The 132,169-nt window shown below is 44.9% G+C and overlaps 2 protein-coding genes and 1 pseudogene across 5 annotated transcripts in view; 1 reads left to right on the forward strand and 2 right to left on the reverse strand.

Annotated features, from left to right (window-relative positions):
• Positions 1-21,873: 21,873 nt before the first annotated feature.
• LOC146195703 (carbohydrate sulfotransferase 6-like) lies at positions 21,874-81,036 on the reverse strand. 3 transcript variants are annotated; one of them, XM_084597880.1, is made up of 6 exons: positions 80,925-81,036; positions 80,699-80,867; positions 72,666-72,778; positions 33,874-34,042; positions 25,246-25,793; positions 21,874-23,128 (listed from the first exon to the last, which is right to left on the reverse strand). In XM_084597880.1, exons 4-6 carry the CDS (start codon positions 34,040-34,042, stop codon positions 22,604-22,606), a joined length of 1,242 nt encoding a protein of 413 aa, XP_084454006.1. In that variant the 5' UTR covers positions 72,666-72,778; positions 80,699-80,867; positions 80,925-81,036; the 3' UTR covers positions 21,874-22,603. The 3 variants fall into 3 exon arrangements, with proteins under 3 accessions (XP_084454006.1, XP_084454008.1, XP_084454009.1); XM_084597882.1 differs by having other exon boundaries at positions 80,699-81,034; XM_084597883.1 differs by lacking the exons at positions 72,666-72,778; positions 80,699-80,867; positions 80,925-81,036 and adding an exon at positions 54,213-54,345.
• On the forward strand, positions 58,367-80,218 carry LOC146195704 (uncharacterized; annotated as a pseudogene). Its single transcript, XR_014705704.1, has 9 exons — positions 58,367-58,471; positions 75,425-75,564; positions 76,135-76,528; positions 76,606-76,770; positions 76,922-77,132; positions 77,225-77,463; positions 78,123-78,298; positions 79,484-79,632; positions 79,698-80,218. The product of XR_014705704.1 is annotated as an uncharacterized LOC146195704 (transcript).
• An 18,006-nt stretch (positions 81,037-99,042) lies between the features above and the next one.
• The window catches only part of LOC146195705 (acetylcholinesterase-like), a 39,764-nt gene continuing 6,637 nt past the window's right edge, over positions 99,043-132,169 (reverse strand). Inside the window, exons 3-9 of the mRNA XM_084596837.1 lie at positions 118,961-119,280; positions 114,820-115,130; positions 109,297-109,522; positions 106,714-106,981; positions 103,823-104,029; positions 101,860-102,017; positions 99,043-99,250 (exon numbers count right to left, since the gene is read on the reverse strand). Coding sequence (XP_084452963.1) covers positions 99,043-99,250; positions 101,860-102,017; positions 103,823-104,029; positions 106,714-106,981; positions 109,297-109,522; positions 114,820-115,130; positions 118,961-119,280 — 1,698 coding nt within the window. The remainder of the gene's footprint in view (positions 99,251-101,859; positions 102,018-103,822; positions 104,030-106,713; positions 106,982-109,296; positions 109,523-114,819; positions 115,131-118,960; positions 119,281-132,169) is intronic.

The following is a 132,169-nucleotide window of genomic DNA, read 5'->3' on the forward strand; positions in this document are numbered from 1 at the left end:
CACTCCCTCTTCAGAATAGAATTTGGCCATCCAGATGTAGTAGTAGGCTGTAAGCTTCTATTATACTCCGATAAGCCCTCGTCCTTCATTCCGAGCGGGTGCGGAGTAAGTGAACACGACGGTGGTCAGACCTGTAATGCAGCAAAAGGTGCTATGAATCTCTTGCTCCGGACAGGCCGCCATTCAAGACTGACCGTGTCAACGTTTAACGCCAGGACCCTTGGCTATATTCAGGCTAGTTTAGCAGTGCTATTCAATACCTAGCGGGCATAAAATGCGACATCATGGGCCTTAGTGAAGTTAGGAGGGCTAATGAGACCTATACTGTAATGCAAGGCAAGCATGTAATGTGTTATGGAAATAATTTTAATGGAGAGACGAGAACTAGGACTGCGGTTCCTTGTCAATAAGCATATAGCTGGTAACATAGAATAATTATATTTCATTATATAACAAAGGGGCGTAGAACGTAGTTAAGCTTAATAAGCTGTCTAAACTGAAGGCTGCGCAGGCCTACGGGTAATTTAGTCATAATGATCAGGCAGTTCAAAGCTTCTACGAAGGTGTCGAATTTGCAACTTGCAACCTAAAAGCGCAGCATTACTGATTTCATAAGAAAAATGCAAAGCCCAAGCAAGAAAGAAGCCGGAAATGAACCAGGCAGTGAGTGACTATGCCAATGGTTGCAGCAATAGTAGAGGGGAGTTATTAGTAAAGTTTGCAGAATGCACAAACTTCAGAATCATGAATACCTTCTTCAAGAAACGGAAGAACCGGAAGTTTACGCAGAAAAGCCGTAATGAGCGGACTAAAAATTAAATTGACTTCATGCTGGCTTTTATTCTTGGCAATATACATAATGCAGATATAATCAGAAAGTTGCCATGCAATGACGACACTATGGTGAGGTCCTGAATTAGCCTAGATTTTGAGAGGGAATGATAAATATCAGTAGCTGAGAAGTCCATCAGCGAATTATAGTCTTGGGATTTACGGATAGAAAATTTAGGACCTCACTAAAGAATATGTATTCAGCTTTAACCTAGAAAAATGTCCTTAGTGTACAAGAAATTAATGATATTGACACGTGGTAAGATGACACCGCACAAAGCACACAGAAACACAGCAGCGTCAATCGGGCACCAACCGACACTGCTCGAACGTCGTCTTCACCAAAACTCACTAAATCTTCTTCTTCCGTCCTTATGTAGATATCAGTGCATGATCCGCCTAATGTAACAATATCTTTAAAGATACCATTACTTAGCACGTGTGGAAGCTCCCTAAACAGTACAAATCATGGGCCCAATATTGGCACTATGTTGGCACGTGAGGCCCTATATAGGACTATTTCAACCCACTCCAGTATTGGTCCGACGATTTGTGCTGCCTGAGTAGGCGGTAGGAGAGTTAGAGAGATTAGCGATAAAGTATCTAACCAGACGAAATATTTAATTAATGCCGAAAGCATTAAAGCCTGCATCACAACAGACAGGATGGAACTGGCAGACTTATAAAAGATAATCAATGGGTACAAAGGGTCTGATATGAGGAAGTGTAACTCGAAGAAAGTCGAGCATGCTCAAACGAGTGGTGGCAGCCTTAAATGGGAGAAGAAGAGATTAGTCATAGGCAAAAATCAGATGAGCTCTATACTGACCTATACAGTAACCAAAGTAGTCAAAACAAATGAGATTGGCGGTATTGAAGAGCACTCAGAATTACCGCCAGTAAATAAGGACGAGGTTAAGAAATATTTTGCCACTATGAAAAGAAGGAAAGCAGCCGAGGAGTTTCTGTAACTACATATTGGTTGAAGGACGAAGAGGTCCGGAGCGATAACATGATAGAAAACCCGGCCACCCTGTATACGTAGTGCATATTGACATCAACAGTACCGAAATCATGGAGGAACGCCTACATTACCTTAATTCATAAGAAAGGGGGCGCAGAGCACTTAAAACACTGCAGAACAATCGGCTTACTCTCTGCTACGCACAAGGTATTTACTAAAGTAATCGGTAATAGAGTCAGGGCAGCCTTGGATTCAAAACCCAAGTTTCAAGCAGGTTTTAGGAAAGGGTACTCTACTACCGATCGTACCCATGCTATCAACCAGGTGATAGAAAAATATAACCAACTCTTATAAACAGCATTCCTTGATTACGAAAAGCATTTGACTCAATCTGATCCTCTGCCGTCATGAAGGAATTGCGAAATCAAGATGTACATGAGACGTATGTGAAAGTTCTGGAAGATATCTATAGTGGCTTCACAACAAGCATATTGTTACGAAGAAGCATTTATAGGAACTTGGGTGGAACTCGACGTATACTTCAGGGGCCGTCCAGCATCCACACTGTCTGGGTCATCGCCTACTAGCACACTTCGTCGTGCACGAGTTCCCCGGTCGTCCTCGTCGTCGTCTGTGAGCTCACCACTTCATCGGTCACGCGTTCCTCGGTAACAATATATCTGCATAAATAAAGTAATAAAATTCTTACAAATACATGTGTTAGGCAAGGAGACCCGACCCCCCCCCCCCCCCTCCATAACTGATCCCAGCTTGCTTAGAGGAAGTATTAAGCTAACTAGAATGGAAGCAGTTGGGTTAAGGGCTCAGGGAGAATACCTCAGTAATCTGCGATTCGTTGCTTGCAATGTCTTGCTAAGTAACTCTGGGGATGAACTATGAACTGCAAAGAATGGTTGATGACTTAAGAAAAACAGAAAAGCAGAGCTAAATATCAATATGCAGAAGACTAAGGTAATGTTCAACATCCTCGGGAAGGAACAGCTGTTTACAATAAGTACCGAAGCACTGGAAGTGGAAGGCGAATATGTGTACATGCAAATACTTGGGGCAGGTAGTAGCCACAGATCCAAGCTATGAAACCGAAATAATTTTAAGAATAAGATTAGGATGGAGCGCATTTGGAACGCACTCGCTGATTATATCTAGCAGCTTACCGGTATCGCTCAAGAGGAAATTATACAACAGTTGCATCTTACCTGCACTGACTAAGGTGCTCAAAGGTAGAGGCTAACGAAAAGGGTTCTCTTATGATGAAGACAACGCAGACAACGATGAAACGAAAAATTTAGGTGTAATGTCAAGAGATAGGAAGCATGCAGAGTGCGTCAGAGAAATAACTCGAGCTAAGGACATTGTAGTGGAAATCAAGCAGAAATGGGCATGGCCATGGCATGTATTACGAAGGGAGGACAACGGATAGTAGCTAAGGTTAATAAATTAGATTGTAAGGGAAGGACAATATAGCAGCGGGCGGCAGAAAATTAGGTGGTTAGCATAAACATTTATCGTATAGTTCTTGTGACTTTTAATAAAACAAGAAGTATAAACTTTAAACCGGCAGCATCCTTTGCTGCTGCGTTGTATCTCGCCGGCTATTACATCACTGAAGGAAAATCATCAAGCGGCATCGGTGGCTGGGATTCGTCGCTGCGCTTAACAGCAGGCCGGTAGCATCAACAGAAATGATTCCGCCTTGCACTCTGCTCAAAGTGATGCTCATCAACTCAAGGGTCAGGAGCATGTCGCTGCAAGTCGCTATCAGGAGCTGCGCGCGAATGTCGCAGCATTTAGCGACAGGCTGGAGATCGAGCACAGCATGCCGTGTACTGCGAAGGCTAGTCTCCGAAAGACAGCGCACCAGAAAGGGCGTCAAACGCATTAGCGAAACGTTGTGCCGATGAAATTTCGCGGGACCAGTGACACACAGTCGGTGGACATCATGCAAAAGCGCTATCTGCCAACAGGCCCGTCAAATGAGGGCTAAATCCGTCAGGCCATTCATGCTCAATGCGTGAAAACTGCGCTTTCTGCGACATTTGATGCCTTTGTTGCCGGAACACTCTGAATGTTTTCGTTTAAACTTCCCGTCGCGAGCATGTTTGTGCCATATATAAGGTACACCTCAGTACACAACATCATGGTGTCCATGGTGTTCAGCCCGGTCCGCATTCAACGCTGAGAGGAATCTGCCAATTCAGCGTATATAGTCCGCCTAACCACGTAAGCAGCGCAGCGTGACCGGCATCGTGACCAGAAACTTCGGGTACAAAAAAGTGCGCACTGCGTTGCGCTAACAAAGACGGTGCACTTCAAATATTCAGTTGCTTAAGTTGTATTTCAGTATTTTATACTTGGCTACAGTCATAGAGCAGACTGATTAGATTTAAATAAAGAGAACAGAAAATTCGCTAGTAGAACTCGACTTTATTTGATCACAAACTTTTATGAACGCCTCGCCATTCCGGCTGCCTCCTCGTCACGGATCACTAGGATCGGGCAGTAAACTTAACTCTCTTTGTTTCGACAGCCATGGGATTGCGATCAGAACGAAGTCGTAAATAGATGCAAAAATGGCTTACAAGCTCACGCTCAGGTCTCGCACATTGTGTTTTGAAACATATGTCATATTTTTGGCACCTTGTAGTCTGGAATTGTTCACATATATTACAGTGGTGTATTGCCCATTGAACGCCCGCCACGTCACAGTATATCCCCTGCGAGTAAGAGGCATTTAAAATGCGTCCGCAGTACATCACTAGACTTAAGAAACGGCATTACTTCAATATGCAGATCTGTGCCTTCCGACTTTGACTTCTGGAGCCAAGGTAGGCGTTGATGAGGAGGAGGAGGAAGATGAGGAGGAAATGCAGGGAGGTTAACCCGTAAAATCAACCGGTTTGCTACCCTGCTTTGGGGGAAGGGGGTGAGTTGTCTACAAAACTTGCCACCCGAGTGAATACAATGGGCAACGTTGGGTCCCTGCATGTATACGGTTTTCCGGAAAGGGTGCTTTGCAGGAACCACTGACCTGCGATGTTCAGCATCACAGGGGCTCCACTGTCTCCCGGCACACCGGATTTGATGAACACACTTCAGCATGCAGTACAGTCAACCTCACGCCAGGGTGCTCAAGACTCCCTGTATTTTGAGGCAGCACTAGGTATGAATGAAAAACGAAGTCTTAATCTAGCTTTTTGCTTCATCTTCTTTCCTGGTAAAACTGGGCATAACTAGGAAGCTAAATAAGCTCGTTTCCAGCCTCCATGAAGCCGCGGAAGGCGGCAGGTTATAGAGTCGTTACAGACAACCGCAGGCATAAAATCGATAAAAGAAGGCCTTCATGAATTTTTTAAACAAAGTAATAAACTTACTAATGACAGTCCTTATTCTGAGCACGTAAAGCTTTATCAGTCAAACTTGTTTCTTTATAGAATCTTCACACAAAAGCATTAACCACGTGGAACTGTTTCCCGCCACGTAAAGCTAACATGATGTTACTATGAAGGATGCGTGAACCAGTGAGACAAATTCGTTAGTTTCGTATCACTGCATGCAAGTAAGACGCAAGAAAGCAGCTTTGTTTCATTTTAAATGGGCATAAAGCTGAAGTACATCCACGATTTCGCGATCAAGTTCCTCTTTTAGGCTTGAAATGCGCAGTATGCAAAAACAATAAGGTCTGTTTTTTCTTCTTCCACACCCATACACGTAATTTTTAACGCGGTAACGTTAAATGCCTCGTTCACCAAATGTCGGGCATTCGCGTTATGAACGAAAAATCGCGAACATGGCGCTGTCAGGAGGTAGCCGTGCACATTCCCAATACGTTGGCGCAGCAGCTGCCAACTCTGTTCGCTTTTTCAAGAATTGTCGTGCTACGATATACACAGATACACAAGAAAGCAGGAACCACGTACACAGGTTCCTGCTTTCTTGTGTATATGTGTATACCGTAGCGCGAAAAGTCTTGAAATGGTAAACCAACTAGCCCCCATTGCTGCTTTGCTCGGTTTGCTTCTTTCATATTGGAGCGTGATGCCAGAATAAGCCTTTCTCGATCCTTGTATTCACGTTACCCCTAGTCTTCGTAGGCACCTTTATACGGCATGGTTAAAGCGAGGCTTTATTATATGAGAGCTGCAAGCCTACGCTGTCGCGCCATACTCTTAAAGGCGGAGCTTAAGTATCACCCATATTTTTTACCGTGCGAATTCATTGAGAAAACATCCGCTCCTCTATACAATATCGTGTATGAAGACGCATCATCGAGAGGAGGAGACACCAAAATTACAATGGCAACGGTGGTCGATTCGTCTCTACAAGAATTGACCAGCGCGTATATGCTACACTACACGGTAGCAGAAGCCGAGGAAGTAGCTGTTGCTCTAGCGGCGGCGGAGGGCTATAGACCCGGGTGGTCACTAGCGATACTCACGGGCTCTCAAACAGCCTGCCCAAATTACATGAATGGCAGGATAGGTCGTCATGCGCTCAGTATACTCCTCGAAGCAAGCTATAATTTTAAAAACCATGAAGAAGAAAACAACAAGGCCACACACAAAATTATGTGGGTAAAAGGCAGCATGGGGATGGCAAGGAACCAAGTGGCCGACTGGATAGCACCAGCTTTCACTACTTTCCGAGAATCCCATGACACCACATAACTTCGTCCAGCATTTAAGCAATATTCGGCCATACTAGAAAGCTATAGTGGCAGAAGAATGCAAACTCCCCCCCCACACACACACTGCTTTCTCAGCAGAGAGGAAGCTTCCATTTGAAGCTTCCATGCAACCCCACAATATACGTCGACAAATGTCCATGGTGCGACGAAAAATCCTCACTATATCACATCCCATGGGCCTGTCAAAACATAGACGTGGTCCCCAAAATACTAAACCCGAGTGCGGAGCAATGAGAGACTCTGCTGTCCAGCGACAAGTGCGAAGACAAGCAAGGCCTGGTACAGCGAGCTCAAAGGCGGACAGTGGCAAGTGTAGCCCTGGACTGAGGGCAACCGACCATTGGTTGGAGGGAGACAAGGCTGACGGAGAAGTCTCCTGGGGATTGAACAAGAAGGCATCTCTGAAGACACTCCAAAAACCACCGAAAAATAACATCGAGCTAAATAAAGTTTTGCTTCCTTCCTATCGCGCGTACTAAACGTCCAAACGTACCGCAGTCAACAGTCACCAGTGCTGCCAAACACTGCGTTTACTTAGTGAAGATGCTTAGGAAGCGTCTCCATGTTTCGCGATGAACGGACATTTCGATCTCCGTACCTGACAGAGTGAACCATGGTCGTGCGATGCACACAGGACATCTTCAGAAAGGCTGTCATCAAAGGACTTGGCGTCAACCTCAGCTCCTGCAGTGTTGTCCTCGTGCGTCAGCGGCTGACTTCACAGTAAAAAGCAAATGAGCAGTTCCGGTTCATATAAGCGCTAAGCAGAACGGTTTCGTAAAGGTATAAAAGGGCTCCAAGACCAAAATCACCGTCTAGCCCTCTTGAGTGCTTCAAGTCCTACCTGTTCAAAAATAATATGTCCTCGTTTGGGTGGCCTCAGCCATCCGGTTTGAAAGATATACCCAGAAACATTTATTTATTTATGTTCTTAAACATTTCGGTCATTTATCTTAACCGTCTTTCTTTGATGCAGCGCTAAAACTGTATACAAAGTTAGTTATCAGATTTCCTCTTTTTTTCTTTGACTAGAACTGCTAACTCCACGCCTCTCCCTGCCTCTCCCTCACACGTTCCTGCTAACTGCGTCTCAAGCCTCGCCACTTTCACGCTGTCTACTTTGTGCACAAGCACACAAAAGCCTTAATACCATAAGAGATAAAATAACTTATGTTTAAAGAGATGGCGAGAAAACAATTTGCGAGCCATACTATTTCTAACAGTCCATCCTGTTATGTATGCTTCAGAGTCTTTTGGCAAGTGTTCATTTCTGTCCGACAGACACACGAGCCTTATTCCAGTGTCGAAATCTACTGGCTGCGTCAGTTTTATGATGGCGATGTCATTCTCCTGCCGATGCAAAGAAGACATGGGAAAGTGAATGATTGTTGATGGGCCCAGTACTTTTTCTTTATCGCTTTTTCAATGTGTCACTTCATCATTATCATCATCATCATCAGCCTAACTTTAGCCACCGCAGGGCGAAGGCCTCTCCCATATTCCTTCAATTAACCCGGTCCTGTGATAGCTGCATCCACTTGACCTCTGCGAACTTCTTAACCTCATTCCCCCACCTAACTTTGAGCCGCCCCCTTATATCCTTTCCTTCCCTTGTAATCCAGTTTTTTAGCCTAAACGACCATCGATTATCCTCTCTTCGCACTACATGTCCTGCCCATGCTCATTATTTCTTCTTGATTTGCACTAGAATGTCAGTGACTTGAGTAATTTCTCTGACCGACTCTGCACGTTTCCTATCTCTTGGTCTTACCTTTACAATTTTTCTTTCCATAGCCATCTGCGTTGTCCTGAACTTACGTAGAACCCTGTTTGTTAGCCTTTACGCTTCAGCTCCATAGGTAAGTACAGGTAAGATGGAACTCTTTTATACTTTCCTCTGGAGCGGTACCGGTAAGCTGCTAGTTATTATCTTCGAATGCTTGAAAAATACGCTCCATCCCAATTTTATTCCCCTTGTTATTTCCCTTTCATGGTCTGCGTTTGCGATTACTACCTGTAACAAGTAGACATATTCGGCTACTACTTCTAGTCCTTCGCTACCTAACGTAAACTGCTCTCCCTTCCCTAGGTTGTTGAACATTACCTTAGTCTTCTGCATATTGATTTTCAAGCCTACCTTTCTACTTTTACTGTCTAGGTCCTTAATCATTATTTGCAGTTCATCTCTTGAGTTACTTAGCAAGGCAATGTCATGAGCAAATCCCAGATTACTGAGGTATTCTCTATCTACCCTTATCCCTAACTGCCCCCATTCCAAGTCTCTGAATACTTCGTCTAAGCAAGCCGTGAATAGTACTGGAGAGATTGTGTCTCCTTGCCAAACACCTTTCTTTATAGGAATTTCGTTACTTTCTTTATGCAGAACTATGGTTGCGGTGCAGCCCGTATATATATATATATATATATATATATATATATATATATATATATATATATATATATATATATATATATATATATATATATATATATATATATATATATATATATATATATATCTTCCACCACTTTCACATATGGCTCATCTACACCCGGATTTCGCAATGCCTGCATGATCACCGAGGTTTTACTGAGTCAAATATTTTCTCGTAATCAATGAATGCTATGTATAACCCCTGGTTATATTCCGGCCATATTCATATCACCTCAAAATAACGGCTTGAGGGGCTAGTTGGTGCGGCATATTACCTAGACATGTGGCGCAACAAACACAAGCGAAGAGACACAACACACGCGCACACCACCAACTGTATTATGGATCTGAAAACACTTCCTCTTCACCACTCCTCTTCTTCTACACTCAAGTATATCTTCTCATCTCCCTCTTCTTCGCCAAGGGGATATTGGCACTTTCTTCCCCGCAGAACATAAACATCTTCCAAGCATGCATGGCAGTCCCCAATTCTGCACTCACTTGCTTCTCCACACCTCTGCTTTGCCCAGAAACTAATATCACGCTGGAAAGTCACAAAGACCACCACATAGTCTCATCGTCACACACTAATAACCACCACCACACATGTGCAGTAGGGCATGTCCATCCACAACACATCACTTGTGAAGTCCGTATGTATTGAAAAACTATAACCTGCCAACATGTCCATCCAGAAAACATCACTTGTGAAGTCCCTATGTATTGAAAAAACTGTAACCTGCCAACATGTCTACAAAGCAACGAAGTCCATGTACTTGAGGGAAAAGGAATCTTTAAACTACCATGGCCACAATACGTGAGAGGTATCCAAGAATAACAGATTTAGGCCCAAGAATAACAGACTTAGGCCCGATAATAAACTCGTTCTTTGCATTACTCAAGAGGATTGCTCAATAAAAGAAAATTCTTTTCTACGTAAACTCAACGAAGCGTCACTAATACATCTGTCTTCTTTCTTCTGTATCCGGTACGCCTCTAAAATTTCGCGCGTCATCTTCTCCCGACTCTTCCCTAAAATATTATTCCTGCTAAACAATGGCTCACACTTGCACTTCTGACAGTGCAGAGTTAAATTTGACCCATTCCCATTTTCTATGGACTTCTCGTGTTCCCTCATTCTATCATTGATACATCTTCCAGTTTGCCCTATATATACTTTACCGCACGTCAGTGGAATCTCATAAATCACTCCCACCCGACACCCAATAAAACGTTTTACATGCTTCTTATCGCATTGTGCTTTCTTTCTCCTCCCTATTAATGCACACAACCCACCTGGTTGTGTGCATATTCATTCACACCATGTTCATACCTGGTTGATGGTATGAATATGGTTGATAGCAGGGTAGCCTTTCCGAAAACCTGCTTGATATTTTGCTTGTTTTCAGTATAATATTTCCCTGTTTCTATTAGCGAAAACTTTGCCAACTACCTTATACCTGACAGACAGTAAGCTGATTGGTCTACGATTTTAGCGATTAGAGTCCCCTTTCTTATGAAATAAGATGTTTGCGTTCCCGTACCGTCAATGAAACCATGGCACTGCATATACAAGCTGGCCAGATTTTCTAGCACGATCTCCCCCCCATCCTTCAACAAATCTATAGTTACCTGATCCTCTCCAGCTGCCTTTTCCCTTTTCATAGCTTCTAATGCTTTCTTCGTCCTTCGTCACTGGCGGAACGTCTGACAGCAGTTTCCTATCGGCAATCTCATTATTGTCCTACCTTCTTTGGCTACTGAAGCTATCAGTATATAACTCCTCGGCTTCTTTGACTATCTTATCCATATTCATGATAACATTGCCCGCCTTGTCCCTCAGCGCATACATCTGATTTTTGCCTATGCCCAAATTTCTTCTTCATCGCTTTAAGGCTTCTCCCGTTCTTTACAACATTCTCATTTTTCTTCATGTCATATTTCCTTATATCGGCCACTTTACACTTATTGATTAGCTTTGATATCTCTGCCAATTATATCTGGTCTCTTGGATTGGAAGCTTTCATACTTTGCCATTTCTTAATCAAATGTTTGGTATCCTTAAACACCTTACCGTTATTCTCTCTAACTAGGCTACAGGCTATTTCTACAGCGCACTCAGTAATGATATCTCTGAAATTATTGTTTGTTGCTTCTAAGTTAATATCGTCATCCTCGGTTAGAGCTTAATATTTAACAAGGTTGACGACTGGGCAAGTTGGTAAGGGTTCATACTTAACCAGCCAAAGGACGAGACACAGGAAAGAAGAGGACAGGACAAGGCTAGACTAGCAACTGAATGAATATTTATTCTGTAGCGAGATCCTGAACTCTTCTGAACTCACTGTTAATTGGTTGATTCGCTAATTCTTTCTTACTAATCTGACTCATTCCCTCTTCAAATTTAGACTTATTCGACACTTACCGTCCTGTGGTCACTGTATCGCACCTACCCGGTTGCCTCTACATCCTGCATAAGGGCGGGGTTAGAACACACTATGAAGTAAATTTTATTTTAATCTCTTCGTTAGGGCTTTTTCATTTCTACTTCCAGTTCTTCCATTTGTTGAAGAAGGTATTCATGATTCTTAATATTGCGCTCTGCAAACTCGACTAGTAACTCTCCCCTGCTATTCCTACAACGAATGCCATAGTCACCAACTGCCTGGTCTCCTGCCTGCTTTTTCCCCACCTTGGCATTGAAGTCGCCTATTAATACAGTATACTGCGTCTTTCCTTTCCGTGCGAACATACATACCAGTAGAGCATACTTTTTCCCCTGCATTGTTGCAAGTATGATTTTCGGCTTCAAAGATGCGCGCATAATTTGAATTGGTCATTAAAAACAAAGTACGTTTGGAGTGCCTTCGCCATGAATCACTGATAGCGTCAGAACAGTTTTGGTGGATGCACATCTTCTCAACTGACAGTGCGACTTCGCCTTCATCCAGAGTCCTCCTGCGCCATGGTCCCAAGTGAACCCGTGTTCCGTCGTTGATCTGTTTGCTGAAAGAAAATGCTGTGAACTTGGTACCCAAATTCCTGTACGAATGGGTAACGATATCAATCCAATTTTCGTTCAAGGCTAGTTGCATTACCCTGGCACTCTGGCATGCAGTAATGCTGCCAATCCCACCAAAAGAGTAGGAAACGAAGAAAGCAGAAGTGGCAGAAACTTGTAATTAGGTCCCGGATATTCAAAAACTGCTTCACAATGGGTTTTACTCATTGTGCGGTTATTATTTAATGTGCCTTAAATTCGCATTAAGTAGCGCTGATACTCGTGTTGAGTTCTTCCTGATTTTTACCACTGCCTTGAATGCGGTGGAGATAACAGCTCGATTGAGAGGTTCCAGTTTCTCCAATTTTCTCAAAACACAGAATGTGACATATGGTTTTCTTCATTCCAAGGTTTCTTCCTAGCTCAACTGGTTTAAACATGCCACCTGAAGCCTTAACTCTTAGGGCTCTTGTGTAAAAGATGGCCGAGGCTGCAATGTCACAAAAGTTGTGACACAAATGGTTGGCTTTTTTATGTTCTCTATATACACGTCCTCTGGTGTACTGAATTCCAACAGCTTTGACCAACGTTAGCCCCACTTTTAGCTTGCAACAACCTCCCTGTTCTATCTCACTGTTGTTAACCATTTCTTGTAATTTTTTGCTCACGTCATATTCTTAATGTCGAATAGAGACTATAAAAACGCCATGCAGCGAGAATGGTTCGATACAAGTTTTACTTGATGCAGTGTGCGGCGGTCACCATGTGGTGATCGGTGATAAGCGCCTCAATGCATTACTGCACCGGCCGGAACTTGGCGATGGTGTGGATGGCAGCGTTCATGGGCCAGTGCGCGGGCATCACGTCCATGAACTTGCAGCCGCCATAGAACTGTCCCTGATGTATGAAGGAAGTGCCGCACAGTTGCTAGGCTATTTCAAGAGTGCATAGGATGTTAAGTACGTAAAACTTCTTTACGCAGTCCCAGATGCGTGACCTACACTGCATACTCATCCCTGCACTATCGATTCTTTACTCATGATGGAAAATAGCGCGAACGTACACGAAGGACGGAAGGAAGTAAGACACGGACTTCGTGTACTTTCGCGCTATTTTCCATCATGAATGTTAACCAACTCGCCCAACATTCGGCATTACTTAACGATTCTTTACTCTTGCTTTTATTTGTAACACACTTTCCTGTTTAATAGCCTGTGGTTAGAAGCATATTGAACCCTTTTTACAACAGAAAACTGCACCACTGCATGAAATCTATACTCACCAGGCATTGCCTGGAAACCGAAATAAAAAAAAATTTAAAGATTAATGATAACAAACTGCAAGATGCGCATTTATTGAGTCAAAACGATTGAAAGTTCAATCACACCCAGATCTGGTTGCACCGCTACGCAAAACAAGAGTATCTACGCACCTAATATACGAAATCGCGCTCTTGATTCTCTCCAAATGTCTTGCAGTTTCATCATAACATGACTATTCTGATTTAGACAAGAAAAACAACGAACGATAGTGTTTGCTTGTTTTCGTTGTATATTACAAGAAACTAATGCTTTGATTGGCACCTTTTTTTCTTTAGGCTTTGCACTTCTATGTGGTAGAGTGGGCAAGGGAACGTGCTAGCAACTACGTAAACGGTGTCTGCAGAGGCGTCTTCACTTCTATTCACCCCCATTACAGCAAAATGAATTTGGAAACAAATTTAGGACAACGCAGTTCGTATATTTTTTTGCATTTCATTGCCGTGCATTCGTCCAATCGTAGTGACACTATGCGACTGGTACTGAGGCCCAGGTAAGTAAGCAGGTATGGTAAGGTAGTCTGATCCACAAAACCTTCAAATGCCGAACTTCCGGCCGCTACAGAGGCAGCTCTCAGAAAATGATTCAGCACTCGATGTTTTATCTTGCAGTGTTTTCGGTTCAGTGTTCGGTTCAGTGCAGGAAAATTCCTGATAGAACATATCGTCCATTTCCGCTAATCCACGTCCATAAATACACAGGCCCAGCCAGATTTCCTTGCACCAGCATTTCCCAACACTGTTTCTTCGCCACCACAACCAGCTGTAATGAAACCATTTCAGAACTTGCAATTCGGCCTCGCAAGCTTAGAATTCAGTGTCCGCTTGCACAAAGCGTTCATAAGACTCCCTTAGCCAAATACAGACTTAACTGGAGTCTAAAGGATAGGCCGCTTAAGACTGGAGCCATACTGGGTTTCAGAGTTGACTTGAATAAGTCGCTCGCACAATTACGACTCTAGTGCCGTCTTAGTTAAGACACAAGGATGTCAGGTACCTAAGTAAGGAAATTAGGGGAACGAAGGGACGCGCTGGCCCTGTACACGCTGTGAGATGGAAACATTCCGTCAGTCTTGCGTTGGGATAAATCTGTGTCATTCCTTTTTTGCAGCTTAGATTGTGCCGTAAGGTAAAATGCCAAAAATGGTTGCTGAGAGTATTTAGGGAAGCCACTCTGGTGAACACGAGCCGAGCCGAAGTGAGCAACAAATATTGCAGTCGGATGTATTTCTGTTTGACCTGAGCGCTCATTAGTTCCTGCTTTTCCTCTCTGATTATTCGTTCTTTAGCAATGTATTTTTTATGACTAATAACGACCGCTGCACATGCGGACATCACTGATTCTGCCTTTCGGCACCCCGCTGCAAGCCTACGAAGCATTTGTACCCCGTTCGCGGCGCAGAAAGGCAGCCAAGCACATCTTGAATCAGTGAGCGTTAAGCGCTAAAAATAGAATGTGATGAAATCGTACTGTAACCTATTTATTTTGTCCAAACGTGCGTGCTGGGATGTATACTTTCATTCGACGATATGTTCGTGTGAGTGTGTGAGTGTGTGTGTGTCGGGGGGGGGGGGTGCGTGTGTGTGCGCTATCATCTTGGGCGCTGTATGCATACATCTTGTGGGGAAGCGATGATATCCGTGCCATTTAACAAGATGAGAAGTGAAGACGTCAGAGGTTCTTGATGGTCTTTAATAGCTCTTAATAATGAATTAACTGCAGGTGATTTGATCACTGCCTTGTCGTAGCGGAGGGGCTTGCGAAACTCGATGAAGTCGTGAGCTCTGCTGTGAAGGGCCACCCAAGATAGACAGGTCACGGCAGAGAGTTCTGACAAAATGTGATTCACTGGAGAAGGTAATGGCAACCTACTCCAGTATTTCCTGCCAAGAAAACCCTATGGCCAGTGACAATACCATTAATGATATGGCGCCGGAAGATGAGCCCCCTAGGTTGGAAGGCGTCCCACATGTTACTGGGGATGAACAAATGGCGATTCCTAGTAGCTCCAGGACGAATGAAGCGGCTGGGCTAAAGCCAAAAGGACGCTCAGTCGTGGATGTGTCGGGAAGCGACCGGAAAGTCCGATGTTGCAAGGAGATATATCACATAGCAACATGGAATGTAAGATCTATGACGCAAGGTAAACTGGATGTCGTCAAGCGAGATATGGACAGATTGAACATTGATATCTTGGGTATCAGCGAGCTCAAGTGGACCGGAATGGCAGAATTTAACTCCGGCGACCATTATGTCTTTTATTGTGGGCACGAATCCAAGAGAGGGAATGGGGTCGCTCTCATAGTAAACAGAAGAATAGACAACGCAGTGCTAGGGGTACAACCCCAAAAACTACCGAATGATTTCACTTCGGATCCAAGGTCACCCTTCCAACATAACAGTTATCCAAGTCTATGCACCGACCACTACTGCTGAAGAAGCTGATGTTGAGAGATATAATGCGGACCTACAATGCCTTTTAAACCGCACCCAATCATCAGACATCGTTTTTCTCATAGGAGAATGGAATGCTAAGGTCGGGAGTGAAGAAATATCTCGAATTATAGGCAAGTTCGGTCTTGGCGAGCCAAATGAAGCTGGGCAGAGGCTAGTAGAGTTTTGTCAAGAAAACAACCTGACCATAGCGAATACTCATTTTCAGCAGCAGCAGAGGCGCCTGTACGCATGGACTTCACCGGACGGTCTGTACAGGAATCAGGTCGATTATATTTTTTGCCGGTAGAGATGGAGAAGCGCTATACAAGCAGTAAAAACAAGGCCTGGGGGCGATTGTGGCACCGATCATCAGGTTCTTGTTGCCAAAATTAAGCTTCGATTGAGGAAAATGCAGAAAACTAGAAGGCCTTTCAGGTATGGTCTGGATCAAGTTCCATTAGAATATGCTGTGGAAGTGAGGAATCGATTTCAAGAATTAGATCTAGAAGACACAGAGCCCGAAGAGATGTGGACTGATTTTCGGGATATAATACAAGAAGTTGCTACTAAGGTAGTTCCAAAGCAAAAGAAATGCAAGAAAGCAAACTGGTTATCTGAAGAGGTTTTGCAAATAGCTGAGGAAAGGGGGATGGCAAAGGTTATGGGGGAAAGAGAAAGATACAAGCTTCTCAATGCGGATTTTCAGAAAATAGCAAGGAGAGATAAGAATGCCTTCCTGAACATACAGTGCCAAGCAGTTCAGGACAACAGCCAATTAAGGAACACAAGAGCTCTGTATAAGACAATCAAAGATATCAAAGGAAGCTTCTGTGCTAAGCTGGGCGTGATAAAGGACAAACGAGGCAAGGACCTCACTGAAGCCTCACAGATAAAGAAGAGATGGCAGGAATACACAGAAGAACTGTACAAGAAGGACCCGAATGTGCGAACCCAACATAAGACAGTTGTGATCACTGATCTCGAGCCGGGCATCCTGAAGAGTGAAGTTGAATGGGCCTTAGCCAGCCTTGCTAAGAACAAAGCTAGTGGAATTGATGGCATTCCAACTGAGTTGCTTGAAAACCTCAACCATGGCGCTGTTAACATTCTGCATACATTATGTCAGAAGATTTGGACAACCCTGCAGTGGCCACAGAATTGGAGGAGGTCAGTTTACATCCCCATTCCAAAGAAAGGCAGTGCCAAAGATTGTTCAACAACCCTGCAGTGGCCACAGGATTGGAGGAGGTCAGTTTACATCCCCATTCCAAAGAAAGGCAGTGCCAAAGATTGTTCTAACTATCGCACGATCGCGCTTATTTTGCATGCTACCAAGGTGATGTTGAAAATCCTGCAAGGTAGGCTGCAGCAGATTGTGGATCGGGAGCTTCCGGACGTGCAAGCTGGGTTTCGCAAGGGCAGAGGAACTAGAGACCAAATTGCCAACCTTCGCTGGATCATGGAAAAAGCAAGAGAGTTCCAGAAACCCATCTACTTCTGCTTTATTGATTATGCGAAAGCGTTTGACTGCGTAGATCACAGCAGATTGTGGCAAGCTCTCCAAGAGATGGGGGTTCCAATTCACCTCATCTGTCTCCTCAGGAACCTGTATGAAGGACAAGAGGCCACAGTCAGAACTGGGCATGGTCTTACTGATTGGTTTCCGATTGAGAAAGAAGTGAGGCAAGGCTGCATACTGTCGCCCTGCCTATTTAACCTATATGCAGAGTGCATCATGAGGAAGGCCGGTCTGGACGAGTCTTCAGCTGGAGTGAAGATTGCTGGAAAACGTGTCAACAACCTTAGATATGCGGATGATACCACTTTAATGGCAGAAAGTGAAGAGGAACTCAAGAGACTTCTGATGCGCGTACAAGAAGAGAGTGAGAAGTTTGGGCTTAAACTGAACATCAAAAAGACAAGGATCATGGCGCCTTGCCCTATCAAGTCCTGGAGCATCAATGGACAAGAAGTGGAGGCTGTGACAGATTTTCTCTTCTTGGTCGCCGGAGTAGGGGTAGGCAGCGAACGCGATGGTTAGATGGCATCCTTGAGGCACTGCAGATGAAGTTATGTGATGTTAGGAAGATAGTGAGAGACCGGAAAGCGTGGCGTGAAATGGTCCATAGGGTCACGAAGAGTCGGACACGACTGAACGACTGAACTGATTTGTTGCTGATCCAGATAATCTTTAAAGGACTGGGTAGGTTAACGGGGTGAGATTTTATGCGCTTTTTGGTGGTTATAAGAACACCACCTTCCCTTTTATTGCGTCTGTCGTCGCGGTACATTACAGTTGCTGGTGTCGTGTACGACCTCTGTATCGTAAATATCGGGGTTTAGCCACGTTTCAGTCAACGGCAAGAAGTCACAGTCACAATTTTCAAGATACATGCTTAGTTCAATGCGTTATGACATTAAACAACGCATGCCAATATATGAAAAATATAATCTTGATGACGTGCCTGCGCATTGAGAAGGGTTGGAAAGGTTTACCGTACCATCTCCTGCTTTCCGTATGAGCTAGCTTGATCAGACCACAGCCCAAGATACCGCATCAAATAGGTAGTTTACATAAGTTATGTTTAAGTTATGTTCAGTTTGTCCATATTCAGTTCATATTATGCAGGCTGTGATTTAGCATATTCAAGAAGGCGTTTTAGAGCCAGTCGAGTCCTAAAAGAAAAACCTTTTCTTACAGCCTAGTCTATGTTCTTCAACTTGTGCCCCTTTTCAAAATACATTGTTTATCCTTTAAGAAAGCGTTTTACCATAAATGGTCGGCATTTTTTCGCTGCTTTTTAAGACGATGTGCCAGTTCTATTTGAGACGCTACTATTTCTGCCCCGAGGGTTTTTCCACATATTTTTATTGCTTTTTCCTCTGGGGATGCCCACGTTTCATCGGATGGGCCAGGTAGGCGGAAACAAAAGTGATGAGAGCGACGGAGGTGATTTTCAGCCTAATGGCAGCGCTATTTAACTGTCTTTAACTTCTCAGAGATGTCGAGCACGGCCAACGGTGTCTCGACTGGCGTAGCAATGTTGGTTTTTAGACCAGCAGTTTGAACTTTTAGCATCCGAATTCGAGCCGACAGCTGTCTAAGCTCAACGCCAACGGCCGCCTGTGAAGTTCTTTTCAAATATCGCCTTGCCCAAACTCACTTCTTTGGACGGCAGCCAAGACAGTCACCAGGACGTCTTCATTTCCAGGTTCAGGGTTCAATTTAGCTTCTCCTGATAGAAGCAACAACATCCTACCAAACAAGTCTATTACTAACTAGCTGTAGCTTCTGCACGGAACAAACCACTCAGTGTGGCACAACACCACAACAAGAAAACGATTGTCCTTTTTTACGCGGTTATAGGAGCGGTCAAGGTAAATAGCCTGCAACAGTAACATTGTGAGCTCCCATGGCAGACGTGGGGCTGTGCCTCAGCAGAGGGTGCTCAAATGGCGGTAGATATAGGCGCCTTCCTCTAGTGATGACGCTGTCGCGTGTTGACCAACCTGGTGGCCAGCAGATGTAATGGCAGCATTCTAGAAGTGGCATGTGCGTCGAATTTCCGAGCTTGTCGATCAAGGTAGAATTCTGCTGGGGTTCCTTGGGCAGTGCATCAAGTGATGCGTTCAACAAAAAGGCAACCTGAAACAGTAACATCGCTGAAGTCCCCATGGTGGTGCTGTCCCCATTCTCTTTAACGCCTTCCCATTATTCGGATTCAAGCCTATTTTTCATGTTCTTAGCAGTATGTATTCATTTCAGTCAGACGTTTTGTCACTTCTCCAGTCCCCGCTCAAGTCTGCAGGGCTTAATTTTTTCTTGCTTTCTGCTCCTAAAATGTTAATTTTTCTCTCATATCTCCTAGAACCCAAGGACACTGGAAGCCTTGTCACGTCCTTTTGGATATCGGGATGCGTAGATTGTAATTTACAGGAACAGATTTGGCGCTTGCTGCACTGTTTATATAAGTGTTACGCGAATATATCTATCTCTGCTTATGCTTATTTTCATGCTGCTTGGGCTTAAGGTAACCTGATGTAGCCTGAAATAAAAGGGTTATGACGAATTTTCATGTGCTGTTTCAAACCGAATTTCTTTCTTTTGCACTCTGTATTCTTGCCATGAGCCCTTATTTCTCCTATTTGTCCCCTTTTCACCAACTCGATCTTTGCTGGCTTTCTTTAAGGACACTGGTCATAGCTTCCTGTTCTTTGTGGCAGCCTGCATAGCCGGCCCTAATTTTTTGTTTTGTATTTCCTCCATCTTTTTTGCGGACAAAAACATTCGTTCATTCATTTTTGGACTGTTGTCACATGGTCGAAATTTTCTTTGGATAGTGTCCTTAATCCTGGACGTCGTGGGCTGTCTATAATTCTTACTAATGTAATAAAAAGAAACTGCAAAGAAGAAGGAAGGGAGCTGAGGATAGAGGTTTGACGTCCCGGTCATCGGGGTCTCCCGGAACGAAGTGTGAGAAGGTGTTCTACGACTGCTACATTTCGGGTAGCAAACAGGCTAGTGTATAGAATAAAAGCAGTTTTGTTCCACACGTTCGAAAACATATATGTGTCAGAATCCTGCGCAAGGAGGTGGCGTCTTCGCTTTTTGAAGTGATTAGCTTGAGGGGAGGGGGGGGGGGGCAACGTTGTCTCCTGATGTCCGAATCCTTCAAGAATCGGCCGTAATAATGCACGTGTTGATGTGTTGTCGTTTTTATTGGTAATGCCACCGCAAGTTACCATGCACTGTTCCCAGTGCCCTGCTTGTCAGGCCTCGGGCTAGAGTCTGTTACTCTCGCATTCAGAAAGAATAGCATAGCCTGTCATATAGATGTCATGTGTCCAGCCGTTTTTACATTCTTTTCCATAACCTTAAATATGGCAGCTACTGCCTCTGCGCCCTCCATCATCAGCATCGTGAATTCTAACTATTCCGCGTACCGTGCACCCTCCTCATCTGCTGTTTCTTTCTCGTGATCATGGAAAAGCTGGTATTCCTTTGTTCCTCGCACGTATGGGTCATTCTGTGTATTAGGGAGTCACTGTATAGCTTGTTTCTGCAACTCAGCAACTTTTTTTTCAGTGCTTTTCTACTCTCTTCTATTTCTTTTTTACTCTGTGACATTTCCAGCGCTGCTAGTCGCGCGGTCAACTTGTTGTCACTTGCTTCTGTCATAGCTAATTAATCGGGCGCTGATCACACATAACCTACACAGGAACTCTCCTGCTTGGCCTTCTTTCTGCTTCAGACCCTTGTGTCGGCCAACTTGTACCATAGTATACTTTTCAGACAACCACCATACACGCACTAATTCACTTTATGCGCGCCGTTCTGCGTCTAAATGGGTCACATGATCTGTCCCGAAAATGTCATCCCAAAACTCTAACCGGTCGTGCCTTAAATCGTTGTCGTGCCTTGTACAGCTAAGCGTTATACTTATCAGCGACGTTTTAGGCAAATCTACGTCACAAAAACACTTTTAGCCTTCATGCTAACAGGCTCTACGGCCCTATGCCGATACTGCTCCACATCTATTAGTATTGCATAAGAGAGGGTCACGGTAATTTTACCATCTGAAACTTTGAGTTCTTAGTGAACGAAGTGGCACACTTTTGTAGCTATTGTGTCCTTTAAACACCCCCACCAGAACGGAAAATCCGAAACATAAGATACGGCCGAGGTATGAGTTGTCCGTACCGATATACATGGCCGTTAGGATCACAGCAATAAAGAATGATGTAGGAATGCTTCAAAAAACCTGTGTAGGCTGTCGGCTATCCCGGACGTTTAATGCGACCGCTGCGCGGTTATTATTCTCGCCACTTGATCATCCCGCCGGATAGTGGTTTATGTAAGAGTCAGTAAATGAGCATTAGGGTAGTGACATGTGTTATAAGCATGTAATCAATGAGACCACGTCTTCCCAGCTGGTAACTGTTATGCTTCACCCTAATGAGGGTACTGCCTGACGGTGACGCGACTGACTGCCTTTAGGGCTTATATTTGATGACGCATGTTGTAATTGCGCATAAGTGATCATTTTTTCTAAAAGTCAGATAATTTTCCACGGCTCTGGAAAAGCGAGCGGCATCTTTCAGAATCAAAAGAAAAGGAATCGAGTTAGGCACCCAGCTAAGTCGGTTACACTCAACGATACGAATGAGACAAAGTACGGTGTCAGTCAACCAACAACAATTATATTCTTTGTGCACTCTGTGAATCGGACGCAAGCCTTTTATTTACTGAAAGAAAATTACACCGACGTAAATGACGGAATACTATGTACAGAGAGCGATGTTGATTGATCGGCAGCCTTTCCTTGCCACTGGCTTCACCCTGATTGGTAAGTGAGCGCATAAAATGACGCGGATGAAATATACACAATTGAATATAATCATAATATTACACTTTTCAGAAAATTTTAAAAGGTTATTTAGTGTGATCCACTTATTCCATCTTTCTTTGTTCCGTTGAAGGCCTAGGTAATAAGAACATGTTCAGTCTACGCCGGGAATGCATTCAAAACTCGCCTTTCTATAGTCAAGCAATGATACGCTGAAGCTGAAAGCTGAAGCGAGTTTGACAGTCAGGTACCCGCTTATTTGGTAGGGGCCATGGCTTCCTCGAAAATGATGACGAGCCTAAAGTAGCCAAGAATGCCTCCCCACAAGGAGGTGTCCTCATCGGTTCTGTGATTTCAGGCACTGATTAAAATCAGCCTACTGAGACTTCTATTCGATAGCGTACTTCTACGCAGTATTTCAACACAAACTGGCATGTCGGTTCTGAAGATACAAACTCCAAGGCGTTGCTGACTTTCTGTTGGCATGAATTAGAGCTAACACAGCCAAACCATCCTCATATCCTCCGAAAATCTGAAATGTCCAAGTCACCATATTTCAATGGTAATTATTCCTTCTTTCCCTTGTGCACGTCACCACCAAAACTATTGTAGCCAAGCCGATGCAGTATGTCGCTGCACACCGTATTGACCGCGTCGATGCTTTCCTTAGACAGCTTCTTAGTCCAGCTACTGATAGCGTGTCTTGCATTCCTTCTGGTCGAGTACGGATTCTTGAGATCCTCTTGACTTGCTACTGTATGGTTTTTCACGAACGAGACCACCGACGGGCCGTAATCTAACCCGAGGCGGCTAAAGAGATTTCGCGCTTGGTAAATAGGGTCAGTAGCCACGTCTTCGAAGCGAACCATGTGAATCCGGGTCAGCCACCACCTTTCTAGCTTCAAACGCTCATACTCATTAAGGTCTTGTCGCATTTGCATGCACAGAGCTTCTGCGTCTCCACATTCCTCGTCCTTCGAGCACCAACTCATGTTCCGACGAGAAGCGTAGGTCGCTCGCGGGTCTCGTACCAGGTAGACAACTCGTATGTTCTCAGCAATATCAGAGTTTCGATTCACCCAGGCCACCATCTGCGGAATCAGATTAAAAGGTATTAAAGTAAATTATTTGTTTAATTATTTACTTACAAATACCACAGTTGCAATGAAAGTTCGGCAAACATGTTTTTATCAGCGCAGAGCATTCAATTATGAATGGAAGAAACCTGTTTCCACAAATGTGCTATGAATGGAAGTGTGAATTCTGGCAGTGCTTGGTCCTTTCAAAATATGGGCATGCCTTCGGGCTCACACTTTTGCATATGTCTAGCCAAACTGAATCCGGTTTAAAAGGTGTTTAATTACAGAATCTGGCAACCGCAATCCAGCATTAAAAACAAGAACGCACAAGACGATCATGTTATGTGGGGCGACAAAACTGCGATATCAGTATTGGTTGAACATTTCGCTTGGGTAAGGAATATAAAGGATGAAGGAGATGGCTGTGGAGGCCCTCTGGAGGTTGAAAAGGGGATATATGAGTAGTTTGGGAGATTGGTACGTGGGCTAACCCAGGCAGGTAAAGAGCAGGTTTTCGCCGGAACCTGTGCTTCTAGTGCCATATAAAAACCCATAAAAACCTCTCTAACCAAATATCAAGCAGATGCAAGCCGTATTTCCCTATTATCGGCAAATGGACAATTCGGTCAGATGTCATATTCTTTAGAAGCTTGATTGTATAATGATAAAATGAAATAGAACAAAGTTTGAAGGGGAGACTCAGTTTGCTAACCAACGCTTTGGTGAGTGAAATTCCCTTGGTCGTTGTAGCGCTGAAATCACTCGCAGGTTTTAAGTGGGTTTATGCTACTGGGAAAGAAAAGTAAGAAAAGCGACGAGCAGGGTGAGTAATGAAAGCATGCTGCCTTGAAGTGGATTTGTTTAATTAAAATACAAATATCTAATTATGTCTAATAATACCAAATATTACCTGCTAATACTAACGTGTAATACCAATAGTAATATCTCATATTGTAAAAGCGAGAGCCGGCGCTTTTGTATAAATATGTAATGAAGCTTCCAATTCCGATGAAGCACCTTCAAGACAACAATCTTCCCTAGCATTATTCCTCCCCATACACGCCTTTTCTTGCCTCCTCTGCGTTTCTTTCTCGGAAGATAAAATCTTTATAAATCCTACCACATTAATGCACCGCACCTGACGAAATGATGGCTCGCACAATAAGCCTCCCCAAAAGCCTCGTTTGGTTCCCTTTAACTTTGTGAAAAACAAAAACAGCGCAGGGTCAAATCAAAGAACTTCATGTGCACTCATCGGCAAGGCCCGTGTGTGTATCTTTCGTTTTTGTTAACTTTTCAATTCACTCACTTTTTTTTAGATATTGGCAACGCAATTATTGTGCCGCAAAATCGATCCACACGTGCTTATTTCCGTGTGCTAAATTTAATGCTACAACAATGGGCCTCTTTCGCCAAAGCAGTGCGCTGAGGTGTCCGTGAGAAGCCACCAGCTTAACGCCCCAACATGGCCTGAGATTACACAGCACTTGTGTTGTAGTTGGCAGGATGTTTTCGAGGAGTAAGCATCGAGGAAAGCTTCAGTGAGTGCTTCTTGCGGTGATGCCATTGACATGCTCTCAGCATCTCAAGCCCCAAGCTGCGCTCACTTGTATTAAGCTTCTGTTGAGATGGATGTGACCGGTGCCTACAAAACGCGAGGACATTTCGACGATCCTGGATAATATTAGCCCTAATTGTGGTGGCTAAGGCGACAGCGTAAGCAAGAAGATCAATACGTCTGGTCTTAGCGAACGGTCAATGTTAAAGATAAGCTCAAAACAAAAGAACCAGCAGTGCGGTCATATGCATTAAAACCTGTGCCTGGAAAGGGTAAAGAACGCGCACGGATGAGGTCTTTGCCACCATCAGAAGCATATTTCTCACCCGTTATTCTCGTTATCATAGCATTAAATCGATTTTTTTATTCCATGATCCGGTCTCCTAACATTAGATAGGTCACTTTTCGTCTCTCCTTAGCTCGCAGTGCTGACCTTTAAATACCTCTGCGAGGAATCAGGTTCCTGGCGAGGGGATCATAGACAAGATAGATTCTACATGCGCGTTCATGTTTGTACTTTGTAGCTTTCTTTAGCACACATTGTGCAAGTAAACAAGCATTTCAAAAATACCTGCGGGATGCTGAGTCTTGTAAACTTGAACACTTGAGTTATGGCCCTTGCACACAGGGCACTTACGTGACCTGGGGATGAGCATGGTGGTCCCTTGTCGCAAACATCGACGAGAAACCGGTTGTGCTTGTACTCCAGACCGTTCTCCTGCCACAGTGTTAGCAGCGGCACGTTGTACATTCGACATCGAACGAGCTCGTCCAGGACCGCGAAGGCGAGACTCTGTCTTCCCGGTCGAATGCGACTGGGTACGGTGAACGGTTGCAGGGGCTCGAAGTGAAAGTAGGTCATTGGACCAGAAGAAAGGAGTTCTCCGAAGAACGAGGACCCGGATCGGTAGTAAGAAGCGATGAGCACAATCCTTACGTTGTTTGTCGGCACGACTGGATACATTTGTAAGGCTTTTTGGAAAGCGATTGGCAATGGACCTTCCAAGGAAGAGTCCAGTGTGGTAACTTCATGTGACCCGACAGCGTTCAGGGACGCAGGATCTCTCCAATTTTCAGCATGTCCAGTCAAAAACTTCACTTTTGTAATGTTGGCAAGAGCTGTCATGAAAACACAAACAGACAACTATATTAGTTCCACATAGACAGAAGATTTGCATCACCATTGTGATTTACATAAAAGCGCTCGATGAGATCCCAGCTTTAGGCATATGCTATTTTACCCGCATAAAAGCACATGATCAAATTCAGTAAACAATGGCTAGCACATTTTGTCAATGTTTTTATTTTCTCTTGCTTTTCTCTATAATATGTCCCCGGCTTAAAAACGAGCCGTAAAAAAACATGGGAGGACATTTAAACTTCGTGTTGATGGTAACGGGTCAGCTTTAAAGGCTAATTTGCGGCTCCTGTACGAATCCTGGTTTGCGTGCATGCACTTTGATGCTCGCCTAATCCCTAATCCCATGATTTGCGCCTCTGACATTTCACACATACTCATCAGTGTATTGTTCTACGCTACTACACTGTGGAAAACCACTCGAGATATACATCTGCTATACAAAATAAAGCCATACAAAAGCGCCTGCGCGGTCCATAAAATAGCATCTTATAACAGCGTGCTATTGCCCTATAGTATAGTTTCAAGTGCTATTGGAATCATAAGGGTCTGAAAGGTTCAATGTCCATCACAAAGGTGCCGAGTCTGCAGCTCTTGCCAATTCGGCCACGTATGTGGATCGTGGCTCCACGCAAACCGCCGACCGATCACTACCCGGTCATGTTAACTGCCAAGTTCCACCTGCCAGCGGCATGCTATTTTTCTTTTCCTGACAATCCCGACGCTAGGTCTTCTACAACACGTGGTTTTGAACGCTACAGCGCTAAACTCACTTTTGTAAAAATGAGTACCAGACCAAAACAAGCTGCCATCAATGAGCTAAGAACTATGGACAGAAATGTGCTTGCAGAAATACTGGTGGGCCTTAATTGATATAAGCTTCTACATTACTGTAGCAAACAGCCTAAGATGCGTTTCACCTAAGTGCTAGCGTTTATACTCAGCATTCTCCTTCATTGCACTGAAACTGCAGTAGCCAGTAGTATAGGCACCATATCTGGCTTTTATAGTGGCCGCCCCAGTGAAGGCCGCTGCTTCGCAACATGTGCACGCAAACCTACCCTTCCTGTCTCTGATAAAGTTGTTTTCATCCATCCAACCATCCTATCTCTACTTTCGGTTACGTACAAGTCCCAAGCATATTGTTAAATATGGATGCGGTATAGATCGATGTTGGGGCGCTCGGTAGTGGAAATTCGATGGGATGCTATACCTGGTGCCAAAAATTATTTTTTGGACGGATGGCATGCGTGCGCTGGTATGTATACGTTGTACCGAGAATGACAGGATTTAACGACGCGAAACAACAACTTGTAATGGTCAAGCACCATCTTCAACGAGGAAATGGCAATTCTCCAAAATTCAGTATACAGTGCTGTTCTCATCAGAACGTTATCGCGCAGTGTATTTCTTAAAGTCAGTTTGTTCTGTGTTTAAGCTGAAGTAACCAGCGAAACGAAAATGCATTTTTCATGTACGTCTTTTAGTTTGTCACAATCAATTATGGATCGCCTACTGCGAATATTGTTTGTAGGGCAGCGCCGATGATCGCATGGTGAACTTTTGCATGATGTTGCGGCGACATTTTGTTTTGCATCTTACGATATTTTGATGAATCTTGCACTGTGCACCTCGTGTCATTTAAATCTTGCGGAGAGAAACAACGTAAAATTGCTTTGCAACGTTCCTGCGTGATAGCTTCTATTGTGTCGAGAGCTCTCTCATGCTTTTAAACGCCTAATCTGGAAAGCACTCACACAACATTCGAAGGAGTGCATACAAAAGCGGCCTCAATCTCAAACCTACAGCCAAGACGTCCTCTAGCTACCGCCGCTAAAGCCGAGTTAGTATTCTTTTAGGCTCAAATTGTAGCTCTAAAAAGCAGTTTGCTTGAGCTGTTTCTTCAGCTCGCACTTGTGGCGTCCGAGACGGCGTACGTGGTTCTCAATATGATCAGGACATGTGAACCTTAGTGGCAATATTGAGTGTTCGTTATTATTCGCAAGCTAAACGGCATGTTCCTGTGAGCCGGTGACAGATGTTGCTATGTACGGTCACTCAAGTTATCCGCTGAATAATCTGAAGCTATAAACCTGTATTTCGAAATTGGCCTCATGCATCAAAGAAGGCATACCAAACATCGAAAACCGCGACACAATAGTCACCCTGCCAAAGACGTATAACCTCTGCTGATCGCCAACCTTTTGAGTGTCTCAGGTATAAAAAGCTTTCCGTGCAGTGTTCCTAGGAAAAGATGAAACAAATACGACAACGCGGTATCGTTCAAACGCAAAGACATCCTCGTGATACTTGGGCAGGCTTACTTCAAACTAGAAGAACGTTCCCGACTTGGTAACAAACAAGTCACTATTATTGATTTCATGTGTTTCCAAGAAATGGTTTGAAGCCACACCCATCGAAAAGGCGGGCTTTTATTACGGCTCCGCCAGAACACAAAAAAAATCGTGATCATATGTATGTTGAGTAACTGATGGTTCTTAAGAGGTGACCAATGCCAAAATGGTCTGCGCTCAAATGCTTTTTGTCAGGTTGCTACAATGCCTTCATATCTTAGCGAGAAGACATGGGATGCCCCGCACAACCATACCGGCAAGTTTCCACACTACATTATGCGGAAATCATGCTTAACAGTGCCACTATACTCCGATGCATTATTATGGATGCTTTAAACTGCCTAAGTTGCTTCTGTCCTCAAAGCTGTCTCAGTCATCGACTGTCATAGAAATCATACCTGAGGATGTCCGACAGTTATTTCTTCATGAGCACATCCAATATACTAAAAAGTATATTGGATGTGCCTCACTAGGGACACCAGTCTTTTCGCAGTTTTACCTTGCTTTCTTCAGAGCTTGCATAAATCAACGCTTCACAGCAATGCGTGGCGGAAAGCTGCGTGCGTTTTTCCACTGGCTACAATTGGCTAGCACATGGATCCGCACATTCGGTAGAAACTTCCTGACGCTGCTTAGCAATGGGCAGCTTTTGTGCGTGAGCGCAGCTTGTCCCTTCAAATCAAAAAGCGGACTCTGGGAAGCGGTCTATCAGATTATACACTGCTCGTTACCAACGCGTCTTGATGGCCCTCCATGAGCATCGGACAGGAAAAAGAAACAAAATGCGCAGCAGGATTGATCGCTTTCGCCAGAAAAATGGCATATCCGAAATTCGGAATAAAGCGTGTAAATCAGATGGTTAAATTAAATGTATCGGGCACAAAACGTTTTGAGCAGCGGGTTCGCAAAATAGAAAATAAAACACAAGACATGACGTTTTCGAGCATTTTCGTAGGGCTGGAATGTGCGCTTCCGGTAGCTCTCAATGCGTATTTGCTGAAATAAGCTGAACATGGGCAAACGTCAAAATAAAACTGAATTATTATGACATAAACAACTTTCCAAGAAACAGTGTCTAAAACTAAAATAATCTTTTAACACGTCTGAGGCAGGCGGCAGCACTTGAAGTAGGTTTAGCTTTTGCTCGAAACTGTGAAGAAATACCGTTGTGGTTTGGGGAAGGTTTCAAAAGGGAAACATTATTAAAGTCAAACAAATAAAGAAAATAAAACGATGCCTTCTTTGCGTTTCGCTAACTTTAAAATGCAAATGAAAAAATGCCATCAATTTAGTGCAGAAACCAAATATTGTGCAGAAGGGGGCATGCGAATTTCTCATTACAGAGAGAATGCATTTGAAAACAAAAGGGCATTGAGAAAACATTTTCTCAATGTATAGACCTTTTTAATTTCGGTGCCTGGGCGCAGCCATCTTAGTTTGATGGTGGCGCCCCGTATAAGCCAAATTGGGAAAGTTCGCTGCGGCTCCTCTTGACGCCATCTTGGGCTGTGCTGTGCGTGTTGATGCGTAGGTGCGGCAGTGTAAAAGGGCTGTTTCGCGGTGCTCGTGAAAGCTATCCGACACATTGGTGCTATTTGTGCTTTGTTTGAGCGCGCCAGCAAACCGTATACCATCCGTTTGCTATGGCGGCAGCTGTTGGAAACAGCACTAGCGGCCGGGGTGACTGCGAAGGACTGCTCTCCACTTCCGTAGTGAGGACGTATCTGTTGGATCTTTCACAATACATGTATTTTCAATTAAATTTTTAATCGCAATAGTAACTGTGCCCACAAACACACAGCGAATGAACCGTACGGGCAGCTACAGAACGCGGAATGCAGATGCTACTAAAGATGCTTTCCAGTTATCGCCGAATTGATTCAACGTGAAGTGCGGCCTATTTCGATATACGATCGAGCTGTCCTGCTTCAACAATGTATACTTTCAAGTTAAACCACGGTTCAAGACCAGCACATAAAAGAAGTAGTGTCTGAAGTACCATCTGTCGACGTTTTTATGCAGCCTTGGTGTTCCTCCCGCGGCGCAGCATCGTATACCCCCGTCCCTTTCGTCATAGCAGCATTGCTTGCACGACGTATTGTTGAGCAAAACGTCGAAAAACGTGCGCTCTTAGCGGCACCATGAACAAAAACGACAGATTCGCAGCACATACAGCAGCGCTTACGAAAGCGGCGCCACCCGCTGGCGCGGCGGATTACGGCACAATCGTCGAGCGCTACTCCCTAGTCTTCGCTAGGCTTAAATTGTTTCGCATCGAAGGCACATCCGACGGCGCAATTTGTAATTGCTAAGCGCTAGAGTAAATTGTCTCTAATGGAACTGCCTGACTGCCGATCCCATTGTATCAGTGAAAGAAAGATGTAAATTTCGGTGACGCATTAGCAGCGGAGCTAGCGTGCAGACGATGAGCCGCGCGCCGCCATGCGGCAATGTGTTGCGTAACTTATTTGTATTGCAGTTATTAATAACACAGTATGGGTCAGAAATCCGCAAGAAATATATATATATATATATTTTTTCTTTTTGCTGCCGGCCTATTGTTTAAGTAAAGAACAGGTTTTAGCTCGCTCTTCTTGCGTAGGCGGAGGAGATCCACACTATATCGTTGGCGCGGAGGGCTTGCGGGAGGCACGGCCAGCCCGGCGCCCGTGGTTACTACGGCGGAGGAAGTGAAATGGGCATCATATTCGTGAGTCCGTCATTGGTAGTAAGTCTATCTGGCTTACATAAAACGTTCATGGGCGAATTAAATCAGGATAGACTGGAAAGCAGAGAAGCGGAAACATATCACAGCCGACCTCGGGCTGTCGATGCATGCTTCCCGCATACGCTCTCGGCAGTCATCTTGCAATTTCTTTGATTGTTTGTGCAGTCCACAATCACGCATTGCTGTCCCGATGACATTACCACTAAAACGAGCGCTAATGAAGGTATTTACGTCTCTCAAACGACAATATACCGAGGTGCAAGCCCGCTCTGCTAAGCATGAAGCGTGCGAATGCACAGCCCACTCGGTACTGGCAACTATGGGCCGGCGCAAGGAATCTGGTTAGAAAGTATTTTCCTCCTTTCCTGCTTGCTCTCGGTAATACGGTCTATACCCAACCATCTGCTCAAAAGAACTCAGTTCACGCCGCTGTTGCTTGTTGCCAATTAAAAAATTGTTAAAAAAAAATTGTCTACTGTAGAGAATTCTCAGACTTGGCAGTGCTAGCAATCAGCGTTCCCTACGAACTAGAAATAACTTGTCACGAGAGTCTCATAACTTGTGACTACACATGGTAACCACCGCGGCATGCCATGTTTTACAGCACATTCCTTCATGGGTAAAAAGTAAGCTTATCACCAGAAATGTTCTCTTTCTTTGATTTGTTTTTCGCCACTTGAGATAGGATGATGAAGTTTAGTCCGAACTATTGAAGCTGCGCTTTCATTATGACCTAATTTATGCTTCATTCTAGCAAGAATGCCTATGTTTTGCCTTATAAGGTCATCACAGTGTAATTCTGTAATGCCGTCCCAGTCGTACTTGGATAAATTCGAGCAATGAATTCAGTAATCTCTGATGTTCACTTTCATGAATGAAGATCACATTATTTCATTTGACGATTCGAAATTTAATTCGCACTGGTGAACTGAGATTTTGCGACAACACTGAAGCTTTTTTCGGGTGCATAAGGTAATATCACGAAACGTCAAGTGATTAATGCTTTACTATTTTCATCTGATGTATAACAAGGACGAGTGTAACTAATCGCTGATTAGTGATCATACTGCTTCACTTCATTTTTCACGGCTCCACTACACGTAAAGAGAATTTCACCATAAAGATGTCCTCGATAAGTTTCCTCGTTTTTGCTGACAGTAATTGTACAAGTGCGCTCCAAAACCTGGTTAATCTAGCTCGAATGAGTACGCGACGGAAATTCGCTGAAATATCAGTATGCTTATTTTCGTTTCCAGCCGTTGAAAACCGCTCGGTGATTCGAAAAAGGTGTAACAGTTTTGCTGGGAGAACGGTGAGAGCTTTAATGAGTATGCGACAGAAATGCTCTGAAATATCAGTATGCCTACTTTCGTTTCCTGCCGTAGAAAGCCGTTGGATGACTTGGAAATGGTGAAACAGCTGTGCTGGCAGAATGGTTCGAATAAGCAAACAACATTTTTTTCTGGTTTAGCAAACACAAAAAGCCCACAAATATCACTCGGCTTCAAAAGCGCGGAGCCAAATGAAGCACCAAGCAAAATTTGGAGCGCGGCCTATTTTATGTTTCATTTTATTTTACTTAAAATCAATAGCGGTAAAGGCGCCGTTCTCAACAAAATAGGCGTCGGCGTTTTGGCGTCGGTGTTGTGACCAAGAAAAAAAAGCGCGAGCAGCGTTTTGCAGGTTGCTGTTTAAAGGTTGCCTGGCCAAGAACAGACCCTTCGTTGGGTTGCGTGACGTCAGAAGACCACGTGGCAAAATACGAGAGTTGGCAGGAGCTGTCAAATCAGGCAGCACACGTAAAATAAGAATCAAATTCGAGAATTCTGAGTTCGCGGATTCGTTAAAACAGGGCTTCATATCTACGTTCGATTATCTGGAACATAATGTAGCAGCTTGTGACGGTACGCTAATGAGCATGTGTGAGATACTAGAGCCAAAATATATGCGGGACGCTCAAGCTCCACCTAAGGTTATGCCGCGATAGCTAAACTACCACCCCACGCGTAAAGTCTCCCTTTAAACAATTCGTATGAGCGTGACTGCGTGCCCTAGAGGTAACATGAATGCACATGTCCTAGCAAGCTTGTGCTGACATCAACCGGACTTATGAAAGAAGAGACCCGAGTTGGCAGCTCTTGCCAAACGCAATGCAAGGAAACTCTATATCCGGTCAGTGAGCGGCCATGTCAGCTGCCAGGTATAACGCCTACCAGTGGCATGATCGGAAATTTTCGCTCACAAACCGACGCCGGCGGACAATGCTGACGCCAACACAGGAGTTTCCGTTAACGGCGCATTTAACGCTATCGCTCTAAACGTAAGGGATTGGTGATTATGCGAATATGAATGTGCATGTTCCTGAAAAAGATCCACAAGGGGAAAGAATACAAATGTTACGTCATTACCTCAAAGGCAAAGCCTAAATCTCCCTCAAATGTTTAGGTTTCGCGTATAAATTCCACGATTCATCAATTTATTTTCTCTGTCTATGCCATTGTTCATGTTTCACAAGTACCTAGATTATTCCATAATACTCAATCATTACTTTATCTGCTGATATCCTATAACTTGAATCTCTAATTCTTCTCAATAACATGCGGTACAGAGCTTTCTGAGCACCTCAGAAGTCCTGCCGTCTCGCCTTATACCCGTTTTCCAGCGTTTCAGCTTTATTGTGCAAGTCATGATCTTTGCAGTCTGGGGAAGGCCATTAGAGGATTCGAGCTTTTCTCTCTTTAGTTTCCTGTTGCTTTTAATTTAGTTCTGTTTTGTTTACTATATACATTGCAGTGTTGTTTAACGCTTGAAAAAGACTGCATTAACCTGGAAGGTTATTTTTGGAGCCGAGTGGTCTGTGGTGACCTTCATGTAAATTTTTTTGTTTTATGCGCTGTAGCTGAGCGTTGTTTTTCGCCGAGTGAAACTTGTTCTGAGCATGTCAGCACCATATCCTCATGAAGGCCAATAAAGCGTTACCTCTCGGTGTTTCCGTCCAATCCTCGCTCAGTAGACAATTGCAGCATTTCGACGTTGTGATGCGTTGGTCAGTAAAAGCAATATAAACGAGCAAACAGAACCCCACCACGAACAGCACATATACGAGGCTCCGGAACCTCAAAGCCGTCATGCACCCGTTATAGCTCATCTGTAAAAAAGAAACAATGCAATGACAGCGTTAAACTCTCTACCTCCAAAAGGCTCTGTAAATAATATCAAGCAGAAAAGTGACTAACTGCTAGCCACACACATACCCTCCAGGAATGTCATTAACTTGAAAGCACGTGCGTGAATAGTGGGGGCACCACTCACAACACATATGTTACAGCTCCGGTGCCTGTGGCTCGTCAGCGTGGCAGCACTGTCAAATTTCGTATGCCTTTGTGGCAGACACTGCTGTATATTACTACCTTAGTAGAGCACATGTTATGCAGGACCGCCTCTGGTTCGTAGAGATTACGGCTCAACCGTGATGCATGTACGCCCGCATTAGTGGTAACTGCGTAAAAACACCATCTAAGAGGTTGCTACTACTCCGTATGCGTGGGCATTTAGTAGTTGCGGAATGGACAGCATGTTCTTATAGGCGCATTCATTCGAGCGCACCGCCAACTTGAAGTGCCTTTCGCTCGTCGCGCCAAAAATGTGTTTTGAACAAAAGGAGAGAACAGCAGCTGTCGCACATGTCTGCAGTGGTAAGTACAGCGCCATGAGGAAGAACATATTAACATTTAAGGTGGGGGGGGGGGGGGGATGCGTCGTATTTGAGGGCTCCGAAAGCAACCTGACCACCTGGTGGTCTTTAAAAAGAAACGTAGAGGATTTTATGAATTTTTTTTTTATTACGTTCTTGTGTCACAATTCTTTGTCGTATAGTTTCGCCACGTATAGTTTATTTTTGCTTTTAAACTGCCATGTGGAACCATTTCAAAACAGCGCAGCTATAAACTGAAACAAAATTTGAGGTAAAAGCTGAAGATACGTGTCCTGATGCACTCCTGACGTCAAAAACATTAAAACACTTCAACAAATCTTGAATAGCTAAGTAACTTGTTAACATTAGGCGCGTTTTAATAAAATGCTTAAAGCTACGTAATGTAAGACTCAGCCATTTGTTAGTGTTCCGCACGGCGTGCATAAATATACCAGGGATGTTTATGACGTTAAATAAAATTAGCTGGATTTACCTTTAAAGGGCCACTGTTCAAGGATTTACCTTTTAAGCAAAGGAGCCCAGTGCTTCGATCAGGTACCGGAGATAGTCTGTGCAAAATGCTACAGCGATACGCGTGCCGCAAACCAGCAAAAATACAAATCAAAGCTCTCTCATCCTCTCCTTCGGAAAACCAGCTTCTCCGTTCTCTACGAGCCGCAAGGCTGACGTCAGGGTAGTAAACGACATCCATTGGTCCGTCTCGCTGACTGACGGGTAAAGGATGGGCGCGCACCACCATTTTGTCCACCGCTCGCTACGTGCTTTTTACTCCCCAGGCAGGGCGCAAAACGTTAGCAGTAGGGAAGCCTGGGAAACCTTATTGCGAAGCTCGGACCCTGAGCTCCAACTCACCGCCGTCCAACTGGCAGCAGAGGCCGCCGGCGAAACCAAACCGGCCAGCATCTAATGCAACCATCCCGTGCGGCTGGGCCGCTATGTCCCCTCCCCCTTAAAGGGGGGTGAGACAGAGCGGTCCAGGCGGTGTGGTCCTTCTCTGTTGGACAATAAAAGTTTTCAACAACAACAACACAACAACATCCCTCGCCAGGGCCGGGCTGAATGCAGCGGTGCGCGCGCCCTCGCCCGTTGTTTTTCGCGCACGAAGAGTACCACGCCCCAACTCCCGCCAAACGGGAAGGGGAATTTGGCTTTCGGAGGCTAGACGACAGGGCAGGAGAGTGAAAAACCTTTGCGAGGGAACGGAAGGAGAGAAACACAATATAATCGGGTGATTGCGGTTACTGTAGCTGCGTTATTCATTACTCTTTCAAAAACGTTTTGCGGCATTGCGTTTCGCGGCGTGGTTGCACAGTCACGGGGGAAGAAAATATTTTTGACCGGAGGGTGGACAGTGGGCCTTTAGGATATGCCCATTTGAAGTGAAGAAAAAATAACAGTATTAGCTCATGAAATGGTTTCAGATCTGAGGGTACAACAACGACAACCACGGTTTCAGATGATTTCGGAATCTTGTTTGGCACATTATGGTGGCATTGTACTGTAACTCGGAGTCTTGGGCAGCGGTAGATAGCGTGGCGCGGATCGAGCTGCAGCACGCTGTGTGCCTACAGCTCCTACTGGACAAAGCAAATTATGGGAACTCATGTGAAAGTACGCGGTTGCGTTACTTTGCTTTCGAACGAGGGTAAGCGATCGAAGGAGCAGTGCAGATAAACTCACGGTGACGTCACGATTGCCGAATTTTCATATCTCTGCTCGCTTCGCCTACAAGCTGTCGTGCGCTGTCTGATATTGCCAAACAACTGTTCATAGGTTATATGTTCTGTGGCCTTGGCTTTCTGCTTTCAAGTAACCCTGCATTCGTTTGAAACGTAACGCCGCTATACAGGACGTCCTCGTTCCGGCCAGAGGCCGATGCGGTGCTCTGCGGAGAAGTCTGAACACTTGCATCCTTTTATTCCTTCACTACATCGGTAATGCACATGCTAGCACAAAACGAATTCGCTTTCTTTACCTGCAAGCTTCACAAATTTGGTCGCTTTAATCCTGTCGAATTCTAAAACCTCTTCAGCTGTCCTTATAAGAAATTTGTGGGCGCCTCCCATTTCCTCAGCGCTCGCTTTTCTTTAGATTACCTTTGTAGCCTCTTCAGAAGGCAGATTACCAAGGTCTTTATCGAGTCTCTGTTCGCTATACCATTGTACTGACAACCTTATTTGGGGCTTTTAGACACTAGCGTTCGAAATCACGTTAAGCGCATGTGCGTTCGATCGCCTGTGAAAACGTTCTTGTTTGAAATAAACACATCAACATGATCTGTAAAGGTATAGCTTCAAGCTAAGGAGACAATTGTGCCACGGCCGATGATCTGCCGCTTCTGTAATACGCCAAAATTCACTGGTCATTGTTTTATCCAGTGGCGTGATGCAATGTTTAGTTTTTTTTCTAGAAAATATTGCAGCGAACGCTTAATAAGCACAATGAAATCAAACCCTACTGAATTCATTTTCTACCGGTTGAGAAAACCTTTGCAGTGCCTTATGATGATTTGGGTTGATGGAACAGTTTCTTTTGTAGAAGAGCCTTGTAATGGACCTTCATGACAACGCAATATCCATGACAGCCATATTCACGATCTTTTTTTCTGAGAGCAGAGCGTTTTGTTTTCGGGGAGTGTGTGCTGCTCCCGAAGAACCGCCTTGCTGCTTGCCATATATCTGCATGCTCCTTTGTGCCTACCGGAATTTTGACATTTTTTAATGGCGAGTAATTGCTTGGGTGCGGCGGGCTAGCTTAATGCAGCCCGCCACATCCAGGCATGGGCATGGGCAGTTCATGTTCTCCTTGTTTGAAATTTTGAAGCGATAGCTCCACTACGCCATGCATAGCCAAGGTCGTCGTGCGAAGCCGGAGCTGCTACTGCACATGCATCGTTCCAGAGGTGTTCCACCGCTGCGCTCGCAGCAGAGAGGAGGAGGTGTCGCGGAGAGAAGGAGAAGGATAGTTTCCGCACTATGCATGCGCGCGCCGCTGCTGAGAGCTGAAAGAATGGAGCAGGGAAGCGTGTACCGGCATCAAATAGACTTATACAAGATCAAATAGGTTTTTAGGCGAACAGCCATCCCGACAAGCCATGAGTGATGAAAAGGAGACTGCTCTTGCCAAAGTGAAACTTGTAAATTCAATATGGCGTTTTAACCTACAATGACGCGCCTGAAATTTTCGATTCTTTCTTCTATTATTATAGGATATTCTTTGGGAGTTGTGGGGACCATAATGGCAGGTCAGATTTCAGTCGCTTGATTGACGCTTTTCCTATACTTGACGATTAAAAACGTAGTATATAGGGACCTATCATTTAGACGATGTTAAATCTTCTATTTCTGATTTGCAGGGTCAGAAATCTGCCGACCCAAATGGCAATATAAGCAAGTCTTGCAAAATATTTTTCCTTGCCTTGCACATGTTTTGCTGGAAGTTCTCCAAATATCTTATGATGCTGGTTTTTTGCCTCCCACTTTCCGTTTTGAGGACACTGTATTCATACCAGGAAGCAGGGACAGTAATCGCTTGACGATTGTTGAGGATATCACCGAATTTCTCTCTGAAATGCAGATTACTAAATTTTCGATAGGTTTTTAATGGCCTTACGCAGCTGACCGACAGGTAGCTCTAATTCAGATGTACCATGCAAACGATTTTGATAAAGTCCGTCACGTTTTTTTTTTTTTTTTTGCTCGTGATCTTAAAGCATCAAATATTGGAAATATTTTGCTCAGGGGCATACTACTGTGCTAAAAAAGTCCTATGCAAGGCTAATTGTTAACCAAGGGCTAACCAAACCGATTCCACTGAACTCATCTGTTCACCTATTGTTGCCTTTGCTGTTCACCCTATATCATATTCCCCTTTGTCTCAGCATTGCTACTAGTACTACTATTCGAGGTTTCTCTCTTGCTTAATGTGAAATTAGGATTTTGGCCTATGCTGAGGACGTCGCCCTTTTTTTTTTTTTTTGTTCTGACAAAAAGAGTAGTTTAGTATCTTATTTTAATTGAAGGTTTTCTCTGTATCAAATGCGGCCCATATTTGAACGTTTCTGGTTGGGTCAATGGGGTGCGAGGTTGAGACTTTTGGGGCATAAGTTAGTATTGTGGCCCCCTACACTACCTAGGGGTTCACCTTCATCAGTTGCGCAACAGTGGGGCATATTGGGATGGATTCAGAAATGTGTAGCTATTAGGTTTCAAACTAAGGCGTGTATTGGTCGGGAACTTTCGATGGTTGGATAGGTCGGGAACTCTCGGTGTTTGCTCGCAAGCAAATTTGCAAAACCCTCTTAGCAAAGCTTACCTACGTCCTGCAAGTTCTTAATTGTGCAAAAATAAGACGCAGCCGATACACAAAACATTCGCATCATTCGTATGGCGATCTCAATGAAACCTATGCATCGTGATAACCTGTATCTTCCAATAAAGTTTCTCGGATTATGTCCACGCACTAGGTCGCCATCAACAGTGAGATAGTACCGTAATGAACAATTGAAGAAGAGACCTGGCTAACCTTAAGCATGCCAGGGTCTGTCAGTATCGACGATAGCTCACCTACACCTCTCCGTGGAATACGGCAGCTGCTTGGATGCTGCGTTTGTTTCCATAAGTACTCAGTACTCTGTTGCGCATTGATGTTGAAGCACAGGATAGTGATCGAATAACAACATACACACGTGTGCACCAGGTGGTGCGCACCTACAGCTTCGGCATGTTGGTATGCACAGACTGGCTCGTCTTTGAAACATCTGTGGACACTTTCTGGGGGAGCCTTCAGTGACCATCTCAAATAGATCAACTGCTTAGTCCTCTCTTGGTGAGACAAGTAGTATATTTTGAGCCTTCGTCCGTGTTTACCTCAAACGTGGAATTGGAGAGTCTACGCGCAGACCGCCGGTGCGCAAAAAAAGAAATATAAAGGAAAGAAATCTGCATTCGATCACGCCTTTCCTCGTCTAGCGCAACTACAATTATTGCGCCATCTCAAAATGTTGCCAGAACAAGGCTGGTGAAAGATTTGTTCATGGTGGCATTCCCGCTAGCAAGTGTCGAATATTTGGCAGGCTGTAAGACTTCTACTTTCAACTCCGCAAGAAAGGCCCTCTTTTCGTTCCTTGGCCTTTTATCAATGTCGCATCAAAGTAGAGGCCGCGGATAATTTCTGTAAATTGGTGGCTGGACAGAATCCACACACCATCCCAAAGTCCTCTGTCGCCACCTGCGCCGAACGATCACAATTTTGCCTTTATTCAATGCCTAAATTAGACAACACTCGGGCCTCGTTTAGGCATTCATCTGCACCTGGTCCAGACGGGATTTCTTATTATAGTTATCTAACCTGGACATTGGTAGTCAAACCGCACTGCTCGATTACTCTAATCACACAAGGGTTTCCATTACTGTTCAAGAACATTGAAAGATAACCACCTGGTTGCTCATTTGATGCTTGGAAATCCTTTTTTGAAGTTAACTCATATCGGCCAGTAGCCCTAGCAAGTTTCGCTTGAAACTTTTTGGAGTAAAGGATGGTGCGATTTTAACAGTTTTTAGAAAACATTGCGTTTTGGTAGGACGTGATGTCTGGGTTTAGTCGGGGACAATCCTTCATCGACAGCGTCATCGACCTCGCTGTTCAACAGTTGAACTGACCGACACTTGAACACAAAACAAAAGCGTCGCCGCCAAAGCGTGGCTGCCCTTTCTGCCGATCAAGGGCACTTACGACACCTTCCTTCATGACAACATTCTTGATGGTCTTGATGACTTGGTCGTTCGCGACTGGTTGTCCCTTTGAATTGTGAGCTACTTCAGTAGCTTTTTAGTTCATATGATTACACCTGATAAAGATTGCTCGCTATAAATATGTTAATTCAGCCGTGGGGTTCCAAAGAGAGAAGTCCTCGGCCCAACTTTACTTAATATTGCACTAATAGGTCAGATGAGGGAACTACCAGCTAACATCTTCATACTTGCAACTGTATCTGGACGTCTGGTTCGACACGCCCCCAAATGGGTGCCAGATTGTAACGAGCTCTGTGGTTAACATCAACGTACTTATGGAGTCGGGGCTTTCTCTTAGAGGCAGAAACGTGCGCCTGGATGGTATTCACGCGCAAAGCTCTCTGCGGCTTCCAGGTAATTCTTCGCAGAGTTTTATTTCCGCTCATCTCCAACCACAGATTCTTCAGAATCATGATTGGCAGCAGTCTGTCATGATTGAAGTACACAAATATAGTGAAGGAAATGCTTACCAGCTTTGCCAAGTTCTTCGGTTCATATGAGACATAGAGCGAGGCCCAACTGAGCGCTCATTACAACTCTACGAAATGGATTGTAGGGCACGTTCGGTACAGAAGTGTTCCCTGATGCGAACATTAATTGCGGAATTTAGAAACCACATATGCGCTGGAGCTCAGGATATGTATCTGGTTGCCACGATGTACCGCTAACAAAGGCGTGATTGAAGAGGCACGGCAGCCCCATATTGATATGCTTTTCTCACGAATCATTTCTTGTGTATTTAAGCCTATCACCAAAACACCGTTCCCATCCACTGATGAAGATTCGGTACGATCCGCTCGACAGCTGTTTTTAAGTGCAATCCGCTGCCATCAATCAGGAATCGAATCAGGCTATGCCTTCGCAAATTACCCTGCCGAACGACTATGTGTGATAATGAAATATACGCTCTAAGTGCATAGTACAAAAAGATGTCAACACCGACGGAAAAAGTATTGAGCATCAACTATCTCCTGCTCTTACCTTGTTACCATGGAAGGTGGCTCAATGTTCGGTGCATCTTTATGGACCCGGGATACTAAAGAAATCCTTCGTGACAATTAGTGCACTCAGGCAGCTTACCCTGGCGTATATATAGTCATAATATCCCAATTTACTTCTAGTATGCCCTGAAAGCTTTAGAAACTATGAAAAAGGGGAAAGAATCTGGCGAGGATCACTTAACTAGAGATTTGTGGAAGGATCGTGGAGATAGGAAACCTGATGACCCTGCATATACAATGCCTGGTGTCATCGATGGTACCGGAATCATGAAAGAACGCTAGAATTATCTTAATTCATAAGAAAGGGAACACTAAGGATTTGAAAAATTACAGACTAATCAGCTTCCTATCCGTTACCTACAAGGTATTTACTAATGTAATCGGTAACACAGAATCAGGACAAGCTTAGACTTTAATCATGCAAAGGATAAAGCAGATTTTAGGAAAGGAGATTCAACAATCGATCATATTCATATCGTGAACCAGGTGATAGAAAAGTTATCAGAATATAACCAGCCCTTATACGCAGCATTTATTAATAACGAAAAAGCATTTAACTCGGTAGAAACATCGGCAGTCATTTAGACATTGCGAAATCAGGGTGTAGACGAGCCGTATGTGAAAGTACTGAAAGATCTATATAGTGCAGAGTAACAATTGTTCTGCATAAAGCAAGTAACAAAATTTTCATGAAGAAAGATGTTAAACAAGAAGACATGATCTCCGCAGGAATGTTCACAGTTTGCTTAGAGGAAGTATTCAGCTTTGGAATAGGAGCAGTTAGGGATAAGAGTGGAGGGAGAATACCTCAGTAATCTGCGATGTTCTGATTGCATAGACTCGCAAAGTAACTCAGGGGATGAACTGCAAACAATGATTGATGACCTAGACAGGGAAAGCAGAAAGGCAGGCCTAAAAATCAGTGCGCAGAAAACTAAGATAATGTTCAACAGCCTAAGGAAGGAACACCAGTTTGAAATAAGTAGAGACACACTGGAAGTCGTTGGGTGAAATGTCTGCTTAAGACAGGAAGTAATCGTAGACCCAGATCATGGAAGAGAAATAACTAGGAGAATACGATTGGGATCGAACGCATTTGGCAAGTATTCGCACATTATGACTAGATGCCTACCGGTATAGCTAAGGGGAAAGTATACAACAATTGCATATTTACCTGTGCTCACCTATGGGCTTGAAACGTGGAGGCTAACAAAATGAGCTATACTTAAATTGAGGACAACGCAGAGGGATATGAAGCGCAAAGGTGTAAGGTTAAGGAATAGGTTAAGAACTCCGCTGCAGTTTAGTGGATGTAGCTAGCACAAAATAGGGCTAATTGGAGGAATATGGGAGAAGACTTCATCCTGCAGTGGGTATAGTACAGCTGATGATGAATGATGAGTGCACTGACGTATCTGTGACATCGTTAGCATCGACTGCAGCCGTAGTGATGAGTGCTCAGAAAACGACTCTCCAGATCATTTTAGGGCACAATGCAACATAAACCACAGCTGAGTCTGTGGCCCTTGGACAAGCGAAATGCCACATCTGTGAACAACTACGTCAAAAGTTGTGCGTATTCGGAGATTCAAATCTCCCTTTACAAATATTGGAAAATATACTACACTGCACCGCTTACCATTCTGTGTCATTAAACTTCAAAGAGCTCCTAACATCTTCTCGAGCCCCGGGTCATAAGATAGCATCACAGTGGATCTCTGTACGCTGCTGGCTCGATAAAAATGAGCAGGCCGACGATGAAGCAAAGAATGCTCCAACAACTTCCTTTAAACAGGTGTGCATTTTCAACACCGGATACAGCTTGCATTTTGCCAACTACATGGAGAGTGAGACGGCGGTTTACTGCGCCCTTCTATACACCTGAAATGTTTGTCTAAAGAGCCTTGACCCAATGACGTTGTTTGAAATTCCGCGTGTTATTCCGCGTCGTCATGCTTGCTTGCTCCAAATACAACTTTTAAGTGCGGCTTTCAAGTGCAAGTGATTACATTAAATTTCGAAAAGCGGATTCTCCACATTGTTCCACATGCATCATTTTTTGTTGGCCCTCCCAGCGTGTGCTCGTGAACTGATAGAACTGCAATGCATCCCTGAGGTGTTTTTTTTTTTTTTTTTCGGCCGGAGAATTAGAAAACTTGCACTGCGTGCGGGCTTCTTCCTGCCTCTTGAGTGACACGGTCCTGGTCGTCGACACACGATTGTGATGAAACTGATCGCGCCTGTATATATTTTGTACCTCTTCTTACCACATTGTAACCCACCACGACCCTCTTTCAATTTGCTCTTCCCTGTCCTCAATGCTGAGTAGCAGCCAGATGTTAAACGTCCGCCCAACCTCTATGCCCTTTCAAGTAATAACTTCATCTATTGAAACACCCCATAAAAAAGTAACGTTGGCAAATCACGGTCGGCAAAAGCGAAGGCAGCATTCATTGCACTAGATTATTATTACGAGAACATTTCTTGTCTCACGAGGGACGTGTACACGAGTCGTTGCCATGACCTGTCTTCACGAGCTGTCAGCAAAGAAAAGTGAATCGCGTCCATGCCAAGACTCGAATCACAGCTTTTTTTCTTTTCCAGCAAAGAGCACAACGATTACTCTACGCTAAATTTCTGAGAACCAGTCCATATTTAACATTATCTAAATTAAATACGCTGAAGGACGCTGAGATAAAGGCAACGGAGGGTAGGAGAAAAAAACTTGAAGAAAAGTAGATATACAGAATACCACAAGGTGTTAGACAAATATAACGAGGGGCTAAAACAGTAAAGCAAACAAACCGCAAAACTTCATGAAATAAAAATGTAAAAAAATAACTAAGAAAGACACTGATTAAAAATTCAAGGAAATAAACCAAACAAGTAAGCAAAGTAGACTGAAAATAAAGCTGTAGACTCTCGAAACGTAGCGGAAAGCAGAACTAGCTCAAGCAATACTAGGCACGGAAATTCCAATGTTTTCGCATTTGTGCACTTGAGGAGACTTTATAGCACCCCTGTAAGTTTATACGGCTTCAGGACCATGCTATTTGCAGTGTGGAACCAATCAGGATGAATTAATGAGTCTTAAAAACGTTTTTATTGAGCCTGAAATAGAAAAGGCGTTCAGATCATATTAGTAGACTGTGAAGTATATATCAAGAGATCGATGGGAAAGTCTTAGGGCCACCTGAAGCCGTTTCGGACAGTAGGCACGAAACAACCAAAACATTTCTACTCACGTTGGAACCTTGAAGCAATAAAGACCATCGATTTGCTCACGAAGATCCTATATATCAGATCCACTGCTAGCGACCGCGGAATAGAATTGCTGGTACCGCGCAAGGCGGAAGATTGCTCCTATCGCGCAATGTCCACTGCCGGCCGTGAAAAAAAAACTCCTTCACAGATATCAAAAACATCTGTGTTGCAGTGAACTTTGCACAACTTACAAAGACAACCATTTTGTTTCAGTCAAAACACGAAAAAAGCATGGCTGAAAATGTAAGAACTGCGTCGCCGCTTAGGCTGCCAATAATTTGCATTACATGGGATCAATCAGGCGTCTGAATTTACTCACACCAACAAAACTAGCCTATGAGAGGTCATTTTATTTTCAAAGCGAGGAATACCTTGAAAACCAAACTTATTGAAACGTTTATAATGATAATATTATTTATATTAATAATTTTAATAACAACAATAACAATAATATCTATTTCCATCACCGTAAGTTGATGGAGGAGGTGGGAATAAAAGCGATTAACGCTTGGCAGAGTTCCGACACCCTTTACAGCAAGTAAGCAGCGGCATGCGACACGCACTTATATAACAATAGCAAAGTGAGTGCAAAATAAGAACAGCCGAAGTTCACTTCAATGTAAGCATGAAAAAGCAGTTCGCTTAAAAACAGAAAACACCCATCAAAACACCAACAATTATTGTAACTAAAGCCACACTTATAAAACACTAATTATACTAACGAACGTTTACACATGCATACTTAATGGACACTGAGAAAGGAAAGAAAATAAAGTTTCGGGGATAAAGACGTCGAGGAAGTCGGTGCCGCTGATGCACTCTATATTTATATTCTCATTTATTAATTTATTAAGACGTAATGCGAGTTGGAATGCAATCATTTGGCGTCCATAATTTGTTCTCGTGAGCGGCAATGCCCAATGTGGACTGTACCTGCATGGATATGTACTTTGAAATACCTTAAGGTTGGCTATGTCTGATACGTTGGCTATGCATTTTCGCTTTTCTCTCATATATGGGCGCAGAATTCAGAAAGCATGAATATTGAAGACAACCATAAACTTATTCTGGAAAATAATTCTTTAGTGGAGTACTATTTGGCAGGTTGTAAATAATTCTGAGAGCCCACTTATAAAGAAGAGATAGATTTAAAGACTTCTTTGTGTAGCGGCACCCCACACTAATGGTGAGTAGTCTACATGTGAGCAAGGCAATGCATGGAAAGACAATATTTCTACCTTTTGTTGGAGACAACTTCTGAAACACGACATAAATCCGATGACTATAGATGTTTTTAAAGGGCCACTGTCCAGGGAAGTCCCTTTTAAGCAAAGGAGCCCATTGTTTCGATCAGGTACCGGAGATAGTCTGTGCAAAATGCTACCGTGACACGCGCACCGCAAAGCATCGAAAATACAATTCAAAGCTCTCTCATGCTCTCCTTTGGGAAGCCAGCTTCCCCGTTTCCTGCGCTGGCCTGACGGGCCACAGTAATGACGTACGTACCACGAACGACGTCCATTGGTCAGTCTCGCTGATTGACGGGAGAAGGATGGGTGTCTACCGCTCGCTGCGCGCTTTTCCCTCGTCACGGCCAGACTGAATCCAGCGGCGCGCGCTCTCTCGGCCGTCTTTTTTTTTTTCGCGCTCGCGGAATGCCACGCCCCACCTCCCACCCAACGCGGAGGAGGAAGGGGAATTTGTCTTGCGGAGGCTAGACGACCTCGGGCAGGAGAGTGAAAAACATTTGCGAGGGAATCGAAGGAGAGAAGCATGACAGAATCGGATGATTGCGGTGGCTGTAACTGCGTTATTAGTTACTCCTTTCAAAAACATTTGGCGGCCTTGCGTTCTAAGGAAGAAGTCTCACAGTCACCAGGGAAGAAAATATTTTCGACCGGAGGGTGGACAGTGGGCCTTTAAGGCTACATGGGTTATGTGGTCGTCCCACAATATATTTTGAGTGAATATTACGCCAAGCGACCTAAATGACCTTACTATTTTAATTTCTTCATTGTTATAATAATGAATAGCGGTTCGAGCTCACAAGAGTTTTTTTTTTAGGTGAAAAAGTATTTCCTTAGATTTTACAGTATCTACAGAGCAGATATTCATACTGGACCCTATTTGTATTTTTTCCAAGACTATGTTCGCATTGCTTATTACCTGTTACTAGTATCGCCAGATAAAAACAAACTGGTATTATCAGCGTAAATTATGAACCGAGCACTGGTATCCACACTTAATATATGACTGTTGTACAGGTTAAATAGCAATGGTCCCAGGATTCCCCTTAGGGTACTCCGCAGGACACTCTTCGCAGTTGACTTATATTCACTTATTTGGACATACTGTTTTCAAAATGATAAATGAGATTTAATTAAATGTAATGCTTTTTCTCTTATTCCGTAACATTCAACCTTTTGAAACAGGATACTGTGATTTATGCAGTCAAATGCTTTGCTATAATCTAAAAAATTTCCAAGACAAGTTTTCTATTTTCAAAGTTTTGTAGTATATATTCAATCTGGTGCAGAAGGGCCAGTTCTGTTGAGCTGTTTTCCCTGAAGCCGTATTGGCAGTCGATGATTACACTGTGTTAATTTGAAAAGCTTTCTACTCGTTTAGGGATCAGTTTCTCCAACATTTTTGAGAAGACAGGCAAACTACTAATTGGTCAATGTTATGAAAAGCTCGATCCTAGACCTTCCTTTGGCAAAAACTAAGAACGAAGGGCGTCCGAAAAAGCATATAGAGACACTGTGCGCAAATTCGATGTCACTTAAGAAATGAGTGATCCTTCTTATGTACGGAATAAAATAATCTATAACAACTCCATCCATATCTCCATAACCACTGATCCGTAACAGTTTAGAGAGTGGTATCATTCATTACTTCTATTACTTCGCCGGCTCTATGTTTTCGTTGACTGCGAAGTATATATTAAGAGATCAGTGGGGGAGCTGAGCTGAGCGCAGAAGACGATGTGATCATTAGCCGCGACGGGGACGAAGCAAGGATGCGGCTCAGCTGCAGTGTACAACGAGGCGATCAGCTACGCTTGTTGGTAGGGCTCATTCGAATCAGTATTAGACGTCAAATAGCAGAGCCAAAATTTTATAATACAGCCCGTGTCCTGCCATTTTGCGCCATGAACACATCTATCATCCCCCCCCCCCCAATTACTTATAAATTTAGAATATAATACACCGAAGAAACTAATTCTAGGCCCTAGAATTTAATTTTTTTATAGACAGGGTATAAAAAATAGACACAAATTCTATTACGTCACTGCTTCCGCCAGAATCTTGCTGTTCGCCATAACGTTCTTACTGTTAGGGACATAGCAGTAACAACTGCGCAATTGAAAATTCCTCAATGTTTTCCTAATGTGTTCACCAGATTAAACGCTCAGAATCTCAGGCGAATTTTGAGAAAGAATTTCAAACTTATTTTTTTTCACATTTTATAACTACTCCATATCAATCAATATAGCTGCAGATTCTTCCTAAACAGTCTTGCGGTTTTTATTTTTTCGTTTTTTTTTTTGCATTTTCTACGCTGTGCCCCATGAATTTTTTATAGCATTCATAATTACACAACGCGAGCGCAGGATGAATTCCAGAAGAAAATTGTTGCTATGCTTCCGAATTTTAAACCATTTCTATGAATATGCTCATTAAAGAATGTTGCTATAGTCTACAGTTGTCTGACTTTTGTGTTTTCTAACCAGCCGCCTTTTTTATGCTGAAATTAACTACACGTTGGGAAGGGGGGGGGGGGGGGGGGGGATGTATAAACACATGTCTGTGCAATGTATTGAAAGCCTAAACCATTCCCATCAACATGTGCGTTACGTTCGCTCAGAGTATCAACAGTTACTCCAAAATTGAAAGATTCTCAGGGATCTTTACACTGAATGTATTCTCAACAAAGTCGATAGAATCTAGAGTTCCTCATCTAAAAATGAAATCTTACGTTTTGGTGCTTTTGAATACATTATTTGTAAAATCGTCTCTAAATAATAGTGTTGAGCAGTTGCGACCAACATATGAATTACATTAACAGCTTGGATGTCGATACAATATCACCAACTCGCCCAGGGAGAAGCTTTACCGATAGGGTTGGTGCCGAAAATAAACTTTCGTATTTTTTCAATGTGTACGTTCAGAAAACAGACCCTTTTAAAAATGATGTCCTGCCTTTATACCCGTTCTATTAAAAGAAGCGCTCTAAAAACAGCATTTTGGCTATTTGGCACCTGTAGAAGCTCGTGGTGCGTCCACACTGACAGCTGTGACACGATTCCGATGAATAATTGCTGTGTGCATGTACAACGGTCGTACTCTGAGGCTGATGCTTTGGGAGCCACACCATGCAGATACGTGCTGATCGCTTTCTGTTATATCAACATCAGCAGCAGCATCAGGAGCCGGACTATACATACTGCAGGGTACATACTCCAATTAACCCGGTCCTGTGCTAGCTGCATCTACTTGACCCCTGCGAAGTTCTTAACCTCATCCGCCCACCTAAATTTCTGCCGCCCCTCTGATAGTTGCAATACTGAGTTGAGAACATCTGTGCTATTTAAGTTTGTGGTAAAACATCAGCGTCAGTACACACTCCATGTGGTTAGGGCAGTTGCACCAATTATGTTTCCACGGGTAAATCACTGATGTTCTTCTCCCCGATTTTGCTGCAGCCTGCAAGCACGTTAGGAATGTTATACCCATAGCGTGACGTGCCTAACATTCCACGCTAAAGGCATATATTATTCTTTTTGACTGGCATGCGAGCTCGGAACAAAGCCGAGAGCGGTGAAATATTCGGGACCCAACTCGGGACCGTCATGAGTGGGAAGCAGCAGCGAAAGTCATCGCTTAAAACAGCTGCAACCGTCTTTGTTATTGACGTAAAGTTCCACTGTCATTTTCGCTCGTCCGGAATTGTCGTTTGGGTGGCTATCTAGTCACATCGGTAAAGACTTCGACGCTGGCCCCTCGTGCCTAGAGCCGATAATCAGATATTTTGCGTTCTCTAGTTCTACTGAAGATAGTAGATTGCTCGGAGGCCTTTAGAACAGACATAAGCACCGAATGCCACCAGCTCCCTGGGATCTCTTATGGAAGTGACGTCGCTGACGCGCATATGAAGAGGCTGTGTGAGAATCGAGGTTCACCCAGTTGACGAATCGCAGGTCATCATCATCATCATCATCATTATCATCCCCATGACTATACCCACTGCACGGCGAAGGCCTCTTGAATATTCCTCCAATTAATCCGGTCCTTTCCTAGCTGCATCCACTGGATCCCTGCGAACCTCTTCGACTCATCCATCCACCTAACTTTCTTCCGCCCCTGGTACGCTTTCTTTCCCTTGGAATCCAGTTGCTTACCCTAAGTGACCATCGGTCATCCTCTCTTCGCACTACATGTACTGCCCATGCCCATTTCTTCATCTTGATTTACACTAGAATGTTAGTAACTTGAGTTATTTCTCTGACCCACTCTGCACGCTTCCTATCTCGTAACATTACTCCTACCATTTTTCCTTCCATAGCCCTCTGCGTTGACCTCAACTAAAGTAAAACCCTCTTCGTCAGCCCCCATGCTTCAGCCCCATAGCTGAGTACAGGTAAAATGCAACTGTTGTATACTTTCCTCTTGAGCGATACCGGTAATCTGCTAGTCATAGTCTATGAGTGCTTGCCAAACGCGCTCCATCCCAATCTGATTCTCCTTGTTATTTCTCTTTCATGGTCAGGATCTGCGGTTATTACCTGTCCTAAGTAGACATATTCGCCGACTACTTCCAGTGCTTCGCTCCCTAACGTAAACTGTTGTTCCTTGCCGGGGCTGTTGAACATTACCTTGGACTTTTACATATAGATTTTTCAGCCTACCTTTCTACGTTTCTAGTCTAGTTCATCAATAATTCTTTGCAGTTCACACCCATAGTTACTTAGCAAGGCAATGTAATCAGCAAATCGCAAATTACTGATGTATTCTTCATCTACCCTTATCCCTAACTGCTCCCAATCCAAGTCTCTGAATACTTTCTCTAAGCAAGCTGTGAATAGTACAATGGAGATCGTGTCTCCTTGCCCAACAGCTTTTGGTATAGGAATTTTGCTACTTTCTTTATGCAGAACTATGCTTTCTGTGCAGCCGCTATATAATATTCCAGTACTTTCACGTATGGTTTGTCTACACCCCGATTCGCAATGGTGCTGTATTGCACTGTAAGCGGGGTGCTAGCCTTTGTCAAGCCATCGCAGGCTTTTTGCTAGCACCCTGCGGCATCACGAGTACTGTATAATCAGTGTTGATGCTAAATAAAATTATTTGTATTTGTGTCTGAATGACCGCCTTAGTTTGCACTGAGTCAAATTCTTTTTGTAATCAATGAATGCTATGCATAAGGGCTGATTATATTCCGAGCGCTTTTCTATCACCTGTTTTATAGTGTAGATATGGTCGATAGGTGCCGGTAGAGCATCGGTACAGCATCGGATCGGAATTGCCCGTAGAACTTGCTTATTGAAGCAAGAGCCTTACTTGGCTCGTGCGGCGTCCGCAGATTTTCTTCGCAGGAAGTGGTAACTGATAGGTACCAGGGGATTTCGTATTAAAATTGTGCCCCAATTAGTCTTTTAACAGCATTCAAACTCGAGACACCTCAGATGCTTGCGAGATGGAAACGCCCAAAACATAAGGAGTAAAAACCCCAAACTACGTTGAAAATCATGAGTAAGGATCGAAAAACTGTTAAAATTTTCTATAATACACGAGAAAAAGTTACCTCTATTTTAAAGAAATCTAAAGTGAAATGTTTAGGTCATCGCAGCACTTTTAGTATGCTGACTCAGAAAAGTGTTAGCTAGTTGCCAAATGATTTCATTCGTCTAGGTACTTTGAGGCAATGTAAGATATCTAAGCATTGAATTCCACGACCCAAAGAGAGTAGAGTGAGCCTATGGTCAAAAAAATGATAACAGTGCGGGAAATCTGTGTCATATTGTCGAAATGTATGAAATGCACCCATTGCGAACAGATTTCGAGTTACTAATATCCATGCTGTTCTAGTGACTAAAACTAACTCTTAACTGTTTCGTAATAGTAATTTAGTGCAGCGACACGCTAAATGCTACACAGCGTTCGAACCCTTAATGGGCTTTGTTAGATATCACATCAAAGTCGGTGCACAAAAATTTTATCTATAAAGGATATGTAGAATGTATGGCACAATATTTGCGAATAAAGGGATGAAATACCTGCACCATGGACCTTTTTACAAGCAAAGCTTTGGAATGAATATGGACACAAGTAGTTACAGGTGTGCCTGAAGAGTGAATGCAAATCGCTTGAAGAAATCATTACTCATTTCTGATGAAGCCGAACACGTATATTTGAAAAAGACATAAGGAGGTATCAAATCATAGCTGATTTATTGGCGCTTAAAGAGCACAATCCTCAGCGACAGGTGTGTATTATTGCACTGAACGGTTGATGTGTATAAGAAAAAAGAGGACTTGGGACAAAAACCTTTGGTAGCCGAATGTAATGCCGGATATGGATGGTCTGGTCTCATAGAAATATGCATGTTGCAGAACTTGGAAGGGAAAACTAGCTCTCAACAGCACTCTGTAGTCCCACAACATGTGTTCATATTTAGCCAGGGGTGCACTCACGCCGACCTATCCGCTGCTAATGGCATTCGGAAAGTTGAAACAATTTTGTTTTTTAAACGTTATTAGCGCATTTCAAAGCAGTACATTTCTAGTAGAAACGCTACTTTAAATTTACAGTTTGCTAAACCTGCTTCTCTTAACCTGTAGGTAGGTAGCGGAACACATTTCTGCACTCCCTAGCCGCTGACTTAAAACTTCGTTCACGAGCTAGCAATTTTCTGACGCATCATCATGGAGCGAATGACAAAACATAAAACCTGACCGCCATCTGATCAGGTTGAATCATCGTAACCCAAATTAACAGTATTCTCCAACAAGCACAACAGCAAGCACTCGCTGACTGTAAAATGATCGCTAGCCAGTTGCACGGTAAGTGGAATACGTACGTGTGCATCATGATAACCCCGTACGCATTGCCTTGCTTATCTCACACTGTCCCGCTATGCACTGGGGTTTATTCATAATCAGCTTCATTTCAGCCCAAACACGTTCATATGACAACCATCCAACCGACTCCCTCCTCGATGTAGCCTCTGCTGCGGCTTAGAAGCCACATGATCTGGAATTAAGGCTGATCTCGGCGAGGGTGTCTGACACAGGATGGTATAAAATAGTCGCGCGAACAACATCGTGCATAGAATTTATAAAATCTTTGTAGTCGAGTGAGTTTGTGTAGTAATGATTTGGAAAATAATTCGAGACAATTTTAGAAATGTGCTATTGGGGTCCGGAAAGTGGTAAGAAAAAATTGAACATTCAACACACTTTTACAGGGATCGAATATATATATATATATATATATATATATATATATATATATATATATATATATATATATATATATATATATATATATATATATATATATATTCAATTTTAAATTTATTCATGTAAAGTACGCATAAATTGTTAGAAGAAATGACGCTCGTTTGTCTACTTTTGATAAATATGATTGAGCGATTAGCGCATACATTGGTAACTGAATAATGCCATGTAAAATCCTATTGCATACTTGTGAGCAATGCGCTCACAAATATAATTATAAAATGTGAGGATCTAATATGAAAGAGGAATGTGCAAATTGCTTGTACCTAGTTCTAGTATAATTAGGTCATTTTCCTACATAAACACTCCATGAATGTTTCCATTAGCTCTGAGTGCTATGCCTCACGGTCACCGTCAGCACATATTTTATAGCAAATGATGCAATTATTGATACACTGTATTACACGTGACCCCGTGTTATTATGCTTATCATTATTAAAGACAATATAAAGCAAACAATCAAGACCATCTCTTTGCAGTGAGCCTGATCTCACATGAATGTAGAGACGGTATAGAAATTATTATTTGTGAATTATAAATTGGCATAAATTTATTCAATATGCTGTGCTTTTCCAGATCGCTACGTTCGCTACTAACGGTGGTACCATTTAGGACTGCAAAATTAATTTTTTGGACCTGCGTAACTTGCTCTTACAAACCCATATATGCGCTCACTTCAGTGCAAAAAAAGTCTCCTAGCAGGCAGCTTAGCGGAAATACATCGCGCATTCGATACACCTCCATCTTCACAGTTTGACTGAATGTATATCTCCCATCAATGTCACGCCAGGTGCTTGTTATAAATGCAGGAAATGTTCGGCCTTACTGCATACGGATATGATATTAATTTTGCCTTTGTTGCTCCCTGATGCTTCTCCGCAGTCTGCTTCATGTTGCTTTGAAACTAACGTAATGTTTTCCCGTCAGTTTTCCACACTTACTGAACGGCACTGTGCATTAGGAAAGCTAGAACCAGTCTAATTTCAGGTGCTGCAGAGCCATATCAGGCAAGCTTTTTCACTCACCTCTACTCCCTCTTCAGGACCGCGGCTCCCATCTGCCTGCACCGAAAAGGTCTGTCACTGTGTAAACTAGCTTTAAACGCATTCCTATTCAAAACGCCGGATGAACAGCAGCTGCGGCTGTCGGGTAGTGAACCTACGCAATGCCTGCAAAATGGGGCCGCATGAAAAAAAGGAAACCCTTAGCTCAAAAACAGCCTGCTGAGGTTGGACAGACCACCAATGGCCGGAAACAGCGAGATGGACATGTGTGGAATACATTCACTGTACGTTAGACGTCGCCTATGTCACAGTGAGGAGGTTCGTGGATTATCGGCTTCATTCCTACGTGCAGAGTAGACAGCTGGCTCTGCCTAGCTAACCGCCGAACCTTTCTGTTTATATCTTTCTAGTAACGCGCACGAAACAGCAGATACCGATAAAGGCTTCTTCAGGTGTGGAGATTAATGGCTCATAGGTTGCTTAGAAGGCTATAAGAAAAATACGTGGTTAATATATTAACAAGTGCTCCCGCCGGGGCGGCGCAGTGGTTACGGCGCTCTACTACTGTTGTCAAGGACGTTGGATCGAATCCCTGCCTCGACGGCCGCTTTTCGACAGAGGCGAAAAGCAAGGCGCCCGTGTGCTGTGCGATGTCAGTGCACGTTAAAGAACCCCAGGTGGTCGAAATTTCCGGAGTCCTCCACTACGGCGTCTCTCATAGCCTGAGTTGCCTTGGGACGTTAAACCCCACAAAACAATATATTAATAAGCGTTTCTCTGTTTTCTGCGTTATCCACTCGTCTTTGCCAAAGCTGTAGAAGACAATAGAATCCTTTACTCTATTTTTGTGGATTAGAAGCAGTAATGCTGAACGTTAGTTTTAACGCTATGTTAGAAACTGAAGCATCACAAAGCAGTCTTATGCGGTTCAATTTTATTAGGGTTGAAAATTATAGGTGCCCTCGTGTAATTCTTGGAAAACAAATATATAGTTTTAATATTTATTTTGCTGGAGAAAATCAAACGTTTTAGTCACAGCCAATAGAATCGCAAATTAAGCCTACGGCAATAAAACTACACCCTTACTTTGCTTTTGCCAAGCTAAACCCGATCGGTTTGTGGCGGTCAATGAAAATTCTATAATCTCAGAAGAAACCAAAACTAATTTATCTCAGTGTTTTTAGATGCAGAGTACATAACAGCTGGATAAAAATACCAAATATTTGTGGTGAAACGAGCATAGCATAGTGAAAATAAGCCAGACGCAAGCGGACTATGTTTTCTCCTCGACTGGTGTTAAATGCGTGAGAATGCGTCCGACAAGTAAGGGCCATATTTTTTACTTACTTCAGCTACGCCAGTGTAGCAAAAGATAAAAAAACCATGGAGGAATTGGAGGCTTGCTACACTGTTGTAGCTGGTATAGATTAAAAAATGACCATGCTGTGGCTGGACTCAGTATCGGCTGTCCTGCCACGTCACCTGGCGGCCTGTTCGCTGCATTTGAACGGCCTTGCGAAAAGCACGCGGTACGGGCAGGGTGCGCGTAAAGGTCCCGCTCCGTGGGGCACACGAAAGGCGCACGAGCGAGGCGCTTAGGTGCCCAGTGCCGCGCCCTGATAACGCTGGAAAAAGTACGCATCTCCATGAAGCGTCTCTTGCGGCCGCGCTACTCTATTGTTGTAAGACTTCGTAGGCTGAAACGAATCTTTTCAGCTCAACAACGACGAGACACAGACAAGGAAACGACATGATGCGCATGTCCTGTCGTTTCTTTGTCTGTGTGTAATCGTTGCTGCGCTGGAAATATTAGTAGCTACGCACCAACATGCCCCACAAAGTGTTTTACTGTCATAGGCTGAAACCGATCGAAACAGTTCGACTGCTTCTTGTAGCTTGACACCGAGCGACGTTCATCGCCTTTGCTCAATGATGTCTGCGCAATTGCAACATGATGATTTTAAGCACATTTCACTTGTTTATTGTTTGCCGTCCACACTTTTCTTATCTGCGCGCAGTGCTCCCGACAGCACGTCAGACGCCACCTCTCTCTACATAGCTTCTTTAAGATATTTTTATGCTGTCTGTGGCTGGCGAGCCCCAACGAGTGCCGCCGCGACACTGCGGAGATGAACCTTTTGTTGTCGATCGACAGTGCGCTCATTGCCATGTACCGCAGCACCGATGTTAAAAAAAAAAATCAAAAAGAGAGGGAGATCGCAGAGACAGCGTGAAAGGCAGTTCCTGAAGTCACGAGAACTGCATCCTCTGATTGTTGCACGCCAGACAATAGCCGACGAGCCTCCTCCGGTGCAAGTGCGTCAGCGCGAGCGCGCAGAGAGCACTGCGGAAATATTTGATACGAACAAATATCTGCTCCGCGCGTACCTCAGCTCGGCACCTGGCGCTTCACGGATGCGCATACAGACTCCAGCGTACGTTCGTGCACGTAGGCGCCCCATGAAGCGAGGTCTTTACTGATGTATCATTTCGCATTGATAGCTGCGTCATTCGGCATAAAAACTGTGGGGTACGAGAAGCAATCACTACCAACTGAACCCCGCCGCAATTTCCCAGCGCCATTCAAGTAGCGTCAGGCTTCAGGGTGAGGTGGCAAGGCGAAGTGCCACGTACAATGACATTTTTTGTGTAGCGATGTTTATTGCCTGAGGGCGTCAGTAAGGTATGAGGTGAAGAATTAATAAATGATTATATGAAAGGAAAAAGGTTGGCTGAGTTTATGAAGTCCAGGAATGAGCGATAATAAAGTTTCTGCATCCAAGTGATATAGGAAACAAAATTGCTTGCTGAAAGGCCAGCTATCGTCCATGCCGGATTCCTATCGGTCTCTGTGCTGAAACCATGTAGTTTCATGCAATCGTAATGCAAAATTAAGAGTCTGGACTGTTTTGAACACTCCCTTTCACGGGTAACCAGGGGGTTGGCTTTCGTTATTCTGATGCGTCGTTGACTACTGATCTTTTTCTGGAAGGTCCCGTGCTTGCCCCAGTACTGTAATACTGGGACATCCTTAAACGAAGTTTTTCACGCAATCTGCAGCATGTCTACTCGTTTTGGTTCCACAGATAGCCGCTTCGCGATCAATATCTCGCTACATCGGACGTTTGTGCGGTGAAGACGTGCCCTAATCTGAACTGAACAAAAAATGTCTAAAGGACTCAAGTTTTTCGTGACCGCGCCCTGCGAAGCGCAGCGGACAGTCACGAGTCCGATAGACTGCCAAATACTCCTCGTTTGTGCAGTGGACACATTGAGCCACATATTTGCTTAAATAGCGGCGTGGAACAATCTCGCCAGTAGTGGAATGCTACGCCCACATTTCGAGTACCCGTCGTCGCTTGAATGAATAGAATCGAGCAACCGGCCTCGAAGCGCCAATGAGAGCTCTTCAGTATTTTCCTGAATCACTCCATTTCTTATCTAATTCATCATTCCCTAAAGCTAGTAAAGGTATCAAGGTACCGTGTTTCGTGTTCATAAATGTCGGCTCAGTCTAGGCCACAAAATGTAATATATAAATCAAGGCATCATGCTTTCATAATTCTCGCTTTCCGAGGACCCTTGCTCATTCAACAGTTGCAGCAATCGCTTGTGCGCACCACCTGAATGGTACTGTCCAGCACAGCACTCTGCATAACCCACACGTAGGTCCTTATTGAAATTGCACAAACTTCGCGACGCTAAATAATGGCTTGTTTCTACAGCATTTAATATTTCTCTTCCCGCACCTTTCGTAACGGCTCCATACAGCAGTGAGCCACTCTCGCTCTGCTCATAACTGGGTCACAGACCAGACTCTAAATTCAACTACTCACGAATCCATAGCGACAATGGTGAGAGGTGAGCTCATCACACATACATGCACTTTGGAGTTAATAATTGAATCACCGTGAACCTACTCAAAGAGTGCACCACACACACCAGATAATTAACGGGGGATCCTGGTGTTCGAGAGTCATCTGAGGGAGTTATTCCAGACATGCCCAGAGTAGTCGAAGTACTGCGAGGCAATCATTAACATCCAGGCTACTTGCATTGCTGTCTGAAGCATCTGCCCTATGGAGCATGTCCAGGCATAGAAGAGCCAGCCTGTCATCAGTGGAAGGCCAGCATGAAATCTGCTCTCCAGTCCCTTCCTCTTTTCGGGAGCAAACATGACATCCACACTGAAGATACAGTGTCATGTAAATGTAGAGGTTCACAGTGATCGGACCTGTTACACCTATCATAATACCTTCCTATTTTCTGCTGCGGTGAAAGTGAGCAAAGTTGAATTTAGGTCAAAATTGACCAAATGCTCTTGTGGTACACTCATCATTGTTCGTCAAATATTTAGGGGAATCCCCCAAGGGGGAGTAGGTTTCTAATAAGGGAGTAATTACTCATTGACATCCACCCAAGTGCAGTCATACGGCTACAAAGGAAAGCTATACAGCTTTCTCAGAAACTTCGTAGGTAAAGAAAAATTCGTCCTGATCCGGGGATCCAACCCGGCACCACCGCCTTCTCTCTACTGACTCGCTCTACCGACTGAGCTAACCAGGACGGCTAGCAGCTCAGATGGTAAGGCGAGAGTGAATTGATCTATTACTCGAAGTGGGAATGGTGTTGGTCAAATATGATGGGTGGATGGATGTCAATGAGTAATTACTTCCTTATTAGAAACCTACTCCACCTTGGGGGATTCCCCTAAACATTTGACCAACACCATTTGATGTACCAAGGAGAGGACACAGTTTGCATACAGCACCGGCCCCTTACTGGGTTCTTTTCACAGAAGGTGTTTATGGGAACAGATTCATATCCAGCGGGATAGAGTCGATATGCTCTGACACCTAGTTTCCGCCCAGTTTTGCATCGGCAGCCAAAAATGTGTCGTTGATGCATATTTAATGCATTGTTGCTCATACCTACACTGAGCGATCGCCGCTTCAGAAAAGACGCATATCTAGCTTGAAGCCCTATATTTAGCACCTTTTCTCAGATATCTCGGATGATCTTTTTTGTCTGCCACTGTCCACCCTTGGAAAAAAGCTATGTTCCCTTTTATAGGCGCCCAATTTTAACACTCCGGATACTGCTTTCAATCTACTGGCTTCATAACGCCTACTATATTATCATTGCAGTTGACACACATATCGCAAACTTCCACTCCAGATGCACCATCTACCCTCAAAGTTTCAAGTTTGCTCACCAGGAGCTTCTGGCAGCTTCAGTGCAGACTTGAATGTAAACTGCACGGAAACCAGACACACCAGACTCTGGCATGTATATTTTCAGCCTCCTCTAGCAAGACTGCTACCGCAACTTTAAAAGAAATGGAAATTGTTCTGTAAATGATCAGACTGAAGGTGACGAGTCTCTACTTTCTGTGCTTCCTATGTTATAATTGGTCATAATCTGTTTCCTGAAAGAACAAAACCCGAGCACAATTACAATATTCCCTAATGCGAAATTTGAGTGCACCTCTACAGCTTCGGCGGCGCGAGCGGCAGGTCCCTCTCAGCGTCAGCGTTTAACTGCTGCTCATACAGCTCGTTTAGCAGCAGTGACAGAGGAAGCATTTCCACCGGTTGTGTTGCTCCTTTTTCAGAAAGAACTACGTGAGTGATTTATACTACTTTTACAGGCAACGTCGACGCAGACACACTATATATACACTCTGCTACAGCTTTCGCCTTCATGCCCGTAAGCGATCTCAAGTGTCTCGACACTTTTTTCACAGAACAAAACAGAACAAATTGTTGACCCAGAGAGAGGGCGACACTCTCTACGGCATCTGTCCATGCCGGCTTCCTTGAGGCGTGCACTCTGCCCAGCGGGGCGTTCTAGGGTTTTGGCATGCGAGCGACGCGGACCTCGTGGCTCTTCTTTCTCACGTCCTCTACACTCTCTTTAGCTTGGCTACACCACCAGCACCGAAGCAGCTCAGCCGACGAACGCGTGTAAAAGAACAGTGCTCTGAATTTAGTGTTTTCTCCGAAGTGACTGGGTTTGCCGGCCCGATTCACCCTAATATGATTTTGCAGCACAGCAGACGGCTGCAACGCCTTGCAGAAGATGTGCTTGCGCAGTGGCTCAGTGATTGATGGAGGCTCTCGTTAACAAAAGATACCGAGTCATGTTGTTGCTTTCTTCGATGTATCGCTCAACTACATGCCGTACCGACTACGTTTCTTATCTATAATATACAAGTTTTATTTCATGAGTTTTTCTGCCACTGAGAGTTCACTGAGGTAGAAATGTCAGCACTTGTCAAGCAGATTAGCCACGTTGATTAATACCACCGCTAAAGAATGATCTTGCAATGTCCATTTCATATTGCTTCTGTAATAAGGTGCACAGTTACCATCACACAATTGAAAAGCAGAGGTTGGTGCCAGCCAAGGGAATTTTCTTTGTCGTAACAGCGTATGCAATACCCAATGCAATTAATGGCCTCAGTTTGGAAGCGATAGCTTAACTACGCGATGTAAAGTCAAGGGCTTCGTGCAGAGAAATTTACCTTCAATTGACCCAGAGGTCAAACCACAAAACACTTGTGTCGCTACGGCATCGCACCCCATTGTTAAAAATGTCAAGGTCAAAGGTCAAAGCGATGAACTATGGCGTGGGCACATGTTTCAGTATCGGGGGACAATTTACGTCATATTGTGGTTGAGTATGTAAGGAGCGCGCACTGTGCCAGTTCATTGCTGCTGAATGGGACCCGAAGAGAGAGATGTGGATGAAGATATCGCGTACGCATTAGTTTTAAACGTAGAAGAACCACCAGCAATTAGTCTGGCAAGAGAGAGTAGCAGGCGTGTTCAGATTCCGAAGAAAACTTCGGATGTGTGTCAGTTATTCCCTACAGAAATCACAATTATTTTACCGCGTGCGTAACTCCCAATTTCGTAATTTCAGCTGCACATCGTTAAACCATTCAGTTGTCAATGGGCAACCGCAATGCATTAGGTGCCAACAAGCTGAAACTCCGCCTCGAAACGGTCACTACACTAACGCTATATAACACTACATGGGCTTCGGAGTTTTAGCAGGTGCACGACGACACCTTGCAGTTGAGATTACAGTATCAATGTGACCACTGAGAGAAATGCAGACACGTGCAGAAATAAACTTCGAGACGTTAGACCAACAATGTGCCTATAAAACGCAGAAAATGAATGTCGGCAATGCACTTTAGCCACTATAGAGGCACAAACCACTCATCACTCACCACAGTCACCAGTCCACGCTGTCCCGTCGTAGCCGGTCGTCTGGTGTGCTCTTATCGTCCTCCGACATGCCGGTGTCATCGCGGCCGAAGAGGCTCTCGTTACAACTGGTCTTTAAACCGAACAGGCTCTTATTTGAGCTGTTGTTGCGGCCGGACCGTCTCCCGTCAGAGCAACTGCCAACTATCTGGCTGCTTTCCGTGTTGCGATGAGGCGTTGCCTCTTACGATTTGGGGTCGAGACCACATGTCGCTTCAGAATTTCTCTCTCGATGGTACTCAAGCTGTCGGCGCCCATTTTGCCAAGCAGAACAAAATGGCTCAACGCAGTCCGTCCAGCAGGCCGCACATTTTCGAAGATCACTCCACATATTACACAGCCGAAAATCGGACACACGAGGCAATACTTCGAAACCTAAAAGCATTCGTAAAACGTAAAGATCGAGTTTCCGAGATAAAAACAAGATTTTGAAAATCACATTATTCTACCTTTAAAGCTTTCTGCTAAGTTACTGATGTGACGGCGACATTAAAATCCAAAAATACTGCACGTCTGCAAAAGGCCCTTTGATGGTGCGGCCTGTTGCTGCTCGCACCGCAATATAATAAAACAAGTATTGAGTTATTGATGTGAAATACATCGACGTTTATCAGCCCGGTATCTTCTTTACATACACCTAGATGCCTTCAGATTTTTTACCCTTTGATTATGCACAGCAGAAACGAACTATCCAGCATATGCAAAAAGTATGTTTTTCTCATGACCCCAAAATTCTGGTTAGAAAGTCAACGTATCAGTAGCACGTGCTTGTCTTTTTAGAGAGTCGTGTTGGTTGCTTATGGAGGTTAGTACAGATAAAAAAGCACGAAATAGAGAAACTAGTAGGGCAAGGCAATCCCCTTTCTGGTCCTGTTTGTTCGTCTCACAAGATCCCTTCTTCCAGCGTCGTGTCAAGCACCTGTATATATTGTTGGAGCGTTTTCTTTTTTCCCCGCCTCACGGCCTGTTAATGCATGTGAAGCTATGCCAACGGCGTTACGAGCACTCCTAGGTAATGGTTCATTGTTCTTACTGCGCTTATGAAACTCGACACCTAAATCTGCAGGACCAACACAAGGGCTCAGACCGAATTTGTGGCCGTTATACATAGTGATATGCTCATAAAGTTTTGCAGTGCGCAGAATGGTTATACACTGAAAGCCATAGTAATGCATTGTGTACAGGCCTTCTGTGCATTCTCTACTAATTTTTATAACTTCAAAATCGCATTCTCTTAGCCCTGCTTTCAGTTATAGGATCCAGTCCTGAGCCGTACGTTGTTTGCATCGCAGATGCTTTTTATCGCCCACTCAATCCTTTGACATCAATGAGCACTGATAGCGGTTGCATGAAATGTCGGATAATATTTTTATTGCACGCAATGTGGTGCCTGATTCGCAGAGTAACTTGTTTGTACTTTTTTTAGTTATTTGTTTGCAGTCATAGCGGTGCTATACGGCCTCGAGTTCGAGCCAATGCAGTAATGCCTTCGTGATATTGATATCCATATACGATCTCCTTTGCATGTTCAACCTACCTTGACCTATGTACCCCTTATTTGTGGAATATTATTTTCACTGCATTCTTTATTCACTTTTCCGCTAAGCTCAAACAGTTTTATGAGGCTACAAATTCACAGGTGAAGGTAGAAAAATATTGTGGAAGAAACTGCGCTATTCCTGGCAATGCAGGCTGTTTCAGCACCTGTAGCTATTCGAAAGACTGCAGATAGGCACATCGTAAGTACTATGGTTCGTGTGGGCAGTGTAAGAATTTTAAAAATGGTGTCACCCTTCTACGTAGTGGAAAAAGCAGCGAATCTGTGCTTTGGCGCGCGTACCAATGCTGCCGTGTTCAAACGCAGACCGCAATAAACTTTACCGGGCCTGCATCTAGTGTTACAAAAACCATTGTTTCGAATAGTGATTGGATGGGCATTTTTATGAACGATGAGCTATGAACTCGCTGCGTCTGGTGCAGTGGCAAGGGAGGTCGCCTTCTCTGTCCAAGGACATGGGATCCAATCCCAGCCGCGGTGACCACTTTTCCATGGATGCGAAAATCAAGACGCCCTAAAAATGTGCGATGACAGAGCAAGTTAAAGAACCCTTGTTGGTAGAAGCTTCCGGAGGCCTCCCCTAGGCTGTCTCTCGTACCCTGAGTCGATTGTGGACGTTATATACGCCTTAGCCCGTGCAAACTGGGCAACCTTTTGTAACGACCTCAAGGGTACATTAAGCACTAAATGCACGTGGGCCCTCCTACGCGCTCTTTTAGATCCAACAACCCCTAAAGCACAGACACAAGTAAACACACAACGTCTGATACAGCTAGAACTCCAAAAAGGCACCGACGTAATTGGTCAACTACGGGACACCTATATACCCATATCCCTTCAGTCAGCAGATCCACTAAATCCACCTCCGCATAACTCCGAACTTGATGCTGACATCACCTTAAGTGAAGTTCGCCGAACACTCTTTAAGATTCGCCGCTCCACGGCGCCAGGACCGGACGGCATAACGTACAAGGCATTACTCAATCTGGACGAAGTCTCTCTCCAGGAACTCACGGAACTCTTTAATCACCACTGGCACGCTGGGACGCTCCCATCAACCTGGACCGACGCCAGCATGCGATTTATACCCAAACCGGGCAATTCCCTCACTCTTCAAAACCTGCGCCTTATATCCTTAACGAGTTGTGTCGGCAAGCTCTTCGAGCATGTCATTCTAAATCGTCTGCAACCGTTCCTAGAAGCAAAAGGCTTTCTCTCCCATGTTTAATTTGGATTCCGCCCAAGCCTCTCGGCACAAGACGTACTTCGCGCCCTTAAAGAGTCTCTCTTACACACTAAGCGCCGTATAGCCTCTACGCGCGCCATACTGGCCCTGGATATTCACAAGGCATTCGACACGATAAGCCATGACCGTATCCTGACGACATTAGCCACCACGGGCTGCGGCACGCGCATATGGCAGTATGTTCGGGCCTTTCTTCAGGGACGCACGGTCAAGCTTTACCTTGGGGATATTGCCTCCCAGCCTTTCCACCTGCCTAACCGCGGAACACCTCAAGGGGCGGTCCTATCACCGCTACTTTTTAACGTGGCCCTAGCGCCATTAGCAAAGGCCCTTGCTGCTATCCCAGAGCTCCACACAGCCTTATATGCAGATGATATAACCCTCTGGACAACAGGCGGATCCCTTGGAACAGCCCAGGATATCTTGCAGTCTGCCATAGACATCACCACTACCTATCTAGAAAACACAGGCCTCCGATGCTCCCCAACTAAATCGGAACTAATGCAGCTTAAACCCATGCCCGGAGATCCCCCATTGAACTTCACATGTACGGAAACCCAGTGCCCATTGTGTCTCAGATGAAGATTCTCGGCCTTCTCATTAACAACGCACTTGATGCAACCGCCACCCTTCAACTCTTGCAAAGACAGACCAAGCAGGTTGCTGGACTAATCAGGCGTGTGGCTGCGCGCAACCACGGGCTGTCGGAACGCGAAACCCTGAATATGAACAATGCATTAATCATTAGCCGAATCACATACCTCCTCCCATATCATATACTCACTCAGCGCCAAACAGAGCAGGCGGACATCCTAATACGCATGGCCGTAACCTCCGCCCTACGTCTTCCACGGACGGTTAGCACAGAACGTCTGCTGACCACTGGTACTCACAATACCGTGAACGAATTAATAGAAGCTCAACGCACCAACCAATTAGTCCGCCTGAGTCGCACGGAAACAGGACAATCCCTACTGCGACAACTCCGTCTCAATCCACCCATCGCCACCCCAGCAAGTGCTACACCTTTCATGATCTATCCGGGCACGCAGGATCACATAAAGCAGAAGCCCCTACCACGCAACATGGGCGCTTGCCTTTATCAGGGAAGGCGGAAAGTTAGAGCCAGCTATTACACCAAAAGATACCGTAACCGCTCTGATATCCTCTATGTCGACGCGGCAGGGAATTCTAAAGTAGGATTTTTCACTGCAGTCGCTGCCTACGAAGATGGCTGAGTGGGGGCCGCCGCCACTATCCGAACTAAATCGCCAGCAGAAGCGGAAGGAGCCGCCATCGCACTCGCGCTTGCCCATTCAGCCATTGACAAAGACATTACCGAAATTTGTACAGATTCTCATGCGGCATACCGCCACTACCTAAACGGCGTGGCGACACCGGACGCGCATCATATTCTTAACACCGCCACCTCTCTCGACCGAACGGTTAATCTAACGTGGATCCCAGGGTATGCCTCGATCCCCGGTAATGAGCGCGCTCATGCGCTGGCTCGAGAACTCTCTACCCGAGCCCCGGATGATCAGGCACCCAACTCCGCGCAGGAGGCCGCATCGGTCCTTTCTACATACCACCAAATCACCACATTCTACAAACACGAGCGCATGACACTGCCACCACCCCACAGCACCTTGTCACTTTTATCCAGTGCTACATGACGACAATTGCAGACGGACTGCTTCATTTCCCCCTACCGTCTCTCATGCCTTAACCCTGGCTTGCCCCCTCACTGCGACACTTGTGGCGAGCCAAAATCCTCACTTTTCCCCCACCTGTGGGAATGTCCTTCCCCCCAGGCAGTGCCCCCCCAACCCCCATCCCACCTTTTCTTCCTGGGAGGCTGCTTTGCGTACAGCTCAACCCGCCGGTCAGAAATGGCTGGTAGATCGGGCTCTATGTGAAGCAAAAGCCCGTGGACGCCTGGACTAGTAGGGGACCACCTTGGAAGACTTTTTTTTATTAAATAAAGGTATTTCCTTCCATCCATCCAACAAAGCAAATTAACCAAAATCAAGCAAAGCTAATTTTAACGTTTGCTTATGATGACTGATGATTGTGCATGCCAGACTTCTCTTCACACGCGCTCAGCGTCCCCCTATGAGATTTCTAGTTCTTGCTAGGCTCCATTTTGACTGTCAGGCATCCGGGCAGCCTATGAGTGAGGGGCAATTTTGTTAGGCATGAAATGTCGTCGAAGCGACAGAGAGATCACTACTCAAAAAAGGGTGAAAACATAAGGGCAAACCAAAGCCTGAACCTGAAAATAAAACGTGGGAGAGGATAACGCTCTGGAGAGAGGAGAGAGCAATGGCGGAATAGGGAAGGGCTGAAACGTAAAGTAGAAAAAAGAGAAGGAGAGTATAACGGGGTCAGGTGATAGGGCATGAGCTCAGTTTGTGTCATCTAATGTCTAATATGTAGCGGTGAAATGTGAGCCCACTTAAGACGAACTTGCCCCCACACCGCCCATGCGCCGCCCCAAAGCAGGTCGACAAGGCGTGGCGCCACCCTCATGTAACCCACGGATATACGTCGCCTTACAGAATGGGGCGTTGGTCCAGCACCTAAAACAATTAACCGTTTCTCAGTTCGCAGGTCTTCTTTCTAACAATCTACAACTGAGAAAGTAGTCTAAGCTGAATTGTCATTATTGTGGGAAACTACAGAATGGCGTTTAAGCACACGCATTTATTCGTGCCTCTCTCAGATCCTCTACCACATGACATGGCGGAACCGAAACCAGGTGTCGTAGCCCACGCCACTGTCGGACCACCGAAGGAGAGATGCAAGCAAATGTTCTGTTTTCGTGAAGGTTTTAGCATCTAAGCAGCGCTGTAAAAGGACATATATCATACATATCCAAAAGATGCAAGCACCGAAAAATATCCGTCTATGTGTCGCAGCTTTAGAGAGCAATCTTCCGGGTCTCCCTTTTATATTGACCATTTCGCCCACAGCAAGCTTTGCTGCGTTGCTAATCCTCAGTGTTTAAAAAAAACGAGCAAGGGTTTAGGGGGACTCAACAGTAAGGGTTCAAGCTTACTGTACGATTCTTCGTCAACTGTAATACGGAAGGTACGACTCCTACTCGTCCTTCCATATTACAGTTGACGAAGAATCGCACAGTAAGCTTGTTGAGTCTTCGATATGGCCGATGGGTTGCATTTAAAAGGAATTTCGTGGGAAGCTTCACGACGATATGCTGCATCCCTCAGAACTGACGCTAAATTGCAGTAGCCCCTAATTTGGACATCTATATTATCAAAACGCCCGAGGTTTTCGGTCAAAGGGATCTGAATTTTTTCTAGCGTTTTGTCCTGTTGTTATACCGCTGTTGTAGTTACCGCAACCTGGCTTTCAAACAAAATTCCTTCCAATGATTTCTTTCCGAATAATTACTCTGTTTTTCGTAGCGACCGCCCTGAAACAAGAGCCAAACAAAGAGGAGCTGGAGCGCTCATTGCTATTGACAGTTCTGTGAAGTGTGTTCGACGTTCCGATCTGGAAACTGTTGAAGAATGTGCGCGGCTTGAGCACACTTCAAATCAACACGAAAAGCTTTTACTTGCAGCTTTCTACATTCCTCCGAATCTTCCTGCTCCAGCCTATGATGATGTTCTGCTTTCAATCGAACATGTTATAACCCGTCATAGCAAACACAAACTTCTTATTTTAGGCAATTTTAATACTCCAGGTATCAACTAGAACTCATATACTTCTTCTCACAACAATAGCCTTTAAATCTTTGCAGCAACACAATTTCATTGAAAACTGCTGTGGTAATTTTCTTGGCATCTGTCTATCAAATTTTGAAAGTGTTCGAGTCTCGAGTTCAGACACACCGCTGACTCTCTGTGACAAATTTCACCCTCCACTTCTAGTTTCTACTGCTGCCTCTGCCTCACTTTCTACTAATGCAGATCGGGTGAGGAATTCGCCCCGTTTCGCGTATGCATGTGGTGAGTATGTCGTTTTTTTTCGTCGACTGTCCCCTTTTAAATTACATTAATCGTTCAGACGGACAAGTCAGTCGCTTCACTGAAATAGTTCTTGATGGTATGCGTCGGTACATGCCTCTGCATACTCCTACGCGTAGGAAGTTCCTGGTTTTTAAGGGAACTAATAACGGCGTTAAAACTCAAGGAGCGGGCCCATCGTAAAGCGAAACTCCCTTGGTTTCACAATTGGGCAGATGAGTTTCGCCACTTGCGTTCTCTTTGCAAACGCCTATACAAGCGGGACTATGACTCCTATCTTGAGTCTTTAGAGAGGAGTGCCTCAAATCGTCCTCGTAAGTTCTGGCGTTACGTACGCAAGCGTTCCATAAAATCAGATTTGAGTATCAGCTTAGTTGTTCTGGCGTTACGTACGCAAGCGTTCGATAAAATCAGATTTGAGTATCAGCTTAGTTGACTATCAGGGTTCTGAAATTCGGGATGTTGCCGACAGTTTTGCCCAACGTTTTTCCTACGTTCACAAACATCCACATTGTGATTCCATTTGCCTCCCATCTGGTGCACTAATTCCATTCTCATTGCCGAGGAGTTGATAACTGAGATCCTTAAGCGTCTGAGACCATCTTTGTCTCCTGGACCTGATGGCATTCCAGCCGGCAAAATAAAAACCTTCTGTTATATATTTGTACCAGTACTGACTACCATATTTATTAACTGTTTAAAAAACGCTGCCTTTCCTCGCGTGTGGAAAATGGCACGCGTGTTTCCTGTCTTCAAGTCTGGAAACAAATCTGATGTTTCCAATTATCGTCCGATTTCTCTTCTATGTGCAACCTCTAAACTTTTCTAATTAGCTTTGCACAACGTACTTTCCTTCCATCTCAAATATATCATAGTGCCGAATCAACATGGCTTCATGTCGGGTCGCTCTACTTCTACCAACCTAGTCACGTTTATGACGTATTCCACTGCAGCAGTACTTCAGAGAGGTCAGGTTGACACTGTGTACTGTGACTTCTTGAAAAGCTTCTGCTCTCTGGTGTCTAAGTTTCACTCGTAGCCCTCCTACGCAACTATCTCCTTGATCGCTCCTGCTTTGTCACTGTCAATGGACAGACCTCCTTCGTTTACCCTGCAACCAGTGAAGTTCCTCAAGGTTCTGTACTAGGCCCGCTTCTCTTCTCCGTTTTTATTAATGATGTTTCCTCGGCGATCAAGAGCTCCTCGTTTCTTCTTTATGCTGATGATACAAAAATATTCAAGATAATAAATTATTTTCAAGATTGGTTGTTGTTTCAATCGGACATATCTGCTTTTTCTGATTGGTGTGCGAAGAATCGACTTACCCTCAATTCTTCCAAAACTAGGATTCTCTCATTTACTCGTAAAACACACAGCTTTCTCTACCATTATTCTGTGAATTCTGTGCTGTTAGACAAGGTTGATGAAATTAATGACCTTGATGTACTTTTTGACCGCACTCTCAGCTTCTCCTCTCATACTAAACGCATTGCTCAGCGGGCTATGCGCACACTCGGATTCGTTTGCAGACTTTAGAGAAGTTCCGTACTCCACTTCCGTTCTTAAAACTGTACCTGTCCAAATGCTTACCGCTCTTGAAGTACGCGTCGGTGTTTTCGAATGGCACTTGCAAATCGACTTGGACAAGGTTGACAGAGTACAAAAAAAAAATTACGGATATTTCATTATCGCTTTCCTTGCGCAACTTCCTCCTCTCGCTCCACCAGGAGCACCCAACTGAATCTTCCTTCTCTTCACTGCCGTCGTATCGGAGTTGATATCATTTTTCTGTACAAACTCCTTCATGGCCACATTATGTGCCCTCAGCTCTTTGAGTACATCCTACTCCGCGTCCCGCGAAAGAGCATGAGGGAATTCAGACCATTTCAAGTTTCTGCGTCTCTTCATTCCCATTCCCCTCTGGACAGAATGCAGTGGTTATATAACTCTTTTTGTCCTCACCTTGACATCTTCCAAAACTCGCTCTTTTCATTTATATTAGATATCCGTAGCGTTGTATTCTAAATAGTAATTTATCACATATAGCTGCCACTTTCTAGCCTAAAATATTGTATTTATTTCATTTTTTGCTTTTTCTCCTGTTCAATGCTGTCTATATCTTGAACTGCTTTTTATCCGTTTCTTACTTAAACTTCAACTTTAAACTTTATATTCGAATCTTACTGTCCTGTGTTCAGTTCTATTTCTTTATTGTATTATTCTGTATTTCTAGCCTGTGTTTTAAGTACCACGCACTGGTTGTACCTGGAATAGTTGTTTATTTTATGTATATTTTTATATTACTATAATCAATGTCAGTTATTTGTTCTTGTTTTTTTTCTATCTACCATTCTTTTTTTTTCCTTTTTTCTTTCGTGATGTGCTCAACAATTCTCTCACTGTGTATATAAGTGATGCTACTCATTGATTGCTTTCTTTCCGTGATACTTTTCGTCTCAGTTTCATTTCATGTGTTATTTATTTCTTCTTTTGTGTTCTTTCTGTGCGTGTAAACTTGTTTGTGCATTTAATTTTTTTTATTTGTGCTGCAGCACGAAGACCACATGGTTTTTCCTGCGCACATTAAATAAAGATTGATTATTATTATTATTACTATATTATTATTATTATTATTATTATTATTATTATTATTATTATTATTATTATTATTATTATTATTATTATTATTATTATTATTATTATTATTATTATTATTATTATTATTATTATTATTATTATTTTCCCGAGGCTGTTGAACATTACCTTAGTCTTCTGCATATCGATTTTCAAGCCTACCTTTCTACTTTTCCTGTCTAGGTCATCAATCATTAATTGCAGTTCATCCCCCGAGTTGCTTAACAAGGCAATGTCATCAGCAAATTGCAAATTACTGAGGTATTCTCCATCTACCCTTATCCGTAACTGCTCCCATTCCAAGTCTCTGAATTCTTCCTCTAAACAAGCTGCGAATAGTACTGGGGAGATTGTGTCTCCTTGCCTAACACCTTTCTTTATGGGAATTTTGTTACTTTCTTTATGCACAACTATGGTTGCTGTGCAACCACTATATATATACATATATGTTCCAGCACTTTCACGTACGTCTCGTCTGCCCCCTGATTTCGGGAAGGAACAGCAGTTTACATTAGGTAGCGAAATACTGGAAGTAGTAGGCGAATATGTCTACTTAGGACAGGTAGTAACCGCAGATCCGGACTATTGAAAGGAAATAAAAAGAAGAATAAGATTGGGATGGAGCGCATCTGGCAAGCACTCGTAGATTATGACTAGCAGCTTACCGGTATCGCTCAAGAGGAAAGTATACAACAGTTGCATCTTGCCTGTACTCACCTATGGGGCTGAAACGTGGAGGCTAACCAAGAGAGTTCTACTTAAGTTGAGGACAACTCAGAGGGCTATGGAACGAAAAATGGTAGGGGTAACACTAAGAGACAGAAAGCGTGCAGAGTGGGTCAGAGAAATAACTCAAGTTACCGACCTTCTAGTAGAAGATAAGAAGAAGAAATGGACATGGGCAGAACATGTAGTGCGAAGAGAGGATAACTGATGGTCGCTGAGGGTAACAAACTGGATTCCAAGGGAAGGAAAGCGTAGCAGGGGGCGGCAAAAAGTTAGGTGGGTGGATGAGATTAAGAAATTCGCAGGGGTGAAGGGGATGCAGATAGCACAGAACCGGGTTAAGTGGAGAAATATGGGAGAGGCCTTCGGCCTGCAGTGGGTATAATCAGGCTGATTATTATTATTATTATTATTATTATTATTATTATTATTATTATTATTATTATTATTATTATTATTATTATTATTATTATTATTATTATTATTATTATTATTATTATTATTATTATTATTATTATTATTATTATTATTATTATTATTATTATTATTATTAGTAGTAGTAGTAGTAGTAGTAGTAGTAGTAGTAGTAGTAGTAGTAGTAGTAGTAGTAGTAGTAGTAGTATTATTATTATTACTATGGTGGTAATATGATATGAGCTCCCACTTGCGTCGATTCGACCCCACTTGTTTGCTTGTGTATCAGGAGATTGCTTACAGACTGAGAAACATTTTCCTCGAGTTCTGCGGAAACGTAGCCCAGGCCGAGCCGCGCCTTACGTCTGATCTAGGTCAAGGCACAGGCTCAGTAAGGGGAGTGATAATGCAGCGGGCCTGAGACAAGCACAGGCGTTAAATCCGAGTCCAGGTCAGGCTAAGGCTTTCAGTAGCGTCACCGCGCCGAGCTCAAGCCTCTAAATGCGGCCTGTGCAGCACCATGTTTCCTGTCCTCGCTACCCTGAGAAATCTGATGTTCTATATATTCCAATCAGGGGGGGGAGCGTAAATGATGGCGGGCATAGTTTCTGTAGTAATACTCACCGCGCTCTTGCACAGGCACTCAGGGAACCTGAAGTGGTTTCATTAGGGCTAGAAGCTTGCCGAGAGAACCTTCAAAATGTCTGGTTCACGGCTTCCATTGCCCCTATTAATGCCTGGGAAAAGGAATCGCAAAACATGGCCAAGGGCATCAGCAGGCGGAAACCACGGCTGATTCAAATTTTTTTAAAAGGAAATATAATAAATGATGTACAGTTTGAGACCTATTACACTATGTGGCAGAAACATTACAGTAACCAACAGGACTCGTAAAGAATAAAAGACACCATCGTGCTCTAATGACAGGACAAGGTGAGGTAGCACAGTGGGCTAGAAGCAAGCACATGCTTTTTATATTCAAGCTGAGCTACATATGAAATTGGTAGACACAGAGGATGCCATCTACAGCACTTGCAGACTAAGACGCAAGATGAGAACGATACCTATGCAATCCTGCTTAGTGATGAAACCATTCGATTGCCGTTGATCCTTTCCCTAACGGTGCCCATCTCACTGGCGCAAATTCGTAATTGTAGGCGTCGCCACTGAATTTCTACGATAATAAGTATTTGAGGCAAATAAGCAAACTCCAGCAACCGCGGTTATCTCGTAGAACATGCGAGGGACTACCCCAACCAAGTCTGGTGTTTGCTCGGACGAAGATCCACATGCACTTGCCCCTTGTATCAATTTGCCCCGCCTTGGCTTCATATATAATAGTGAGAAGTCTCAAACTTAACCACTATATTAGTACAAACTACTTGCATATCGAAAGTCATTGATGTCCTCAGCCACTGTAGTCTGTTTAACAAGGAGCATGCCAATGAGAAGACCATTGGCTAACTGAAAAACGATAATCGCTCCTCGTTTGCCGAAGGCAACGAACGAGTAGTGTAGTCATGCTGACGGATGACCGTATCGTGGAGGCATTCGCAAGAAATTGATTCCAGTTTTTAAAATCTACAATGAGATTATTTTGGTGATGCTCAAAAGAGTAGTGGAAGAGTTGCGTGAGCGGTAGAGCCCAGATAGGCAATCTCATTCTATTTGTGACATTAGCAAGAAGAACTATGAACTTACTGGTAATAGAAACAAAAATTATAAAGCTGCAGCTTCCCTTCGTGTGACCGTCTGAGACAATGGTACTTGGCATAAGAGCACTGGAAGCATTCTGCACTTCAAACTTAAAGGGAAGCTGAAGCGGTTTTCAAATCGCATGAAATGCTGTGGTTGGGAAGAAAAGACCTCGAAAATCATATGTGTAAATTTTTCCTCGATTGTGCCCGTTAGAACAGCCGCAATCGCCTTTTAAAAACCCGCCGCGGACACGCCCCCCTCGCCTCCGAAAGCGCTGGGTTGGGGGATGGCAAAATTGGAGAGCTGGCGGAAGTGACGCCATTCACGGGGAGCCGGCAGGCCGTCCTGCCCGTCCCGCATTGCTTGCTCCGCTGCATCTCGCCCTTTGGCGTGGCGAACGATGATTCAACGTAATCCTTTGCTAGTGCCGTTTGTTTTTTCTAGTTCGAGCGTTCCGTGTGGAATGGGTGTAGCGACAAGTGGCCATCATGCCGTCGTTCTGCGCAGCATTCGGCTGCGCGAACACTGGCGGCCGGGACGATGAGGTGTTTCACACGTTTACAAAGGACAAGAAACTTTCAGCGCGGTGGGTCTCTGCCGTGAAGAGGAAAAATTTCGTACCTACGAAATCAACTGTGTTGTGCTCGAACCATTTCCGTGACAGTAACTTTTATCGAGCTTGGGAACGATGCGGGCACTCGGAATTCCAATTAAATCAGCGCGACTGAAGCCCGGAGTCGTTCCGTCAGTGTTCCCGCAAAACAATAACGCCTCGCCACCTCCAAGAGCGGCCTTCTCCAAAAGAAAGCGGCGGGAGGTAAGTGTTTAAGGTACGCTTGTGCCTGTTCGTGGTTTTCTTGTGTGGTTCGACGTTCCGCGAACTGACTAGAGCTATGTGAAGGACATAGTGGCGAAGGGCTCGGGAAATATTTCTCCTGCCCGAATCTCCATACATCGGATATTACACAGGCGCCTTGCATCTCCCAAAACTGGATTGCGGCTGCTGTGGCGGGGCGAAATCCCTCTGCATCGAAATCAGCGTCCTAGCAATCGGCACCCGAGGGCAATAACTGTATAGTGGATCGTGTGAACATATCCTGTGCGCCGCAGCGACCAGTCGGCGGCACGAGGCCCACCAGTTAAGGTGTGACTCGGCAGCCCGTCTGTTTCCTTTCGACTACATTCGTCAAAACAAACACTGAGCCACCGCGGTGAGACAGTATCTCTTCTTTTAACTGCGTGCTATCAGCGTTGTAGTACTCGGGGGTATATCTGTACAGCATAAAACTGAGACCTTTGGGCGGAGTTTAACTTTCGGATTCTCCCTCATTCACCCTCTGAACATATATCTCTCAAAATGCACCATATTGGTACAGTGGCAGTAGTTTTCTGTGATCGTTAGTAAAGTTGCACTCACGCTTGTGCTGTTAATCAGTATAAATCTTATTTCGTTTTAACAGAATCTTGCAACTACATCTTTCGCAATGCAAAAGAACAGAGTGCAGAGAAGAGCACGTCTCAGGATAGTAAATTCCTTGAGGCTCCTAATTTTTGGATGTGGTCTAAGGCACTGTGGTTATTGATACTAAAGAAAGAAAATGCTTTTGTCAGTGTTTTCATGAATATTTATGTATTTCTTCATAGTAGGCTGGCATTTGTGTTGTGCATATTTCATATTATTTCAGGTCCTCGCAGAAATGCTCGAGAACATGCCTCCTGAAGAAGCTACCACTTCACCTCCTTCGCCATGCGAAGAGCATGTAAAAATCAGGGTTACAGAGGCATCGTCTCAAAGGAAACTGCTGACAAAAGCCTGCAAGTTGTGGTGCGGCCGCCAACAGTTTGCAATGCATCCCAAGCAGATATAAAACCCAGGAAAACATCACGACAGACACAGACAAAGCCTCGAGGTGTTTCAATAGGTACAATACTTTCATTATCATGTTTCTTTGTGCATGTGTTTATGTTGAGCACATGGAATACAATGTTCACCATGATATTTCAGTTGTACTTGTTAGCTTCTAAATTATTTTAATGTGAATGGCTCTTTGTCTTAGTGAAAATAATGACACTGAACTCTAAAATATTTGGTTAATACGTGTTTTCTTTCAAGGTGTCCAGGTTGGCAGCTTCCTGGTAGACGCAGCTACCCAGGTGAATTTTGCTCAACAGCCATGTGAAGAGGATAGTAGCCTTACTGACCCTGAATCTGAGCCCGAGCGTTGCGACGACTACAACCCTGCAGTGACTCCTGGCAAGAGTATGTGTTGCTATTCTTACTATTGCTTAGCCTTTAAGCTTGAGGCAGCATTTCATGCAGCTTATGCTCCATGTCGAAACTCTGTGCCATTGCCTCACTAGCTTTCACTCTGTGAATCCTATTCTTCTTTTTCAGGCCTGACAATTGTGATCGTCACCTATATCCAGAACCACCGTCTACCTTAGGTGATTGTGAAAAAGGCACGGTTCTTGTGGATAAAAAGCACCTAAAAGCATTGTTCAAAGTATGCCACACGTGCCTTGCACCTTGCACATGCAGCGTTCACTGTGAAGGAACGCTGACTAAAATACATGCTTGGTGCCCCTCAGGGCACCATCTGTACTGTAGAAACCAGGATGTTGTGAGACAGCAGCCAGTGTTAAACTTAAAACTTTGTGCTGCCCTTCTATTTTCGGGAAATAACTCCACTGCATCTTTGAGGATGTTGTCATCAATTGGTGTTGAGGTGGTCACCGATAGAACTTTCTTCAACATTCAGCGGATTCATATTTGGCCTGCAATCGAGAAAGTAAGTGTTTGAAAAAAGGTCGTGCCTAAGAAAAATTCCACTGCAAGTGCTCACTGTTTTGAAAATCTTTGTTGAAGGTTTGGAGGGAACAACAAGACCATTTGTTGGAGAATGCCAGGGGCAAGGAAATCTCACTTGCCGGGGATAGCCGAGCCGATTCGCCTGGCTTCAGTGCTAAATTTGGCACATATTCTCTGTTGGATGTTGAAAACAACAAACTCCTGCACTTCGAGCTTGTCCAGGTTTGTTTTAAACTTCTCATTTAGCATTCTTGGGAGGCTTCACCACTCCATACTGGTGAATGCTATGCTGTTGCAACAGTTATGGCTGCTTTTGCCTTCACTCTGTTCTATTGTGAGAAAAACGTAATTGCCTATATGTTGTATATTGCAGTCCACTGAAGTAGGAGGCAGTTGTTATATGGAATTAGAAGGACTGAAACGTGGCCTGCAATTCCTTAAAAGCCAAGGCATCAATGTGAAAGCCATTGTCACAGACCGACGTGTCCAAATCAAGGCATATATGCGGAAGGAAAGACCAGGCATCCAGCACAAGTTTGATGTTTAGCATGTTGCAAAAGATACTTCGAAGCAGCGCATTTTTGGTGGCAGTATTGGCATTTGCAATGATTTCTGCTCAAGTGTCTTGTAACAAAATGTGAACGCTGACTGTCAGCTCTTGCATTATGCCTTTTAGGTGTCTTCAAGAAAGGGACGGCTGCATCAAAACGGCGTGATTTCAAGGACCTGCAGCTTTGGGCAAAGTCCATCCAAAATCACCTGTACTGGTCAGCGGCGTCTAGCCACGAGAATAGCGACCACATTGTTCCGAAATGGTTGTCGCTTCTCAATCATATTAGGAATGTGCATATTCACGGCAATCCACTATTTCCAGCCTGCCTCCATGGCAAGCCTGAGTGCCGGCAGTGGCTCCAAGAGAGTAAGCAGAGATGTAGCCGAAAAATATAAGAATAGTGAAGATGTTGGAAAGCAATGAAACACTCGTTAGAATTGAAAGCTGCCCAAGTTGGTCGATGTTATGTGAAAAATATGCTAGGCAAGATGGAAACATACACAGGAAGACTCACTTTGTGCACGTTTCCTTCGTGTCTAATATCTTTTCTCTGTTAAAAATTTGTACACTGTTAATTGCAGGGTTTAATATTTTTAAATACTCCAGCTATGTGAAACACCACAGTGGTAATCACCTAGAGTTGCTTATTGTGAGCCAACATGTGTTATCAGTCAAGGTGGGACTACTTTTTTTTTCAGCCTTTTCCAAAATGTATCAGAGTACGTTTGTGCAGCCACTCTTGTTCCTTGTTGCTCTGTACTCAGATGGTGTAACCATCCTTAGCTCAATTCAGTAATCTGTATCAAGTCTCTTTTCTCTGGCCGAGCAGAAATGGCAATGCTATTCTGATTCACTCCGGCTAGTATATGTCTACCCCGAGTCAGGCAAAACTATTAACACTAATAGCCCAGCATTTTTCGCACAATGCTGTTATGTTGTGTGTACATATGTTTTTCGCCCTTTCTGTACCATTCTCGCTCGATCACTCAGCTTTGGATTGGTTCGCCCTGTCTTCTGTTTTTCACAGTCAAAGGCATTTGAAAAGCTACGGGACATAGCTACATCGAAGGTTCTATTGGCTGACATGCCAAAGCTCTCAACCAAGCACCATACCTATGGTCTGGAAACATTTCGTAGCCTTCTGTTGCATTTTGCACCAAAGAATTGTCAGTATTCATTCCTTGGAATGAGGGCAAGGTAAGATTCAACTGCTTCAGTTTACTTTGTTATTCAACCTGCCAAGATAGACGTAAGCATTGTATATTTTTACAGGTTCAGTTGTCTCAGTAATATGGATAATGTGAAAAGAACCATCCTCTCCTATATACTCACGGCAGTTACTGGCTTTTAATTATGAGTTAAATTTAAAAGTTTACTGAAAATGCCAGTAAATGTATGGAAAATTAAATATCTAGGTATTGGTTCTAACCAAAAAAGGTGGTATTCCTGATTGCCGCCACAGTTGGCTGGCAACTGTGTACGGCTTATTGCAGAGCAAAAGAAAAACACCGAAGAGGTATTTCAAACTTAGTAGTATTGATTGTGTTTTTAGGCAATACTTGCTATGTCACCTGTGTCTGCAGCACAGATGAGAGATATTAGGTTAGGTAAGCATGGTTCTGTGTTTCGAGGCACTGCTTTGCTATGTTACATGTTCTGCACGCAGGATCCATCTCTTCACTATTTTAAAGCAAAGCACTGTTCATTGTCATCTCCAGCTGAGGGCAGCAGAGGCAGAGCTGAGCAGGTTTAATAAACCATGCATTTACACTGACGTGAAAACATCCATAAGTGTGAAAAATGTTTTGGCTGCAGCTCAGGCCTGTGGCAGTTTCATCACTGCCAACAGTACAGGGACCGCATGTTGCCTCAACCATTTGCTTAGCCAAGCACCACGACTCAGCAATGCTTAGACAACCTAATTTTAGAAATATATGACCGCTTGCATCTAGAATGATAGCGGCATCATTTGTCTTCTTTCGTTGGGACAATAGCTATTCTAAAGCTGTACCTTTGTATAAACCACTGAGTTTGGATATACTACAAGTCAACAAGTCACTTGTGACTGTCTTGGAAAGAAACAGACTTGCTGAAAAAATCAGTACATTCTGAAATACATTAACCAACATTTGTCAAACTTAATTAAGAAAAATAACTGAAAGACCAACATCCTTATTTTAATGACAACTCCAAACATCTGCTGGCAACTAGCAGTATGAAAGTATTCCTACTGCTTATGTATTCATAGTTTGCCTAACTGTCTGACATTGTTATCTTATGGGGCGACAGTGTACAGGCTGTGATATGTGACCTCTGCAAGAAACAAGGATTGGCGCATGTAACTGTTTTTATTGTACTCTTAATCACTGAGCATTTTTTCAGAACCCAGGTGGCTATCATGCATTACAATGAAAACAGTGCACGAAGCCAAGCGCTCCAACAAGACGGCACAGCCCGTTGGAGCCTGAAATACCCTAAAGCTACTGGAGGCAAAGCAACTGCTTGCCCTGTAAAGGAACAATCAACACATGGTAGGTGCAAACGATTTTGTTAACCAAGAAAATCTGCTACATGGCGTTCCCAAATCTTTTTCCAGGGTATGTGCAGACACTCTTGGACGCGGTCATGGTGGAGGCCAGCAGACCATCACAGGCCAGGAAAACTGCACTCATGCAGAACCCACCACCACTGAGCAGCCAGTTCCCCAGGGTTTCAAAGGAAGATGCTGTCAGGCAAATTAAAACACGATTCAATAAGTAGTGTGAGAGCAGGAAATTCTTCTTTCGTGGAAGCAGGAAATCAGTCCCCTTGTCAGTGCTTATTGTTATATGCTTCCTGGCTGTGTTGTGTCCAAGATACGTATGGATGCTGTCATCATCAGCACAACATGAAAAACCTGATCGTGTGAGCAACGTGGGAAGCAGGCATATACAAGCAGCCATACCGTTTGAAGGGCACAAGCTACAGTCCTATCCCAACCAATGCTTCTCAGTGATGCGGGCTGCAGACACCCATCCGAGTTAGCAATGACCAATAAAAATTAAGATTTCTCTGAGCCACACATTCCTCTGCTGAGCTCACTACTATGCTTCAAATAAATATAGTGCTGAACTCGTGTTCGCGTCCTCATGTTTGGTTTCATTTATTTATCTCTGGAAAATAATACCGATTTTGAGAGCTTCTTCAGGTATGTGTTGCAAAAATAATAAACGGATATCAATGAACATGCTGGTCTTATCGTCACTTGTCAAGCCTAAATCATGCTTGCTGGTGTGAGTTTTGGAGCTGCTGTCACGTTCGTACAACCTGCCTATAGAACTTAGCCAGAGCTCTGTACAGACATTTGTATGTTAGGGATTTTTTCGTAGAAAGCAAAAGTTTGCAGACTGTTCAAGATAGGAGTGTCAGTCCACATGTCATTCGCAGAATGAATTTGCTATGAAGTCCAACACTCTAGTAAAAGAAGACCTGCATGTGTTGCTAAGTGCAATTGCCAAATAAGGTTTCTAGAATTGATGTCATTACATGGTGTTGCCATGAATAAAGCTGTAATGTAATGAATGCTAACTGAAAATGGAACCACAATTCTGCACTTACCTATATGGAATCCCAGAAATGCTTGAAGCCTGTGTATAAACCAGTTTTGGCAGGGTACTTCTTTCGAACAACGCTCAGCACACAACTTGGTAGAATCTTTCGGTTGTTCTCTCCCAGTCTCTTCCATGTTAACCAGACAAACTGGCGGTACGCCGCATACCGCAACTGCCTGCTCGAAATGCGTTATTGCATCCACATTTCTCTTTCTGCTACATTAATTTCTTACCTGTTTGTAAACGTGTTGCCTTTTCCAGCTGGTTCACATCCCTGCTGAGCTAAAGACACTTCCAGCACTGCCTTATTGAGACATACAGTCATGAACTCTTTTGAGCTTGTTACACACTGCATGCCTTTTAGCTTTTTCTTGATTTCTTGCACCTCCTGGCAGCACAAGCAGTCCTCTTCATTATTCATCAGCGCGCAGCACATGCAGCTGCACCTAACTGAACAAAATCCGATTATTTGAACTTAAGAATATTTGAGCAATGCAAACAATTTGCATTCGTGAACGCTTGACAAGGCCGATGATCGACAATGGTATAGCGTTCGTGCAAATTTTTCCTCGAGTAAAAATGGCACTCTCGTCGAGCCGCGGTATGCATATATCTGTTGTAAGTCATTCTGCTGGCTATCTCGCTGCGCAGCACCACCAACTACATCCAGCCGAAACAAGACCAACGGAAAGCCGCGGACAAAAAGAGGTGCACAGGAAGACGCGGCAAAGATCTGCCTCGTTTTCTAGCTGGCTTTACTTGTTTAAAATGTGCCAATTCACCTAGCTCTCCACCCTACTACGTCTCGTAGGACGACAGAAGAAAAAAAATACAGAGGCGCACTTAATAGCACACACGAATAGCTTCCTCGTTCATCTCGTTACACTGCAGTCCAGCAGTGAACTCACTAAACAGATTTGGCGCTCTCTCGTAGTAATAAAAGACCTTCGGATGTAAGTAGGCACCGTGCAATGAAAAACAAATGCTTTACCTCGCGTGACTCGTGTAAACATGCCGGCATTTTGAATTCGATATTACAGGTGTCTGGTGTTCCGGCTGTTATGCAGCAGCCAATAAGCAACAGCGTTTCGACGTGATTTACTTTATTACCACTTGCACATCTACCTCGCAAAGATATGTAAAAACAAGCACCTACGCAAAACATACGTACCAGAGGAGATTTCCAACCCGTAAAAATGTCGCGGTGTCACTTTCTCCATCGGCGCACTCCGCGGCGTCGTTGGTTCCGCCGTTTTCTGCAGCCGCTGATGGCTCGAACATATATGGCGAAAGTCCAAACTGTTCATTACTGCCTGCACTATCCATAATTTTCAAGACTAGGCCTTCCAGCCAACTGAAGCAACGCGCTAACAACGCACTACGCAGCAACGCCGTCGGTACAGGCCGGAGACCCGCGGGGCACCCGTAGATGACGTCCCGACGGTCCCGACCACTCACGGACGACAGTGGCGTTCGCTCGGCGCCCTGAGGCACTGGCGCGCGTTTTCTTCTAAAAAACAGCTGTTTGCGTTTATTGAAGCCCTTTTTTAATGCGATATTCTTGTTCAGTGGACCAAAAACAACTAAATGCTGCCGAAAACTCAATTTTTTTCGAAAGGTGCTTCAGCTTCCCTTTAACCTTCTACAAGCATACGAGAATATTTTATTTTTGTAACAGTTTGAAGTTGAAAAGTGGTACCTTACTAGGTTTTTCCGTCTGCTGGAAAGACGTTTATTGCATTCTTGACCATACATTTCATCGGTTAAGCGAAGTTGCATGTGTAGTTCTCGTTTTGTGACTGTCTGCAAGCTCTGTAGTTACATGATGACTTGTGTTTCTTGGTCATCACAGATTAAAGCACTCTGTGATAAGATCACTGCAACAATGAAAGTTTTCAAATTCATGTCGGGAACACTATGGGGCACCACTGCTGATCAATGGTTTTGCTTGAAAATCCTGCGTTGAAGGAAGCTTGCGCCGCTATCTACTATGGGCTTCAAAGATAACCTCTAACAAGCAATAAGATTATTTACGCCGCGCAGAACAACCCCTGATGGTTATGCTTTGTACTCCCAAAAGGGTCATCTGCATCAGAAATACCGGCAGAAGCAAGATCCCCCCCCCCCTCCCTATATGTGATTACCGCTCTGGAAACTACGTGATAATCTCCGACATGCCCCCTAAGAGAGGAAACACTTCTCAAGCCGTGCCCCTCTATCTCACCGTAACTCTAGTTTTCCTTCCCTCCCTTCTAATAAACCTCCTTCTCTTCCCTCGTATTATTCAGCCACAAAAACTACTACCTCTAAGATTTCTGCATGACATTCTCGCCACTGAAGGTGAGGCGTTTTTGTTCTACGGGCAAGTACAAAGAGCCGCATGCCACAGAGATCACTTCTTAAAGCTACTCTCGCCTGCTTAACAGAGGACTATACGCAGCCCACCACCATCTTCACCGACGGTTCAACTACTCAAGAAACTCCTTCCTGTGGCCTTCGTGCCCCTTCAACAAGCCGGGTCCGTTTCTAAGGGGTTGCAGCGGAACACATCCTCTACGAAAGCCGAGCTTCTTGCCACAAAAAAGCTGTTTCCTATATCCTGCGTTATACCCGTGGCCTATGGGTCCTATATTTACCGATTCCAAATAAAATTTGCAAATCTTCTCTATCCTGCTGAAAAAAAAATGACAGTCCTTTTCTTTTGTCAGCGGGTTATTGCCGCAGGCCACTGCCTTACATTTCACGGAATACCAGCTAACTGTGGCCACGGCCGGTCTCGAGGGAGAGCGCGTTTCTCTCTTCTCTTACGGCCTCTCCAATGGGGTCTGTTTCCACCGCCCGCCGCGCCTCGGCGGGGTCGCCACCGCCCCACTGCTGCTCCTCCGCTACAGCCGTTCACGCGCAAGGGAGACGCGTGCTCGCTCTTCGCTCCGCCCGCATCGGTTGCAACCTGGCAGGTCCTGATATTTCACCCCTTATGGCTCAGGAATCAGATCGATTATATTATTTGCCGACAGAGATGGAGAAGCGCTATACAAGCAGTAAAAACAAGGCCTAGGGCCGATTGTGGCACCGATCATCAGCTTCTTGTTGCCAAAATTAAGCTTCGATTGAGGAAAACGCAGAAAACTAGAAGGCCTTTCAGGTATGATCTGGATCAGATTCCATTAGAATATGCTGTGGAAGTGAGGAATCGATTTCAAGAATTAGATCTAGAAGACAAAGAGCCCGAAGAGATGTGGACTGATGTTCGTGATATAATACAAGAAGTTGCTACTAAGGTAGTTCCAAAGCAAAAGAAATGCAAAAAAGCAAACTGGTTATCTGAAGAGGGTTTGCAAATAGCTGAGGAAAGGAGGATGGCAAAAGGTATGGGGGAAAGAGAAAGATACAAGGTTCTCAATGCGGATTTTCAGAAAATAGCAAGGAGGGATAAGAATGCCTTCCTGAACATACAGTGTCAAGCAGTTGAGGACAACAGCCAATTAAGGAACATAAGAGCTCTGTATAAGACAATCAAAGATATCAAAGGAAGCTTCTGTGCTAAGCTGGGCGTGATAAAGGACAAACAAGGCAAGGACCTCACTGAAGCCTCAGAGATAAAGAAGAGGTGGCAGGAATACACAGAAGAACTGTACAAGAAGGACCCGGATGTGCAAACCCAACATAGGACGGTTGTGATTACTGATCTCGAGCCGGGCATCCTGAAGAGTGAAGTTGAATGGGCCTTAGCCAGCCTTGCTAAGAACAAAGCTAGCGGAATTGATGGTATTCCAGCTGAGTTGCTTCAAAACCTCAACCATGACGCTGTTAACACACTGCATACATTATGTCAAAAGATTTGGACAACCCTGCAGTGGCCACAGGATTGGAGGAGGTCAGTTTACATCCCCATTCCAAAGAAAGGCAGTGCCAAAGATTGTTCCAACTACCGCACGATCGCGCTTATTTCGCATGCTAGCAAGGTGATGTTAAAAATCCTGCAAGGTAGGCTGCAGCAGTATGTGGATCGGGAGCTTCCGGACGTGCAAGCTGGGTTTCGCAAGGACAGAGGAACTAGAGACCAAATTGCCAACCTTCGCTGGATCATGGAAAAAGCAAGAGAGTTCCAGAAACCCATTTACTTCTGCTTTATTGATTATGCAAAAGCGTTTGACTGCGTAGATCACAGCAGATTGTGGCAAGCTCTCCAAGAGATGGGAGTTCCAATTCACCTCATCTGTCTCCTCAGGAACCTTTATGAAGGGCAAGAGGCCACAGTCAGAACTGGGCATGGTCTTACTGATTGGTTTCCGATTGAGAAAGGGGTGAGGCAAGGCTGCATACTGTCGCCCTGCCTATTTAACCTATATGCAGAGTGCATCATGAGGAAGGCTGGTCTGGACGAGTCATCAGCTGGAGTGAAGATTGCTGGAAAACGTATCAACAACCTTAGATATGCGGATGATACCACTTTAATGGCAGAAAGTGAAGTGGAACTCAAGAGACTTCTGATGCGCGTACAAGAAGAGAGTGAGAAGTTTGGGCTTAAACTGAACATTAAAAAGACGAAGATCATGGCGTCTTGCCCTATCAAGTCCTGGAGCATCAATGGACAAGAAGTGGAAGCTGTGACAGATTTTCTGTTCTTGGGAGCCAAGATTACCTCGGAAGGAGACTGCAGCCATGAAATTAGGAGACGCCTGCTTCTGGGAAAGAGAGCAATGGTTAGCCTTGACCGCCTAGTAAAGAGCAGAGACATTAGTCTGCCAACCAAGATCCGTATAACCCGTGCTATGGTCTTTCCAGTTGTGATGTATGGAGGCGAGAGTTGGACTGTGAAAAAGGCTGACCGCCGAAGAATTGACGCGTTTGAATTGTGGTGCTGGCGAAGACTCTTAAGAGTTCCTTGGACTGCCAGAAGATCAAATCAGTCGATATTGTCGACCATAAACCCTGACTGCTCATTGGAGGGTCAAATTCTAAAGTTAAAGCTCAGCTACTTTGGTCATCTGATGAGAAGAGAGGAGTCGCTGGAGAAAGATTTGATGTTGGGAAAGGTTGAGGGTCGCCGGAGAAGGGGTAGGCAGCGAACGCGATGGTTAGATGGCATTCTCGAGGCATTGCAGATGAAGCTATGTGATGTTAAGAAGATAGTGAGAGACCGGAAAGCGTGGCGTGACATGGTCCATAGGGTCACGAAGAGTCGGACACGACTGAACGCCTGAACTGACTGATGGCTTATAGGAAGAAGCCGTAATTAGCGTCTGATTTATCGTGTATGAGAAATAAAATAGTCAATAATGCGCGTGCGCGCAAGAGCGCGCGCGCCTTCGTCAGTGCTGTCGCGCACGGTCGAATGAAGTTTCGGGTGCACTTACATCAACACTTTTTGCCCCTAAATTTTTCACAAAACAATATGTACCGTTTTATGCAGTGTGCCTTTGAAAGCTGTAAGCAGGTATAGCGCGACCTGACGCTAGTGCATGGCAAACTGTTCGGTGGATATTCTGTCAACCGCTGCCGTTTTCGTTTAGAGCAAAAGAGGCACTGACGAAAATTCATAGCACGTCTCAGATTCAGAGTAAGGAACAAATATTTACGCATACAGTTAAATTTTCAGTTGTCTAGTGATGTGGGCTGTTCTAGCTTCGTTTAAAACAAGTCAGTAGGTTGAAAGACAGCAGATGCATACGTATAGTCTCGGGACTGACGCACACGCAGACAGTCGTAGTCAGTTTAATACCAGTGATAAAAAAAAAACATTTATTCAAGGAAATGGGCATAAACAGATATGCATAATTGAAAAGAGTAGGTTCAAAGACAGCAGATGTATACCTAGTCTCGCGACTGACACACACGTAGACAGTCGTAGTCAGTTTAATATCAGTGATAAAGAAAACATTTAATCAAGGAAATGGGCATAAACAGATATGCATAATTGAAAAGAGCAGCAAGCAATAAAAAAAATGTCCTTCAAAGTTAACACATTGCACTCATTCATCAAAACGGTACATGCGGCTAGAAAATTAGCTAAAAATCTTTCTGGACGGTTTGTGCACATAAGGAGCTGGCCTTTCGTTCCTGTCTGTCACCTTCTTAGCATAATTGACAAGAAGGAGTCTGAGAAATTTCTCACATATTAAAGAAGCGGACCTTGGCTATTGTCAATACCTTCCGGACAACTCAGCAAAGGTGAGTTCTTAGGTGCTGGCTGGATTAAGAGTTGAAGGACTTCAAGGACATTTGTGTATGGTAGGTGCACGACAGCTTTTTCAAAAAAAGACACACCCTAGTCCAAGAGAGCAACAAACTCTGGTTTTGGATAATGCAGTCCGCTAGAATCTTGTCCTCGCAGAATAGTGTACATGGGGCTGTTTCTTTCGCTGGTTTCAAGACGGATAGCACAAACGTCACACCCGAAGTCACTGATTAACTTCACAATGTATCCAGCGACGTAAGCTAAACTAGAATACGTGACAGTGGGTAATGGGATGACAGGAGATACCATCACTTCTTTCAGTTCCTCGGTTACTGATTGCGGCAGAGCTGAAATGATTTCGTCGGTGTCGACACTAAGTTCCTAGGCGCGCAATACAGTGCGACATACAACTCCTATAGTCACCTCTGAATAAATAGCACAGAGAAAACCTTTTATATCCATTATTGAGGAGTGTCCCTTAAGTAATAGTGGCGAATGTGTAATAAGCAAAGCATTCTACCAAAATAATGGGGCAGCGATTGCTCTCTAAGGCAGGCATTACTGCACAGATAGTTACAAGGAACTATTAGTTCAAAAACATACTAGAAAAAAAAAAGAAAATATTGCTAGGAATTAGTGCTTGAAATAGATTTCCTGTTTTTTGATGAAATAATCATGATATCATGTAAACACTTCATTAAACCAACGTTTATTTGCGAAATTAAAAAAATGTTTATAATACAACATAAAACATTTGCTGGTCTATAAATTATAGCAAAATTGAAAACAAAACTTAAATGCGTTAACTCTGACATTATACTACTAATACTTTATGTCATGTAAGCATTGTGCAACTTACATCATATTTTTTTTTTTAATTATTTTCATCTTCGGTGTTACCTCGATGGTTTCTTATCTAGCGCTGAAAGACGGTTTTGCCATTGTTGCTGTTATGTTTTCCTTGAAGAAGCTTCGATGTGATCACTGCTCATTCACGTTTTTTATTCATCTTCTTGTACAGGATTGAGAAAAAATTCAGATTAAAATGAACAAAAGTATATACCATGCCGCAATACATGTCATATGCTTGTCGAGCATTTGCTCAGCGACAGTGTTTTTTAATATAAAGACTCCATTCACGTGTGTAGCACGCTGACAGGATGCCGCTGCAGCATCTACCTTCTGTAATCGTTCATTTAGGGGCTGCACTCACCACGAAACCCGCGGGGGGCGACAGCGCGAAACCAGGCAAAAGCCACCCGCCGCCACTGAAGCAGATGCGGAGCGAACAGTGAGCAGGTCGCGCCCCTTGCGGCGGCGGAGAGCGTGACTCAAGGAGAAAAATTCCCATTGTTCACGCGGCGATTGAGAAGGCCGTAAGAAAGAGCGCGCGCTCTCTCCCTCGAGACCGGCCGTGCTGTGGCATTCTGGCTAGCAACAAAGTAGATTAAGCGGCCCGTACAGGCCACGAACATCACAAATACATTCGCGCTTTCTTCACGAAATCTTATGCGTCAAACTGGCTAAAACATTTGCCTTCGAAGAAAGCTATCGTGTCCGGAACTTGCAGACACATCACTGCCAATTTCTTTAGTCAACCGACCTACATCTCAGATCAAGACTCCCTTCAAGAATTGCTCACCACGTGCGCCCTCTTTTTACCGACTTCGCCTGGCGTTTACAAACGGGTTCCGATACGGTTTCGGTCAAATGAACGGTCCGCATAACGACAAGTGCAGCTCAATCTAACTTGTGGGATATATCCGGCTTGAGTGTGCTGTATATACTGACAAGCGTCAGTACTACGAACATTGCATGGAAAGTCTCTCCCTCATTGCCTGTAACAAAAGAAATCGTTTTTAGTCCCAGCCTGCTTTAAACATCATGTAAATATAGTGAACTCTCTATTTAAGTGTTTAAATGACATTGGACATCTCGACAAGCTCTCTTTTCACTGGGCATGTCACCTTCAAGCATTTTTCACGCTATATTCTTTGTCAGCCCTTTTCTCGGACTATGTATTGCATCGTTTTATGTTATCGCGACACTCGACGCTGCACTTTACTTAGTGAGCATTTAATACCCGAGTTCAATCTCTTCCTTCGTAGTTTCTTTCATATTCCCCTCTCTCATCCCGCCTTTCTTTCCCAATTCTCTTTCCTACGCAGAGTCGCATGCCAGAGAATTCTAGCTACCGATTCATTATCTGTGTTTATTTTATTAGAGGGGTAATCTTTCTTTCGTAACATGCTAGAAGCGAGGCACGTAGTGCAGGTCAGAGTGGCACGGAACATGAACCATTTATAACTACAGAGGATATGTTTTCTCGATGTTTCTGCTTTTGGGGTCGTGTTAGCAATACAATTCTCCAAAGCGATGAAATCCTCGTAAATATTCAATATATGTGGGAGTGAAACCGACCCAAATAACCTACCAGTCACCATATATACTATCCTGAATGACCTTTTCATTTATTTACTGCGCCAAGCATAGAACATGACTGTAATACAGCCGTTATTTGAAAAGGGGAAAGGGCCAATCAGGCGTTAAACTGGTACAAAGCCATTAGAAAAGCTTGATTTCGTCCTGCATTTCGGACATTAAAGCTATCAATGTAAGGTTTTAATGCAGGTGTATTTCCGTGTTGTTTTTTTCACGCACGAAATTCGCGAGTTTACATTTTTCTTAGCACTTCGTTCTAGTTTTTCTACGACTGGCTATGACTTTGCCTGTTACAGAACATATTAAAACACAAGTAAGACTATTTTTCTTTAATTTTTATAATTGCATATCATTTTTGTCATGCGCACATAGAGTTTTGCGTACATTACAGCGCTTGATCAAGGGCAAAATAAAGCATGAAGAAATATAAAAATTATGTTTCTCGATTTAGGGCTCTTTTTTGATGGCATTTATGTTTCCATTGAGTGCTAAAATCTGCACAAGGTCTGAGCTACACTGAACAGGAGCTAACTGCACAGGTTTAATTTTAACTGCATGCTTATCCAGTTCGCCCATAGTGCGTATCGCGTTTGTGGTTTCATATCATTACAAAGTTATCTCGTCAAAACGGTGTATTTAAGACATCAAAAGTAAGGTTTCGGGGAGCGCCCCGAAAAGTGTGGGCTACCTAATCTAGATCTGGTTCAACAGTAATCGCGGTTAAAAATGAAAATAACTAAAACTTTCTACACACTGCTATATAGAACTGAAACATGTGTGGAGCCATATTAATAGTAGAGGGTTAAGTGTGACGGCTTTCCGGGCAACTTTCCGTGCCACGGCGTTTTCAACACTCTCAAGCTGATTGCGCATACTGTGGGGTTATAGGTGAAAGTTATGTCGAACCAGACCAAAACTCTAAAAACTTAATCTGGTTTCACATAGGTTTCAGTTCTGTATAGTAGTCTGTAGAAAGCTTTACTTAGAACGATCCAGATACTGACGTATGGTCCACCGTCCCAGCTATGCCTGAAAGATGAATTTTCGCACACTTCATAATATGAGAACCGCATTTTCAATTAGATAAGAAAGCGTTTCATTTATTTACAAAAATACTACAGGTCACGTTTCGCCCTAGCTAGAGATTATAAAAGAACAATTTGAACAATATCTTGACAAAGTAATGTTGACGATAGTACAAAAAGAAGCAACACAATAAAATGCAAAACACAATGTAAGAAGAATCAAATTCTAGCCATCCGAGAATAGGCTTTCTAACTTGGTCGAGAAATTTGATGAAGCATAAACACTAGGCGGTGAACTCAGCCACCATGCGAGAAATATTGTCACACGCCTTCGTAGAACGTCGACGGAAGATGAAGAAGAACGGTAGGGTAGATCGGTGAAGAAGAAAGGAGAGCAAGGGCAGAGAAACGTTTGTACGCTTCGCCGCAGTCCTGTTTGGACCGATCCCTGTAAAGAAACCCCCCGTGCGTACAAAGCACGTAACATATTGGTGAGAGGTGCTTGGGTAGCGACCACGGAGCGTTTCATCTACCGAAGAAGCCATAGACTTGCTGGCCTACCACCAATGCCATTAGACATGACTGAAGACGGCAGTACCGAGCCGCCAGGATCATCCACGGCGAACAACTGGCCCCATTATCGAGAGCCGCGTACTTTTTCCGGAAAACCTGATGAGGACGTTGATGAGTGGCTGAAACACTACGAAAGAGTGAGTAAATACAATCACTGGAACGCCGCTACTAAGCTGGCTAATGTGGTGTTCTTCCTTTCCGCCACTGCCTTTGACTGGTTCGATAATCACGAGGATTCATCAAGTACATGGGCTATCTTTACAAGCGAAAACAAGAAAAATTTTGGGGATGAACCTGCAGAGAAGAAGCGCGCTGAACAAACTTTGTTTCACCGGGCGCAAGTACCCGGAGAAACTTGTACTGCATATATTGAAGCCATCTGAAAGCTATGCAAACTCGTCAACCCCACTATGCTTGAAGAAGACAAAGTCGGTCATCTCCTGAAAGGAATAGCGGAAGATGTTTAAAATTTTCTTATTAGCAAAGAGAACCTGAGCACCACCGCTGATGTTATAAAGCATTGTAGAACATTTGAGGCTCTCAAATGCGACGAATTACACCTAAATTCGGAAGACTGGCCAATGTCACCTCTGTAGCCAGTGTTGAAGCCTGTTCTTCAGTTTCCATGGCTGATATGATACGAGAGATTGTACGCGAGGAATTGTCAAGATCTACGGACGCCATCTGTAGTGAAGAATATGTGCGGCAGAGTTGCGCACCGCAGGCAAATGTTGCCGCCCTGTCCACTCCGTGGGTTCAACCTAGCGGCGCTTCGCATATGGACGATCAGCGCAGCTGTACTCAACGTTATGACCACCAGCCGATGGAAAAGAGGCCCGCCTACTCTGAAAATGTGGTTCGTCAGCTGCGAGAGCCTCGCTACAACCAACGTCGCGACTTTGTTAGTGAGGACTCTTATGCTGATCGCTGGCGCCCTCAACCTGTGTGCTATAGGTGTGGCATTGCGGGGCATATCACTAGATACTGCCGCCGCCGTTTTCCAACTGTCCAAGATTACCGACCCCACGCGAACATTCACGGACGGCTGGACACCGAACAACAGCGATCCCCGACTATGCCTACTGGGAACTCATACCATTCGACATATTTGCGGAATTCATCTCCTGTATCTGATCGTAGTGTGACGCCGCCACCCCAGCGCCCGCGCAGGTCACCTTCCCCTCGACGTCGTTCTTCCCCTCCGCCTCAGGGAAACTAGGAGGCGCGGCCGATGGAGGTGAGGCCGCCGGCGAGTCGATTACGTCCATACCTCTGCCCGTGTTTATATTAAAGAACAAATGGGAAATGTTTGTTGATGGTGTGAAAACAATGGCTCTTGTGGACACTGGTGCTACAGTATCTGTTATGAGTTTGAGTTTTAAGAACCGTTTAGGTAGCAAAGTAATGTTCAGTGGTGACCGTGCAGTGTTATTCCGTGGTGTCGGTGGTGAACCTTTAATTCCTCTTGGTGTGTGTGTGCTTCGGATGTTGTTATTGGCGGCCTCAAGTTTAGAGTAGAATTTGCAGTACTGCCTCGGTCTACGCATGATGTGATTCTTGGGATTGATTTTCTGCAAGAGTGTGGTGCAACTTTAAACTGTGGTACGGAAGAGATTGCTTTTAATCCTTCACTACTTTCGGTTCTTGTGGATGACTCGACACCTGAATTTGGAGCATTTGCTGTGGAAGAAGACACAATTGTGCCAGCGTTATCTGCAGCATTCGTGCGGGTTTTCTCTATTCGGAACCAGTGCGAATCTTTTGAGGCTATAGTAGAACTTACGAGATTCGCCTGCTCTAAGAAGAGTATCCTTGTGCCTCGTTGCGTCATTCCCGTGACTAGAGGCCTCACTGAGCTGTGGACAGTGAACCACTCCGAAGAGCCAACTGTGTTGCCTCGGGGCCTAAAACTCGCCCGTTTCGAGGAAGGTATATTCGGTTCCGTCGCGGCGCTACACAGCTCTGTCGCTGAGCAGCAGGTGCGACCAGGCATGGAGACACAAGTTAGGGCTATGATTAGTAAGTCTCTTTCTACAACTGAGCGTCGTATTCTAGTGGAACTACTACTGAAACACGTGACAGTGTTCGACTTGGCCAAGGATGACTCAATGCCACTGCCTACCAGTCGTATTCATCACACGATCAACACTGGGTCCGCACCTCCAATACGTCAGAAGCCCTATCGAGTCTCAGCAACTGAACGTAAGGTAATAGATGAGCAAGTTCAAGACATGCTAAAGCGCGGCATTATTCGAGAGTCCTGTAGTCCTTGGGCAGCTCCAGTTATCCTTGTTAAAAAGAAAGATGGCACATGAGGTTTTGCGTTGACTACCGCCGTTTAAATTCAGTCACGAAGAAAGATGTCTACCCGCTTCCACGTATAGATGACGCAATTGACTGTCTGCACTCCGCTTCATACTTTTCTTCTATTGACTTGAGATCCGGTTACTGGCAAATCCCCATGCACATTGCAGATAAAGAAAAAACGGCATTCTTAACACCAGACGGACTTTATGAATTTAACGTCATGCCTTTTGGATTATGTAGTGCACCTGCCACATTCGAGCGGTTCATGTATACAATTCTACGTGGACTAAAGTGGCAAATTTGTTATTTGGACGACGTTGTAATTTTTGGCAAAACATTTACTGAGCACAACAGCCCTCTGGATATCGTACTTAATTGCATGGAACGAGCTGGTCTTGTACTGAATACAAAGAAATGTCATTTTGGCGATCGTGAAACAATTATCCTCGGTCACATAGTTGACAAAGAAGGTGTTCGACCAGATCCCAAGAAAATTGAAGCCGTCAAAAGTTTTACCGTGCCCAAATCAGTAAAAGAACTGCAGAGCTTTTTGGGGCTATGCTCGTACTTTCGACGCTTTATACCAAGGTTTGCAGACATCGCTTACCCACTTACGAGTCTACTGCATAAAAATGCACAATTCAATTTGACCAGCGAATGTGACTCCGCTTTCCGTCATCTGAAGTTTCTTTTGACCTCGGGCCCAATCCTCCGCCACTTCTGCCCATCAGCTCCAACTGAAGTACACACTGACGCAAGTGGTATCGGTATCGGCGCTGTACTTATACAACGTCATGGACGCGATCAGCACGTGATAGCGTATGCCAGCCGCTCGTTGAGTAAAAGTGAAAGAAATTACAGGGTTACGGAGCAAGAATGTCTAGCCGTTATTTTCGCTGTACAGCGCTTTCGTTCCTATCTGTACGGGAATGCTTTCACAATTGTGACCGACCACCATTCCCTTTGCTGGCTCGTGTGAGTCTTCGTGACCCCTGTGAGCGGCTCGCTCGATGGGCTTTACGCCTACAAGAGTTTAATTTTACTGTGGTGCATAAAAGCGGCCATAAACACTCAGATGCTGACTGTCTTTTGCGTTTGCCGCTTCAAACGACTGATAACGATTCAGACAATTTCGATGAATATTTGGCTCCAATTTCACAAACCTTCCCCGATCTCCGAGTTTTCCGAACCGAGCAACGCAAAGACAAAACATTAACTTCACTGTTTGATTCCGCCGACGATCCTATGAAGAACCCATTTAGCATTCGCGAAGGAGTGCTTTACAAGAAAACTTTCGCCTCTAGGGGAGCACGTATGCTTCTTGTCGTTCCGGGAAGCCTACGTGTCACAGTTCTAGAAATGACGCATGACGACGCCACGTCTGGTCACCTGGGAGTGGCCCGAACACTCCACCGCACACAGCAGCGATTTTACTCGCCGAAGATGCGTTCAACGCTCAAGCGATATGTAGCCAGCTGTGCGCAATGCCAGTGCTTTAAGCTGTCGACTTCAAGCACACATAGAAAACTGCAGCCAGTCACACCTCCAACAGCCCCGCTTGAGCAAGTTGGCATTGACCTTCTTGGACCTTTTCCACGGTCCTCTGAAGGAAACCGATGGATTCTTGTGTGCGTTGATTATTTAACCCGCGACTGTGAGACAGCCGCGATACCATCAGCTACTGCGTCTGAAGTATCAAATTTCTTACTTCAACTCGTCATTCTTCGGCACGGCCCTCCTACAGTCACCATTAGTGACCGTAGACGCCAATTCACAGCGGACATTGTCGAAGAACTTCTTCGCCTCAGCGCCTGCAGTTTTCGCCACTCCACGCCATATCATCCCCAAACGAACGGTGTGGTAGAACAAACTAATAGGACGCTTACCACCGTGATGGCTACGTACGTCGCTGCAGACCATAAGGACTGGGATGGCGTTCTACCGTTCATTACTCATGCATATAACACAGCGCAACATGAGACAACAGGCAACAGTCCCTTCTACCTTCTCTGTGCTCGCACGCCTCGCAGTGCCCTCGACACCATACTGCCATTTTTCATTCATGACGAACCTTCTCTTGCTACCACACTCTGCAGAGCTGAAGAAGCCGGCCAGCTGGCCAGAGTTCGAATTTTATCTTCACAAGAACGTTCTAAGAACCGCTACGACGCCCGACACCAACAAGTTTTTTATGCTCCTGGTGACTATGTGTGGTTGCGGACACCTCTCCGTAAGCGTGGTCTTTGTCAAAAACTGGTGTCACACTACACCGGACCGTTTGTTGTGTTAGAACGCATCAGTGACCTGAATTACGTCATAGCACGCATAATGGCGAATGGTCGACGGTCACGGCAGTCTCAGGTGGTGCATGTAGCCCGCCTCAAGCGATTTCATTCCAGAGGTTCCCTGTAACTCGCCCGACGGGCTTCGTCTGCGAGGAGGGAAATGTCACGCGCCTTCGTAGAACGTCGACGGAAGATGAAGAAGAACGGTCAGGTAGATCGGTGAAGAAGAAAGAGCAAGGGCAGAGAAACGTTTGTACGCTTCGCCGCAGTCCTGTTTGGACCGATCCCTGTAAATAAACCCCCCGTGCGTACAAAGCACGTAACAATATATTGTGTTGAAAAGATTCGGTGCGAGTGGAAGTTGATGAAAAAGAGCACATATGACCACGTCTTGCCCTAAAATTAAGGGGCTTCTTGTGCATTAAAAGAACTATTTTCAATGTAACATGTGAGTCACGTAATATGAAAAGCCACCTAATCTTTCTTATGTCTAGTGCGGGGATATCAAGTTTCATCTCTGAAGTCCGAGAACCCTGCCTTTTATATAATAAAACCAATAAACCTGACATCTAGTCCCCGCTACAAAGTATATCGGTAGGTGAAACCACATTTTTTGTGCAGCCCTCAAGCTAGCGTGCAACTGCGATCCCGCCGCCTTGCCGCCTGGCCCGGACGTGCTAAGCGTAGCGCCCTATCTTAATTGGGGGGGCTCATCGGTGCGACTGTACTCGGCGTTGATATCAAGCCTTGCTGTATAAACAATATGATGTATTAATTGTGCTGTGAAAATGCGAAAAGCGAAGACGTCACAGCATGATATGACCTCGCTCGCCGGCTCCAAGGTGTCATATTGCGAATACAGCTGGCAGTGTTGTGAAGTGCGTAACATCCTGCAGTGCGTGTCAACTCCCTCATTTCCCGTCATGTGAGGTACTTTGTATCACCTGCTCACCTCTGCTTTGCCATCATTGAACATCGATGCACATATTGTCGTACAACGCAGGCATTGCCCGTGCTGGACGCAGTATAATCACATAAAATTGCGAACCATTGCAGATGGCCTTCCTCGCAGACGTTAATGAAATTAGTGTTGCAAGCGCGCACTGCCGGAAGTTTAATAAATGTGCACTGAGCTTTGAAGATCCCCCTTCGATATGTTATGAAAAACCAGACACAAAATTCGCTATTTGTTGACCACTTGGACTATGCACCTTGCTGAAAATGAAGCGACATCGGAAGTTGCCGCTCCTTTTGCCAAGCCAACTTACCTCCAAACTTCCGCGAATGTTTGTTCTTTGGTCTGCGGGAAAGTGCATGAGCATTGTACAAACAGTCAAGAGCTACCGCGCTACGCCTAAAACAGTACTTGGACTGTATACGTGCATGTTCTAATTAAGGAATAAAAGAAAGCCTCCACTGCAAAATCCTGATGAAAAAAAAAGACACGCTTGCCAGCAAGTTTGCATGTAGCGTGCTGCAAAATGGCAAGCAGCACATTCGCTGGGCATTAGTAATGCAATGGCTGTATATTTCGGTTAAAACTTGAGCGTTAGTACTCTTGTGTTTGCAAAAGTGTGTACGGCAGCGTCGGCGCCGTTGTATGACCTGGCACTGATTTGTCTACAAGTTTTATGGCGTCACGAGACCGAACGACGCGGTACAATCGGAAAGAGCTGCCGATTCGGGTAGCTCCTTTCACATGGGAAGGGTGAGAAGGCAGTGCAACTTACCAATACTCTTGCGTCTCGAATCGGACATGCCACACCTAGGCAACGCAGGACCATTCGTATAAACTGGTTAAAAGGGGATTTTAAATTTATGCCGGTTGGCATTTCGGATAGTCCGGTAGGAGGCGCAGGAATTGCGCATGCACGCACTCACACGCGTGCGTACGCAGAAAAACATGTCAGGCGTTGCGTGCCTCTTTATACCCCCCGGGGACACCATGCTGAGGAAACTAGGACACCCAGGTGCGCTGCCGTTAGTGGCGGCATAAGAGAGAGAAAGCAGAGGAAGAAGAGCACAGCAGCCGATTTAATACACCTACTCAGAGCCTGCTCGGCACGTGCACATTCATATATAAACTTTATTGCATAGACGCGAATGAAGTCAAGCAGTGTGTTTTAGATCTTTGGAGCCTCCCGTTGAAACACCTTTTTAAACCTTCAGATTCGCATGGATGCCACTGTAGACATATTTCGAAAAATTAAACAACGACGGCTCTAGAGAACCTACTAAGAGAAATTGTCATTCAACACTCTTATGCGTACCACAATCTGTTCATTTATTCTTCGTGATAAATGCCTTCTCTTTGCACTGCTCTACTCCACAATATACCGCTTGATACCTCAACTTTTCAAGAAAAAAAACGTTTTTTGAATTTTCTTTTGAGACCGAAATGGTCAGCATCACATACACGACTGAAAGCACGGACAGGCAGAGCTTTTCTAGACTCCGTGACAGGCGGCATCTATTGGCTGCTACTAGCAAAAACAGCGTAACTCAGTATGCTTATTTCATATCTCTCGTTTTAAGAAAAGTAAGATACCAGAAAGGTTCTGAGCGAAGGCACGGGTCGCCGTGCAGACTCCTTCCTCACAGTAAAACTTGGCCTATGAAATACTTCCGCCGCTCACTCTTTTCATTTCCGAGTGCCGTGCATAGGAAATCAATGACGTGTAACGAACATTACATTTCCGTATTGATTATGAGCTTTAATTGAGCATTCACTACAACGCCACGCAGAACGCAGTGGTAGCGGTAAGAACCAAAAGAGTGTGTCCTGGTTTTATGTGCGAGTTTGTATGCAAAGCTTGAATGCGCAGGGCGGAATTATCGAGATGTGCCTCCACTGTGAAAAATGTGTGTGAAATAAACATGCATCTTTAGAAAAAATTATATTTTCTGTACAGAGAATGTCTGTTATACGTCCTTTATCGAAACAGGTTAACGAAAAAGGAAGTTTTGTTTTCCAGCCGGAACCTTGGCCTAAATATATGTCGTCATAATATTGGCCGTCTGATCAATTACCACTGCACTCTGAGAGTTGTTTAAGGCAGTTGTCTTAGTGCCATTTCCTAATACCGAGGAAAAAGTATCAGCAGGCTCTTCCGCACGCGCAAAACATACATCGTATTTCTGTAGCGATGATTTATGCGGTACATTTGATAGCAATATGGTATTTTCAGTTACAAATGGATACCAAGCACTTGCTATTTTCATTTTTCTTTCTCGTAATCGAAGAAAAGCCCTAAAACCTCGAAATGCGAGTTGCTGGTTCACTTCTGAACACTCAATCTTTTCACGACGCCAGAAAAGAAATTTAATCATTGGCATTTTAAACTTCTTTTACCTAAAGTATTCCAACATTCCGAAAGTTTCGTTTATGTAAGGCGGTGGATATCTCTACAGTAAAAAAAAACTTAGCAAAACATGTAATAAAGGTGCCTTCAATAATACGAAACTTAATAAAAAATACCATTCCAAATGCCCGCGTTCGAAAAATAAGAAGACTGGACAAACACTTTCATTACGCATGTCATCCTTCCGTTGCGAAGTCGCTGGTATCACCGTCTTGGTCAGTGACAGTTTTCCTTAACATATCATTGATGAAGTCGCACGTTTTATGGGCGAATCGGGTGGGAGCGGAAAGTCTGAATCCATCCCTGATGACGACTTCGAGAGCCGTCTTCGGTGTGTCTTCGATAATGACCGGCCATGGGTCGCCATTTACCGCCGGCAGCCGCCTGCATCGTCGGAAACAACATGGAACTCAGTCACGTAATTGGTTTAGCATCATCTTTAAACTTGAAAATCAAAATCAGACAAGTGCCTATCGCCAACACGCGCACCATTGAACGAGGCTGCAGCATTATGGAGAAACTGATATTTTAAACGAAACCTCTAACAGTGAAGGCGAAATCGGAGTTCACTGGCAGAATGCATATACTAACCTTTCTGCAGTGAAGATCAGCTGAGTCTATTTGCGTTTAGCTGACAACACAGTGCACGCAGGGGTTTCTCTATCTCGTCTACATTGAAGAACGCCCTCGTGATCGTAATCTAGCAAGTGATCTTGCGACCTACAAGCAAGCACCAAAGCTACCGAGTCAGCCCGTGGTGAGAATGGCTTTGCAGTTTGTACCTAAACGTGACAGACAAAACAGGATAGAGCAAACGACTTTGAGGTTTACAAAACTGTGACCCTAATTTCCAACATGACTGCCTTTCGACAGATATCGACCAGGCCGGCGCTGGAAGCGGCATTCAGCCATGTAATATGCTTCATGCATGCAAACGTTCGTCATATAGCCCGTTCTTTGCCGTTGTCATCGGCTGAAGTATTCAAGCAAATATAGTGCATTCCCGTCTAGAGCGAAAATTGTACGTTCTAACAAGTTAGACCTCCTGTGAGTCTATAATACGATGTCTTCCCAGGCATCTTCCAGGCATTGATTTTCTCTGTACTTTGCTAGGAAATCGGTACTTTTTAGGGGTCATTTTTATTGCTGTCGATGCTGATAAACTCTCTTTTTCTATGGAAAAATCGCCAAGGTGGCATCATTTTCCTTTTTATGGCGCAGTGGTGTATACATCAAAAAAGAGATACCGTGTACGCATTGCATCTGGCAGAGCCCTTGAATGATCGCAACACCTACAAAAGTGAAACCAGAGAAGACGGACGCAGGCCAAGACACAGGAGGCACACACACAACACTGCTAGCCATACAGCTGATCTATTCCGAAGAAGAAACAGAAGAAGGGGCATTGTTTGTGTTCTCTAGGTACGCAGTGGATGTGGTCTATTCCACCCCATTGTCATGTGGCAAACTATACGCTGTCCTAACGGAACGCCTGGGGAAGCGCTGAACAACAGTGTGCCGTTGTTAATTGCCATAAATTCCTTCTTTCTCTTTGTTCGGAGCCCGTGCTTACGCAGGAACAATGTATAAACTTTCCTACTTGCTATTTTTTTTTCTCTGCCGAATAGATCTGTTGTAAATACACTGATGATGATGCGTGTGCCGCCTTTGTCTTGTCCTGCGTCTGTCTTCGCTGTGGTTCTACGTTTGTTGGCATTATGAATCAACTAACCCAGCCATTTATATACTCATGAGGCCCTGAGTAATCCTGCCGATGTTACTAATGATCAGGAATAAAGGAAATGTGGTAGATCATCACACTACCCATTTACCACATGCACCTATAAAGATAGTATATTATAAAGTTTTGATGTGGTTTTTCGATTGACACACAAAATAAGAGGCGACATTTCGTGGCATTTAGGACAACAGAGTTGCGCATCAGAAAAGGTTTGCGAGCGGTAAACACGAATACAACACGAAATCTGTAAAATGCGCATTGCCCCGGAAACTTGCTGCTGCGCTCAATCAGCGGCCGAAAGCTCTGGTCGCATTGGTATCTTTGTTACATCCCTCTGACGTTTGAAAAATGACAGGAAAATATTTCTCCGTCCTCCTGCTACACTCCCTGTGTGCGACAGGACAGCTGTTAACTGCTGATTGTGACGCACTCCACTGAAATGCTTCTAAGCATGGCTTAAGCATCGGGTCAAAAAAGAAAAAATGTATTACTGCAGAGACAGATGTCGAGCGACGCGTGCGGGGATTGCGGTTTAGCAGTGACATTGGAGTACATGCTGCTTCGATGTGCCGCATCCGCGGAGCCACGTCGCGAGGTTCTGTCGTCATATAGGGCTCAAGGAATCATCCCCAACATCATCAAAACGCTCCTGTGGCTGCGGCAGTGCGCGCACCAGTGGAAAATTATTAGCGAGCCTCTGTGCGTTCACCCAGCAGGCCGACATGAAGTCGCGTTTGCTCCTCGCTAGGTAGTGCGCATCTGACATGAACGCTCCGCGTGTGCTACATCGGACGTACGCAGCCGTGCGCCCCAACTCGGCAGCTTGTGCGGTGTGTCTCGCGTTCGGTCAGTAAGAGGCAGGACGCACGTGTACTTGACTATGCATATAAAGCCTATTGCTACTATAATGTGCAAATAATCGCAGTTGCTGCTCTCATGCAGTCGTTTTTGGACCGTGTTTGGGCGCTTGCACACTAGCGACGCGCACTCGTTCACTTTTTGTATTCTGTAAATAATGCACAAAGCTCTTCCTGCCCTTTATAGCTATTGCTACCCTCTATAATTCTCCTCGTTATCTTCTCCGTATCTTTCTTCTTTACCGCCGCCCGGAGCTCGGGTGCTTATGATATGCCTATTGCCGCGGCCAGCAGCACTCTTTTCCTTACTTTTGATTGTTATATTTAATAAACAATAACACAAAACAAACATTGATTATTGCAACAACATCGCAGGTAATAAAGCTAATACGTACCCTGTCTTCATAAAGGCTGACCATGCCCTCATGAACATCAGGCTTGCTTTCTTGAGCCGTTCAGGGTACATGCGGTTTGGTGCCGTTAATGGCACGCCGAACAGGAGGTCCAGGTCGGGAAATAAATTCACTGCTTCATCGCCCAGCGCAGCGTCAGACTGAATGATAAGACGGAAAGAAGTAAAAACCCGTGAACTTATACACTAATCGCCGAAATAAATATTATGGGGCCGAGGGGCACCGACTGTGGCCCTGCTATATATCTGACCACCAGGAAAACGAAAGTCAGGTAAATATGCATCCGCCCCATAACGCAGGCATTGAAAACTAGCTGACAGACAGAATGGGGCCTCAGTATGCACACACATAGGACAGGAAAGATGGGAAAAAACAAAGATTGAACATGTCGGTTTGACATTATCGGTGAAGAGCACAATACGAGGACGAGATGAGTACACAGAAACATGGCCGTGTCTTTGTACTCCTCTCGTTCTCGTCTTATGCACTGTACTGATAAAGCTAAGGATAGAGGGAAATTTGGCGAACGCAACAAAGGAAGTCTGCGTTAGCTACCTCGTATCAATATGTGCACTTGAAGGAGGAAATGGTGCAAATGTAAGTATTCCTGTGAAGTGTGAACTAACAAAAGAGTTAACTCTGTGGAAGCAACTCTTACCTTAATGCACTGAACAACAACTGTTTATAACAAAGTTACTTGCAGTTTTCTACATGTCTTCACAGCTTGAATGAATACTGTGTATATAGAACTCATTTGCTATCAAGAGTGTGGTTGCAAGCGGGTCTGCCTCTGTGTAATGCAGGCAGGGATCCTGGCCAGCACTGAAGACGCTGCGCGCTATCCGTGACCGTTAACGCGAAAGGCATTTCCTGATTCAAAGACGTTGCAACGGTATGTAGGACTCGGTTGTTGTGAGTAAATGAACCATGAAGCTGGCGGACCTGTTTTTTGATAAATTTGACTCTCGGATTAGTGGGAGAGCACTGGCCTGCTGTCAAGGATTTCGTATGTGAGAGCATGTTCCTACTTTGGTACATCCAAGTAGGAGATACAAATACTACATACCATGGTGTATAGAAGTATAGATGCTATGAATATTTGTATGCTGCCAGAGTGAGAAAAGGCGCGCATCTAAAAGGTGCATATTTGTAAGTTGCGAGGAAAAAAAAAAGGGATGTACTTCACAGTTTCACTTTTTTGTCTGTGAGCCACACGCTGTCATTTTGAACAGGCAAATCATGCATTTACACATGCCGCACAGATATACACACCATAATTTTGAGAGCCCTAATTCGACCGTAAGTGTTCCCCACCAATGATTGCGGCATTGCCAATGACTTGGTGGGGCACATTGAAAACAGCTGCTGGCACGCAAAAGGCAAAGAAGCCCTCAGAGAGGACGCTGAAGCATGCGGTTGCCTGTTAGCGTGCAACCCTTTTTTACCGATGTCCGTTCGCCATTTTGGCAGCGCGCAACCGCATTTTCGTCCAGCTTACAGAAGCATCGCTCAGACCTCGTGAGCACTATTTCCTTTAAGATTCAAAACGGTGCTCTGTTCGAAATGCAGAAATAAATTACTACGTTTTCTTTCCCTACAGTTTAAGCAAGAGGTAGAGAAGGCTCACATTCAATAGAAAAAAACATCGAGCTACAGGGTGCTACCCATGCGCTCCAGACGCCGCACATTAGCCCGCAAATTGAAGAGAACCTGAACCAGTACCTGAAACGGAGATCTCTCACTTCCCCACTCTAGCCATGCCTACCAAGGCTCATTTGCTCTATCTAACCTGTTACATATTTCCTTTAAGAATTAAAACAAATCGCTCTATCATCTTTACACGGATGTGTAGTTCAAGTGAAGGAGATGGAACCGAATGCGGGCCTTCGGTTATATGTTTCGCATATCATCGCACTCATTCTTACGTCGCCATGTTCTCACTTACATCTGTCACGTAGACAAAGCCGTACGACAGGAAGGAAATGCGGCGGACGATGTCGCTGAAAACCTCAATGGGACAGCGCAGCAGCAGGTCTTCCAGGAAAAGGGCCCAAACGTGCCTGCCTGAAGGCGTTTTTTGCCGTGCCTGGTCAAACGCAGCCTTCAGATTGCTAAAGTTCAGGCGATCCTGCAACCTTCCTAGCCACTCCTCCTGCAGACGAACGTTGCACAATATAATGCCTAAAAATACGTAATCTAGCGTCCCACGTTGGTCAAGTTTTATAGCACAATATATTCTTTCATAATATCCGTTTCATTGCACAGGCAGCAGTATGTTTAATGGCTTATCAATTCATCCATTTGTAATGCGAAAACAGAAAACATATGAAATTATTGTTCTCCAGTGCTACTCCAACCCCCCCACCCCCCTCTTCTTTTTTTTTCTGAAAGCGTCTCTTAAGGAACAAATAGTTCTAGGGCACGGAGAGACCATCTGGTTTGCCGGGGTGTCGTGGCCGGCTCCAGCAAGTCGCAGAAGCCGATATTAATGGTCAGAATCTTTTACGCCTGATTTCAGCGTAAAAGATTCTGACAAAAAACAAAAAACAAAAAAATGACAAAAAACAGCTCGAGAGAATACTAAAAGCGGAGCACACACTCGTCGCGTATTTTTGAGGGTTCCTTCATCCACAGTCGTGTGTGTGTGGTTGGTTTGGTTTGTAGGGTTAACGTCCCAAAGCGACTCAGGCTATGAGAGACGCCGTAGTGGTTGACTGCGGAAATTTCGGCTACCTGGGGTTCTTCGAACAGCACATGGGCGCCTTGATTTTCGCCTCCATCGAAAAGCGGCCGCCGAGGCCGGGATTCGATCCCGCATTCTCGGGAACAGTAGTCGAGCGCCGTAACCACTGCGCCACTCCGGCGGGACATATGTGCGTGCGTGCGCTCGTCCGTGCGTGTGCGTGTGCGTGCGCGTGCGCGTGTGTGTGTGTGTTGTGTGTGCGTGTGCGTGTGTGCGTGTGTGCGTGTGTGCGTGTGTGTGTGTGTGTGTGTGTGTGTGTGTGTGTGTGTGTGTGTGTGTGTGTGTGTGTGTGTGTGTGTGTGTGTGCGTGTGTGCGTGTGTGCGTGTGTGTGTGTGTGTGTGTGCGTGTGTGTGCGTGTGTGTGTGTGCGTGCGTGTGTGTGTGTGTGTGTGCGTGCGTGCGTGCGTGCGTGTGTGTGTGTGTGTGTGCGCGTGCGCGTGCGTGTGCGTGTGCGTGTGCGTGTGCGTGTGCGTGTGTGTGTGTGTGTGTGTGTGTGTGTGTGTGTGTGTGTGTGTGTGTGTGTGTGTGTGTGTGTGTGTGTGTGTGTGTGTGTGTGTGTGTGTGTGTGTGTGTGTGTGTGTGTGTGTGTGTGTGTGTGTGTGTGTGTGTGTGTGTGTGTGTGTGTGTGTGTGTCGAGTGTCCCAGCGAACACTCAAATATGCCTGAAACTATTTGGTAGGATAGAAAAATGATTGCAAGAACAACCACTCTGTCCGGCGGACACAATATGCTGAGAAAACCCTCCAATTATTCGTGTGATAAATAAAAGCCCACTAATTACCTTTTTTAATTATCGTAGTAGTTTGGTGGTTTCTCCCAATGGGGGTTTGATGCCATTATCGACGCGATGCCATATCAGCTTTCGAAACGAAGAAAGACTAATTTTCTAGGTCGTGCAGCGCGAGGAAATTCGATGCTTTTTTTCCGCGCGCAACCGAAACTGAGCACAAGAGGAGCGCCGGAAGTATGGTGAAAGAGCAATATCCACTGACGACATGTCGTTATGAATGCAGCTCCAAGTTCAGAACACGCCGCTATCAAAACGGATCGCATCTCCGTTTTTGAGGCAATCACAGCGATGATTACGTGCGCATCTACATGGTCTGAAAAGATTTAAATACTGCACCCAATACATTGTCTCGCCATTCATCGTGCCTTTGACCAACGAGACGCATTTCATGGCAAAGAGACGTAGAAGCTTCGCATTAAAAAAAAAAAAAAACAGAGGAGGAAAGTAAACTCATCCTCATTACGTTTTATAAAGGAAATATATTTCGAGTAGCCCATTTCGTTCAGCGCAGCGTCGCTTTGACTGCAGTTACACTTTGCGAGGCGAAACACGCTTAATGAAAAAATAAATAAATGCGAATGTCTGATACCTCTAAGCTCACACCCGTTGTGCTGACTCGGGATGTGGCACGTAAACTGATGAAAATGTAGGAAATAGACTGCTTTTAGGCACGTGAAACGAAACTATATTAGCGTTTGCTAATATTAAGTGACTGCTACTTGGTAATGTTCCCATTATATATGTGTACCGAGCTTCCAAACTGTCGTGATTGCTGCCATGTTGTTTGGGGGGCGGGGCCAGTCAAGCTGCTATTGATGCAGCTTTTATCCCGTCACCCTCGCCACACTTTGCACATCCCCTGAACTTGTTGTGGGAAATAAACTGAAACTGAACTGAAATTGAAACAAATTTACGAAGCCCATAAACGTGGCACAGGGAAAACCACGATACCAAATCAAAAACCTAGTGTTATCTCGGTTCATGCGCACAAGCCACTTGTTTCCCTACGATGTGCATTTTCGAATAATCTACAGTTCCAGCTTTTTTCTTGTTCTGCTTTGCCCTTCGAACCCTTCTAAAAGGTATATCACTACTCTGCTCTATAGGGCTCGACTTTCCCGCAAAAATGGTCCTTAAGGCCAAAAGAAAGCAACCACTGCGTGCATTTCCGACATGTCACTGTATAGCGATACACTGATACATATGGCTGGATCTCTCGAATCATCGCGGCTGTAACGCAGCGTTTGCAACTAAACATGCTCTTTGGAGCACTCTAACCTATTAACAAGTATTCAGAGCTTACCACTGTAGGTTCGGCACCACTTTCATCGACGATATCATGGAGAATGTCGTCGAGCAGCGCTTTTCCTTGTCCGGCTACATATCCCAGCAAGACCTGATACTGGGCACCTGGCCTGGCTTCGGCCAACGTCAGCGTGGGCGGCGGGCCTTGCAAGCGGCGCGATGCGAGTTTGTTGAGCAAAGTGGCATCTGCGGAGTCCAGGCATTCGGCCGAAGCGGGCCCACAGCCCATATCTTGTTCCACGAGGTACGCTGCGATCGGTGCGTACCTGGTGTGTTGAAAAGAAGAACGCCGTTCTAAGTTCTTGTTTGCAAACCTAGTGCTGATGCACAGAGAGGATAACCGAGAGGATAACCAATTGTCGCTTAGGGTAACAAAATGGATTCCAAGGGAAGGAAAGCGTAGCAGGGGGCGGCAGAAAGTTAGATGGGCGGATGAGGTTAAGAAGTGGATGCAGCTATCACAGAACCGGGTTAATTGGAGAAATATGGGAGAGGCCTTCGCCCAGCAGTGGGTATAGTCAGGCTGATGATGATGATGATGATGATGATGATGATGATGATGATGATGATGATGATGATGATGATGATGATGATGATGATGATGATGATGAAAAACAGTGTGTTACCAATGAAGCTCATCCTCATTCAAAACAACCCATTCCCTGCTCCGATTTCGACCAATTTAATTTATTAAAATGGGTATGCCTAGTATCGGAAAGCTCAAACTGTCTCTTCATTTTGCCCAGCCCTAAAAGATACGTTCAGCTTTGTAGAAGAAACGTCGAGGCTTACGAACAATTTTGAGTTTAAATTGAGGACAGCGACGGGCTATGCAAGGATTGGTTTGTGCGGTTTAACATCCCACAGAGACTCAGACTGTGAGAGACGCCGTGGGGGAGGACTCCGGAAATTGCGGTGACCTGTTATTGTTTATAGTGCACTGAAATCGCTCAGCACGCGGGCGCCTTGCTTTTCACCACCACTGCAAAGCGGCCGCCGAAGCCGGGATTCAATCCCGCATCATTGGGCGCATAAGTGGAACGCCGCAGTCACTGCTCCACAGCGGCGGGGTGGTGCTGCGGTTGTGATAGATGCAATATTAAGACAGAAAAAAAACCCTCAATGGTCAAGTCAAGCAACAAACGAGAGCTAAGGATATCCTGGATATAAATCCGAAGGGGAAACAGGCATCGGTGAACCCTGTAATGTGAAGGGGACATGACGGACAGTTCCTTACTACGGAGCGGACGCCATTACAAGGAAACTTACGATAGGACGAGAGATACTTCAGCGCTCCTTCCAAGTAAATATAAGGATAAAATCACCGCTGTGAGATACGCCTGTATAATAGCATAGCTTTGGGTACTCACTTACGTTGGCGGAAGTATAGCAGAGTTTTGCTCATTGTCATTGTGTTAAGTGTTGTGTGGCTTGCATGGCAGGTGCTAAAGAGGAGCATAGCAATTTTATAACTAAATTATCATTTGTCAATTTGCAATAAATTGAAAACAAGTGAACCACATAACGTGGCGGGAAATATGCAGCTAATTACTGTACTGACCGGAAGCGGGACAGCTAGCCGCAGGGGTTGCGATGTCCCAAGTGTAACACTTTAAATTCATAGATACGGAAGGGTTGAGCACAGAGAGAAAACTAATAAATGGTACACGTTTTTCTGGCGATACGGCCGCCAGTCAAGTCCAGCGCAGCTTTCTGTCCTAGCTCTAAATAGCGTGTACTTCCCTTCCTTGTTCCTCGACGTGATCCGAACGCTGTACAAAGAAGCTTCTTTTACATTTTGCACAAAATATTCACTCATAATGAACTGAAGACCTAAATCAGACATTTCCTTCTCAGCTATTGTAGCTCCAGCCTATTCAATTCGCGACTACAAGGCTTAAACAATAAGACGTGAGTATTTAGCTACACATGTGGTTGCAGACGCATAAAGTTTACTTTTGTCCATTCCAAAACCTTTGAGATAATCAGTACATATGGGCGGTGCCATAAGCTTGGCAAAACAGCAAAAAGCAAGATACGCTGAAGTTATGGACATCTATAACAATATCATTTGTTGGCATGCGAGTCAAAATTTAGAGCCCTTAAGATACAAGCATTGAGGTGTCGGCTACTTGGTTGTTCATCAGGAAATTTTAAAAAGCGCGAAGGACGAGGGCGAAGATATGTCCCCTATCTTCGTCGTCGTCCTTCGCCCTGTTTAAAATTTAATCCTTCAAGGTATGCTGGACGAAAACATTATGCGGTCAGCTAAGAAACCGGCTGCCTGATGTACCATGACTTTAGATAGATCGGGTACCAGAAGCAGCCCACAGCATTATTCTAAACCGAGCGGTCAAAGCACCCCTCCTGTCTTCAATCGGGGCTCTTTTCGATCTGGACTTTCTTATTAACAATCGATATGTATACCAGAAAGCCGAACGCAACTTGTTCTTAAAAAAGCGTCACAATTTTAATTTCTACCTTCAAGTTCACGTTGAAGGAAAGTGCTATGTATTTACCTCAAGGAGGCAAACAAAAGCCAACGTAACGTCACAGTGCTACCGAGACAAGCGCAGCACACCTGCGCAGAGGCGAACCGCCGTGAAGGGCCGCCCTCTTGATATGGTCTCTGAAGTTGTCCCGATTGGACAGCAGGATTTCGCCAATGGTCCATGCTCCGCCACCTGCGCCAAGCACGTTCATCTGACTGCTGTTGCCGCCGAACTGTCTGATGTTGTCAAACGTCCAGTGCAGCGCCAGCAGTTGGTCTGACGAAGACAGCAGGGGCAGCCCTTGAGGATGCTGCTCTGCAGAGATCAAGGTGATCACGCGTAGTTCAGATTGTTTCTCGGTGACTAATTATAAAGAAGATAAAGATTTGAACTCGGGGCCGGAGTCGGCCATTTGATTGCCTAAGCGGTTCTCTTCCGCTGCTTAGCGTTGTTTTTCAGTTCGCTTGTCCTTGCGCACACAGACGTTGGCCAAAACATCCCCAGTTGGTTCTGTCCCCATAGATTCTTTCTTGCTTTCTAGAATTGATCAATATTATTCTGCAAACTAATAGTTTTTTATATAAACTAGGCTATTGGAATAATCGACGAGAGCGGTCATTGATAGCCAATCTCCACAGAAACGTCAACTACATGAAGCAAAAGCTTCCTACTCAAGTACCTACTGCTGCACGGCCTTCCAGCACGAACCTCGTCCGAGTAGGCAACTCATCAGGCTACTCATCAAGCAACTCATCAGTTAGGTGTCAGTTTTCTTCTAAGCCAATAAATGAAGCTGTCTATGCAGCGCCTTCATTTGAAGACTGCACTCAGCTATTTTTCATGACTGTCTACACCTTCTAAATCAAACCAGGGCTCCTTAGGCCAAGGAGCCAAAGTAGCTAATTAGTCATTGATAAATATTTACGCCTCTATAACAAAAATACTGCAGATTATGTGACGCGACTTCAGCAGCCTTTATTTAACTGCGCTGAGAGAGTCCGCCTTCTTCAAAAGCTTGGTTACCTTTAGCTGGTACGCCTTGCATACACAGAGAAGGAAACAAGCTCGCGAGCTAGGCAATCGCGGCTAAAAATTTACCATTACCATTTCAGTCGACTAATACTAGCACAGTGACGACGGTCAATTCATGTAACAGGTCTCTAACAGATACCACTGCAAACGAAGCGCCAAGCACGCGCAAGATATCCCCGAACTACTAGCTTACCCAAACGGTTTATGATTTGTCGATGCCGTGAACAAGGCATGATGGGAAAGTATTTGAGCTTGCACCGCAGATTGGATCTAATGATTTATTGAGCACACCTGACGCGACACATAAAGACGCGCTGCACTATTGTCCACTAGACAAGCAAGGCCTAGTCTGCTTTCGGTGATGAAAGAAAGGTTACCGGGGAAAATCGAGCCTGAGCTAGAGAACGACGCCATGGCCAAGCTCGCCAGTGATTTTCTGCTCTGCTCTGCGTCTTTCAGTGTAGGCATGGTATTATTCGATGCTTCATTTATGCCGGGAAACTTTGCCCGCTGAAACAATGCTTGTTGTACTGGACTAATGAGCGCAGTACTTCTTTAAAAACCACTTATTTGAATAAGTTGGCGCGCATTTCTTCACAGCGAGCGACGAAGTGAAGCTGAGCTAGGCCTAGTTAGCGCCAATGGAAAGCTTCGGTGTGATGTGTGCGAGTGAGTGGGGAGAGGCGAATAAACTTAGAGGGATATGTGCTCTGGAAAACTCCCCATGTCTCCTGTTTGGACACAAGCACGTCACTCCCCAGGCATGTAGCATACATGAGGCATAAAAGCTTGATAGCAAGGACAAATAACCACTCAACGTCTACCCTCCGGTCTTGGCAGGTGTGGTCCGCGTGACTGACAGGAATATCAGAACGCAAATGTACCCACTATAAATACTGAGATGTGAATCGTATCACGTAAGTTCTCCTCTAGCGTACATTGTCTTGGTGACTGTGGTTTACATTCAACACTGGGATAATTAGCAACCATGCGCCTAAATGCAACAACGTACGCCGTGGTCACCCGTTCGCTGCGTTTATATCCTTACTACGTATTGCGTTGGAATGTTCGAAACCCACGAGTACGTTTCCCCTCACCTGTGTGAAAACATTTAAAGAAAGTTAGCCACTTAGGTTAATATATTGGCATATTTCCGAACAAAACACTTGTACAGCCTTTGTAAAAATATTTAGAGCCGAGGGGGTCTACTTCTCAGCCATACTGTGTGGCCCATAATGCATTCCCAGGTTCACAAACTTGTTAAGGCAAGGAGATTTATCGCCCTGCCCTCTGAAATGGCTAGGATTTCCATGATTGTTTAAGAAATCATAACATACGGCTTAACAAGAAACAGTAAGTTTCCCACTTGAATGCACGCTTTTTGAATCCCGTTAAATATGCGGCATGGCGTAGTTAATTCTATGTTTCATGTTACGTGGCAGTGTTGTTCCCGAAATAAAAAGCAAGCATGGACTGATTCCTAGCCTTAGGTTTTGCAGAGGATCTCTGAGAGATATTTTCTTGAACACTGTTGATTTGACGGGTTGATACTACAAAACTTTATAACACACGAAAGACATAAAGTAAAGTGTAGCTGCATGCAAAAGCAAGGCAATAACTTCCTGCTGTTATTTAACGATAGCGGTAGATTCATAATAATTCAATCAAGCAATTATAAAGCTGGCCGTCTTCCGATTAGATTCATTATGCCTAAAACAAACTGGAATATTTTATTTCGAGACATAGCTTGTGATCATGCACCTGGAGACCGAGAAAAAGCTCTTTACTTCCTCGTATGCTTGATTTCTACTGACGTTGTGTGATTGTCACTAGCATGTGCACTTCGTGTTCTGTTTTTCGCGGGTTTATACTCTTTTTCTTGTTTGCATGAAAGACGGAGGTGTTTTACTGCTATAAGTGGTGGTTCGAATGAACTATGAATCGGAAGTCAGAGCAATCTCTTTGTTTGTGTACCACTGTCCTGTTCCATCACAAATTAATTTCACTTTGATGCCGTAACCTTGGTTCGCGCCTTATAAAACCACAGTAGTGGCTGTATATTCTCTGCTAAAGCTGAGACGTTGTGTTGGTCAGACAGACTCTTTCTCGTCGGTGTGAGCCATAGATGTCTTGACTGAACGACAGGCTGAAAAAAAAAAGAGTGGCCGCTTTCTTTCTTTTTTTTTTTTTTGCCTGAGCCACACGGCAGACTTCGCCTTAAAGGCTTCTTTTTGATTGAATATTTAGAAGAATCCCCTGTGGGGGAATAGATTTGTAATAACGGAGTAATTACTGATTGACATCCGCCCAAGCGCAGCCATGCGGCTACAAGTTAAAGCTATACTTATAGCTTTCCTTTGTAACCGTGTGGCTACGCTTGGATGGATGTGAGTGAGTAATTACTCCCTTATTACAAAGGTTCACTTTCTTTGGAAATGTCAAAGTGAAGCAGCATGAAACAGCATAAGCTACTTGCATGACTTTTAGCCTCAGATATTAGCTAAACAGAGGGTAAAAGTGTGCGTTCACAAATTCCGCTCACGCTCGAGCTGTAACCGCCGGAGCTTAGACGCCAAGCAAGCCTGTTCCGTCAATCGTGTGCAAAGGACGAATTGATTAGATCTTGTTTGTCTACGCGGCATTGCCTGAACTCTTGCCCTCTTTGAAAATGACCAAGCATCATACAGCATGTACGCACATTTGATAGCTGCGTACCCGAAGAAAAAAAAGCAGAACTGCCTTGCAGAAGCCGACTGTGTTATGCAGTAGATACCAAGAGCAAAGCCGGCATGGAGATTTCCCGGAGACCACCACGCACAGAAAGCAAAGGCATATATTCCTAGCTCAATCCTATTGCTGTCGCCATGCACCAGTAGTTAAGTTTTACTTTCTGCCAATTGCGTTTCCGCAGACAAGGCCCTTGCAACCCACTGTCAAACGTCATTTGGGCATGCCGAGTGCAGCCAATGGCAAACGAAAAGCGTTATAGGGGTGTATCGTATAAATATGAGGGAATTCTTTACAAAACGGGGAGGAGAAATATTTTCCGTGGTTATCGTCAACAATAATGAGCGCACCAAGAGCATTTGTTTCTTTTAATGGCAATGCGAAATAAAAGTTACGGCCGATTTGCATAGTTAATCAAATGCGAAGTAGGTGCGTAGAGCTGATTAACCATTGTACCATCTTTGCCAAAAGTAACCAGGCTACGGGTTTCGCTTCTAGGTCAGGTAGTGGAGAATTCGTACCACTTCTGAAGTTGTAAATCTGTGCAAAGTAAAGGAGAGCTCCGGCCCTCACTTATTAACAAGTTGTGATCCTCTGGGAAGCCATGTTGGCTTTAGATTACAAGCGAGAAGCAAAACATGCAGCCTGGTTACTTTTGGCAAAGACGGTACTTCAGCAAATCAAGCACGGCGAACATGCGCAACAGTGTCTGACGGCCTAGTTTCATTCATTGCGATGCGAAGCAAACGTGCGGCGCAGCAGTTTCCTCAGCTTTCCTTAAACCATCTTCAGAAATGAACGAAAGCAGGCACAATGTGCCACTTTAAAATGCCCTATTCTGCGGCCGAAAGGTCTGGGGGAGGGGATCATAAGGGGAGAGAAGAAGAGAAGAGAGAGGGAATCGCGCTTGAAGGCGAGCATGAGTCAAGGCGCGGAGGTAAGCACAAGCTGCTTCAACACGCGGCGAGTGGCTCGGAGCAAGGTCTAAGGAGCACCGCGCGTACACGTCTGCTTTCTGTGAAGGCCGAAAAGTGACTGATGCGAGAGGAGAGATGCCGAAGTTAAGGCCACGCGAGCGGCACACGGTTGCTCACTCCGAAGTAATCAAACGCTTCCCAGTTACGGCCGCCAAGTCTGCAACTGGCACGCCCCTCTCTCACTGGGTGCATCTATGCGGTGGCTCCGCCCCCTCTATTAAGTCGCATGATACAGGCGTCGCCACTATCCATTCCTCCCCTTCATGTTCACGGAGAGACGGATGGACAGAGAGAGAGAGGCTTCTGCTGCAGCTATGGAGCTTGCTCCGCCTCCTCAATGCTGAGCCGCGCGACACGTGCGTCACCATATTCTCTTTCTCGAAGAGAGGGAGAGAGAGAGAGCGGCCTCGGACAGACATCGGCGAAATTCATAATGGCGGCTCGTAGTGCTACGCGCTAAAAGATAAAGTTGAATAAATATGACGATCCCCATAAACTGATTAGAGAGAAACTGTTTCTTCCAACGCCATTGCTACGACAACGTCCACCCCAAACAAATTCTCAGAACTCTCTCGAAATCGCCACTGTATGAAAAACTTCATTTCAGCTTATATACCGTGATGCGTGGGTAAGAATGGGCGAATTCAAAGACAACGCAGCCATATAGCACCGTTTAGAACGAGCATTCGATTTCAGCAGCACAGCTCGTCGACGGTCTATTTGGTTGAGCAATGGGAGAAAGAAAAGACATGAGAGGTGTCCCGTCGATACCGAGTTACCTTTAGTTCTTGCACATCACATCGTCGTATTTGAAAATGTACTGCCTCCTGGCTCGGTTCCACTAGGCCTAAGAACTAGCGTCTACATTTCACGCACCTTTGACGGGAACTGCGAGGGGTCCGAGCCGAAAGTTTGGTGCGACGATCACCATGTCGCTGATGCTCGCGAGCACCGCGCCGTCATACCAATCGGCGCCGCCGTGAGTGAAGCCCACGCTGAACAGGACCACCAGCACTGGGACAGCCGGGCCGCACGAGGAGCTCTTGTAGTCACAAGGCGGAACAGGGCTCCACACGTTCAAGTACAGGCAGTCTTCGCTATACTCGACTGGCTGAGCGTAACCGCCTCTGGCAGCAGGTGACTGAGGCCAAGCTGAGTCGGTGTTGTTAGGCATCAGCTGCAGGCATCTGCCACGAAAGACATGCGCAGCAGTATTCAAACTCCGGAGTATTTTCTAAAGTTGAGTGCGTAAAGTTCTCTAATAAGCCTACAAAAAATCGTTGCGCAGTCAAAACTTTTGATTGCGAATGTTTGGCCGTTAGCCTTGGAGTCGCAGAAAAATATCTTAACGCGAAAGGCTTGAAGGCTGCATTCTCCAAAACATCCCGGTGTTCTCGGAGTTGTGAGCCAAAAATGACGCGCGCACCTTTGGCAGGTTGTAGTTCGGGCGGGACATGGCCAGCAGCTGATTGGTTGCGGATTGTGTGAAGCCACGAGACCGCGTGACATGGGTTAGTTGGCAGCAGTGAACAAATGGCATAGATTCTTTTTAGCTGTGCCAAATTATGTCTCACTGCCTTGCTATAGGTTGTAATGGTTTGATGGGCCATGTCAAGGTGTGATTCATGGCAGTCCAAACTACGTCCTGAGTACCGATAAAATAACAAACGAACTTAACTGAACACTGTCGGTTTCTTGATTTCGATTCACACACGCTACTTCTAGGCCATGCAGGTAAGTTCACATAGATTGAATGAAGATGGGGGAAGGAGATCTTTATCAGGTGGTCTGTCACATGTTACAGCTAATCAGAGGTTTCGGATCATACCAGATGCGAAACTCTTCTTAAAAAAGTGACTAGTTGTTGCATTTATTTGTCAGATGCTAAGAAATTGTCACGCCATCTAGAAGTGTTCCATCGAAGCTTTCTGCTATTGCCGCCATTACCTTTTGGAAATCACTTTTTTTTTTCTGTTCTAACTTTAATTACCTATAAGGCTGTTATCTTCAGGAATAGTTGCTGCTGCAAGTTTTCAACTAATTTTATTTTTCATGAGGCTGAGACATTTATTAATAATCTGAAAGTTTGCAATTTAGACACAGTTTCATTTAATGCCGCTGACGCCGCTGCTATTTCTATACATCCAAATTTTGACCAATCGAAACCGCTGCTTTTTATACATGAGCCCTATGGGAAGTTTTGCAGCTGGTGGTATTGAAGGAGCTCTGACCGCTAATGGCTATGCTGGTGGGTATCCGTAACATACTAGATGCACAAATAAGGGATTAATGACTAATTACTGCTATAGCATAGTGCATATCATCGAAAGAGGTGCTCAAAGGGATCCACAGAGAAGAACCACTAACGCTATCACGTCATAACCTTAAGGACGGAGCTTAAGTGTGCAGATTGCTTTTTGTTTTTGTTTGGTTTTTGACGGTCACATTCTGTATTTTTATCACAAAATCATATGGCCGGAAGTGAATCCGAAATTACCAGGGACTGTAGTGATAGTATGAAGTGAACTTTTTTTCCGGAAGACCGTTTATTTATAGCAGCAGTAATTAAAGCTTCTTTCAGGCCATATTGTTAGCTGGACATCTGTACTCCGCTGTTGCCAAACCAACTTCCTTTCCGCCGCAACTACTTTCACGTTACGCATTCCTCCCAATCTTGTCCATAAATTCTTCTACGATAGCTCCTTCCCATGTTCTCACCGTGGCAGAACCTTGCAGTTGCTCATTCTTAAGTTGTCTCCATTCCAGCAAAGCCATTAGGCATCCCGTCATCTCGCACCCTCTCTTCCCTTTCACTCCTCCTAAAACCTAAAAATGAAAATCGAGAGAGATGGATTACTCTTGCCAGTTTTCCACCTGGCATGCGGATGAGCTGAAGACACCGACGTTGCGAAAATGAGGAACGAGCTAATGAAAGCTAATAATCTAAACCTTTTGGAGATACTTTGGCTTACGTTTAATCAGGCGTATGGTGCAACGTAATTAATTGTTCCGGTCTGTGGCTCCCCTAGTGAATCCTGGTTCACGTACACGCACTCGGATACTTGGGTAGACAGGAATGCATTACTTATCCGTCAGTTATCTCAAATCTGATAAGCTTATGCAGTTGTAAGCTAACCCAATATGTTAAAGGTTATCCGAGCAAGATTAAACCTCCGTTTTAACTAAGCCGCATGGACTTACTTGCGTGCCCAAGAGCCAGGCTGTCTGAATGCAAGGATTCTGAAATGTTGCATTCGCCCCCCCATCTCAACTGAGAAGCCCGAATTGGTAGCTCCTGCCACGGTGTGTCATGTAGCAGGAGCTGTTCAATGTCTCATTGTGCGTGACGTTGAACAATCCTACTACAAAGCAGTTCCTGGTCATGTCAGCTGCCGGATATCATCGGCCAGATGTACGCCCATGACTTTGTAGTTCGGCATCACGCAAACTAGAAGAGGGACATGACTGGACGAGTGATTTTACACTACTAGTAAGCGAGGTGTGGCGCATGTACGCAAACCAGGGTCGACAAGGGGAGTCCCAAAAAGGAACCATTCACACTGTGACGTCATAAAGTGAAAGGCGAAACTTAGAAACTTAATTTTAACGTTCATTCAAGTGCTTTAAGCTGGATTCAAGTGGTTTCAACTAGCCGTCAGCAGTTTATCGATGCGAATTCATACTTCTATTCTTGGTTCTTCCGTGCTTTCAGGCGTACCGCAACGTGCCTTGCTTGGGCCACTCCTTTTCTTGGTATTCAATAATGGCCTGGAATTTCTTGCCATATCCTCAGCTTCGCGGATCATTGTGTCGTTTTCCGGGAAATAACGATCTCCATCGACCTTTTCGCATTACGAAATGGTCTTTCTCGTATACAGGACTGATGTAACACTCATTTCATATAATTAAATGCCTCTACATGTTTTTCCCTGCACTTCAACGTCATCGTAAGTATGCTCTGCCTCATGAAAACTTATTCAAATATCTCATTGTGTATATTTCTCGTGCCCTAGTTTGGACCCTTTCATCATCATCATCAGCCTGAATATACCCACTGCAGGGCAAAGACCTCTCCCATATTTCTTCAGTTAACCCGGTTCTGTGCTAGCTGCATCCACTTGACCCTTGCGAACTTCTTAATCTCATCCGCCCAACTAACTTTCTGCCGCCCCCTGTTAACCAAATAATGATTGTTCAGACATTCCATCGCTTTTCATCTTATTGAACAACTTTCTCAATAACAAGTTCCATAACGAAACAAGATGGGATATGTTAACACCCAGTAAAATGCACACAAAATAAGCTAACACATCTCCAGTCCGTTCACAGCTGAGCAACACGACTCATTTTGGCTAAATATTTCTAATATTCAAGCATCTCAGCATTAAAGCATCAGTAAACTTGCCCTCTCTAGCCTCACGGCCTAGAATTGCGCGCCTTCAAGTTTTCATTTTTTATTCTTTGCATTCTCATAACATGCGTATAATAAGAGTACAGCGCATTGCTCACCCTAGAAAATTGTAATGCAGTGTGTTCCCCAATCACATATTACCACTTTTCAGCAGTCATTTCACCTGCGCACAGCACGTGACAGGAGGGTCTCGCCGCCAAAGTTGCCACCATCATCGACCCACTAGAATCCCTACGGCTCATCGAAAGTATTTCATTGCGTTTTCATTGTAATGTCTCAATTGAGGCCATTTGACAATGAAATAAAAACAAAAGAAGTGACCTAAATTTTAGCCAATTTCTGGCCCAAGGGATGCCCTGTCCACCCGTGCAGAGCGATGCAGGGTGGCAGCCATGTGGACGTGGGGACACCCAGTGTTTTTTGGAGACGACTTCGCTAGTTTGTTGTGAGCTGCGAAAAGGCTGTAAGGGCTCTGCAACACAGCGGGTCAAAGACGTAACCCACTGGCTAAGACTGTACATGGGCTTGTATTTTCAGCCTGTACAAAAGTGCATGATGGTTTGGTAAATGCATTCTTTTAGTTTTCCTAAATGCTACGACACCTACCTGACGTTGGGGCGTTTTGGAACAACGTAGTTCGGCTGGAACTGGTCGACAAGGGGCGCTGCTCGCTGGAAGCGTGCTGGCTTGGAGGCGTACGGCAGACCCAGGTAGTAAAACACGTTTCCCTCCAACACCCACTGCTGAGTGCCGTCAATGAGTCCCATTGGGGTGCGAACGCGGACGTCTGTGCCGGGTGTCAGGGTGCGAACCACGAAGTAGGCGAACATCAGCAGGAACATCGCGAATAGGCCCGCGTACACTAGGCGGCACACCTTCTCGGCACGCTCGCTGCGCGCCGAGCGGGCAGCCGCGCATGAGAATGGCTGTGTAGAATCACGCGAATTAACAACCTTAACAGCACTTGAAGATACTTAATCCATGCCGCATATCAAATCAGTATACCGTATATGCACGGTAAGCCAAAATATGATAAAAATTGGAGTAACCACAATAATCATCTCCCCGACGAATTGAAATGTGCTTTGGAAACTGTATACCTGCGGCTGACTTCGAAATTGCTGTTTGTCTCGAGAGTATTAGGGGTTTCTTCCAAAAAAAAAACATTTTTCTGACAAAGAACTTGTACTGCAAGGAACGTTGAAAGTCAGAGTACTGATGCATGTGTTCTAGCCATTTATAGCTTAGAGTGCACCTAGGGCATTATATCATGGACACCTCAACATAGCACTGCTGCGAAAAATAAAGCAAGGCACAGCAGTGTCCTCTTAAATTGTTTTTATAATGGGAGAAATGTTTCGCCGCAGAGAAAGGAACAGCTACATTTACCTTTATTAAATAAATTTTAAGGCCCGTGATGATGTCTGCGTTATAGGGTAAAAGTGGTCATGCCTGCGTAGTGTGTCGGGGTGAAAACTCACCCGTTGTTCTGTTCCCTAAATAAAAATACTCTCACTTTGTGACCTTCACAGCAAACGCAATAATAGTTCAATAGTTTGTCATTCGTGCTTTTTTGAAAAAGCAACATAGCTAAATTATTTTGTCCTCATTTTGAGAAACATCTTCGAAACCGGCGTTGAGAGCGTGGTGTATCGAAGTTTATGCAAGAGAGGCGAGGGTTTCATGTAAGAATGCGTGGTTGAGGGTGATGGGGGTGGTGATAAAATGTATTGTCTCTTAAAAGAGGGAGTAGCATAGAGGTTGCTCTGGAGTCAGGCTTAGTGTCCTTCCCATCCCAGTCACTAGTACGGGACACCAGTGGCTTGCGCCGCGGCCATTGCTCGTTTGACCATCGTCTTTTAGGCTTACAGGTCGGAGGAGGCAAGTGGTCGCCTCCCAGTCCTCCCTGGTAGGGGTGTGGGTTGAATGTAGGGGCAGGGTTGAGGAATAAATAAAATTTGAAAATTGACTGTGCGCCGCAGAGATAGTGCTAAAGGATGTACTTATAAGGGGAGCTTATTGGGCAAGACAAGCCCGACCCGGGTAGGAAGGAAGTGGAGCCTAGGGCCGTTTATTAGGGTGTTGGTTAGTTTCCTTCTGTAGCAGTAGTGGTGGCAAGGCCCTTGTGGGGATATAGTTTTGCAAAAAAAGTCTTGTCTCGAATGTTGGTCTGGGTCTCCCAATATCCTACTTTTAAATAAGACGTACGTCATACAGAAGAGCTGACGGATATGGCGAGGGAACTGCCGATGCTAGAGAATGTCTCTCACTCTCAAAATTGAGTCCCACACTCACAAAATCGGCGCACATTTCAGTTAAGCAAGTGCGGATCGAAGGAAGCGCGCACGCCGACTGTGTAGAACGTTCCAGAACTTAGCAGAAATTACTCCTTTTCCGCGCGAAGAGAGCGCGTAACCTTGCGCGCAGCGACATCAACGGCGCCTTGACTGACCGTGCAACAGAGGCTGTGTGTGCTTTCTTCCTTCGCACGCTGCCCGCCCACGCGTTGCGCTCTTTTTCTCTCGACCGCGGCGCTTGCAGCAGACGCCCGGCCAGCGCTGCACGCGATTGTGTTCTTCGGTGGGCGTTTTGTGATGCCTGAAATAGCGTCGCGGCTGCCTAAAAGCGGGAATGTGTCTTGGTTGGTTGGTTGTACAACTTTTATTTCCATCGGAAACGGGGAGTCGTGCGCCCGCGGATTAGAGGCTGGCAGGTAGCCCTTGGCTTCTTGCGGCCTCTTCCGCCAGATGGACGGTGCGGTGCTGGATCGCAGGGTCCGCGCTTCGCAGCAGGGTATCCCAGGCTTCTCTACTTGTAATATTTTGCCCTATCCCTGGAGATTGTGGGCACTCCCAAATTATGTGGTCGAGGGTCCCTCTCGCCCCACAGTGTTTGCAGAGATCATTGTCCCTAAAGTCTGGTAGCGCGTGAAACGCCCAGACCGGGTTCATGAACGTATTAGTTTGTAGCCGCCTCCACGCGACAGCTTGTCTATTATTTAGCCTAACATCTGGCGGGGGTACCAGTCTACGTCCCAATTTATAATGGTCGATGATTTCCCCATAATTTTGCAGACGCTCGTCGTATGCCCAGTGTTCGGGGGGCTCGACGGCTACCCGGAAGTAGAGAGCTCGGGCTAGCTCGTGAGCCGCCTCGTTACCAGGGACGGCAGCGTGAGCGGGTGTCCAAATTAACTGAATTTTCCTATTTATTGTTCTTTGGGTGAGGATTTTGGCCGCCTCCGGCGATATCCTCCCCTTCCCAAAATTTTGAATGGCAGTTTTGCTGTCGCTAATTATGAACTTGGCTTCTGTTCCTACGCAAGCTAGCGCTATCGCAACTTCCTCCGCAGTCTCTATGTTGCGGCCTCTGATGGCTGCCGCGGATACCGGTGCCCCTCGGCCATCGACTACCGAAGCTACCGCCGCACCTGTTCTGCCACTTGCCGCATCAACATAGACTACTTCCTTTGTTCCCATGTTCTTGAACCGTCGCTCTAGAGCTTCAGCTCGTTTGGCCCTTCTTTCGACATTAAATTCTGGATGCATATTCCTAGGGAAGGGGGGGACTACCAAGGCATTCCTGATTTCACTATTAATTGTGACTTTTTTTTGAACTCCCCTGTCTGGGTTAAGGCTTACTTTTGCAAGGATTACCCTGCCCGTCTCGGTCGTGCTTAGTCTCTCTAATTGGGAGACTCGCACTGCCTCCGCCAATTCTGCCCACGTGTTATGCACCCCGAGTTCGAGCAGTCGTTCGCTCGAGGTACCCATGGGCAGTCCTAGCGCCTTCTTAACGCATCTTCGAATCAGGCAGTCTAACTTCTCTTTTTCGCCGGCCTTGATGTCCAGGTAGGGCGTGGCGTAACTGATTCTGCTTATTACGTATGCCTGGATTAGTTTTAGTAAATTTCTCTCCTTGAGGCCTCTTCCTTTAGTGGCGACCCTCCTCAAGAGCCCGAGGGTTTGCATCGCGTAACTTTCTAATTTTCTCAGGACCTCTCCGTTGTGACCGTGGGATTGAATGACCATCCCCAAAATCCTGATCTGATCTACTTTTGGCACCGGTTTGCCCTCCACCTGAATATGAAACTCCCCGCTATTCTTGCAGCGGAGGTACTTTGGGTTATAAACGAACAACTCAGATTTATGCGGGGAGCACGAAAGTCCCCTTTTAGCCGCGTAATCGACAATGATGTCGGTCGCTGCTTGCAGGCGTTCCTCCGTACTCGCATCGCTCCCCTGGTTAATCCAGAGGTTAATATCGTCCGCATACATGCTAAAATTTAGCCCCTTGATTTGGTTAAGTTTACCCGGGAGGCCTCTCATTGCCACGTTGAATAGAAAAGGCGATAGCACTGAGCCCTGCGGTGTGCCTTTGCTTCCTAACTCTATCGTAGGAGATTCTAAATTTTGAAATATCATGCAGGCTTTTCTGCCCGATAAGAAGTCTTTTATGTAGTTGTACGTTCTCTCCCCTACTCCGAGCACTTCGAGCCCTTCGAGAATAGCCTCGTGCGTGACATTGTCGAAGGCCTTGGTGAGGTCTAGGCCCAGGATCACTTTGGCGTCTCTCGATCGCGAGTGTATGATATCATGCTTTAGTCGGAGCATTACGTCCTGCGTGCACAAGTGTGGTCGGAAACCGACCATTTCATGCGGCCACAGGTTGTTTTGCTCCATGAAGCACGTTAATCTCGTCTGTATTACGTGCTCCAGCAACTTCCCTACGCATGAGGTTAGGGAAATTGGTCTCAAATTTTCCAATTGCGGGGGTTTTCCCGGTTTGGGTATTAGTATTATGTTTGCCGTTTTCCACTGATCTGGCAACTGGCTCGTTTCCCAAACTTTTCCAATGAATTCCGTTAGTAGACTAATAGAGTCATCGTCTAGATTCCTTAGCATTTTATTGGTGATCCCATCGGGGCCCGGGGCTGATTTAGTTTTTAGTCTTACAATTTCCGCCCTTACGTCTGCCTCCGTGATGGGGGCGTCAAGAGCCTCATTGGGCGTGCCACCGTAGCGCGGGAGGGGGGAACGCTGGTTGTCTGCAACGTACGTTTTTACTAACTTATTCATAAACGCCGCATCGTCACCTTCAAAGGTGTGCCTGACTTTTGCCAATCTTATTCCCGATTGAGTTTTTGAATTTGTTGGGTCCAGCAGATGCCGGAGCATGCCCCACGTTTTGGAGAGATTCATGCCTCCCTCCATTTCGTCGCATCTCCTGAGCCAGTTTTGTTCGCACAATTTGATCGCGTAGCTTTCAATTTCCTTGTTATGCCTCGCGATTCGTCTTCTAAGATTCTTGTTCCACTTTTGTTTCTTCAGCCTGCGTTCCATGCTTTGTTTAGCGTCCCACATGTGGAGCAGTCGGCTATCTGCTATACCAGGAGCGTCGTCTCCTACCAGCGTCTTTGTCGCCTCACCAACGTGGCGTTTGAGTGCCTCCGTCCATTCCTCAATGTTCTCAATTCGTTCTAATTGCGCGGTTGCCCTGATTTCTCTAAATTGATCCCATTCTGTAACGGCCGGTTGGCACGCCCTGTGCGTCTTGACACCCTCTTTGAGGACCGAAACGATAATGAAATGGTCACTGCCAAAATTTTGCTCAGAATTTTGCCAGTCTAAACCCTGTAAGTTTTTTGAAAATGTCAGGTCTGGGGATGCGTCCGCACATACGCTGTTACCCGTCCTCGTTGGATGATCGGGATCCGTATGGAGGGTGAGACCTAGCTCGTGCGTGTCCTCCCATAGCTCTATGCAAGTGGCGCGAATTGTATATGCAAGTAAAATATCAGTGCAGTGGGTCACGACTTTATAGCTGTAACTGGGAAGTAAGTGGAATGATCACCTGCGGCAACAAAAAAGAGCATGCCGGCTGTCCTTCACTATGCTGTTCGCACTTACTCGGCCCCTGTAAACGGGCAGCGCGTACAATTTCAAAGGTAAAATTCAGAGGCACCATATACGCAACGTTCTGTCTTACACAGGAGGTAGCAAGCAGCACAGCTCTGCTGTTTACAACCCCTGCATTTTAAACATTTCGACGTGACCGCGCACACGCGATGCCGCATTAAGCGTGCGAAACCATTGTTATGGTCGTAGGTTTTAATATTAACGATCCAAAAGTGACTGTAGCGAACAGGGAAAGCCGCTTTGGGTGGCTCCCGATCAGTACACATTTGTTAGAGCATCACAGGTATATAAAATACCCTAACTACAACTAGAGATTAAGTCAGCATGCACCGGCTAAGATTACAAGGCAGCCAGGGGCTGAGTAAGACGTCGGCTTCACGCACTCGCCAAAGCCAAGACGGACTGCAATTTAGAGAGAACCAAGCAGGTGTATGATGACCACAGAAACGGAGGACGTTCGGCCTTGTACTTAAAGGGGTTCCCTATATGCACCTGTCCATGGGTGGATTATTTACTTTTAAATAATTTCTACAAGTAACCACTTCGGTTTAGCAATTGTTACGGCCTTAATGAAACGCCTACCAGAGACGTCCTTGGCGCATTGTCTCTTCTTCCGGCAAGATGCCGACCCGTGAACATTGATGACATGCTCGGAAATAAGTGTGCATATGGTTACTGTTCAAGGTCGATCACATCGCATAGCCAACGCGACCTAATCGTTGCGCAGGGGTGCCGAGGAGGAGACGAGGTGTCCTTATAAAGGCGCGAACAGGCTGGCGCCGTTGCGTGCGGTTCGAAAGACAGAGCTGTACCCAGTCGCCGACCAGTTTAGTGCAGCCGAGTCCAAGAAAACAAAAAATGGGCACATTCCTATACTGGCGCTCATCGACACGCGACGCAATGGCGCCGTGTCCTGGGCAGTTGATGCAGCGCGGACTCAAAGGCATGAGAACTCTTCAATCAATCTGGTTCAAGTCTTCTCTCGAGAACTAGGAAGTTTTTTGCTGACGCCATGGAATTGTGAAGACGCGTCCTGAGTTGTTCATACGGCGCGAACACAGGTGGTCGCGTACGTCGTATTTTCTCAGATCTACAGATGACTAACTCACCACCGTTTTCCCGATTGTGGACAAACGGTAGAAACGTCACTCCCGACTTTCAGCCACCTGTGTTCATTCACTTCCAAAGATATCACAAAACGCATTTTTCTATTTCATCCAAATCTGGAAGCGCCAAGAACCAACCAGGGACGTTCGGGTCAGCAGCCTGAAGCCAAAGCGAATAAAGCACCGCGGAAACAGAAACGCAACAAGTAACTGGTAAATGCGAATACGACACGAACACGGCGAAAGCAAGCATAGCGAGCCGGGCAAGACACGAAAAACGGAATGAAGACAGATAGCGCGAATGGCGCATAATTGTTTAGGGTAGCCTTTTTATTTTTACTTCGTATACAACGCAATTATTCGTTCACTAAGAAAGAAATGACTGACGAGACAGACGCAACAAGCAATTTTCTAAACCACGGGCTCATATCAAGAAAACCTTTCACTGCGGCCTCCCAGCACAAGAGAGAAAGCGCACGCGCGAGCGAGGAACAAGTTTCTTTCACGTGAAGACGGACTCGACGCACGCAAGACTGTACGTATAATGCCAATTCTCGGTGATTGTTTTTTTTATTTCTGGCTGAAAAGGTCCCCTGAGCCTTTCATGCTTCATCGAGTAGTGCCCTACATCCGGAAGAAATCGGAATTTTAGGCATGCTTCACTGGTAAGAGTTTGTGTATTTAAAGTTGTTCGAAAAGAAACACCTTGGTGCGCCTCTATTATCATGAACGTGAGACATCGTAGCGACAACGACAAACTGGAGCTGGAAATAATAGACCCCACTTTGACAACTTCGTACGGACACCGCTATGTTGACCAAACAAAAGTAGCTTGCTGCGTAAAATAGCATGCGCCTGAAGCACCAACCGAAGATGCAAGGCGTGTCGTGATCATCACGGCGTCCTTGTCCTCTTGAGGGCTGCAAAGCTTTGGGCCTTTGACGCTATCCTCCACCTTGCTCCTAACACGGGGTTGAATCTATGACCAAAAAAGAGTCTAGAAAGATATAGTGTCCACCCGTCCAACAACACTGTTCAATCTGCAGCCCGCCGCTGTGGCTCAGTGTGGTTAAGGGACTCGACTGCTGAATCCAAGGATGCTGTATCAAATCCCGGCATCGGAGGCCGCTTTTCAGCGACAGGCGAAAAGCATGGCGCACGTGTGCTGTGTGTTGTTAGTGCACGTAGAAGATCACCAGGTGGTCGAAATTTCTGAAGCCCTCCACTTCAGTGTCCCTAACAGCCTCAATCACTTCGGGATGTAAAATTCTGTAAGAATAAACCTAAACATGTTCAGTCTGAAGCAAATTTCGTACGTCTGGCGCTCTGCCCATTCGTCGGCAATGACGACAGCATAACATTTACAGGGATATCATTGTTTAGGGGTGAAAAAATACGGCTTTGCCTTTCTTTCTTTAAAATAACACGCTTAATTGCATCTTACACTACGCAGAAGAGGGCATCGTAAGTTGTTTAATTGTGTGAAGGAGCACGATCTTTTCTGACAAATAATGTCATGGCGTACTAGGCCATATTGCAATAATTATATTGCTGCTTGTTATGTGCGGCCGCAGATTACGTATTGCACAATATTTAGTATATTGCCGCCCACTGAACAATTTATCATTATGGGTGGAAACCACACAGTAGTGTACAGCACTAGTCCAGGCTCGATGGACACCGCTTAATCCTACACACTTAGCGTCGTCTTCGTCAGCCCGACTACGCAAGTTATCATTACCCCTTCAGCAAACGCACAGTCACGGTGCGTTCTAGGTGGAAGAAGCATAGCGTGAGTGATACGGCTTGAGACGTGTCACATGCACAATGCCGAAAGCTAGTGGTGCAGAAGACTTCGCGTTCAGAAGCGCGATTTTGTATGTGACGTCGGTGACTCGGCATACGATACGGTAAGGGCCTGTGTAGCGGGGGAGAAGGTTTTCACATAAGCCTCTCAGCAGGAGGGGAGCCAAAGCAGGACAAGAGAGCCAATCGCCAATCGACGAGAGAGCCGGGAGCGTAGTGCACATTTCGCCTGTCGCGAGCAATCTGGTGAGCATCATTAGCGCGGGCGATGGAATTACGAGAGTATATACTGGTGGCAGGCTCAGTAGCTGGTAGTGATGTATCGAAGAAAAGTGATGAGTGTCGGCCAAAGAGCAGATAAAAAGGAGAGCAGCCACTGGTAACATGACGAGAAGAGTAGTAGGCTAATGTTACAAACGGTATATAAATTCCCCAATCCCGGTGGTCGTCAGAAATAGCACCACTTATGAAGACAATCTCCCACCCTTGCCCTTGCAATACGTGCCTGGACTTCGGCTATCGGATCGTGGCGACCTGTGACCCGAAAGCACCCTGGACAAGGATTCATCGGGAATCATCATGGCGGCAAGCCGTTGTCTTATTCATTCTTCCAATTCTTTACAGTCACGCCCATCGTAATACCATGGATCTCATTGACATCGACAAACTTCGTCGTCCACGATCGGGACGATCGCTCGGTGGCCCTAGGTTATGTTATGGACGACGAAGAAGCGGGTGGTGGCGCAGGCAAGAGCGCTCGCGCTAGGCCCGTCGTGATTCATTAAATTCTCTTGCTCTCATCGGCCATCTTCTGTCTCTGTTGTTCTGCGTTCATCGGCTTGCCACAACGAATGGATGATCTGAGTATAGTTGCTTTTGTACGTAGCGCTCTCAAACCTAGGTTATGTGAACGCAGGCTATTTCACCTTGTTTGATGGGTGTGTGAAACACGATCAGTTCAATTGTGTGTGCTTCATCTAGATAAGGTTACGGTTGTTTGGAAATGAATACATCTAGAATTAGGAAGTCTCAGATAGAAATTGAGCTAATGTCAGACGCAGGGGGACACCTAGCTTTGGAAGTGGGCATTAAACGTTCGCAGAGGCTACATGCTCGTTTCCGTTTTTCATATAAAACATTAATTTTTGCTAATATTCAAAAACAAAAAAGGGCGATGACCCATTCACAACTTGCACTACTAACGTCGATTGCTATATGCGGCGCTTCAGCATTATATAAATTTGTTTCCGTGAAGAACTAATATTCAGCACTGCACAAAGACAGAAGCACGCACACTCACCGTTCGTATATGCGGATTATGTAGCTAACTCCTCGGGACCTGTCTTCGCCATCACCCCAAAGCCTGGAGAAACAAAAACGAACAATTTCACGCCTTCATCATGCCCAGTTTACTGCTCACTTTATTACTCACCAGATACGAAGCAACAACGTGACCACTTTCTAGCGCTGGTAGCAAAAACTAAGCAGCCCCTAGTCAGTCCGGCATATACATTTATAGAAAAAAAATCGGATCACCAAACAGCACTGTGCTTTCAGGTAACAAAGTATGCCTCATGACGGACGCTAAAACAGCCGACAGGTTTTTCTTAAGCAACGGACACATGGACCACCCGAGCCACTCCCCAACCTGATTTCTGCAGACCCACAGGTCCCTAAAAAAAAGGAGGGATCTTAACCGCAGCTACGGGCTGTGAACACAAAAGTATTATTGTCCCTTTTGTTGCAAGGTTCACTGGGGCGAGAAACCATACGTGCGTCATTGGGTATGATTGATTGATTGATTGATTGATTGATTGATTGATTGATTGATTGATTGATTGATTGATTGATTGATTTGTAGGAAGGGAAAGGCGCGGTAACTGTCTCACTTGTGTTATGTGGACGCCTCAACCGCGCCGTAAGGGAAGGGAGGAAGGTGGGAGTGAAAGTGGAGAGGAAGAGGAGCCGTAGTGGAGGGCTACGGAGTAATTTCGACCACATGGGGATCTTTAACGTGCGCTGACATCGCACAGCACACGGACGCTCTTCGTTTCGCCTCCATCGAAACGCAGCCGCCGAGGTTGGGTTCGAACCCGACCTCGGCGGCTGCGTTTCGATGGAGGCGAAACGAAGAGCGTCCGTGTGCTGTGCGATGTCAGCGCACGTTAATGATCCCCAGGTAGTCGAGCCTACTGATTTAGTACGACGCCGGCGTTCGTTGCAAATGAGCCGCATAACAATTTCACGTTAAAACTTGCAAACATTAGCACAGTCGCTCAATACTGCGGTTTGGATCAGCTGTCTGTACCTGTACTTTGCAAGTGGGTTCAATAACATGAAACGTGAGGAAGAAAATGCTACAGCAGTTCGCTTTGGCATAAACCCATTAGTTATATGCGATTAATATATCATATCTTTAACGACGAGCGATGAGCAGATGTTTTCATTCAGCTGTCTATTGAAAAACGCTGGTCTATAGGGCGGTAAATAACTCTGGATGTTGCAATTATTTTAATGGTACCACTCCTTCCTCTCCTGCTATACTCTTCACAAAGAAAAATACCCTTTGCTGAGAGTTCGCGATGACCACAAGAAACGTTGCTTGAGTTTCGCTCGCACAAAATGAAGTAAAAAGTGATAAAACATTGAAGATACCGTAAAAGCATTTGTACACGCAAAAAAATGAAGAGATGATTAAAACCATTTGGTAAGTGCGCGTTTGAAGCGCCCTGGTCGCGGGCAGAGAGAACTCTTGAAAAGACTGCCATATATGTGTGTATTTTCGCTGGCGTTTGTGTGTGTTTGTAGACAAACGAAGCGGCCGTTGCAGCGGTGGCGTAGCGGTAGAACATCCGCCTCGCATGCAAGCGGGCCGGGGCTCAAATCCCGGTGCCACGCAATTCTCCACCGGATTAAAAAAAAAAATTCCGCGTGTCGATGGAATTGCATAAACAGGCTTGGGGTGCGACCCGATTCCGGTGAACGCCTCCGGCAACGCACTCCCTCACCAGAACAGGAGTTGGCCACCCTGGTGCAGTAATTGGCCGCAACCTCTCATGATAAGCTCCACAAAACCCCGGCCCTCAGTCACCAGCTGCTGCGGAACAATTGACCACGGCGGCGGTCAGACCTTTGACGCAGCAGGGGGTGCTAAGAATGCCTGGCTCCGCTGGACAGGCTGCCATTGGAAATTGACCCTGGCAACGTTTAGTGAAGCTAGTTTAGCAGTGCTGTTACGGGAACTAGAGGGTATGAAATGGGATGTCATAGGGCTTAGTGAGGTTAGGAGGCCGAATGAGGCATATACTGTACTGAAGGATGGGCATGTACTGTGTTATCGAGGTTTACCAGAAAGGCGACAACTAGGAGTAGGTTTCCTTGTGAATAAGTATATAGCGGGTAATATAGATGAATTCTATAGTATTAATGAGAAGGTGGCAGGCATCGCAATTAGGCCTAATAAGCGGTATGAACTCAAGGTTGTACAGGCCTACGCACCTACATGTAGTTATGATGACCAGGCAGTTGAAAGCTTCTACGAAGATGTAGAATCGGCAATGCGAAAAGTAAAGACGCAGTATACTGTACTAATGGGCGACTTCAAACAATGCCAAGGTAGGAAAAAAGCAGGCAGGAGACAAGGCGTGACTATGGCATTGGTTCTAGGAATAGCCGGGGGGAGTTACAAGTTGAGTTTGCAGAGCGCAATAACTTACGAATCATGAATACCTTCTTCAGCAAACGGAAGAACCGGAAATGGACATGGAAAGATCCGAACGGGGAGACTAAAAATGAAATCGACTTCATAATGTGTTCAACCCCCGCCATTATGCAAGATGAAGAGGTAATCGGAAAGTGTGATGCAGGGACCACAGGATACTGAGGTCCCGAATTAGCCTAAAACTGAAGAACGATCGCAACAGATTAATAATAAAGATACCCATCAATGCATTAGCGGTGAGGGGGAGGGCAGAAGAGTTCAGGATCTCGCTACAGAATAAGTATTCAGCTCTAACCGAGGATGGCGACATTACCCTAGAAGCAAGGAACAATAATTTCAGAGATATCATTACTGAGTGCGCGGTAGAAGTAGGCGGTAGGATAGTTAGAGAGGATACCGGTAAACTGTCTAGGGAAACGAAAGATTTGATTAAGAAACGCCAGAGTATGAAAGCTTCCAATCCAACAGACTGGATCGAATTGGCCGAGATATCAAAGCTAATCAATAAGCGCAAGGTGGCCGATATAAAAAAGTATAACATGGAGAAAATTGAGCATGCTGTAAAGAACGGGCGATGCCTTAAAGCGATAAAGAAGAAATTGGGCATAGACAAAAACCAGATGTATGCGACAAGGGACAAGGCGGGCAACGTCATCACGAATACGGATAGGATAGTCGAAGTAGCCGAGGAGTTCTATACAGATCTCTACAGTAGCCAAAGTAGTCAGGACCGTAATGAGAAAACGGTAGGAAAAAACAGTCAGACGTTCCACCAGTTAAGAAGGACGAGGTCAAGAAAGCATTAGAAGCAATGAAAAGGGGGAAATCAGCTGGAGAGGATCAGATAACTACAGATTTGCTGAAGGACGGGGGGGGGGGGGGGGGGGATATCGTGCTAGAAAAACTGGCCACCCTGTATACGCAGTGCCTGGCGTCATCGACGGTACCGGAACCATGGAAGAATGCAAACATTCTCCTCATTCGTAAGAAAGGGGACTCTAAGGACCTTAAAGATTACAGACCAATCAGCTTACTGCCTGTTACGTATAAGGTATTTACTAAGGTAATCGCTAATAGAATCGGGACACCTTAGACTTCAATCAAGCAAAGGATCAAGCAGGGTTTCGGAAACGGTACTCTACTATCGATCATATCCATACCATCAATCAGGTGATAGAAAAATACTCGACATATAACCAGCCCTTATACATAACATTCATTGCTTACGAAAAAGCATTTGACTCAGTTGAAACCTCGGTGGTGA

The sequence above is a fragment of the Amblyomma maculatum genome, chromosome 3 (assembly GCF_055883805.1).
Source record: "Amblyomma maculatum isolate TAMU_Amacu chromosome 3, ASM5588380v1, whole genome shotgun sequence".
Classification (NCBI taxonomy): Eukaryota; Metazoa; Arthropoda; class Arachnida; order Ixodida; family Ixodidae; genus Amblyomma; species Amblyomma maculatum.

What these genes read in the sequence shown, in the direction of transcription:
- LOC146195703 (XM_084597880.1), bottom strand. Translation starts at nt 34,042, where the DNA reads ATGAGCTATAACGGGTGCATGACGGCTTTGAGGTTCCGGAGCCTCGTA. An exon ending in TTGGACGGAAACACCGAGAG is followed by an intron (nt 25,794 to 33,873) that starts GTAACGCTTTAT and finishes TTTTCATGACAG; the next exon opens with CTCTTGCCAACATTACAAAA. An exon ending in CAAGACTCAGCATCCCGCAG is followed by an intron (nt 23,129 to 25,245) that starts GTATTTTTGAAA and finishes CTGATTCCGCAG; the next exon opens with ATGGTGGCCTGGGTGAATCG.